The sequence below is a fragment of the Lacerta agilis genome, chromosome 11 (genome assembly GCF_009819535.1).
Source record: "Lacerta agilis isolate rLacAgi1 chromosome 11, rLacAgi1.pri, whole genome shotgun sequence".
Classification (NCBI taxonomy): Eukaryota; Metazoa; Chordata; class Lepidosauria; order Squamata; family Lacertidae; genus Lacerta; species Lacerta agilis.
In genome coordinates, this window is record NC_046322.1 from 50,911,985 (window position 1) to 51,033,880 (window position 121,896).

General features: G+C 44.2%; 1 protein-coding gene across 3 annotated transcripts; it reads left to right on the top strand.

Annotated features, from left to right (window-relative positions):
- The first annotated feature begins 12,283 nt into the window (after positions 1 to 12,283).
- On the top strand, positions 12,284 to 121,653 carry SEMA4D (semaphorin 4D). 3 transcript variants are annotated; one of them, XM_033163643.1, is made up of 17 exons: positions 12,284 to 12,660; positions 31,086 to 31,128; positions 82,040 to 82,163; positions 93,733 to 94,122; positions 96,555 to 96,700; positions 97,375 to 97,437; positions 100,013 to 100,111; positions 102,186 to 102,279; positions 103,078 to 103,191; positions 103,961 to 104,112; positions 108,747 to 108,922; positions 109,014 to 109,170; positions 110,773 to 110,995; positions 112,171 to 112,286; positions 112,519 to 112,691; positions 116,491 to 116,537; positions 119,253 to 121,653. In XM_033163643.1, exons 4-17 carry the CDS (start codon positions 94,032 to 94,034, stop codon positions 120,170 to 120,172), a joined length of 2,571 nt encoding a protein of 856 aa, XP_033019534.1. In that variant the 5' UTR covers positions 12,284 to 12,660; positions 31,086 to 31,128; positions 82,040 to 82,163; positions 93,733 to 94,031; the 3' UTR covers positions 120,173 to 121,653. The 3 variants fall into 3 exon arrangements, with proteins under 3 accessions (XP_033019534.1, XP_033019535.1, XP_033019537.1); XM_033163644.1 differs by lacking the exon at positions 12,284 to 12,660 and adding an exon at positions 12,841 to 12,856; XM_033163646.1 differs by lacking the exons at positions 12,284 to 12,660; positions 31,086 to 31,128; positions 82,040 to 82,163 and adding an exon at positions 85,806 to 85,944.
- The last annotated feature ends 243 nt before the right edge of the window (positions 121,654 to 121,896 follow it).

The window sequence follows — 121,896 nt, forward strand, 5'->3', positions numbered from 1 at the left end:
CTCCTTCAGGTGTACTGGACCAAGGCCGTTTAGGGCTTTAAAGGTTAGCACCAACACTTTGAATTGTGCTCGGAAACGTACTGGGAGCCAATGTAGGTCTTTCAGGACCGGTGTTATATGGTCTTGGTGGCTACTCCCAGTCACCAGTCTGAGAGCAGCAGTCTGGCTTAGTTGTAGTTTCCAGGTCACCTTCAAAGGTAGCCCCACGTAGAGCGCATTGCAGTAGTCCAAGCAGGAGATAACTAGACCATGTGCCACTCTAGTGAGACAGTCTGCGGGCAGGTAGGGTCTTAGTCTGTGTACCAGATGGAGCTGGTTAATAAGCACAGGTCCCAATACCAATCCTTAGGGGAAACTCCACTTTCTATACCTGTCTGTTATGAGAACCGTCCATTTATTCCTACTGTCTGCTTCCTGTTTGTTACTTAACCAATTCCTAAATCACAAGAGGACCTCGCCTCTTATTCCATGACTGCTAAGCTTAATCAGGAGAGTCTTCGTTGAGGTTTTTTGACTCACAGTCACACCAGTTACAGCTGACCATGAACAATGAATCACCTAAAGCTTTAGTTAAATAGCCTGGTGATTTAAATTATGTGAAGGTTGGAGATTTTCTTAGAAACTCTAGCGCAAGCCTTGCAACATTTTTACAGGTGAAAACAGGGGCAAACAGTGAAGCACAACAAATAAAGAAATAAACTCCTGAAGAAGCGTTCAGTGCTGTTGCCCTTTTACGGTCAGGGAATTTGGATCTGTACGGTGAGGGAATTTGGATCTTCCTGCTTGGCAGGGGGTTGGACTGGATGGCCCTTGTGGTCTCTTCCAACTCTATGATTCTATGATCTTCCTCTCCATGATTAGAAGGGTTGTGATCCGTATTTGGGCCTAGCATGTGACAACTAGTAAGCACATAGAGGAAGGTAAAGACTGCTTGTGCAACTGAACTTGTTGAGCAAGTCACATTTTTAATGGCTGACCCATAAATTCTGTATGAATTTCCAAGGCTTTTTTCTCTTCATTTCCTATGCATGACTGAAAACCACTCTGCATTTTATGCCACAATAAAATGCTCTTTTATACTTTCAAATAGCCTGTTATCAAAGGACATCCCTGATCTTTATCCTTCCAGTCTATTCTTTATGAGTCTGTGTCTCATTCTTCGGAAGACAGAGCAGAGTTCCCAGCAGAGGTGTTTGTTGAAAATGTTTATTCAAAAAAAAATATGCACCCTTCTTCAATCTACCTGGTAGCCTTTTGTTCAATTGATGCTTGAGAGGTAATCAGATCATCCACGATTGTTTGCCCTTTTGAAATAACAGAAATCCAATAGGTGCAAGTGGAGGGAACGTTAAGTCCCCCTACACAGCGGGTAATAATAATTTAAGAAACAACCAAAAAGCCTGCGAAACTCTATCCTTCGGGGAAGGATGACCTGGTTTTGCTTAGGTAAAAGGGATTCAGTTAACGGGGCAGCAAGTTACATCAGGTCTTCGCAAGCCTTTATAAACTGAGAAGGACAAAGATCATAGGCAAGTGAAATCCTGCCAGTAAAACAAAGGCAAGTTAAGAGAAAGGAACAGATGAAAAGGAAGTGTCTCGTTTCTCATTTCATTCACGGGATTATTTTGGATGATGACTTCTGCTTTTGTGGTTCAGTGGTTGGCTGGACAGATTCATTACAGGAACTCAGATTTTGCAACAGTTCAAACCCTAGTCAGCAGTGGCTGGTGCTCCATGGAACTGGGAGAGAAAGCATGGAAGTAGGGCTGCCATAAATCCAGATTTTCCTGGACATTACTGGGATTTCAAAGGCAGAAGTGACATCTGGGGGGTATTTCCAGAAGGCAGCGGGTTGTCCTGAATCCTCACGTACGGAAAATCACGTAACGGAAAATCATGGTTTGTCTAAAATAAGCTCAACAACTTTTGGGTTTTCTTCTAAAAAGCTCAACAATTTTGGTAAAGGTAAAGGTAAAGGGACCCCTTTACAGTTCGAAAACACGTCAAAGTGCAAGTAGATAAATAGGTACCACTCCAGCGGGAAGGTTTCCATGCGCTGCTCTGGTTCGCCAGAAGCGGCTCAGTCATGTTGGCCACATGAACCAGAAGCTGTACGCAGGCTCCCTCGGCCAATAAAGCGAGATGAGCGCCGCAACCCTAGAGTCGTCAACGACTGGACCTAATGGTCAGGGGGTCCCTTTACTTTTACCTTTAAGAAAACATTAAACATTAACAAAAATCTTCCCTTTATAGGATTGCCTTCAGACGGCTTGGAGGTCGGGTAACTCCATACCCTCCAACATCTCTCCAATGAAAATAGGGACAGCCTAAGGAAAAGTAGGACATTCTGAGATCAAAACAGAAACCAGGACGGCTTCTCTAAATCAGGGACGTCCCTGGAAAATAGGGACACATGGAGGGTCTGCAAGTGGTAGTACAGAAAGGAGTAGGCATATATATTGAGGCAATTGACTCTTACGTAACAACAGTGCTTAATGTTGCCATGACAGCAGCAAGATTCCTAATTAATGTTGCTCCTGCTAAATGACAGCCTCAGGATGTCTTGATCACACACATTTTAGGGGAAGCAGAAACCACAGAGGGACTGGAGGCTTTCCGTTATATTTCCCTTTTTGTACCATCTCCCATGGTGAACCTCCCATCAGTTCTGGCATTTCTTATCTTCCGCAATTGTCCTGATCTTGGGCCTCGGCCATCACAAGTGTTGGTGTCAGGCCCTCTCAAACGGCCCCCACCACAATAAAAACACAAAAATGATAAAATAAAAAATGAAACAGAGTGAGAAAAATTGAATTTTCTTTTTAGAAAATACTTCCCTGGCCTTTTTTGTGCAAATGCACTAATTACTGATGGAAAACCTCAGTTTTATGCAATGTTACAGTTGATAATAAAGCATATAACAAGAAATCTGTGTCAGTTGCATGTTCAGACCCAGAGACCTCCCCCCTAAATAAATTCACATTTGACTCAAATTTTAGTTTGGTTTTTGGCAGAATTTAGGCCACAACTTTATTGATTACAGAAAGTGAGTGGTTGCATAGGCTCTGGTTCGACTAGCTCCCTGCACCCTTGCAGGTAACGCTGGCCCAGGGCACCACCAAAGGTCAGCCAAGGATGAACACCTGGATAGGTGGAAAGCTGGGAACAGACTATGTCAGCCACCCAAATGTCCCCCTGGATTCAGGCACAGGAAAAAAACCCCTCTCAGGGGTTGACCAAACCAAGTTGAGTCCCTACCCTTCACATAGGGATGGTGAGAGCGTTCTCCCATCCCTATCACCTGAACCAGAGCCTATCCGCAACCTTACAAGTTGTGACGATTTGCTACGTGGCAGGCGAAATCCAAGTGGCAACAGCCAATCAGCCAAGTGGGGAAAATTCCTGCCATGCCCCTGTCCGAACGACAGACGACACACGGCGGCATAGCAAGGTCAAGCGCAAAAGCCCTAAAAGTAGGGAGAGATGGGCAGGTGTTCCGATGCACGCACCGAAAGAGGAAGCTCTGGGTCATGTGCATGGGTATATATAGGTCCCTTGATCCACTTGGACTGCGCCCCATTGGCCAGATTGAACCCTGCACCGAGGGACCTACCAACTGGGTGTTGTGGCTGACCAATCTTACCCACCCACAACACAGGAGATCGGTCTCCGGGTCTCACTGCAACACGTGTCCTCTTTAAGGGAGGACACGATTTAGCAACAACAGTCATAAAAAAACTCTTACCAAAACGCAACTCTTACTTACTTCAATTTGCAGCTCTAAGCTGAGAGAGCATGTCACAATCTGGTCTGATGCTCATGAAAACAAGTAGTGAAACGTTTCAACTGGCAAAAAATTAATGCGGCAGAATCTGAGGCCCACTTTGAGCTTGAGGCCCCAGGCCAAATGGCCCTTCTGCCCCGCCCCTTCTCCATCTTTGCTTTTCCAGGTTGTCCCATTCATTGCAGTGAAGGCAGCCGGTCTGCATGCTAGCACACCAATGCATGTGCAGGTGGTCTGACTGCTTCTGTTGCAGTAACTGGGGCAGCCCTCATGGTTAGGAGTGCAGCGATCTACTCATGCAAGGAGTGTGGGATGAGCTGCCCATTCGCAGGGGTGGAGGAAGGGGGGAGGGGGCGGCTCGCCCAGGGTGTCATCACTGAGGGGGGTGACATTTGGCGTGCCACCTGCCAGTGACTCCCAAGCCTACCCTGAGTTGTTGGGGGAAGGAGTGGAGCTGTGCCACCTTGCCAGTGGCCTTCCCCCTTCGTTTTGACAGCTCAGGGGAGGCTTGGGAGTTGCAGGCGGGCGGTGTGCCATTGCCCCCCACTCCTGGGCTGCTTCCGGGGGGGGGGAGAGGGAAGGGAGGAAGGCTGCTGGCAAAGCAGCGCGGTTCCCTCCCCCCCTGCCCTGGAAGCAGGGATTTCAGAAGTAAGCTACAAGCCATGATCTGCCAGGAAATGAAGCAAAATGTCCACCCCAAAACACATGCAGGTGCCAACAGTATTGAAAGTGAGAAGGTGTGTGACTGTCCCAATACCATCTGAGCACAAATGAGAGAGCCAGTGTGGTGTAGTGGTTAGGGTGTCAGACTAGAATCTGGGAGACCAGGGTTCAAATCCCCACTTGGCCATGAAGCTCGCTGGGTGAGCTTGGGCCAGTCACTGCCTCTTAGCCTAACCTACCTCACAGGTTCCTTTGGGGATTAAAGGAGCAAGGGGAGAATCATGTAGACCACCTTGAACTCCTTGAAGTCAAAGGTACTATATAAATGCAAGAAATAAACAAGTCAGAATAAATCCACAATAAAGGACATCTCGTGGGGGACCTGCATTGCTCTTCCCTTTTGCAAATACAGTCGTACCTCAGAAGTCAAACGCCTTCGACTTCTGCGGTACGACTGTAAACAGTATATGCAATCCTTCCTGCAAAAAGCTTTCTATCCTCAGTGCTGAGTCTGACTAAAGTTAACTTACGTGTTTCCTTGTGCTGCTCTATGTTTAAATTTTTTAATTCATAGCTCTCACTGTGTGAGAGTGAAATGATTTTTTGTGTGCGAGTAGGAACAGTCTTTACATTTCACTTTCATTCGGTTTTCTGTTCTTAATTTATTTTCCTTCTGATGTTGTGGAAACACAGTGTTTAATTAAAAATATATATATTGGGGGGGGGGGGTCATGCCTTGGGGCAAAGGACTCCTCTGAACGCAAAGCAGATTAGCAGATATGTTCAAACCGAACCAGAGTTGAATATTTGTTTGAGGTACTTATTCATCTCTACTTAAAAGGGTGTGCTTGGCTTATACTGTAATAGTGTTTAATTACGTCTTGTATGTTTTGGACTCAATACCACTCTGCAACTGCTCCTACTACTGTAACCTAAATTAACCAAGCTAACTTGAAGACTATGCGTCTGGATGACTCTGCAAAAAAAGAGAGCAATGAATAATTGGTCTTCAGACTGAATGGTCTGCTCTAGACTCTAGCCATGATTAATCTTCCCACAAGTTTTGTGGTTTGCAAATAAATATTTGGTAGTCAGTTCCACGTCACACATTATGAGCGATCTTGTCCCTGCTCACAGGACAGAGGCTGGCTGAATCACAGAACAGAAGGGCCAGAGAGGCATGTTTGGATTTGATGTGCAGACACCGTTTGCAGATGTTGCAACAGCAGCACACTTCACTAAGTGCAGCCCGGCATCTTATGCAAACTCTCATTCTTGCTATGAAAACACTAACAGTAATCCTTAAGACACAGGTGATGTTAATTTGTTTTTCTATCGTAGGAAGGGCTGCACCGCATGTGACCAACGAAGCTGAGCACAGGCCATCAGCTACATCTGCTAAAACGTGGGTTTGATCCCTGCCTAGGGCTGGAAAAGACAGAGGCTGTCACAAAAAATTGTAGCTGGGTTTCTACCTTCAGCTTGGCAGGCAGGTCACATGCTGTCCAGGTCTGTTTGGCATCCCCCTCTCATGCCCGATCATTTGCAGGGTTTGCAATTAGCCAGGTGCCAGGAGCATTTTGCACCCCACTGCTATATACATAGCTGTCAACCCTCCCTGCTGTTTCCCAATGCTATAATAAGGGAATTTCGCGCAAAAAAAGGAAAAGGTTGACAGCTGGCACCAGGATGGCGTTTGATGTCTCCACCATCTGGAGGTGCGTGCCTGAGGATCCTTGGATGTTGGACTCTTTTCACACACTAACACCCCATTCTGTAGAATTCTATCTGTTGTATTCTATCAGAACTAGCCAGGTGTTTAACCGAGAATCAATCACAGCAGGGCCGTCTCATCCATAGAGGCTAGTGGCGCGCTGCGCCAGGGCGCCGGGGCCCCCAGGGGCGCCCCCGCAAGCCCACCGACATACTGGCCACCCCCCTCCCCAACCCGCCCCCCTCCCCATGGGCGGGGGGTCGGCCGGGCGCTCGTGCGCCGGCAGTGCAGCCGCTGCCGCCCATGCCGGTCCCGGGCGGGCTGTGAGCCGGCTGCCCTCGTCCCGTCCCGGGAGCCCTGGAAGGGCGCGCAGAGCCCTGCGCTGCTCCAGCGCCACGCCCCTCATCCCCCGCTCGCCCACCCCCCCTCCCGAGGGGCGGCAAGCGCGGGAGGGAGGTGGCGGAGAGGCGGTACGCCGGGGGCGGCGGAGGGATCGCCGTGCCACGGCGGCCAATCTCCTTAAGACGGCCCTGAATCACAGTCAGTCCATCATTTGACAAATAAGACTTTAGAGCCATCTTGCCCCAAAATGGCAACCAGACATTCTGTTTCGGCGACTGTAACCTTGGTTTAAGTAGGGTTGCCGTATTTCAAAAAATCAAAATCCGGACACAAAAGTTGTTGAGCGGATGTAACAAGTGTTGCGGATGTAACAAGTGTTGCGGGCATTGCAAGTGTTTTAAATGGCTGATGTTTGGTTGATTGCAATCCTCTTTGAGAGGCAGTCTTGCCTGCAAAGCAGTACAGAAGTCTTTTAAATGAATGAATGCACACATAAAATAATACATCTTAGTGGTTCTTAGCAAGAAATCTACGTGGTGATGAATAGTTATGTAGCATATTGCCTTCCTTCCCCCCTCATTTAACATATTGCTTCCAAAATAATGTTGTGTAAGACTGCAATTCTAGCCCCACTTACCTGTGAGTAAGCTCTACTGAATTCCCTAGGACTTACCTACTAATAGACATGGTTAGGCTGGTGCTGCAAATAAACTTTTTACGAGAGTGACAGGATAGGTGTTATCATTCGGGATATTTGTTTTCTATTGAAGCAGTGTTTGAAACGTCTGTTGTTCTAGGAGCATTTTGCAACAGGGAGTTTTATTAGTGTGAGCAGTTTCTGAGCTCTGGGCGCAGTACTGCGCCTAAAATTTCAGATTAAAGCTGCACATTGGAAGGAAAGGACCTTTTTCTGCCTCCCCACTTCCAGCTACTCTCTGAAGACTGGAGAAGAGACCCTCTTAAGAATATTAGGGGGTGGGCAGGAGAAGGACTAGACCATGTGAAAAATGAAGATAATATTTTAGCTGCAGTTCATTCGTTTTCAGCTTTGTAATTTTTATAAAAAAGCATGCCTAGACATTCCATTGTTGTGCCCGTAACCTCAGTTTAAGGTGCCTTTTAGCTGCTAACTTTCATATCTGTGTTTATAATGCTGTTGTTGTTCAGTTGTTCAGTCGTGTCCGACTCTTCGTGACCCCACAGACCAGGGCACGCCAAGCACCCCTATCCTCCACTGCCTCCCGCAGTTTGGCCAAACTCATACCAGTCGCTTTGAGAACACTGTCCAACCATCTCATCCTCTGTCCTCCCCTTCTCCTTGTGCCCTCCATCTTTCCCAACATCAGGGTCTTTTCCAGGGAGTCTTCTCTTCTCATGAGGTGGCCAAAGTACTGGAGCCTCAACTTCAGGATCTGTCCTTCTAGTGAGCACTCAGGGTTGATTTCTTTTATTTTAATGCTGACTTAAAGTAAATTTCTGGCATTCAGGAAGAGAGCAAGAGACCAACCGGGCGAAAGACATTTATTATTGCCTCCTAGTTTGTGACCCACTTTTAAAATTCAGCTGCTTTTAATTACTATAATGCTTTTTAATCAAAAAATGGAAATGCCCACTTTTTCTTCATACATGCCAACTTCAAGCTTTACAGCCAAACTAGGCATCACTGATGCTAGAATTTTCTCATATTGTAGAGGAGGGGGGAAAAGTAGACACATATACCAGCAGTTAAGTAATCTATAATGCAAACCAAGTGGCCATTGCAGTCCTGCAAAATGAGCATGATGGCGATCGATAGCTCATCAGCAGATCAGCAAAACCATCTTTGGTCATAATTGTAGCATCTCATGCTGCTGTTTCCTACCCACGCATTGTCTGCCCGTCTGAAGAATGTAATTCAGGTTCTGTGAATAGGGCTTCCATTACAAAAACGACACAAATTGTAGTTGATTTGATCTGACGTTTCTGCAGTCTGGGGAAGGAAGAGGTGATAAACTGGTTTTCCCGTTTTTCACATGGACAAATTTACATGGATACACGCTGTGAGATTTAACTGATTGTTTTTCTCTCTTCTAATTTCTGTGCTGAACGCTCACAGGCCACTTATTTACAAGATTCTGCACAAGTGGTCCAATAGTTTAAAGAAACACCATCAATGACATACAAAATTAAGAATGCGATTAACAGCAAACCCCCACCCCCAAAAGATGAGCTTTATTTATGATAACAATCATCAGCATAGTGCAATGATTCCTGAAGATACTACCAACCCCTGTTCTTCTTTATACTAATAAATGCTCAGCTATCCTGAGCTGACACAGTCATATAATCATTCATTGACGGATAAATACATTTAGCAGCAGCAGCTGCATACAAGAGAGGCTGGCTGTATCATCGTTTAACTGTTTCCTTTCTGAAAGCTGGAAGAGAGTTAGGTGTGACAAACCGATGTATTCTTTTATTGTGCATGAGGGACTGAGGGGAAAGTGCATGCGCAGAAAGCAAGGCAGTGTGGTACAGTGGTTAGGATTGGCTGGGGAGTCTTGGGTCAAATTCCCGCTCAGTCACAAAGCTCACCTTGCCTCTGTCATTTCTTTTCAGCATATTACACCTCTCAGGGGGGTTGTGAACATAAAAGGAAGGGACAACAGTACCCAACTGAGCTCCTTGGGAGAAAGGTAAATAATAATTTATTTACTTTATTTCATAACATGTATACACTGCTTGATTATAAAAAGCAACAACCTCAAAGTGGCTTTTAGGTAAAATTCTAAGAAATTGCTTGAGAGCCGGCAAAACTACGGTGTCCAGATTTTTCTGTCTTCTGGTTTCCAACACTGTAATATGAAACTGATGCCAAGGGCAGAGACCAGTGGTATTTCAAATGGTTTCGCCCATTTCATGAGCTTTCCACACTAAAAGGTATTATTTGAATATAAGGGGATAAAGTTGCTGAACATGTTGGAACTCACCCACCAAAATTAATGGATAAACCATTTATCGACAATAAAAATGAACGTATTGCCTAGAATGTTTTTTGTTTGTTTGTTTCAAACAATTCTGGTGATTGGCAAGACAGATTGTTTCAACGTATGGCAAAATATATATTTCTAAATATATTTGGCAAGGGAAAAAACTGAGAATAAAATATAAAATATTGATAGATGCAAAAGAGAGAGGAGGTTTCTCCCTGCCGGATATGAAATTATACTATGAAGCATCTTGTCTTTGTTGGTTGAAGGAATGGATGCCATTGGAGAATTCACATATTCTAGACTTAGGAGGTCATGATAAAAATGTTGGTTGACATGTTTATCTATTGTATGAAAAGGTGAAAGTACATTAAGGATTTACAAATCATATAATTAGGGAAAAATTGTATAGAGTATGGGATAAATTCAAAAATCTGTTAGAAGTAAAAACACCACTTTGGCTGTCACCGTTGGAAGCTATAGTGGTAAAAAAAAAAAGAATATGATAGAAGGGTGGAGAACTTATAGAAATTTAAGTGAAACGAGAGGGAGGAGAGTATAAAAGAATTTAAGGAATTATCAGGAAAATTAACAACATGGATACAATATCATAATTTGAATGAAGTATTTAAGAAAGATAGGATATGAAGGTTTGGGGAACAAATATAACAACTGGAGAGAGACCTGTTGGAATGCAATGTAGAAGTGTTGTCTAAAATGTATAAGATATTACTGGAATGGGAGACAAAGAAAGAGCAAGTAAAATCCTCAACGATACATTGCGCAATAGATATTGGTCATAATATAGACATGGAAGCATGGGAATGATTGTGGAATATGGATATAAAATTTACAGCATGTTACGGTCTAAGAGAAAATGATATGAAAATGATATATTGATGGTACCTAACACCGAGTAAATTGGCAAAAATGTATAAATCCAAATCAAATCAGTGTTGGAAATGTAAAGAGAAAGAAGGTTGTTTTTATTATATGTGGTGGTCTTGTAGTATGGTTAAAGCTTACTGGGAAAAGATATATAATGAATTGAAAATTAATGGATAAATGAATATTTTGCGAAACACAAAACAACCACCACCCATGTTGTTGTTGTTCAGTCGTTCAGTCGTGTCCAACTCTTTGTGACCCACCACCCATACTTGCAATCAAATCCTACCTAGAACCAATGTGTGTGATGATACATCTTTAAATTATTTTTGCTTCATGCCTCCATCATTGTTCCTTTCATCACTATCAATTCCCCTGCACTTCATTTCCTTCAGTTTATATGAGACGTTAGACAAAAAGAGCAGTTTTATGAGACCCTTTTATGTGGGGTAAATTTGCATGGCTACTTTACTTCTGAAGCAGGAAAGGGTCACACATTAAAATGCAGACTGTCGCTCAATATATACTCACACCTCCCCTTTACGAAAAACAAGCCATCATAAAAATGATGAACTGTTTATGGAAAACTGGAGGCCTTTTTTTTACTATCTGCCACACTATTTTAGCGATATCAAATTGTGAGCAGGATTCAAGATATGAGAGGCAGAAAAAGGATGATCAGACAGGGTTTAGCAACTAGTATAAATCAGCAACTAAGGATAAGAATAAAAACATTGTGGTTGGAGGGAAGTGGGAAGTCAAAAATAAAATACCGGTAAATGTGAATGCTATATTGCTGTGGTTCACAATGGGTGGTCCAATAGCTACCATAGAAGTATCATAAATTTCAAAAGTAGGGGGGTCTTTGGCTTGGCTTTTGAAAAACAGGGGGTCTGCAGTCCTTAGCTAACTGGGAACCAACAGGTATAGTGTACGTGAAGTAAACTGGTTAAAAACCTTTCCTTTGTCAACAACAAATTGTTGCTGTTTTTTGGGTTGAATATATGCTATGTTAATTTATGGACCTAATAAGTAACTAAAGCCATTTGCACATAACAAAATATGTATTTTATTCAAATAATTGTTGAACTGAAATACAATTAATAAGTATATTAATGGTGAAATAATTACTAAGCTCAGACTTAAAATCATTTTTTATTCCTAACAAAATAATGCAAACATTGGCATTTGGTAATATCAAAAGTTCCTTTAGAAACACAGTTTACAAAGACTCATAATCCAGTTTCCAGAAACTTGCTATAACATGAAATAATAATAGCAAACCAGTGATATTTTAGGGAGCAGGTTAACAGGTGGGGCCCATGACACATCATAGGAGCCTACACAACACAAAACACAGTTGCTGTATGCAGGTTTTATTTTATTTGTTTTTTATCTTTTATTTTGGAAATGTACACCCAATTTTTCCCCCTTTAATTTTTTTTTGGGGGGGGGCCCTAAACTATAGTTTGTTTAGCTTATATGTAAATCAGACACTGGGCCCCCTGACATATAATTCTTCTTATTCAAAAAGTGAAATCCTATTCACGTGGAGGAAGCCTAAAAGGCCATTCACTGTTAAATAACTCGTTCTCTAATTGCCCAAAAATAAAACTGCCCCCCTGTGGGGCGTGTGCCCCGCGTTGGGAACCAGGGGTTTACACGCTGATGTTGCCCCGCAGCGCTGATGCAACCTGTTCCCAGAAAGCCAGTAGCACGTGGACAGAAAGTGTTTCCCAATCTCGGCTGGAGGGCTACGTGTGTTTGTGTGTTTTATGCCTCGTCGGCTCTTCTCGGACGTCCAGGTTTGCCCTCTCGCTTCCGAGAGGAGGGCGCATGTGGAGAGGTTGGGGAAGGCGCACGTGGAGAGAGGTTGGGGGGAAACGAAGCGCCTCCCTGCCGTGATCAGCAGAGCAGCAAAACGCAGGCAGCGCCGCCGTGCGCCTTTTCCTTTCTTCCTTTCCCCCGACGAGCTCCAAGCTTTTGAATCTCCCCGCCCCTCGACGCCGGCCGGGGCACCCCCAGCCCCTTCCCCTGGCTGGCTGGCTGCAGGGCAGGAGCGCGCCTCGCCGCTGCGCTGCTGCTCCTTCTCCTCCCTCCGCCGCCATACTGCGGGGCAACCCAAACTTGTTACACACTGGCACCAACTCCTCCTCCTCCTCCTCCTTTGCTGGCCGCCCCCGTTGCCATTCTCATCAGTTGCTGCTGCTAAGCGCGCAGCGAAGGGCCCGCCAACCTGTTCCTGGGGATCAATGCAACAAAATAACAGAGAGGATAAAGAAGTTGGAGAGCAACAGCAGGTAAAAGGCGCTTGCTTTTTTTTTTGCACGCTGCATGCTGCAGCGGATCGCGGGAGGCGGGGAGGGAGGAGGAGAAGAAGAAGGGGAAGGAGAAGGCGGCGTGCAGGGAGCAGCAGCCTCCGTCTTCTGCAAACCCCTTCGGATCCGCTGGAGGATCTCGGACTCGGAGGAAGAAGCGCTTCTTCTCCCTTTGCAGGTTTGCAAAGACAGGGCTTCGCCGGAGAGAGGAGGCGGCTGTTTTGCGCGGGGAGAGGGCGGCGCTGGAATGCGATTTGCGGGGCTTTGCTGGTGGGAGCGCAAGGGCGAGCTATGGACGCCGGTGGTTGCTGGAGGAAAGGCACTCTTCTCCTCTCTCTGTTTGTGTGTGTGCATGCGTGTGTTTGGGGATAGGGCGAGCGGCAAGCCCATCACCATCGTAATCGCTGCAGTCATAATTCTTCCGATCGGGAGGCGGGGTGGTGTGGTGGTGGTGGTGGTGGTGGAAAGGACCGGGGCTACCCCAAACCCTTCGTGGGGCTGGCGGGCCCCGGGAGGACTTGGAGGGGGTTGCGCGGCGTCTCCATCGACGCCGCTTGCCGCTCCGGTGGGCGCGCAGGGAGTGGTGGCCGCCTTGCCATCGCCGGCTGGGGGAGGGATACAGGGGAAAACTGGCGTGGCGACGGCTCCCCATCTCCAGACCCCCCCCCCTCTCCCGTATGCTAAGTGCTACTAAAAAATACGACCCCAAACCGTTTCGCCGTCCAAAGGTAACTTGGGTTTGGCGCGGCGAAAAAGAGACTGCAGCTTGTGTGCTTGCTCGCTTTGGACGTTTTGCATTTCAGCGTTATTTCGCTGCGTCGCTTCCACCCAGCGGCTCCCCGCTTGGGCGCTTTGCAGCCGGAGTGCATGCATGCTTGCATCCTCTGCAACCGGTGTCTGACATGTTCACCTGCCTGCGCAGACGCTCCGGTGAATCCGCCTTCGTCTCCCCCGACGCCCTTTTATTTATTTTTTATCAATGGGGGCAACGCAGCCTCTCTTTGTGTGCAGGCTTCAAGGGAAGAGGTGGGCTTGCACTATTGCCCTGTCATGATTTAGGAGGCTGTGTCTGTGTTTCTTCCGCCTGGTGGTGGTGGTGGTTGGTGAGGGCGTTTAAAAGGTCTTTTTTTCCTGCCTCCCCGGTGAGATTTTACATCAGGCTGAAGGGAAAGGGGCCTTTTGCAATAATGGAGTTTCTGTGGAAAGAAATGAAGGAAGGAGGGCGCGGGGGAGAGAAGAATTAATCTGCTAAACTTTTCCCTGGAAACGGATGCAATATCATTAGCTTTCCATTTTAATCCGGCTTGAGTGGCTGCTGTCTTGCCCCTATGATTCATGTTAATGCTTATATTTATGGGGAAATCTATTGCCGCTAGCTAAGGGAATTAAAAATAGCCGGTACTTATGGGCCCGGACTGACCCAGTGGAAAATAAACAGTGATGCTCTGGATAGTATTTAAAAAACAAAACAAGAACCCAGTGCGGTTTGACAGGTTGATAAATCTCCTCTCCTAATCTGTTGACAAGTCCTCCCTCAGAATGCTACTTCCCTGCGGCAATATGGAGTGCTGTACTGTACATCTTGTTCAATGGAATAGGGGTAGTAGTAATATCCTCCGGAAACTGGGGTGGGTTAGGGCAAGGGATCTGAGTCTGTGTGTCTTCAGGCCATGGGCAGAGTGTTTTGGAGAAGGGGGGGATGTTGAGTGGGACCGCAGAGCACCTGTTGTCTCCACGTGCCTCTCCTCAGTTGGGCTCTCTATGATTGCCAGTGTAAACATGGAAAAAGATACAGGAGCTGCTTTTTGATAAATCTGACACTGCAAAGATCTCCCCGGGGGCTATTTCTGAGCTTAAACTGTGCATGTGTATTTTCTTAGCATCAAGTCATTCAAAACTTAATTCTGTGTATACATACGTTTTCCAAAACATCATCTTTTGACCTTAATGGGTTTTAAGGCGAACCCTTTTCAGTGACGGCTGTGTTGTTGTTTTTAAGGCATGAGCTGAGATGACATCAGGTGACCTTGGGCAGTCCCTCATTCCCTCCAAACTGGTTAGAAGTGGGGTGCTTCTCTCATGCCTTTATGTTACAGTATTTGGGACTGTGGTCTGAAGATACCACGCAGCTTTCATGTGTAGCTTTCATGTTGGGGTTTTGTGCTTCACAAATGGGTGTGCCCACAGCAGAGTAATATTACACAATTTTTTTTGCCACAATAAAAGGGATGCATGATAAAAGGGTTTTAACAAGTGGTTGGCACTATTATATGCTGTTGTGCCATGGGATGGGCTCTGATGGTGAGAGAACCTTCCTGACAGCAGCTTCAGAGGACGCCCAAAATTCACTGACTCCGCAATGATACTACTGAGTGACAAGAATAACATTGGGTGGAGAGTTCCTCCTTGGAGCCCTTTTTCCTATGAACATGAGTTTTTGGGATAGTACACCTTCCCTTTTAGCCAGGTTTAGGGCTAGGAGACCTGAGCTAGGGTGTTTTGTTTGTGGGGAGATGCATGGGGCTGCGTTCTCACCATTCTTCTCCACAGCTGAGACCCATGGTGCAAACCATTCACTGGCAGACCTGGCGACACGGACCTGACTAGCTTGGTTTTTATGTGTGCAAATTTTGCAAGGTCACTGTGCATTCACATGATGTGCATGTCAGGTTCATGCATGCAAAATTATTATATTAATGGGGAAACTTGTGCACCAGAACTGTGAAATGGGCTGCAAATGCAAGAAAAAAAATGGTAGGTAGAGGAGGAACCAAAAGACTCCTTGCCTGGGCTAAACAGCCTCCACCCTTTTCAGTAAAAATCTTAAGGCTGCCTGTCTCCTACACTTCTAGAGATGTATGTACACATTATTTTCACGAAGGATTAGACTAGTTCACCCAGCACTTCAAATCCCTGCAGTCTTATCACCCAATGGTCTGTTCAGGTGGGCCTGATAGTGGACCAGTAAATATCTCTCTTGCCTATGTAATCCAATTGCAAACTACTTAAGAAATTGTAGATCACTCCATGCAATTATCCATTGCTGCTTTTCTTTCCATCCCTGTTCTTTTCTTATCACATTTTCCTCTGATTTCTATTTGGACTCATTTTGCATTTATCTTGGTTATATAAAGTTCTTCTGTGCAGTGAAGGAACAAGTCAAAACGGCACTTCTGCCGAATTTTAATGGGGTGCATTTTTTTAATTAAGAAGTCACATAGCCTTAACAGTACTAAGCTTCCTTTCTTTATCTGAAAGGCAGTGATTTTTCACATTAGAGGGCTTTATGATTCTAGGTGCCCTTATGAATGAAGAACATTTTGCAGTGGATTGAAACTGTAATTTTGCAGTCACTGTCAGTTTGGAGCTTGCTCATGTGAGAAGGGCCAGCGTGCAAGTGGTTCTGTCGTTGCAGAGCTGATTTCCTGACTGATTTGATAAGGAGGATAGTTTTCCACTACAAGGTGGGAATCCAGAAAGGCACGTGTTGTGCTGCGTTCCAAAATTGTAAGACAATGAAACATTTTTTGATTGAGAAACAAAGCTTGCCCTGGACATTGAAAGAAAGATGCTATTCTCCCTGCTATTTAGTCACAGACCCTGATAATATTCTCTGGAACACAAAAGGTATTGCAATATTGAAGCTTCTTTAACTTGTTGTCCTAGAACATTGCATTCCATTCCTTAATCAACTTTCTATGTGGTGTTTCTAGCAATGAATGTTTGACAGTAGCACTCAATAGAAAAATTACCCTCCCCCATCATGCTTCAAATAGCACCAGGCCCATAGGTAACGAAGAGAGGGTTAAAGTGAGCTGTGCGATATTCTGAACAGGAGATTAAATAAATCTCCTATTACAAATGCTCATAGATGAAGAACAAAATACCCTTCCTTTGTTTGCAGATCTATTTTCAAGATGCAGTATCTAATTCTCTCTGTGCCCTCCCTTCCCTTTGTGTATGTATGGTAGCGAACTTAATTGTTATTCAGTAGGCATCCAACAGAGTGGACGTCTTAAATCATTAGCATGAGTTTCATCAGAGCCAAATCCAGGGACTTCTGAAAGTTGGCCAACAAATCACCCACCTGTTAGATTTACCTGTTGTCTTAAGTCTGCAGCTGTGCAGCACAGTGAAGATGAAAGTTTCATGTTTTTTATAAATAGGCACCTAATGCACATGGATTGTAAGCTAGAGACTGATTGCATGGTTTGGTGATAGGATATGCTACTCATGCACAGCGGTTAGAAAACACTGGTGGCTTCGCATGAATCTCTGATTCCCGTAGGGTGGTTGTACAGAGGCTGCTTATTTTGCAATCTTCCCGATGTTGGTGCAGAAAGGTTCTGCATCAGTTGTTGTTTTTCAGAGCCCATGCTGTGTTTCTAGTTGTGTAACGCACTGTGGCGCATCCTGTGAGCCTCAGGCCTTAGGCAAGCAGGAGAGGGAAAAGTACATGTCACAATTGGAATTGCGCCGCCTTTGTGGGAAGGAAAAGCGGTTGCGATCAAGATATGGGAGCAGACTTGGAAGGTAGCATTCTGGGGACGGAACCTATTTACAATGGTACCTTAGTTCTCAAACTTAATCCGTTCCGGAAATCCATTCCAAAACCAAAGCGTTCCAAAACCAAGGTGCGCTTTCCCATAGAAAGTAATGCAGAATGGATTAATCCGTTCCAGACTTTTGAAAACAACCCCTAAAACACCAATTTAACATGAATTTTTCTAACGAGACCATTGATTCATAAAATGAAAGCAATAAACAATGTACTGCAGTCACGCAATCACGCAGTCGCAAAAACAAATGAAAAAGCCGCAAAGACGAAAAACGCAAAATAAATAGCAAAAACAGACAAACCTCCGCGTAACACTCAAAACGGAGCACATTCGGCTTCCAAAAATGTTCGCAAACTGGAACACTTCCTTGTCTGCAGTGTTTGGGTTCCAAGTTGTTTGAGTACCAAGACGTTTGAGAACCAAGGTACCACCTAGATGACTTCAAGAAGATTTAATAGATGTTCCATCCGACTGCTCTTCTATAGAAGAATGATACCCAAAGCAGCTACTTTATTAAGATGGCTACGGTTGCAGTCCTAATGCGCACTTAGGTGGGAGTCAGGCTAGTTAGAATCAGAAAGCCTTTATTTTGAGTCACATGTTTCAGATTGTACTGCATAACTGAAATCTTAAGTATGCTTATTAGGAAGGGAGCCGCACGAACCCCCAGTGGAATTTACCTCCAAGTAAATTCCAGGCTGATTTACGGTTTGGACTGACTACCGAAACAAAAGTGAAGTGCACTTGTAAGGACTGTTCTGGTGTAAATACATCTACCAGCATCGGTGTCAAATACACCCCTGCCAGCCCTGACTCAGATATATAAGCTAGGTGCCAAATGGCTCCTTTAACCAAGATAACAGTCGCCAAAACAGAATGTCTGGTTGCCAGACATTCTGTTTTGGTGCAAGACTTTTTGTGCAAGACTGCTCTAAGGTCTTATTTTTCATATGATGGTCTGACTGTGTTTGATTCTCAGTTAAACACCTGGCTAGTTCAGATGACAACCTCGAGCTAGGTTAAGGGTTTTGATAACCTTAAAGAAGAAAGGCCACTTGATTCAGGGACAGTTCCCATATATATTGGCCTATTCCTGTTTTTCTTAATGGTGACTACTCCTGCTCAGGCTGCACAGAAAAAGCATTTTGGTTCCAGAAATTCATTCCAATTGTGCAGATAAAATATAATGGATAGAGTTCTACAGGATGTGTGGTATTAAGTGTCCAGATTCAAGGATCCGCAGGCATGTACCTCCAGATCAGTGTTAGAAACAGATATGAAAGCTAGGAGCTAAATGGCACCTTAAACCGTGGTTATGGGCGCAACAACGGAATGTCTAGGCACCCTTTTTTATAACAAGAATACAAAGCTGAAAATGAATGAGCTGCAGCTAAAACATTATCTTCATTTTTCACATGGTCTAGTCCTTCTCCTGCCCATCCCTCTAATATTCTTAAGAGGGTCTCTTCTCCAGTCTTCAGAGAGTAGCTGGAAGTGGGGAGGCAGAAAAAGACCCTCTTTTCCTTCCACTCTGCAGTTTTAATCCGAAATCTTAGGCGGAGTACTGTACCCAAAGCTCAGAAACTGCTCTCGCTAATGAAATTCCCTGTCACAAAATGCACCTAGAACAGGGGTCGGCAACCTGAGGCCCTTAGGCCACAAGCGGACCGTGGGGGTCGTTTAACCGGCCCATCGACCCCTGCACACACACACATTCTGGCCCATGGTGGCGTCTTTGGGACCATGAAGCAGCCCAAGCCACAAAAACTTTGCCGACCCCTGGCCTAGAACAATGGGAGTTTCGAACACTGCTCCAGATGGTGGAGATGTCGGGTGCCATACTGGTGCCCAGGCATCTTCACTTGGTCACAAGTAGTCGAAAGCCAGGTGAAAAAATGCGCCTGGCGCCTGGCTAATTTTGAACACTGCTACTGACAGTCTTCCACAACTGCATGTTCCAGGAATTAGATAGTCCTCAACCATGATGAGATGTGAATTGCCATGAAGTGTTTGGGTAGCTGCCCTCCTTAATTCAGGGGAAAATGCTCTTTTTAGTCATACAGCTCTTAGGATCAATCTTCTTTCTATCGGAATGGCTGGCAGAGCAGAAAAACTATGAACATAGGTGATCGTTGTCAAAGTGGCTAAACCAAATGCAGTGGTACCTCGGGTTACAGACGGTTCAGGTTACAGACTCCGGCTAACCCAGAAATCGTACCTCGGGTTAAGAACTTTGCTTCAGGATGAGAACAGAAATCGTGTGGCAGTGGCCCCATTGGCTAAAGTGGTACCTCAGGTTAAGAACAGTTTCGGGTTAAGAACGGACCTCCAGAACAAATTAAGTTCTAAACCGAGGTACCATTGTACTTCTGAAATTCATAACACCTCATGTTTAGCCCAGAACCTATTCATCCTGCTTTGCATGAGAAAAGCATTTAGAGGGTGAGAAAAGAACATTTCATAACAGAAAGTAACCATTTGTGGTGATGTAAAGGGAATTGAGCGTTGGAGCTCAATAGTACAGTATCCCACATGTTTACGCAACCCTTTTACAAACCTGAATTATTTAAGCATTTGCAGCCTGATCCACAGTTATGTGACGTCTGATACACTTCGTCTGCTTTGCTCTCAACTTCATTATAGATCAGACACAGGCGTCACATACTTCTCTTGTGCTGGACCCAGCATTCAAAACTCCCATTGTTCCAGGAGCGTTTTGCGACAGGGAATTTTATTAGCGCCACCAGTGTCTGAGCTGTGGGCGCAGTATGGTGCCTAAGAGTTCAGATTATTGGGGGTGGGCGGGCTAGAGAAGCGGCACCTCTAGATGCGGACTTTTTGCGGTACATACGGACCCCTGCAACGAATTAAGTTCGTATCCGGAGGGTCCACTGTAATATTTCAGCTGCAATTCATTCATTGTCAACTTTGTATTCTTGTTATTAAAAAGGTGCGCCTAGACCAGGGGTTGGCAAACTTACTGTGCCTTGGGCCAGTGTCTCTAGCGCCAATCGTGCGGAGGGCGGGGGAGTGCGTGCCCACACACGTGAGCACACGTTATTTCCGGCGCACTTCCGGGTCGGAGGAGCACCAGAAGTAGCTTGTGCGCATGTGCACGGGCCTCCTCGATGTGTACCGGAAATAATGCTTGCACATGCGCACAAGCTGTTTCTGTTGCTCCTCCAACCCGGAAGTGGGCAGCTGCGCCGTGCCGGTAAGAGCGGGCGGCAGGGGTTGCCGCGGGCCGGATAAATGAGTCCGTATCCGGCCTGCGGGCCTTAGTTCGGAGAGGTCTGGCCTAGACATTCCTAGGTTTAAGGTGCCTTTTAGCTCCTAGTTTTCATATCTCGGTTTCTAACACTGACTCTACTATTATCACTCAGCCATTCCTACGGTGTCCTTTCCTCTAGCAGATCAAGATAACCAGGTGACAGCAAAAACTGCAAAAAAGTTTTAGCAGGGGCAATTAGAATAAGATCTGTTATTTGATTATTGACGTAAAGCTCCAGAATGTATTTCGTATAAGTTAAGTTTTTACCGGTACCTCTGTCTTCAGTGCATTGTATTTTATTTTATTGCTATGGCTAGTGGCTGATGTAAATAAATATTCTGATTCTGTAGAGACAAATAGGTGGACTGAAGTTTTGCAGGTGTTTTTTTTTTTTTAAAAACGTGCTCACAAAATCCTTTTAGAGATGTTCCTGCAACCCTAAAATAAAACTTTTTCAGCAGGGGGCCGGTCCACTGTCCCTCAGACCTTCTGAGGGGCTGGACTATTATTTATTTGGGGGGAAATGAACGAATTCCTATTCCCCACAAATAACCCAGAGATGCATTTTAAACAAAAGCACACATTCTACTCATGTAAAAACACCAGGCAGGCCCCACAAATAACCCAGAGAAGTAGTTTAAATAAAAGGACACATTCTACTCATGTAAAAACACGCTGGTTCCTGGACCATCCGAGGGCCGGATTTAGAAGGCGGTTGGGCCGGATCCGGCCCCCGGGCCTTAGTTTGCCTACCTATGATCTAGCACCACATTTTCAATGCAGGAAATGCTGGAGTATCCCAATGGATGGCTGCGGGTGGCCGTTCTTTCATACGGTGAAAATGGTGCACTCAGATTTTATACCACCCGCACCAGCCATATGGAAGTTCTTTCCATGTGGAAAGTCCCCAGTGTTTGTAGTAGCTAAAGTGCCCAAACAACTATGTGTTAAAGGCTCCTCCCGGGGCTGGGAAGATGTTAGTTTAACCTCCGGTTTGCTAGTAAAACTGAATTACTGTGTCGCAAAACGATGCATGTTTAAAAAGTGTGTCACCAACATGAAAAGTTTTGAAAGCTCTGGGTTAGGGTAATACCGACCATTTAATGTTAGTAGCCTTTATTGTTGTAATGTCTTGTCACAATTTGTTTTTTCTTGGTCTCTTTTTGCATGAAAAATCGTGCATGCATTACCACTTATTAAGCTTGCAGGTGACATGCTGGCGGTTCTAATAAATATGTGGCCCAGGAAGGCCTTTTCTGACTGCCATCTATACCAGGTATAGATGCATCTATACCAGGGATCAGCAAACTTTTTCAGCAGGGGGCCAGTCCACTGTCTCTCAGATTATATGTTTTTTTTTGGGGGGGGGGAGCAAGCAGGAACAGGTTCCCCATCCTTACTGCAAAGACACTGAAAGGGTATTTTAGTCTTAAATGCTCCTGCACTCCTTCTCGGTAGTATTCCCTGTTTGCCCTTTCAGTAGTAAACCTGAAGAAGTGTCTCCACCCCCATCGTTCAGCCCAGACACCGAGGTCCAGCGCCGAGGGCCTTCTGTCGGTTCCCTCACTGTGAGAAGTGAAGTCACAGGGAAGCAGGCAGAGGGCCTTCTCAGTGGTGGCACCCACCCTGTGGAACGCCCTCCCATCAGATGTCAAGGAAATAAATAACTATCTGACTTTTAGAAGAAATCTGAAGGCAGACCTGTTTAGAGAAGTTTTTAGTGACTGATGTTTTAATGTATTTTTAATCTTTTGTTGGAAGCCACCCAGAGTGGCTGGGGAAACCCAGTCCGTTGGGCGGGCTGTAAATTATTATTATTATTATTAATAATAATTATTTCATAGTTAAAATCTTATCGGGGCCTCAAATAGGCCAAAGTGAATAGACAGTTGTTGTAACCGGCCTTGCGGTTTGTGTTAAGGCTGAAAGGCAGGTTGTAATTTTAAATTTATAACTACAGAAACACACACACACACACACACACACACACACACACACGTCTTACAGCTACAAAGCTGATGGCCTGGATCTGATAGACTTGCATATAATGAATCATACAGATTAGAATCATGCAAATCAAGCTATAGCTTAGATAACCTATTAAAGACAAAAGAGCAGAGCTGTATTGTCTGGGTTGTTTTTTTTTTTTAGTTGGCATCTCTAAGTTCTACCTTACCTTTTTCCTGTGTGTGTGGTTTATCAAGGAAAAGATTGGTTTGCATTACACTTTCCCTCACTTTTTTTTTTTTTAAAAAAAACAAGCTTCTTTCTTAACACTTCAGTAAATAGGTGTTTTAAGCGCTCCTCTGAGCTTTTTTCTAACACTTCCTCCGCTATCAAACTTTCTACAGGAAGCGGCTGTGGGGTGGAAACAACCTTCAAAAGGCAGTGAGTTCTGCCTTCTGTTGTTTAATTGCTCTCTTTATGAGCTTCGCATCCCTCTGGCAAAGTGGCTCTGTCCACTTCCTTCGCTGGATCATGTGCAGTAGAACGCCAGTCGTTTTAATGGTTTTATTCATTTATTTACTTAAAATGTTTTTCCAGAAAACTATGAAACAAGTTACTGCAAAGTTATGAACACGTCGTTTTGCACAAAGCAATTCGGTTTTTTAATCTATTTATTATTTTTTAATACATAAGATCAAGGCCGCCCCGAGCAATCCACAAAGAAATGCAAAGTATTTTGTTTGGGACTTAGGAGCTGGTTCACAGGTGTGTATATAACCACTGTATCAAAACAAAGATAGGGTCGAAGTGGGGGTGCTCAGGCCTTCAAGACTACTTTTTGCCTCTTCTGTTGTAATTTTGCACTGAGATTTCAGCACCATTTGCTCTCTGCTGCACCATGTACCAGTAGTCTACTGTAAGTCAAGGTCATTGCAGAAGCCCGGCTTGGTGGTGAATGAGAAGACCCTGTGTAAAGAGCAGCTCTTAATCTCTCGAGCAGCCTTGCTATCCAAGACATTGCTGCCATGAGTCACGAGGCTGTTCAGACAGCACGTGGAATAAGCAGGTAGCATTGTTGCCAGGCTAGGTTGCTACGAGATGCCCATTCAGTTCCCTCCAGGTGTGCAAATGACCTCCCTTCATATTCTTACTAACATAACATGAATCCTTCTAAGTCTCTGTGATGCCGGAACCATTCTTGGCTTGCTAGAATGATAAATTACTCTTCCTACATTTGGTAACGGGACGCGGGTGGCGCTGTGGTCTAAACCACTGAGCCTAGGGCTTGCCGATCAGAAGGTCGGCGGTTCGAATCCCCGCGACGGGGTTAGCTCTCGTTGCTCAGTCCCTGCTCCTGCCCACCTAGCAGTTCGAAAGCACCTCAAAGTGCAAGTAGATAAATAGGTACCGCTCCGGCAGGAAGGTAAACGGCGTTTCCGTGCGCTGCTCTGGTTTGCCAGAAGCGGCTTAGTCATGCTGGCCACATGACCCGGAAGCTGTACGCCGGCTCCCTCGGCCAGTAAAGTGAGATGAGCGCCGCAACCCCAGAGTTGTCCACGACTGGACCTAATGGTCAGGGGTCCCTTTAACTTTTACCTTTACCTTACATTTGGTAGCACAGTCTTCAACTCTGCATTGTTGCTTCTTAATGCCGGGTGCCTGTGTTTTTTAACTGCTGTGGATTAGTAGTGGGACTAGGTTGTCAGAAACTCATCCGGAGCATTTGCCTGGCTTTTTTAATACAGTCATACCTTGGAAGTCGAACGGAATCTGTTCCGGAAGTCTGTTCGACTTCCAAAACATTCAGAAACCAAAGTGCAGCTTCTGATTGGCTGCAGGAAGCTCCTGCAGCCAATCAGAAGCTGCGGAAGCCCTGTCAGACGTTCGACTTCCAAAAATAGTTCGCAAATCGAAACAGTCACTTCCGAGTTTGCGGTGTTTGGGAGCCAAAACATTCAAGGCACGACTGTACTTTGAAGAGAAAAATATATTATGCCCTCCTGCCGCCCTGGTGGTCCTTACACCTGTCCTTTCTCACCAACTTTGGAGACTTCCTTATCCATTTTGTACCACGAATTATTGTGAGACCCCTCTTATGCATATATAAAAGTGTATAATTCTTGTGTGTGTATATCTTTAGGTCTTATTTATCAGCTAGAAACATTGCAAATAATATATGGATTTTTGTTGTTGTTGTTGTTGCAAAAGTGACTATTTAAGAATTCTGTTAGGTAACTTTAAAAGTAAATAAACAAGCCCACGGGGATTTCTGAAATAGCTAAAATTTAAATTATGTGTGCTGGATTCAAATTAACTAGGCATGCTAGAAGCCAGTGCAATGAGGGTCTCTCCCCCCCCCATTCCTCCACCTGAGTGCCTCCCACACCTCCCCCAAATCCAATCTGGTGGGTTGGTAATGTTGATGATGATAAGCCCCCCTACATCGGTTTTTTTTGGGGCGTGGGGTGGGGGTGGCATTCCATCTGACAAGCAGAAATGCTTGCTGTGATCAGGGCCATATTTAGGTTTGATGAGGCCCTAAGTTAATGAAGATAACGGGACCCTTTATATGTCCAGCTGTCCTTTGTCAACAACAAATTGTCACTGTTTTTTTGAGTTGAATATATGCTAGTATATGGTAATTTATGGACATAATAGGTATCTAAAGCCATTTGCACATGTTGCCATGCAACCGGTCCATGCAGAATGTAGGCACCCTATATATAGAAATGAGCAAACCAGTGATATTTTAGGGAACAGGCTAGCAGACTTACATCATAGGAGCCTACACAACACAAAACACTGTTGCTGTATGTAGGTTTTATTTTATTTGTTTTTTTATCTTATAATTTGGAAATGTACACCCAGTTTTTTCCCCTTTAATATTTTTTTGGGGGCCCCCAAGAGAGTGGGGCTCTAAGCTGTAGCTTGTTTAGCTTATACATAAATGTGGCACTGGCTGTGATGGAACATTCAGAAGAGTATGGTGTTGAATTGCTCCCTATCCCTACGCCATGGTGAGGGAGCCTCCAGGCCTCTGTTATTTGACCCCCAGAACTCTTCCCAGGACAGGCTTCTCAGCCTAAGTGTTCTTGCCTGGCTGGAATCTGTCCTTAGATGCCTCTCGCTTGTCTGGACAGAGGATAAAGAGAGTGCGTGCAACTGTATGTAGAAACAAGGCTACGGAGGTGAAGTTTACATGGTCTCTCTCCCTACCAGGGTGGATTTGATTTAAATCAAACTGATTTAAATCGTGATTTAGGATTTAAATCATTATTTTTTACAGAAAGACTCATTCTTGCTGGTATCATCTTAATATTTACAACCAGATGAAGGTTTCATTTTTGGAATAATAATTTTTTTCAGAGTATTTTTTTCAGTTGCATCAAAAATTACTTATTTGATTATACTGTTAGAAATACATAGACGGATAATTATGAAATTACAGTGAGGTTTCATAAGTTAACTGTTTATATTTGGACAACTTTTCCGCTGTACTTTATTGGAAGGAGAAAAACAATCATTTCCTTAATAACAATTTAAGCAATGTATTTCACTAAAACAATAACAGCATATGTATCCATGTTTGTTAACTGATGTGTAACAATAATTGATTTGTAACAATTTAAAAAAACAAACCTTCAGACTGAGTTTTAGCACACATGAAAAATCCTTATTTCCTGATGAATAGCCTCTGGACTATAATGTAACTTAAATAGAAAACTATCTTTAGAAATATGTTTCCTCCAAAAGTATTTTATTTTAAAAATCCGATTTAAATTTTAAAAATCTGATTTTTTGATTTATTTATTTTTTAAATCATTGCTTTTTATCCACCCCGGTAGAAACTAGCCTACAGAGGTGAAGTTTACCTTTGTTGCTCCGTCCACTGTCTCTCTCCCAGCCCATGTGGCCCTTGGAAGCTTGCCCAGAGAGAATGCGGCCCTCAGACTCAGAATGTGACCCCACCCTTGTACTATGCGCCTTAAGTGCTTGTGCTCTGCTGTCCTTGTTCCAATCATGGAACATGCAGTGAAATGTAACGGGGATTTCTGTGCATATATTAAATATAGGATGGGGAGAGGAAGGAAGGGATGTGTACATTTGCTTTCCTTAATGTAACTAACAGCAGTCCTCCTTGAAATTAAAATTACTCATTTTCATGTTTCCAGGAGCGAACCCACGGTATGTACATATCAAATGTCATTAATTCTGCTTAAATCTTCGTCATAGAGCTGCTGGACTTTGACCTTAATGTTCTGCTTAGCCCCCTGGCAGGCAGACAAAACAACGAAACTAAAAAGCCTTAAATCTGAGCGTTCGAAATCCTATTTCGGCGATGGGTGTAGTAGCTCCAGAGAGAGGAAAAGAGGAGTGTAAACAATTGGCTATAGCGAGGAAGAGAGAGAATCTTAAGGGCAAGCATGCCTTGGTTTTATTGCGCTTTGCTTTAATGCGCTTTGCAGATATGGCTGCCTATGAGAGCGCGGATGCAGCTGCTCAGGAGCCCGGTTATGTCAACCCTTGCCTGCAGAACCGGCAACCCCTCACCCCTTTTCGAATACCCTCCCTTGTGCAGTGTTCCCCCAACCTCCACTCCTCTCCCCTCTCCTTGGGAGTCCTCCAGGGCAGCCGCCGCCACTGCCTCTGGTTCTCTGAGCTGCCTCGCCCGCCCCAAAGAGAGGTGCCTCCCGTCTGGATAGCCCCAGAGGCACCATTTGCCTGGTCAGCTTGTAGCCAGGGCTGCTGCAAGCCTTTGGGAGGCAGAGACACAGGAGGGCATCAGGGGAGGTGGGGAAGGGAAGAGGGACAGAGGCCAGTGTTGCCCGCGGCACCCCTGACCATCATTCAAGGCACCCCAGGGTGCCGCGGCACACTGGTTGCAAACCACTGGACTACAGCATAGTTAGTGAAAACGTAACTTTCATATGCACTGGGAAGCCGACAAACTTGTGCGACTTGCTTTATTGCGATATTAGCTTTATTGCGGTGGTCTGGAACCGAACCCGCAACACCTCTGAGGTATCCTTGTATTTATGTGTTTTTTTAATTAAGAATTTATTAGTTTTTCACAACAATAACAAATAAAAATACTAAAAACAAAATACTACAACAAAACTACACTACAAAAATACAAAAAAACAAACACTTATATACCTATTCTCATCTTATTCATCACATTATTTTGGGACCTCCTCACGCCCTCTCTTCTGCGTTCATTACTAATTATCTATAGTAACTTTATAACATTTTGAATTCTTTTTTTTCAACTAATCTTAAACTTTAAACATCACAATCATCATGTATAGGTATCCTTGTATTTATGGTCCAGATTTTCCACACAGCATTTGGCCAGTCAAAAACGATTGGGTTGGTTGCTGAGGCAAATATTCTTAAAGCATGAACATTACAGGAAGAGCAAAGAAAATAATCACGCACAGGTTTGATATATCAGCTAATTACAATTAAATAAATAAATAAATTAGAAAGGTATTATTGGAATAAGACCGTGTCACTAACTTTAAATAATAACAACAACAGTAGCAACAACAATGGCACCAACAGCAATAATGGTTTGTCTTCATTCTTCTTATCCCCAAGAAACTGGGCACCATATTTATTTAACTCATTCCCATGTTACCCTCCCAACAACTCTGAGATCAATTAGGCGGAGAGGATGATTGTCCCAACATTGTCTGATCAGCTTTGTGGTTGAATGACGGCTTGAACATTTGTCTTCTTGGTGCTAGTCTTACATTCTAGGCCTGGGCCGGTTCACTCCAGCGGAGATCCCTCCGTGGGCCGGATCGTGCACGCGGTTTCCGGTGTCTGCTCAGACGCGGTTTCCGGTGCTGCGGAAGCAAGTCCCTGCGCCGGTTTAGTACAGCGTGTGGGGACTCGCCAAGCGGGCGGCTGGGTTCGGGTGCGGCTGGTGGGCCGGTTAAACGACCCCCGTGGGCCGCTTGTGGCCCATGGGCCTTAGGTTGCCGACCCCTGCCCTATATAAATGCCTGCAGTTATAGAATGTAGCCATTGAGAGAAGCTTTTCTGTACTTTTTGGGGAAGGGCCGTGGCTGGGTGGTTAGTGAGCAGAAGGCCATGTGTTCAGTCCCCAGCACCTCTGCTTAGGTCTGCATAAGACCACTGTCTACTCAATTTATTTGCAAGATGAAAGCAGACTCATTTTTATCGTACAATGGTACCTTGGTTCTCAAACGCCTTGGTTCCCAAAACACCGAAAACCCGGAATTACGTGTTGCGGTTTTCGAACGTTTTTCAGAAGCCAAACATCCGATGCGACTGTCGGCTATTGTTTCCAGGGCACCTGCACCAGTCAGAAGCCGCGCCTTGGTTTTTGAACATTTCGGAAGTCAAACGGACTTTTGGAACGGATTAAGTTTGAGAACCAAGGTACTACTGTATTTGGGGCTTTTGTTTTTTTCTATTTAATTTGCGTTTTTGTTTTTGTGACTGTGTGGAACCCAGTTCAGCTACTGATTGATTGTGTGACTGCAGAAATGGATAAAGGCCCCCCCCCCCCCAATCCTAACAATGACTATCATCAGTGCAAGTAACAAAAAAGCATTATTTTTAATCATCTACCATACTGTCTTAATTATTTTAAAGTACAGCACATTGATTATTGCTTTCATTTTATGGATCAATGGTCTTGCTAGATAGTAAAATTCACGTTAAATTGCTGTTTTACGGGTTGTTTTCAAAAGTTCTGGAACGGATTAATCCATTTTGCATTACTTTCCATGGGAAAGCATGCCTTGGTGTTTTGGAACGCTTTGGTTTTGGAATAGACTTGCGGAAAGGATTAAGTTTGAGAACCAAGGTACCACTGTACAATGACAGCCCTTTGTAGTCGGTTGTCAAATTTAGGAGAAATTGTTTCTAGTCGCTTGCACAGATTTGACCCAGTTGTATGTCTTGTCTCAAGCCCAGCCATGCCTTACTGGAAGTGTATTTTTCTCATCTTGGTTTTTGTGTTCCAGTTCTCATTTGTGGTTTTTTATGAGGTGTTTCCTTGTTCTGAACATTTTACTATTAATGGATGTTTGCCAGTGAAACAAGTGTCTGTATCATCCAGATTTTGCATTTATTTTTCCTGCTTTAACAGGATAATAGGAGGAAATGTTTAGATATGGTTTCTCATGGGACAGCTTAAGAACAATGCTGTTGTGCTGGAGGAGCAAGGCATCTCTTTCTACTCAATCCCTGTTTGAGTAGAAAAAAACCATTTTGTTATGGAAAAAATAATTTGCATGTATTTTAATAAGCAGTTCCAGAAGCAATTCCAGTCTAATACTGATAGGTGCTCTTAAGTTATTCCAAGAATTAAGTAAATTATTTTTGGCACATCAGAACAGCTTCACAAGTAATTGAACAGATATATCTGAAATCAAAATCAGCAGAGGAAGATTTTGGGAGAAATTAGACTCATCGTAGTCAGAACACTGATGCTGCTATGTAACACTGATGCTGATGTTATTATCAATTCCTGCTGGAGTTCCTGCATCATTTCTCTTTTTCTTAAAGTGCATTCAGTTTGCAGTAGTTTTCCCTAACTGGACATCAGCTCTCAAATACTGTATTAATTGAAGGGTATTAGCTGTGTAGAATATACCAGGTGCTCTAATTAACCGATTGCCCAGAAATCCAGCACTGCTCCTACTCATCTGAAATACTCAGTTTGGCATATAGTCGCTTCCGGGTCATGTGGCCAGCATGACTAAGCCACGCAGCGCACGGAAATGCCGTTTACCTTCCCGCCGGAGTGGTACCTATTTATCTAATTGCACTTTGATGTGCTTTTGAACTGCTAGATGGGCAGGAGCTGGGACCGAGCAATGGGAGCTCACCCCGTCGCGGGGATTCAAACCACCGACCTTCTGATCGGCAAGCCCTAGGCTCTGTGGTTTTACCCACAGCGCCACCCGCGTCCCTAGTTTGGCATATAGGTCACACCTATACTGGGACTTAACAATTTGAAATGCATTTTCTGTGCTGCTTTCCAAGTACTTACAAACTATTTTTCGTTCTGTATATTTATTAAATTCTGTGTGCATGTGCATTAAACATTTTCCTGAATTTTAATATTGTTTACATGTCCTCCATGGTGCAGACTATAAACACAAATCCTGCATACATGGCAATATATTCACTGGGTGGGGAGCAGAGCCGCAGTTTGTTTCCCACTCTGTAATTGAGTATGAACTTGCATATATTAGCATGGATTTCTGGCATTCCTTGATAACTAGCTTAAAATGGTGAGCAGTTTTACGAATGCCCGGTAGGTTTTTCTCTCTTTGCTTTGTTGCATTGTTGATTTCCCTTCCTGGAGGTGAATACAATGTTAAGGATTCATTTGAATTCTAGACACGGTAGTTCCATGTCATGGAGCCAGGATCCTTCCCCAAGGGAAAAGGTGAAAGTGCTTCCCATCACTCACCTCCGCTGCCAATGATTATGGACTGACATTGACTACTTCCAGTGGGAGTCCCAAGGAATCATTTTCAGCCAGAAAGAGTGTAATTGTGATACAGATCTTGGGAGGGGGGACGATGACGACGACAAGCTGACAGAATGAAGACCAATTAAACTCTTTATTCCCTTCCCTACAGGAATACAGTGAGTCCCATAATAAACCACCCTCTGAGCTTCACGGTGAGTAGTTTTATGGTTCCTTCCCTATGTAAGATGTAGCCTGCAATCTTAGGTACGCTTCTGCGCTGAGCTCAATGAGACTTACTTCCTAGTTAAAAAAAGAGAGAGCATAGGATTATGCCATTGCCCTGTGATCCTGGATACGGTCACTTGTAAGAAATGCCCCTTGAACTCCAAGAGGCCTTGCCACCAGGTAAAAATGTACTTTGGATTGGCAAGACCCAATGAGCGTACGGTTATTGTATTTACATTTAAAATTATTGATGTCTCGCCAGATCTTGCGTAATAATATGAAAAGCGGAAGCAAAGTGCTGTTGCCCTTACAGATTCACTGTGTGTCTCTCCCCCTTCCATTCCCAGTGTTGGCTTTCTTTTGTTTTAAAGAAAGTAATATTGATCTCAAATCCAGTTTAGGCTGCATGGGATTTAAAAATGCGGCCGGCTTTAGAATGCTGTCATTCTTCTCTCAAAGGACTTTCCACTTGACAGCAAATCTTTCGCCGTTGCCTAGAACCACAGAAGGCGTTTTTTTTTTTTTGGCTTCAGACTGTGTAAACAATAGTGTGAGACCCTGCAGTTTCTTACTGTACGAGAAACTGAAGGCATTGGTTATTTGTGTAATTCTGCTTGAGCAGAACGATTGCGAGAATCTGTTCCTTTTTTCTGAAGGACCGAATGAGGCTTTGGAAGCAGGCAGACATATGCAAATCAAGGATACAAGGTTCAGTGCATTCCAGCACATTTAAGAGTCTTGGTGTGACTCTCTTTGCACTCTTGAACTACAGTAAACAAACAAAAAAAATTTATTAGTTTTAACAAACTTGTAATCCCATGCACACTTACCTGGGTGCAGCCTCATTGAACACAGTGGGGCTTACTTATAAGTGAACATGCATAGGTTTTCACAGTCGGCTCAAGCATGAAAAACGTGCCTACTAAATTGATACAGCCAAAAAAACAAAAGTCTTACAAAACAGCTGGGTTTAGATGGATTGCATTTTCAATTACAGTGGTACCTCTGGTTATGAACGGGATCCGTTCTGGAGCCCCATTCGTAACCCTTGACGTGCATAACCTGAAGCACTGCGTCTGTGCATGTGCGTGACGCAATTTGGCACTTCTGTGCATGCGTGTGACGTCATTTTACGCGCATGTGCAAACCGCTGAACCCAGAAGTTATTTCTGGGTTTGGCACGTTCGTAACCCGTGTCGTACGCATTCTGAAGAATTTGTAACGAGGTACAACTGTACAAAGATTCTTCAGAACCAGGTTAAGATGTGTTTGTTACTCGGTCTGCATACATTTTTAAAAAGGTGTTTTCTTCCTAGTATTTTTATCCTTCATTCGTCAGTGATCTTATCTTCCTTTTTATTCAGTAAAGCATTCAAGAATCTGTGTCAGTGTAAACCAGTCTGTGTTAAGGAGCCACAAACAGTGACTAGAGGGAGGGTTTGAACTTAGCAGTCCTGTTACTTGCATTATGCTGGGTCCATAGATTAGCGTAGGGACACGGGTGGCGCTGTGGTCTAAACCACTGAGCCTCTTGGGTTTGCCGATCAGAAGGTTGGCGTATCGAATCCCCACGACGGGGTGATCTCCCGTTGCTCTGTCCCAGCTCCTGCCAACCTAGCAGTTTGAAAGTGCGCCAGTGCAGGTAGATAAATAGGTACCGCTGCGGCAGGAAGATAAATGGCGTTTCTGTGTGCTCTGAGAGCCAGTGTGGTGTAGTGGTTAAGAGCGGTGGACTCGTAATCTGGTGAACCGGGTTCGCTTCCCCGCTCCTTATATGCAGCTGCTAGGTGACCTTGGACTAGTCACACTTCTCTTAAGTCTCTCAGCCCCACTCACCTCTCAGAGTGTTTGTTGTGGGGGAGGAAGGGAAAGGAGAATGTTAGCCGCTTTGAGACTCCTTCGGGTAGTGATAAAGCGGGATATCAAATCCAAACTCTTCTTCTCCATCACGGTGTTCCGTTGCGCCAAAAGCGGTTTAGTCATTCTGGCCGCGTGACCCGGAAAGCTGTCTGTGGACAAACACTGGCTCCCTTGGCCTGAAAAGCAAAATGAGCACCGCAACCCCACAGTCGCCTTTGATTGGACTTACCCGTCCAGGAGTCCCTTACCTTACCATAGATAAGCCATTGCTACACTGGCAGAATGTCCGCTGAATCCTATCCCCAGAGTGGAGCGGGGAAACATCCGAGAAGAAAATACAAAACCAGAAAAACAATAGGTATGCCTCTAGCATCCCTGGAAGAACCAATACAATTCACACACAACCCACATGCAGAGGCAGGCAATGATTTGTAGCAATTGGGACATGCTCCTAGCAGCCCTACTTGCATCACAGCACATGCAACATTGGCAGAACATCTCTGCTTCAGGAGCCCCATAGATGGTCTCCAGGCATCATGGCAGGCCGGAGTGTGAATCCCCTTTCTCACGCACAACCGTTGTGTTAGGAACCCAGCACACACAACATACACTGGACACACACTCCTTTTGCAAGGGTTCAAGATCTAACCCAGGAAGGGAAAGACACTGTTTCTGAGCAGCCAAAGAGCGGACGGGACCAGGACACACAACAAGGGCAGCCGCAGATATACACACAGTAGCCTCCAGTGGCTCACTGCGCAGGGTGTAGGCTTGGCAAGCAGGACAAGATCTTGAGCCCCCTTCAGGGGCAAGGGGAGAACATGCCCCTCTCAGATGCCTGGAAAAAGATGTCTCCTCAGGGACAAAAGCAGGATGCCCCTGGAACTTGAACTCACAGTACAGGCAGCAATTGGATATGCTGTGGGGCATAGGTGCCAACTCCTGGCTGAGCATCCACAAAATTCCCCATGAAGGGGCCGGGCACCCACACATTTCAGTACCAGGGCTGAGCCTGCTGCATGGCACCCTTGGCAGCCACGGTCTCGGGGCCAGGCTGGCACTCCTGCATTTCTTTTTCACTTGGTTCCAGTCTAACACCCAGCTCTTGGTGTCAGGTGGACAGAAGCCACAGGAGGAGCCCTAGTCCAGTGGAACTCTTCCTGCTTTTTAAAAAGCAGACATTCCCTGGTTCCAGGCAGACATGCTGGAACAGCAGGGCTTTCAGGCCTGTGCTTTGCCTTCAAACATTCGAAGGAGGGGGTGGAGGGCGGGTGTTGGAGTTGAAGGCATGCTCCCACCCATCAGCATTGGGTTTAAGACAGGTGTCAGCAAACTTTTTCAGCAGGGGGCCGGTCCACTGTCCCTCAGACCTTGTGGGGGGCCAGGCTATATTTTGAAAAAAAAAAAATGAACGAATTCGTATGCCCTGCAAATAACCCAGAGATGCATTTTAAATAAAAGCACACATTCTACTCATGTAAAAACACGCTGATTCCCGGACCGTCCACGTGCCGGATTTACAAGGCGATTGGGCCGTATCCGGCCCCCGGGCCTTAGTTTGGGGACCCCTGGTTTAAGAAGAGACATGGGAGTTTTGAAAGCCTTGAGAAGGTACACCTTCAAAACCCACTCTTCTTCCTGCATTGCAGGGGGTTGGACTTGATGACCCTTGGGGGTCCCTGCCAACTCTGTGATTCTATCCTTCCAAGCATGGAGGTGTAAAGGAGAAGTAGGGAGCTGAAGGAGATGTGCAGGGGCATTTGAACATGTGCTCCCACCCCAACCATCAGTTGTGGGGCAGGAGCTCACCTTGTTGGAACATAGAAGCAACGAGCAACCTCACACACAAAACTGGGATTCCTGGAGGGCCATTTTTGTTCTGCAAGCCAGAGGTTTTCCCATCCCTGCTGTAGGACTTAAGAGCCCTTCAGCTGGCAGAACTTGAGAATAGGACTTCCCCCCAAAATGCAATGGCATAAAAATATATATATTAAAAAATCGTCAGATGATGTCTCTAATCCAAAACTGAAAAAAGATGTGAAAATCATAATGAATGAAATCTTAATCATAAATCACTTTTTCCCATGTATCAGGACATAAATGGATTGGTTTCTTTTAATAGAGAAAGGTTTATAGGAACATGTGAAAGCTTTTTAGGTTCTATCCCTGTATTAGGCAATTATTGTTATTAATGGCTGTCAATCCATCCCGTCTCGTCCCCCCGTCCCCCCAGCCTGTGTAGCAAGCTTTGAGTAGCAAGTCTTGTATGATGTGGGTCTGGGGGAAGTGTTTCCACTGGTTTATGCGGCAGCTCATGCAGAGCTTGCAGATAAATACTGAGTAACCAGTGTGAGCCTTTCTATTTTTAAGCGTGTTAATTTTAGTACACCTTAGTTTATATGTGGGTTGTTGAAATGTATCTCTAGCAGTGGGGCTAAGCCTGCGCAGCGATGAAACTACTCGCTACAGGTAGAACTGCTTATAAAAATAAAACCTCATCCTTTTGGGGATGAGGGGAATGGAGTATTCTAACGAAAACCACTTTCAGAAATATAATCCACCGTGGTGTCCTTTAAAAAAAAAAAAAAAAGCTCTGTGTGTTTAACAGCTGCGTGGCAGGCAGATCTTTATTTGGAGATGCCGTGATGAAGAAACCTTCATTAACTCTTGATCAATGGCATTTGTATGTGTGTGACTTCCCCTACTCTTGCAGATTTCCTTAGGAAGCCCTAGCAGCTCTCAACTTGATTTTAAACCAATCCAACCTGACTGTAATTCAGTTAAGACATTTGGGCTCTTCTTTGGGTATGTGACATTTGCTGTTAGTGCAAATGACAAAAAAAAGAAGAGCTGCCGCCGTTTGTGACACATGTACTCCCCAGTCCTTGTGCAGAATCTAGAGTTCACCTGTATGCCAGTTAAAAACAGGAATACTTAGCTCTTCGATGGGACTATATTTGATTAGGTCAAGGTATTCGGGCTTGTAATGTCCTTGGTTAGTTGCTCATGAGTAACCAGGCAAAACTCTGACCCTTCCTTTAGTAGTTTTATTGTGCATACTGTGTACAGTGCAGAGCTTAAAAATTCATGTCTGTACCAAACATCGGCAGAATCCAGGAATGGCCCCTTCCGGTTCTGACCCCAACAAAAAGAGTTTCGGTATACGAAAACCCCACCTTCCATCCTTTCGTTTCACCCCTCGACACCTTTGGGGCGACGGAAATTGCGTGCCTCCTCCCTCGCCCCTTGGGCTAGGGAAGTGCTGGATCTTTCCAGCATCCTCAGAGCCTCGACCCTCCACCCCCTGTGTCCCATGCCCCTCCCCACTAGAAGTCTTGCTGCTTCAGTTGCTGCCAGAGGAGGTGCTGCTGGTCAGGTGGGGCCGGGGCTCTCTGTAGCATCCCGAGAGCCCTTCCACCACCTCGCGCTGTGCCGGGGACAGTTCCCTGACAGGGCTCAACTGTGGCTCACTAATATTCGTGTGATCATTAGGCTGTAGGCAATGCAAGCCCTGTTCACTTTGCACGTGCATTGAAAGCTTGCGGGCAGGGGAGTGAGTTCTTGCCTGCTGGTCCTGGGAACCACTTGTTCAGTAGAAGGTATGAGAGGGCTCTGTGGACATACAGCTATGTGGGCAGACGTTCTTCCACATGTTTTGGAATCTGCATGCTCATCAGGCGTACTGAGAGCACACACTCCTATAATGCGTGTTCTCCTTCATGGAGAGCACGGGTTGCGGTGGGGCCAGCAATCCACCCTTCCAGCGTGGGTTAATTCAGTGGTAGTCACACTTCTGATTGGGGCATCTCTTGTTGTTGGGGAGAAATTAATGTTGCAAGTTTGATGCTTTGACAGTTAGAGGTTTTAAATCCTTGGTTCGCCCCGTATTCTTTCTCTTTGCTGTTTGCAACAGATCGCCCGCCCTCCCCTCCCTCGTTTAGGCCTCTGCTTTGACCTTGCTACGCCTGTCATGGGGTCGTCTGCCGTTTGGTGCTGGGGCCTGGTAGGAATTTTTCCAGTTGGCTGATTGGCTTGTGCCCTCTGGTTTTCGCCTACTACGTAGCAACTAGTCACAACTTGTAAGGTTGGCGGTTAGGCATTGGTTTTCGTGTTCGTTGCTGGAGGGGTTATGATTGGCTGTGTCTGCCCCTCCAATTCTGCTGCTGCTGCGTGGGAATTCCGTTAAAGGAATCCAGGGGCTCGCAATGCTTTTGTCCGTATCCCCCCAGTCGGGGCCAGGGCCACGCAAGAGCCCCTGGGAGCATTTGGGGAGAATCGTTGTGTCTGATCCCCCAGCTCCTATTCTCTCCCCAAAATGCTTTCCCTTACTGACTGTAGTCAGTTCTGTCCCCAGTGGGTCAGATAGTCTAAACCAATGCCTACGCAACCACTCACATATCTTGTATTTTAATAAAGTTGTGGCCAAAATTTATCCCAAAAACCAAACCAAAATTAATGTTTCTGGTGTGAGTTATTTTACTGGTGGGTGGTTGGGGACCTCGACACGCAATTGATTTTATGCCTTCTGCTGAAAATGTGGAAAGGTTGGGGTCCAGTGGTTGTGATCCTACAGCTGCCTCTACGTATTAACTTGTTTAATAATAATAATAATAATCATAAGGACCCCATGACGGTTAAGTCCAGTCAAAGGCGTCTATGGAGTTGCGGTGCTCATCTCGCTTTCAGGCCGATGGAGCCGGCGTTTGTCCACAAACAGCTTTCCAGGTCATGTGGCCACCGTGACTACACCGCTTTTGGTGCAACAGGACACCGTGACGGAAGCCAGAGCACATGGAAACGCCGTTTACCTCCCCGCCGCAGAGGTACCTATTTATCTACTTGCGCTGGAGTGCATTTGAACTGCTAGGTTGGCAGGAGCTGGGACAGAGCAACAGGAGTTCACTCCGCCACGGGGATTCAAATCCCGTTGAGCAACGGGAGCTCAACCAAGAGGCTCAGTGGTTTAGACCACAGCGCCACCGGGGCTACAAAAAGAATCTTGGGTGGAGGGGTAAAATAGGTAAAATAGGGCAAAATATGGAAGCAATGCATTTGTGAATTATGAACCATCTGTGCAGAAGGAGAGCAAGGTACACCTCTTAGTTCAGAATGTGTGTTTTATTTTTTGGGGGGCGTTTTGTTTTTGGCTCAGGTGCCTTGCAACAGTAGCATTACAAGGGGGATATGAGTAAGGGGGACTAACAGGAAATAAGTCATTTTCCTGTCTGCTTCTCTGTGAAAGCAAATGTCTCTGTCCTTTATTGTATTGCTTAGTCACACAATATTACCTGTCCAAAGGGATGAATTGTTTTGATTTAAGAGGCTGGTATCCTGAGGGCTGGTAATGCCTGTGGGCGTGCAGCCTACTTGGATAGCTCATAGCTTTTGTGAATAGAGAGAAGTTGATTTTCACCCCAACACCCTGCCCCCAAGTAATTTTAAATGAATCCCTATGATGAATGCCTCATGCAGCTGTTCCATCTTTCTGCCTGAAAGCCATGAGTATAGTCGAAAACTGCAGGCTTCAGCATGTGACCTAATCCTTTGGAGACGCAGAAATTTTATAATCCTTTTGAAAGTCTTTAGAATTTGAGTTATAGCATTTGTGCTAGGGTGATGATTTATAGATAGCGGAGCACCTTGTTAGGGAAAGCGAACGTAACACCTTGTTACCTGTCCCATTGCAATACTTTTTTTCTTTAACAAATGGGGTGCAAAGAAAGGATTAATCTCTTCAAGAAAATGTCGAGCATGTACATCAGGGGTCAGCAAAGTTTTTCAGCATGGGGCTGGTCCCTCAGACCTTTTGGGGGGCCGGACTATATTTTGAAAAAAGAAGGAACAAATTCCTGTGCCCTACAAATAACCCAGAGATGCATTTTAAATAAAAGGACACATTCTACTCATGTAAAAACACGCTGATTCCCGGACCGTCGGCGGGCCGGATTGAGAAGGCGGTTGGGCTGGATCCGGCCCCTGGGCCTTAGGTTGCCTATCCATGATGTACATCATTTTAGAAGAATGTTTTTAGGTTGCTACATGTGGCTTTGTAGGGAAACGAGGGTGCTGGTGGCTTCCTGGCATGTTCATCAACAGCAATGTAGACACTTCTGTGTAAAGTTCACCTGCGCAGAGAATAGCGTGGATATTTACCCCTAGTATAGAGATTAATTCCATGTTAGAAGCAAAACACAAATTCATACAATGAGTCTGCAGTAGAGTTGGAGGATGAGTTACCGGTAAGCGTCCTAGGTTCAGATCCAGCTCTGAAAGTGAGCTGTGATTTTTAATCCTCCACCTTATGCTAAAAATGGGATAAACTGCCCTTACCTGTGAGCTGGCTGAGTGAGTCATAGAGGATTCTAGTGTGAGCAAAGGCATAGCCCCTTAAGTCCCTCTGACATATTGTGAAAACAACAAAAATATACAAAAAATTTTTTTTTGGGGGGGGGGGGAATCGAACAGCAGATAAAACAAGCTATATATCCTGTAAAATTTGCATTGGCTGCCCAAAGGTTGAGGTAAATTTTAATGTAAAGATGTACTTGGGTTGATTCTGTTTTTTAATATTGGATTAGTGTATATATATATTTTCTGTGGTTGATATGACCATGATGGTAGGAACAGCAATAAACTGTGACAGTTACTAGCAGTGGTGGCCCTTAAGTATTTTTCACTTGTTGGATTTTCTAAGCGTCTTGTAAGTCAGGGAGAAAAATGTAAATTTAATTCTTCCACCCGGGGGGGGGGGGGAATAATAATATTTTCAGCAGTCTAAATGGGCCAGACAGCTTGCGCACTGGGCAATTTATTATGTAGACAGAGTAGCCATTGTTCTTCCCACGATGGCCTGTGTTGCTTCAGTCTATATCAAATAATGCTCCCAAGAAGCGTTGTGAAAGTAGTGATTCCCCTTTGAAAGAATCCCCAAACGTTGGGGGATTATCCTATCATTTGGTTTAAACAGGACCAGATGGGCTTGTAAAGCACAGCATGCCAGAGTGAGATCCAATAGTACATGCTGGCTTTGATTATGAAAATGGCTTTTAAAACGCTGCTCACATTGTCGTTTGGTCACGTTAGCTTCCATAAGTGCAAGCGATGAAACAGCTAAGATCTGGATTGCATTTTGTTTAGAAAGCCAAAACAATTTTTTTAAAAAATCAGTACTGTCTAAATTTAACACTGGCCTCCTGAGATATTTTTCAAGAACAAGGAACTCAACCCATTGGGTTTATTTGGAAGCAAAATCCCATTTGATTTTACTGGTTCTGCTTTCCAGTAACGTAGCTGTGACCCCCCCCCCCAAAAAAAACCCTCCACCATTGACTTGTAGGTAGATTCCATGCTGGGAATCAGGATGTTAAACATCGGTTTTAATAACTTGATTCTAGCAAGCATTGCGCTGAGGCCAGACATCAGGGGTTGCCTACCCTTTTGGACTAGTGGGCACATTTTGAATTTCGGTAAGAGTTCCGGAGGCACCAGTCAAAAAATGGCTGCCATGGAAGGGGCACGGAGTAACACAAAATTGCAGAGGGAACCACCCCAACAACCTTATGCTTACCATGAGAAGTCAGCTGTGTCCTGCTGGTCCTAGGTAAAAAAGGTAAAGGACCCCTGGATGGTTAAGTCCAGTCAAAGGCGACTATGGGGTTGCGGTGCTCATCTTGCTTTCAGTCCGAGGGAGCCAGCATTTGTCCACAGACAGTTTTCCGGGTCATGTGGCTAGCATGACTAAACCGCTTCTGGCGCAACGGAACACCATGACAGAAACCAGAGTGCACGGAACTGCCTTTTACCTCCCCACCACAGCGGTACCTATTTATCTAGTTGCCCAGGTATGCTTTCGAACTGCTAAGTTGCCAGAAGCTGGGACAGAGCAACAGGAGTTCACTCCGTCAAGGGGATTCAAACCACCAACCTTCTGATTGGCAAGCCCAAGAGGCTTGGTGGTTTAGACCACTGCACCACCCATGTCCCAAATAAACAAGCACACAATCACTGATAGGATAGGTCTACCCGCCATTGTGAGGCTCAAAGCAATGAAGACAATGCCTCCCCAGCTGTTGCCATTGGCTGTGGGTTTCTTGTGATGTCACAAAAGCACTTGGCAACTGAGTGGCTATGAGGGCAGGCCAAGGGGAAAGCCCTTTTCTGTTTCCAGCAGGACACACCTGGCAATGGATGTGAGATTCAGCACTGCCCAGGTTTCTTCCACTTGAAGAAGGCAAACTGGTGAATGGAAGGAGGCAATCCTCTGGCAGTGGGATGCTATGGAGCATGGGTAGGCAAACTAAGGCCTGGGGGCCGGATCCAGCCCAGTGGCATTCTAAATCCGGCCCACGGACAGTTCGGGAATCAATGTGTTTTTACATGAATAGAATGTGTGCTTTTATTTAAATGCATCTCTGGGTTATTTGTGGGGCATAGGAATTTGTTCTCCCCCCCCCAAAAAAATAGTCTGCCCCCCCCACAAGGTCTGAAGGACAGTGGACCGGCCCCCTGCTGAAAAGGTTTCCTGACCCCTGCTATGGAGCAATAATAAGGCAAGTTTGCTTACTTGAAGGCTGCTGGTATCTGTGATTGGAAACTGGCGGATGTCTAATGATGGACAGTAGTTTCTGGCACAATGGGACACTATGACGGAAGCCAGAGCACATGGAAACGCCATTTACCATCCCGCGTCAGCGGTACCTATTTATCTACTTGCACTGGCTGCTTTCGAACTGCTAGGTTGGCAGGAGCTGGGACAGAGCAACAGGAGCTCACTTTGTCATGGGGATTCGAACTGTTGACCTTCCAGTCAGCAAGCCCAAGAGGCTCAGTGGTTTAGACCATAACACCACCTGTGTCCCAAGTAAACAAGCACACAATCACTGATAGGTCCACCTGCCATTGTGAGGCTCAAAGCAATGAAGATGATGCCTCCCCAGCTGTTGCCATTGGTTGTGGGTTTATTGTGATGTCACAAAAGCACTTGGCAGCTGAGTGGATATACAGTGGTGCCCCGCTAGACGAAAATAATTCGTTCTGCGAAAATTTTCGTCTAGCGGGTTTTTCGTCTTGCGGAGCGGCAATGACAGCCGCGCTCCGCAAAACGAAAAAAAAAAAAGACGAAAATTTTTCGTCTTGCGAGGCAGCCCCATAGACTTTTTCGTCTTGCGGGGCAGCCTTCCGCTAGACGAATGCCTTCGTCTAGCGAGTTTTTCGTCTTGCGAGGCATTCGTCTAGCGGGGTACCACTGTAAAGGCAAGCCAAGGGGAAAGCCCTTTTCTATTTCCAGCAGGACACACCATGCAATGGATGTGACATTCAGCACTGCCCAGGTTTCTTCCACTTGGAGGAAGCAAACTGGTGAATAGAAGGAGGCAATCCTCTGGGAGTGGGATGCTAGGCAGTGATAATAAGGCAAGTTTTCTTGCTTGAAGGCTGCAGGTATCCGTGGTTGGAAGCTGGCGGACATCTCATGATGGACCTAACAGTAACTTCTGGCGCAACGGGACACTGTGACGGAAAACAGAGCACACGGAAATGCCATTTACCTTCCCGCTTCAGCGGTACCTATTTATCTACTTGTACTGGCGTGCTTTCGAACTGCTAGGTTGGCAGGAGCTGGGGCAGAGCAACAGGAGGTCACTACGTTGTAGGGGTTCGAATCACCGACCCAAAAGGCTCAGTGGTTTAGACCACAGCGCCACCCGTGTCCCTCCTGCTGTCCTATTGAGAAGATCACACATACACACTGACCGATGCTGTTGCTGTCTAACAACAGAAGGGAGCATTCCTCAGTACCAGGAAAGATATGCAAGGTAGCCACGCCACTCTCATGTCACTGAAATTGCTTAGAAGGTACCTGCATATTTTCATTTTTTTTTAGAGGGCTAGATATTTAAAAAAGAAATGAAGCTCAGAGTCTAGAACACCTGCCCAGGGATACCAGTGGAAGTCATCACAGGTGTTATGTACAGTATTTGGTGCCACGATCCGTCTTGCAGGTTGAGGTCACAGCTCCTTGCACTGCGTCCTGAAATCTAGCATCAGTGCAATGAATTTGTGCAGGGCACATGGATGAAAGTACTGTATGTAATGTGGTGCTGTGGGTTAAAACACAGAGTCTAGGGCTTGCTGATCAGAAGGTCGGCGGTTCCAATCCCTGCCACAGGGTGAGCTCCTGTTGCTCTGTCCCAGCTCCTGCCCACATAGCAGTTCGAAAGCACGTCAAAGTGGAAGTAGATAAATAGGTACCACTCCGGCGGGAAGGTAAATGGCGTTTCCATGCGCTGCCCTGGTTCACCAGAAGCGGCTTTGTCATGCTGGCCACATGACCCGGAAGCTGTCTGCGGACAAACGCCGGCTCCCTCGGCCTATAGAGCGAGATGAGCGCCGCAACCCCAAAGTCGGACACGACTGGACCTGATGCTCAGGCGTCCCTTTACCTTTAAGACTGGTGTGGCTCTTCTCCTGCTGACGTCTCTCTGTTTGGACTGCAAGAAGTTTTGACTGGCAGTCAAAGCTTTCCTCTTAGGCATGGGAAACTTGAGATGCTTGCATTCAGAGCAGAGTCGGGCAATCTGTGGACCAAGAGTTGCACATGGCCCTCTGCCGAATCTCATGTGTCTGGGGGAAACTGAGGAAGGGAAGTAGCTTCAAGGAGAGCCGAAACAGAAGGGATGCAGGAGGCGGAGGGGAGCTTTCTGCAAGGGCAGAAAGTGGAGGCCTTGGGCAAGAGCAGGTCAAGGAGAGGGTGGAAAAAACTTGTTTGTGATTCTGGCCCACGCTCTACCATAATGACAGGTTAACACTTGAAGTAGGTGACCTCAGAGAGAAATACAGTTGTAATACCTCTTGTTGGGGGTCTATTTTGAGGAAGCTTGCACGAGTGGTTCTTGAGGAATTCTTGGAATTAAAATATGAGAAGACTTGATGTTGGGGCAATAAATGTCGGTGTGGGGCTGCTGTTGGCTGCTTTCCATGGAAATAAAGAGGGTCTGAACAGTGTAGCTCACTTAAAAGGAAGTTTTGCATTGATGGCCCTTAAAAGCAATTTCCTTTTAAGTGCCATCAATGCAAATAGGATGGGAATGCTCTCTGAGTTAGGCCATTTATAGGGAGAAACTCTGTCATGAGTGCTGCTTTGTGGAAAGGCAGGATGTAAATTGGTGTGAAACATACAAACATTTTTCTTCCTATTGCTTGCATGCTTTTCCTGTTAGACTTTCAGCCTTCCTGTTAGAACATTGGCATTGAAAGAGAAGGAATATAGGGTGTGAGTCAAAGTGATTTGCTGCTAAAGCAAAAACGTTCAGCTATTGCTTTGCCGCTAAGAGGTTTTTATAGAGAGTAAAATAATGTCTCTTCTGCCTCCAGTTTTTTTTTTTTTTTAATTTGCAAAACAAGTACAAACTATATGCTGCAAATAGTCTCTGGCTGATTTCACACAAAGACCGTCAGGCTTCTACCAGGGAAACCTTGGCTCAGACGCAATCTGGACCTTGAAGTTCATTGAGTGGCCTTTGGAGCAGGGATGCCTCCTCTGAGTTTTCAACTCACATGAAAAGTAGTAGTATGTCTCTCTATTACTTTTACTTGTGCAGCTATAAGGGAAAACATAAAGGTAAAGGTAAAGGGACTCCTGACCATTAGGTCTAGTCACGGACGACTCTGGGGTTGCAGTGCTCATCTCGTTTTACTGGCCGAGGGAGCCGGCGTACAGCTTCCGGGTCATGTGGCCAGCATGACAAAGCCGCTTCTGGCGAAGCAGAGCAGCGCACGGAAACGCCGTTTACCTTCCCGCCAGAGCGGTACCTATTTATCTACTTGCACTTTGACGTGCTTTTGAACTGCTAGGTTGGCAGGAGCAGGGACCGAGCAACGGGAGCTCACCCTGTCGCAGGGATTCGAACCACCAACCTTCTGATCGACAAGGGAGCTAGTCGAACCAGAGCCTATGCAACCCGTCACATGCTGTAATCAATAAAGTTGTGGCCTAAATTATGCCAAAAACCAAACCAAAATTTGAGTCCTGTCTGAATTTATTTGGGGTGAGGTTAAAAGGTCTGAACATGCAAATGTTGGTTTGTGAATTTGGTGAGCAAATCTGTATGCTGGCGGGACGGGGACGGACAGAGGGAGTGTGGGAGCCAGAGGCGCTTGGTCATTTAACACCAAAACCATCCCCAAAAAGGGGGGGGGGGGAGCAAAAACCCTTGCCCAGATCCCTTCCAGTATCTGAAGGAAATGTGGATTTTTACTGGCAGAGGGAGAGGGGGTTAAACTGTACAAGAACTTGCACAAGATGGAAGACAAAGAAAGAGTGCTCTAATATTTATCTGAGGCTGACATCCCTTTTTAGCTGACATTCTGTTGTAACAGAGCCTTTATAATTTTCCAGTCAGTAATTTCTGAAGCTAGCACTTTAAAGCTTCAACTCATGCAGCTCTGACCTGCTGTTTTAATGGAGAGTGGTTTTCAACAGTTTTTAAAAATGTGTAATTTCCCTCTAGGTTGAACTTGTCTGCTTTTAATTTGCAACCTTTTAATCTAATTATCTGTCAGCCTGCTGGCATCAGCTGTCCTCTTCCCCGTACGGATTTTAAAAGGTCACGATCAGCGTTCTTAATTTCATATAGGGTGGATTTCTAAGATCCTAGTGGCATTTCTTTGTTTAGTCATATTCCCATCTACTGCTGTTGTTGAACAATAGGAATTAATACTCAGCAGTTTTGCTGCTGAAAAGCTTATATTATTCATCTTGCTTGTGAAATGATTATTCTTTATGGTAGAGCTTTGGGATTAATCTCATGTAAAGCTGGCACTCTCCATAAAACCTTAAATTAAGTTAGTAGATATAGAAATGTATTGCACTGAAGTTAAAATGTGATCCTGAAAGTCCCCTTTGTGCATTCTTAAATAACACTGATTGGCACTACAGTCCTGTGCACATTAATTGTGATTATTTCCAAGGAAAAGGGTTTAGTGCTGGAATGGGGAACAGATGGCTCTCCAGATGTTACTAGGCTCTCATCATTCCTTACCATTGGACTTTCCCTCTCAATAGCATACGGAATGCCTCAGGTTCCTCCTCCGTGGTTTAGCAGATAGGTGTGACTCTGTTTAGGATTGCACATGAGAAGCTCAGACCTGTGTAAGTGCCTGCAGATGGCTTCTCTTAAACTAGCAGGCATTTTGTGTTATCCTGTACAGTGGTACCTTGGTTCTCAAATATCTTGGTACTTAAACAACTTGGAGCCCAAACAATGCAAACCCGGAAGTGTGCTCCAGTTTGAAAACTTTTTTCAGAAGCTGAACACGCTGTGTTTTGAATCAAAATCAAAAATTCTTTCCAGTAGCACCTTAGAGACCAACTGAGTTTGTTCTTGGCATGCACACAAAAGCTCATAACCAGAGGTACCACTGTACTTTCTATGGGAAAGTGCGCCTTGGTTTTGGAACGCTTTGGTTTTGGAATGGACTTGCGGAACGGATAATAATAACAATAATGTGTTATTATTTATACCCCGCCCATCTGGCTGGGTTTCCCCAGCCACTCTGGGCGGCTTCCAACAAAAGATTAAAATACAATCTATTAAACATTAAAAAGCTTCCCTAAACAGCGCTGCTTTCAGATGTCTTCTAAACGTCTGGTAGTTGTTTTTCTCTTTGACATCTGGTGGGAGGACGTTCCACAGGTCAGGTGCCACTACTTAGAAGGCCCTCTGTCTGGTTCCCTGTAACTTGGCTTCTCACAGTGAGGGAACTGCCAGAAGGCCCTGGGCGCTGGACCTTGGTGTCCGGGCAGAATGATGGGGTGGAGACGCTCCTTCAGGTATACTGGACCGAGGCCGTTTAGGACTTTAAAGGTCAGCACCAACACTTTGAATTGTGCTCGGAAATGTACTGGGAGCCAGTGTAGGTCTTTCAAGTTTGAGAAGCGAGGTTCTACTGTATTAGTTTCTTGTTTTTCCTCCCTTGCTTGATTTTCAGGGGTTGCTAGTTCAGTGCGGGGTTTTCAGCCGTTTCCGACTGTGGATGAGATAGTGTGGCATGGCTTTGTCATTTGGGATCTACGTGCCGACTGGGCTAGAGGCTTGCCACATTCATCATTGTGCGAATTCTCACATTGCACCCCATGTGTGGTGCAGGTTGTAAATGGGGCAGAATTAAGCTACTTGTCACCACTGGTCACATCCTGTAGCGTTGAGCGTCTTGCTGTGCCCTGCGGGCCACAGGAATTGGATTTGAGTAAGCTTTCAGTTATATAACAGCTCTTGTGTTTCACGGGGTTCTCAGAGGTAGGAACTGCCTGGTTGTTTCCTGCAAAGAACGGTGAATGCTTGTATACCCATTGTTTGCAGGGAGCAAGGGGCTGGTTGGTGGCAAGTCTTGGCTTCATCGCATTTGCCACATTTACACTGTAAGATGCAACTGTTCCCAATGCCCTGTCATTCTTTTCAGTTTGGGAACACATTGCAGAAGTCAGGGGTCAGTCCATTCACACTCATATGTTGCTCCGAAGTTGAATGATATGTGTGGTTAAGGGCAAGGATGGTCTTGCTGACACTTAACTGCTGGTCTCAGCCATTAAATTCATCTTCAGAATGGAAACATCTGACCAGCCCTTTTGAAACATACTTGGCTGATATTTGTGTGATTTGATCCTTTCCACTCACTTCATGTGAGTATAAAATAAAATAAAAATCCTTCCAGTATCACCTTAGAGACCAACTAAGTTTGTTCTTGGTATGAGCTTTTGTGTGCATGCACACTTCTTCAGATACCTGCATGCACACAAAAGCTCATACCAAGAACAAACTTATTTGGTCTCTAAGGTGCTACTGGAAGGATTTTTTTATTTTATATTTTGTTTTGACTATGGCAGACCCAACACGGCTACCTACCTGTTCATGTGAGTATTGTTGGATATGCACAGTAGGATTGCACAGGAAATCTCTGAAAGTAATTACAGGGCCATACAACTTTTTTCTGTTGGCGCATGCAAAGTTTAGACAATGCTTCTTACCCTCTAAAACTGATGCCATTGTTTCATGATTCTGGAAAAAAAGAAAGAATGTCAGAGACATAATTAGCATGGCTAATCAAATAGGAAAACAATGACAGAATGAACTTAAGCTTGTCGTTTACGTCAGAAGGTGGGAAAATACCGGTTAAAGCGAGTCCTCTTTACGCCAAGAAATGTGTTTTGTGTCCCTTAATAAGTTTGAATTTGCAATAAGTTGGACTGTATATTTGAACTAGGGAGAAGAAATACTTTTTAAAAAACCCACTTTTGCATAGCTAAAACGGCCAAATGTTTAGAACCCTAATAATGCATTCTAAAGGATTTATTTATTTACAGGTATTTATACATACATAATACATATCCTGCCTCTTAGTTTCCCCCTCCCCATTTATCCAGAAAACAACCCTGTGAGATAGGTTGGGTTAAGAGACAGTGACTGGCCCAAGATTTAAACATGTGGCAATGCTTTGCTTTTGCAACGCACTGGGTTGAGTCGCAGTGCTGGCGAAATGCTGCATACCATTGTGTTGCATGTGGGGCTTTGCTTCAGTGCTTGTGTAGCGGCTTCTTCCGGCAGCCCTGGCCGAGGGGATAGTGCATATTACCTTTAAAGGCCTGCCAGATCCACAGCTTTTACGTAGCCAAGCCTACAGTGGTCTCCATTTTGGGAGAAGACTTTAGAGAATCATAGCTCTTGCAGGAAGATCTAGGACTTGCCTAGATGTCTACAGTGGATGTCTCCTGTTTGCACCATCATTGCTTAGTCATATCAGTTGACCAGCTACATTTCCCCCTCTCCCACTCTTCTAATGAAATGTTTTAGAGTTTTGTGATGGAACAATACTGTATGGTGCTGGAAGGAGGTCCCATACCACGGCATCAAGCAGAGAGTCTCCAATGAGGAAGGGCTGTCGGTCAATAGTAGAACATCTTTGCATGCAGAAGGTGTCAGGATCAATTCCTGGGCGCCTCCCTGTAGGACTTTGAGAAACCCTGCCTGAAACCCTGGAGAGCTGCTGGCAATCATTGTAGAAAATACTGAGATAGATGGACCATTGTTCTGACTTGGTATGAGGACACTTCCTGTATTCCAGGCTTCCTCAACCTCGGCCCTCCAGATGTTTTGAGACTACAATTCCCATCATCCCTGACCACTGGTCCTGCTTGCTAGGGATCATGGGAGTTGTAAGCCCAAAACATCGGGAGGGCCGAGGTTGAGGAAGCCTGCTGTATTCCTTTATTTTCTTGATGCTAATGCTTGCTCCACAAACCTTTGCAAATTACACCTCTATAGAGCGAGGGCATCTTCTAGGCAATCTGAATATAGTCAACACACACCACAACCTGAATATTGATCTCAGAAGTTGGTTGAGACAGACCAGAGCTTGTATGGCGGTTAACATCCAAGTCCGTTCGTCGTGCAGAGCACCTTGCCTCGAACTGTAGCCACACAGACCTGGCCTCATCCTGCAGCAGGTGATCTTGCTTTCTGTAGTTCAGTGGTAGAGTATGCAAGCACTCCCAGAGTCAGTTCCTGGCATCTCTGCGTAGGACCCCTGTCTGAATGCCAGAGAGCTGCTTCCAGGCATTGTAAGACAGCACAGAGCAAGATGGACCATTGGTCTGATAAGGCAGCTTCCAATTTTCCTTTTATTTTCTCCAGCCCTTGACCACATCACCTGCCTGCCTTCAAAGAACGTCACCTGCCTCATGCCCGTTTGCAACTTGGCACTAGAACTGGACTTCCAGTTGTGCATAATCTTGGAGCTTGGCCAAGGCCCGGCATGTTCTCTCTCTCACTAAAGGTTTTTGCATTATTTAGCTTGCTTCTTCCTAGCAGTCGCTTCCTTTTCTGAGACCCCGAGAGCTCTCCTGTATGCTAGTACTTGCTCGCGACACACAAACCATTGCAGGGCTCCTTTCTGTCTTGAGAAATAAATTAGTCCCGTGGAATCTTTTACACAAAACATCCCGAATATGTGCAAAGCTTGTCATTGCCACTTTGGAACATTGTGGTGCAATATTTGCAAGGTAAAATGGATTTGATTCACAGTCTAAAATTGTCGGGAAATAAGCCACCGTTTCCTTTGGATTCAGAAAGCCCTCACTTGACCCATTTTTAAAATTCTCCCCCCCTCCTTTTGCCTAACCAATCTTTAAACAGTTAAAACATTCAGATTGGAGCAGTTTACTTTAGCATAATTTTTAGTCAAATTTCCAGCCATGCAAATAGACCAAAGGATATTTTATGAAGAAGACTTGGTTTTCAGAAATGGAAATTCCTTTTTTAAAAAACAAAACAAAAAACTTATTAATATTTATAACTAATAATTAGATGCTGCAAACCTCATTTCATAAGTGAGATGGCCACAAATTCCTATGTACAGGCAAAACTATTGCTGATAAATTACAGAGTTGGGATGTTTCCTTTCCCAGTTACCATAAAAATGCCCCGTGGTGTTACATCTCATGAACAAGAAATACCTCGGCACTTTAAATCTTAAGTGGTGAACCCCAGGAGACATTTATACTCTAAAGTATCCCCTTTCACAGCGGCTTTTTGTGAATAAATTAGGTATTTCTGTGCAATTTACCTTGACAATTACTAGAACAGGCAGCTGTATTGAAAAGGAAATTCCATCCATTTCATTATAAGTTTCACAAAAGAAATGAGCTTAATTGCTCAGGTCAAATTGCTTATTCCGGATTCCTGCCCCCCCTTTCTGTCAGAGGAACATGCAAGTGTTGTCAGAGTTGCGGGGTGGGGTGGGGGTGGGGGGAGTCCTGATATATTTTGTTATGCATTAGCCTTGCCTTGTGGGAAATAATGTTGAAATGAAATGGGGGGGGGGATTCCCCTCACCTTTCTCCCCTAAGAATAGATAAATAAATTCCTCAGCTATAACCCAAAGGGTTACGACCCAGTTTCTTTAAAAGTCTATAATCTTTGCACAAATGGTGCTGGGAAATATATAATACGTTAATGCAAGCAGGTCTTCAGGCATTTTGAAAAATCATCATTTCATCTCCATTTCTTGGGAGTCAAACGTTTTGGCTCCCAAACAATCGAAAACCGGAAGTGATTGTTCCGGTTTTCGAACGTTCTTTGGAACCCGAACACCCGACGCGACTTCCATGGCTTCTGATTGGCTGTAGGAGCTTCCTGCAGCCAATAGGAAGCCACGTCTTGGTTTCTGGACGTTTTGGAAGTCGAACGGACTTGCGGAACGGATTCTGTTCAACTTCTGAGGCACTATAATAACAATAATTTGTATACCGCCTTTCTATCTTACGATACTCAAGGCGGTTTACAAGCAGAAGAAACAAAAAAATGTACCTTAACAATTTAATGCAATACAAAAATGTGATAATAAAACAAAACTTTAAAATAAGCAACCTACATCAAAAAGTAACATTCAACAATTATTAGAGTAATATAAAATAATATCAACATATAAAAGTTAAACAGAAATCCACTCAACATTTACAATAAACAATTTCTAAACTAATCAATAAAACAATGGCAAGCCACAGTACATAAAATAATACAATAAAAAATTGAGAAGCAAAGACTAGAGGGTGGGGCAAGGCAGGTGGAAGGAGGCCTTGCCTGATGGAGTCTCTCCCCTCATGCACTACTGTACATGGCTAATTTATCTAGGTGAATAACTATTTTTCAGATAAGGCCATATCCATGCAGACGTCTGCAGTGATTTAGGTGATTAGTAAACACTATTTCTGAATGAGTCACATTTTGCTATCCTGACAGCTAGTCTGAGCTAACACCTGGAGTTAGTCGGTCCACCCAGCATGCCAGTAAGAAACTATGTGCTGTTTCTGCCTGTCAAGTTTCCTGACTGAGACGATGAATCAACTGAACTGCCCCACTTTGCAAATTTAAACCGGTAAAGGGTCAAACAGGCATTGCATCAGAATGGGGTCTTCAGAATGGGAGAAAGCCCCGTTGTGCACACAGAAGACCTTGTTGAGGGCTTTTGCCAACGGGACTCGTTAGGTGAATCCCTCCCATGACTTCTGATGGCACAATCTCCCATTTTACACATCAGATTCCAGTGGTTGTGTCGCAGTAGAAACATGTATTTAAGGTGGCAGTAACGTGTCTGTTGTGGCGTGAACTCTTGTCACGTACAAGCACCTTTGTCAAATTGAAAGCCACTCCCATACTGTTGCTTGCAAGGGTTGTGCCATAATAAATGTGTTAGCCTTTAACATGCCACAGGAATCTTTGGTTGTGTTACATGACAAACCTAGACAGCATCTTAAAAAGCAGAGACATCACCTTGCCGACAAAGGTCCATATAGCTAAAGCTATGGTTTTCCCAATAGTGATGTATGGAAGTGAGAGCTGGACCATAAAGAAAGCTGATCGCCGAAGAATTGATGCTTTTGAATTATGGTGCTGGAGGAGACTCTTTAGAGTCCCATGGATTGCAAGAAGATCTAACCTATCCATTCTTAAGGAAATCAGCCCTGAGTGCGCACTGGAAGGACAGATCCTGAAGCTGAGGCTCCAATACTTTGGCCGCCTCATGAGAAGAGAAGACTCCCTGGAAAAGACCCTGATGTTGGGAAAGTTTGGGGGCTCAAGAAGAAAGGGACGGCAGAGGACGAGATGGTTGGACAGTGTTCTCAAAGCTACTAACATGAGTCTGACCAAACTGCGGGAGGCAGTGGAGGACAGGAGTGCCTGGCGTGCTCTGGTCCATGGGGTCACGAAGAGTCGGACACGACTAAATGACTAAACAACAACAACATGCTCATTCTTTTCTTATTGTACAACCATCTGAGTAGTCTAACTCTTTGGCTATATTTTTGCTTAAGAGGTGTGATAGTAGATTCAAAGAATATTTGGCTGTGCCTTGCTATCATGTTCTGTTCACTTGGAAAATAAGTGGCGTAACCCTCAAATAGTTATTTTTGATTTGGATTTCTGACGTACATAAGACCAGACAAGCATCAGTGGGTTAAACGCTCAGAATTGCAGCGTTGTACAAAGGGCATTGCTAGAACATCGTTTCCATCCTGTTTTGTGGGGAGAGGCTGTTTTTGGACATGATGAGGCTTGACTATATGCAGTGAGAAATGCCTGGAGGGGGAAAAAAATTAACGCTCTTAAGGCTGAATATGTGACGGTGCAACATTTTGAACTTTGAAGTGTTGTGTGTGACCTGTGTGATAAAACCAGGTCTGATAGACGAATAATGTTGAGACTTGCAGAAATCAGATTGCAAGCTCAAAGTGTTCGAACTTGCAGTTTTGTGGCGGCTCATCAGAGGCCAATAATTTGTATTTGATTCTGTGCCAAGCAGATTCCCCCCCCCCCTTTGGAATGAAATCCACCTCATACAGAACCACTATGAACTTCTCAGAGCTAGCATTTGGACAGGGACAAAAAGGAAATTTGTTGGTAGTTTTGAGCCTCAGGTATAATACCATAAACCAGGGTGGAGAATCTCTGGCCAATGGGCTGCCAGGCCTCCTCATTTTGCCCAAACCACGCCCCGCATACCCAATGCTTGAGACCATACAATGACGACCAGGCGATGACTGGGTCTTCACAAGCCCCTTTCAAAGTGCTGGGCGAGATAGTGCTCTGAAAGAGGTTTCTGAAGACACCTGAGGGCAAGAAAGGCCCACCCACCTGTCACATTTCTCCTGCAAGAGGTGGGGGAGCGAACATTGTTCCCCACCCACACCAGAAAGGTTTCCCACCCCTGTCCTAAACAAATAACTCTAACCACCACCAAACCTGACAGTGTAGACTTACATGTTCATTCTTGATTTTGCTCAAGTATTCTGACAAGAAGGAAAGACATGGTGTGCATCCATGTTTGGAGTAGACCCGCAGAACTAAATATCATAAATCAGTATGATGAACTGTATAAGTATGATATAGTTTACTTATTTTGTGTAGAAAAGGACATCTGCATGCCCTTCTACCACAAAGGGAAGAAGAAGAAGAGTTTGGATTTGATATCCCGCTTTATCACTACCCGAAGGAGTCTCAAAGCGGCTAACATTCTCCTTTCCCTTCCTCTCCCACAACAAACACTCTGTGAGGCGAGTGGGGCTGAGAGACTTCAAAGAAGTGTGACTAGCCCAAGGTCACCCAGCAGCTGCATGTGGAGGAGCGGAGACGCGAACCCGGTTCACCAGATTACGAGTCTACTGCTCTTAACCACTACACCACACTGGCTCTCCTGCACAGGCTGCACAGGCTGAGGGATTTGTGTGTAGGTTACATTGCCATGCCTCCCAACACTCAAGAGAGCATGTTGCCTGAAACCCTGGAGAGCTGCTGCCAGTCAGAGTAGACAATACTGAGCTAGATGGACCAATGATAATGACTTGTAAGGAAGTATTCCTAACGTAGACACAGCCAGAGGAGCCCTGTGATACACTCTGTTAATGCAATGACAACCATTTTTATATTTTGACATACAGTGGACCCTCCGTAGGCGAACTTAATTCGTCCCAGGGGTCCGTACTTACCCTGAAAAGTCTATCTGAAGGTGCCACTTCTGCGCACATGCGCGGCGCAGTAGAGTGCTTCGGCGCATGTGCGCACAGCGAAACCCGGAAGCATACACTTCATAACTCGAAATTACATTACCCAAAGGTAACATAACCCGAGGTACCACTGCACTTTATTGCAAAAAAGGAACAGACATGCCCTGGGGGTTCTTAGGAAATTACCAGGGTTTCTTCAAGCCCAGTTTCCTCTTGACATCTGGACAGAAACCGTGGCTTGGTTTCTGAAGTAGAAGCCAGCATATGGAACCAGGAAATAACACTGCCTTGTAAATAGAGATTAAACCCAATTTATGGTTTGATCATAAATGGAAATGGAAGGTTTCCGTGAATAAAAAGAAGATGCTCAGCTCTTAAAATTGTGCACCGTAGCTGTGTCTATTTTGAAGCGTTCAGTTTGAGCAAATGTATGGAGAGAAGCAAATGAGAAGCAAAGAGGCCCTGAGCTTGTATTGTACAAGGTCCTTGCCACTATTCTGTGGGAGCGATGTGCTTAGCAGGCTCCTAATTGGATCCCACTGGTGTTGCCTGTTCAGTAATCCAGATAACTGCGGCCTCGGCATTATCAATATTGACATTAGTGCCTCCGAATGTTTTTAGCTAGGAGTTCTGCAGCAGTGTAATTTGTCTGTGGCAGTATATTTTACAACCGCACTTCAACTCACCATTCCGAAGAAGAAAAATACGGCGTACATTTCTTTAATCAAAAAATTCCACTCCCTTTTCCACTTAAAAATAGTGGGGGGGGGAGTAAAATGTTGTCCCCCCATTCCAATTTTCACTTCTGTACTTCCAGGAGATTTTGAATTTACAGAAAAAAGAACTTCAGGGATCATTATAGACCCCAGATATTAACCCTTCCCTTGTATAGAAGCAATCGTATTTTGTATTGTTTATTTCCAGGTTAAGTGAGTTTAGGACAGAGGCATTTAGCATTCAAATACCTAAATAGGGCATGTTTTGCTGATGCTCCTACTCCAGTTCTATACAGTGTATAGAACTGGAATTCAAACTGCACAGCACTATAGTTCCTCCTGAATTTTGTTTGTGCTCCTTCAAATAGTGTACCACTGGGCTTCAAGTATGCTTAGGAAGAACAATGTATGCCAGCTCCCTCGGCCAGTAACGCGAGATGAGCGCCGCAACCCCAGAGTCGGACGCAACTGGTCAGGGGTCCCTTTACCTTTACCTAACCAAAGTAAGGTGTTTTTTACTGTTTAAAATGTTGACTAGTTTAAAATATGCTCTTCCATTTCAGCTGGCAGTTTGTATTGGATTAATTATTTAGTTTTTGTTGTTGTTGTTCAGTCGTTCAGTCGTGTCCGACTCTTCATGACCCCATGGACCAGAGCACGCCAGGCACGCCTATCCTTCACTGCCTCTCGCAGTTTGGCCAAACTCATGTTACTAGCTTTGAGAACACTGTCCAACCATCTCATCCTCTGTCGTCCCCTTCTCCTTGTGCCCTCCATCTTTCCCAACATCAGGGTCTTTTCTAGGGAGTCTTCTCTTCTCATGAGGTGGCCAAAGTACTGGAGCCTCAACTTCAGGATCTGCCCTTCCAGTGAGCACTCAGGGCTGATTTCTTTAAGAATGGATAGGTTTGATCTTCTTGCAGTCCATGGGACTCTCAAGAGTCTCCTCCAGCACCATAATTCAAAAGCATCAATTCTTCGGCGATCAGCCTTCTTTATGGTTCAGCTCTCACTTCCGTACATTACTACTGGGAAAACCATAGCTTTAGCTATACAGACCTTTGTCGGCAAGGTGATGTCTTTGCTTTTTAAGATGCTGTCTAGGTTTGTCATTGCTTTTCTCCCAAGAAGCAGGCGTCTTCTAATTTCGTGACTGCTGTCACCATCTGCAGTGATCATGGAACCCAAGAAAGTGAAATCTCTCACTGCCTCCATTTCTTCCCCTTCTATTTGCCAGGAGGTGATGGGACCAGTGGCCATGATCTTAGTTTTTTTGATGTTGAGCTTCAGACCATATTTTGCGCTCTCCTCTTTCACCCTCATTAAAAGGTTCTTTAATTCCTCCTCACTTTCTGCCATCAAGGTTGTACCGTCTGCATATCTGAGGTTGTTGATATTTTTTCCGGCAATCTTAATTCCGGTTTGGGATTCATCCAGCCCAGCCTTTCGCATGATGAATTCTGCATATAAGTTGAATAAGCAGGTTTTACTCTTTGAGTAAAATAATTTATATAGCGCCTTTCAAGAATAAAATTCCACCCAAGATGGTTCATGTAAAGTACGATGGAGAACACTTAAAAACACCTCAGTGAATCAATCCTATATTATTAAAATTAGCAATCCAACATCATTCCTGGGATAGCTCAGTCAGTAGAGCATAAGACTCTTAAACCCAGTGCTGTGGGTTCAAGTCCCACGCTGGGCAAAAGATTCCTGCATTGCAGGGGGTTGGACTAGATGACCCTCGTGGTCCCTTCCAACTCTACAATTCTATGATTCTATGACTCCCTTTAGGAATCAACTTGCATGCTTGCTGCTTCCCCTCAAGAAAAATAGGGAGAATTTAAGGTTTCTTTTCCGAAGCAGATTCCCCTTAACCTTTCAAGGTGTGTGTGTGTGTGTAGGGCAGGTATACTTTCTTGAAAACACTGCTTATTTTGTTCAGATAATAGAGCTGCATGAATACTTTTTTATGGTAGAGGGGGCGTCTATACAATTCTGAAAATTATATTTGGGAAAAGTATATTTGGGAAAGCAGCAACAGGAAATGTCAAAGGAAATTATTAATGTACCAAAAAAAAGATGGAATGAATTGAATTTCTGTTCTGCCTTTCTCTTATTCTAGTAATGCTTTTGTCAAGGGTGGAAAATTAATCTTCCTTGTTCATACAAAGGCTGCTTTCATTTAAATCAAGAGAAATATGAATGGCTTTTAAGGAGCAATTAACTTTCACCATCACTTAACTGTTAATTGGCTTTAATTAAACAAAATCAATATCCTTAATGTTTTGCTGCTTGCAGGAAGCAGGCTCTTCGGACAACCTGACCTTAAGAACCTCTGCCATCTTCCTCCTCCGTATTTATTTATTTATAGCTTTAGTTCATGTGTCCGGAGAAGGAAAACCGAAACCTGTCTTTGTAGTTTCTTTAGCCAAGCAATGCTATGTCCTGGCTCTTCATTCTCTCGTTTCTTTGGAAGGCTGCTGGAAAACAGGAATAGAAAGCGAGGCATGCCCAGCAGAAACATTTCACAACTTTCATTTCTGAAACTTGAAATGTGACTCTAGCTCTTATCCACAGAGAAATGAGAAAGATGCACAACTTTAGTGGGAATCCAGAGTTGTAGGCTGGTCATAGATTGACCGCCACTGTGCAAAGGGTGAGCAACTCTAGCCGAATATAGCAGAGTACCCCGTTCCATGCTTTACAAACATCTGGCTTTTCCTATGGCTATTATTTATCAATTGCCTGTGTGATTGTGTGAATGTGCTGATATTATAACGTATTTTTGACCTGCTTATGCATTTAATTATGCTGTAGGTCGCTCAGAAACCTTTGTGAAATGTGCCAAATAAATAAACCCAGAAGCTATGGGCTGTGCGCCACTCCAGTTTTGTCTTGGCTCCGTGGTGAAAACTGACCATTGCAAAGCATATTTGTGCATGTGTGTCTGCCCATACAACAGCCATAAAAAAGGTGTATTGGGAGGAAGAGAACGAGGACAGCATGCAGAGAAGAAGAGTGGCGACCGTGAATGACTTGTGGCTTAGAATACAAAACTGGAACGAGTGGAGCCCCTTTCTTCCATTGCACTGATGCACATGGGTTGTGCAGTGTGAAAGGAGATAATGCATTCTGACAGATTTATTTTTGGCTGCTTATCCCTGGATAATTTGCCAGGGAACAGCTTCTCTGTTTTCCCAATTGTTTTGAATTTCTGCTGAAAAGCCTGGGAGCTGTGTGTTGGAATGTACTGCTTGCAGTTTTGTGCATTTGCTGATTGTAAGTGCCAACAAGAGCACAGTGAATATACTTACTCCTTTTCCTTCTATTCCTAAACTTCAATTTCTTATCTGGCGGTGGAAAGGTTGGAATTATTAGGAGGAAGTGACTTGTATTGTCTTCTCTGCTTCCAAGGAAGCAGGAGTTGATGGCAAATCAGATCATCGCTTTTCAGCTGTGGGGCGGGCCTCACCGTTTGGCAGCGCTACAACCATACAAATGTATGGTAACAAATCATTCAGGAGTGGGTCCTAAAGTGCATACAAAATAATAAAAAAACAAAAAATTCCTTCCAGTAGCACCTTAGAGACCAACTAAGTTTGTTCTTGGTATGAGCTTTCGTGTGCATGCACACTTCTTCAGATCCTAAAGTGCATGTTCGAGTTAAAGATTGGATCCCAATTCTGAAAAGGTTGATGGCTACTGAGTTTATTGTTGGTGGGGAACCTTCGGCCGGTGGGGTTACTTAGACCTCCCAGACCTCCCGGTTTCGCTCTTTGCGTGGAAAAGTCCAAACCATGCCCTGTCCTTCTCAGTGTTAGAAATGCAGATATAGGTAAAGGTAAAGGGACCCCTGACCATCAGGTCCAGTCGTGTCCAACTCTGGGGTTGCGGCGCTCATCTCGCTCTATAGGCCGAGGGAGCCGGCGTTTGTCCGCAGACAGCTTCCGGGTCATGTGGCCAGCATGACAAAGCCGCTTCTGGCGAACCAGAGCAGCGCACGGAAACACCGTTTACCTTCCCGCTGGAGCGGTACCTATTTATCTACTTGCACTTTGACGTGCTTTCGAACTGCTAGGTGGGCAGGAGCTGGGACCGAACAACGGGAGCTCACCCCGTGGCAGGGATTCGAACCGCCGACCTTCTGATCAGCAAGCCCTAGGCTCTGTGGTTTAACCCACAGCGAAATACAGATATATAAGGAGCCAAATGACTCCTTAAACCAAGGTGGTAGTCACCAAAATGGAATGTCTAGTTGCCATTTTTGGGTAAGATGGTGCTAAAGTCTTATTTTTCAAATGATGGACTGACTGTGATTGATTCTCAGTTAAACATCTGGCTAGTTCAGATGACATCCTTGAGCTACAGTAGGTTAAGAACTTAGAGAACTTAAAGAAGAAAGGTCCCTTGATTCAGGGACAGTCCGAATCTATATTGGCCTATTCCTACCTCTTTTGCTTAATGGTGACTGCTCCTGCTGAGGTGACACAGAAAAAGCATTATGGTTCCAGAAATTCATTACGATTGTGCGAATAAAATATAACAGATAGAATTCTACAGGATGGTTTATTAGTGTGTGAAAACTGTCCAGATTCACTGATTCCCAGATGGTGGAGATGTCAGGTGCCATCCTGGCACCCAGGCATCCTCATTTGGTCAGAAGTGGTCAAAAGCCAGGTGCAAAATGCTCCTGGTACCTGGCTGATTTCGAACTCGGCTTCAGGTGCAAGGCAGGCAAAGCCATGATGCCAAATTCACAAGGAAGAGCAGGGGCCATTTAAATGCACAGGTGGCGCTGTGGTCTAAACCACTGAGACTTGGGCTAACCGATCAGAAGGTCGGCGGTTCGAATCCCCGCGACGGGGTGAGCTCCTGTTGCTCTGTCCCAGCTCCTGCCAACCTAGCAGTTCAAAAGCATGCCAGTGCATGTAGATAAATAGGTACTGTTATAACGGGAAGGTAAATGGCATTTCCATGTGCTCTGGTTTCCTTCACGGTGTCCCATTGCATCAGAAGTGGTTTAGTCATGCTGGCCACATGACCCGGAAAGCTGTCTGTGGACAAATGCCGGCTTCCTCAGCCTGAAGCAAGATGAGCGCTGCAACCCCATAGTCGTCTTTGACTGGACTTAACCACACAGGGGTCCTTCACCTTTACCTTTACCCTTCATCTGCTTGCTGCAGTCTGAGATGAGCTCTCCAGATAATGTTTTCACCAACACCTGCCAGCTTCTCTTAGGTCCATCATGAGACGTCTGCCAGCTTCTAATCGCAGGTACCAGCAGCCTTCAAGCAAGCAAACTTGCCTTATTGTCACTCCCTAGCATCCCACTCCCAGAGGATTGCCTTCTTCCATTCACCACTTTGTCTCCTGTCTCCTCCAAGTGGAAGAAACCTGGGCAGTGCTGAATGTCACATCCATTGCCAGGTGTGTCCCTCTGGAAACAGAAAAGGGCTTTCCCCTTGGCCTGCCTTTATATCCACACAGTTGCCAAGTGCTTTTGTGACATCACAAGAAACCCACAGCCAATGGCAACAGCTGGGGAGGCATCATCTTCATTGCTTTGCGCCTCACAGTGGCGTGTGGGCCTATCAGTGATTGTGTGCTTGTTTATTTGAGACATGGGTGGAGCTGTGGTCTAGACCACTGAGCCTCTTGGGCTTCCCAATCAGAATTTCGGAGGTTTGAATCCCCATGACGGAGTGAGCTCCCATTGCTCTGTCCCAGCTCCTGCCAACCTAGCAGTTCAAAAGCACACCAGGGCAACTAGATAAATAGGTACCACTGCAGCGGGAAGGGAAACTGTGTTTCCGTGCACTATGGTTTCTGTCCCGGTGTCCCATTGTGCCAGAAGCTACTGTTAGGTCCATCATGAGATGTCCGCCAGCTTCTAATCACAGATACCAGCAGCCTTCAAGCAAGCAAACTTGCCTTATTATCGCTCCATAGCATCCCACTGCCAGAGGATTGCCTCCTTCCATTCACCACTTTGCCTTCTTCAAGTGGAAGAAACCTGGGCAGTGCTGAATCTCACATCCATTGCCAGGTGTGTCCTGCTGGAAACAGAAAAGGGCTTTCCCCTTGGCCTGCCTTTATATCCACTCAGTTGCCAAGTGCTTTTGTGACATCACAAGAAACCCACAGCCAATGGCAACAGCTGGGGAGGCATCATCTTCATTGCTTTGAGCCTCACAATGGCGGGTGGACCTATCAGTGATTGTGTGCTTGTTTATTTGGGACATGGGTGGAGCTGTGGTCTAAACCACTGAGCCTCTTGGGCTTCCCAATCAGAAGGCCGGAGGTTCGAATCCCCATGACGGAGTGAGCTCCTGTTGCTCTGTCCCAGCTCCTGCCAACCTAGCAGTTCAAAAGCACACCAGGGCAACTAGATAAATAGGTACCACTGCGGCGGGAAGGTAAATGGCATTTCCGTGCGCTCTGGCTTCTGTCACTGTGTTCCATTGCACCAGAAGGGGTTTAGTCATGCTGGCCACATGACCCGGAAAGCTGTCTGCGGACAAACGCCAGCTCCCTTGGCCTGAAAAGCGAGATGAGCGCCACACCCCATAGTATCCTTTGACTGGACTTAATGAACCAGGTTCCTTTACCTTACTGCTGAGTGAAAACGACATTGAAGTCTGCTTCTCATACCGGTCCTGTGTGATATATTGATATATCGTCCAGGCCTAATAATCATAGTTCCCCCCATGGCCTCTCAAAACATCCCTCACCAGCCTTGAGGGATATTCACCACCAATTAGCTCCAAGCCTCCCGAAAAACCAGTTTTACCAAATTATTTCCCAGAGACCACCTAGTAAGCAAGAACGGGTCATGACCTATTTAGCACCCCTCATAATATTCCCATTGTTTTGCTATGCAGAACACTTCTCTGGAGTGGTAACCCATGTTAAATACATTCTGCGCTTTCAACATGCAGTACTGAATAGATGTTAGTTAATTAAAAAGATGTCCCTTTAAAATTTTCTTTCACAAAGCTAGGTGGGTTGTTGTGATGCAAGCTGGTCATTAAGAAGAGGGGAAAGTAGTTTATTGCTAGGCAGAAAGAGAAGAGAGGACTGCTTCTGGAAAAGCACCAGCAAAAGTTGGGGAGGAAAGCCTGAGGAGAAGATTTCTAGTCACATTTACCTCATGCACCAGAGCAAACCAGAATTCAGCCGGGATTCTCAGTTTTGATGTAATGACAAACCATAGTTAAAGCAAATATGTAAGCCAACAACCAATCACTCTTTCAAAGCGTGGTTTGTTGCAGAAAAGCAAGCCATAGTTTGAATGCCCAAGCCTGTCCTGGGTAACTAACCATGGCTTAGTGTTCGCTGCAAATGTGGCAAATTGGAATTTCTTCCAAGTAAATATGACAGGATTAAGCTTTAAGACACATATGGGGCACAGGAGATGTACATTCAGAGTTTTCTGTGTGGATTAAACTAATTAGTGATTCCATTGAGAGAGAAAGTTTGTGCATGGGAAGAACATAATTAGTCTTTTGTTCTTTGTCCTTTTCCCATTCCAAAATCCCTCCCCAAAGTTAGTTAGAGTGGCTTTTACCGTTTCCCCTTGCAGAGGTTGGTTAGTTACAGTGGGATAAACCTGTCTTTCCCCCCTTGCGGAGCTCATCAAAAAGCTTGGGGCAATTTCGACTGGGGAAAGGATTGCCAGAGTGGCACCTCCCCATTCTTCAAAGTGGCTGCCTGGGGATAATAACTAGTAAAAACAGCAACAATGCAAGCTACACGATTCCCCATGGGAGATCCTGCTCACAGAAACAGCCAGTTCAGTGGCTCACCAGTAGCTGATGTGTGGCACTCGAGTGGGGAGAGTGTATTCCCACTCTTAGCTTTCGGCATCCGTAGGTGGCCATGGATATGCAAAGCACAGCAGCCTACAACCTAGCAGTTCATGGTTGCTGAATGGATAGTTGCCCTGCTGATAACAGCAGCCTGCGCAGGGCTAAGTGTCCACTCAGCAACTGTGTGCAATAGATGGTGCTAATTGTGGCGCACCAAACTGTTTCACCTGCTGCCACTGCTTATGCTATGTCTTGTTCAGCCCTAAAATTAGTTAAGTGCCTACATTAGTGCGTAACCTTTCTGTAATAAGAATATTTATTTTAACCCCAGTCGAGAAACCCACAATTTATATGCTCCTGCAACCTGGGGGGGGGGGGGGGTTGTGGTGGGAGCAGTATAGAAAGCAATATTTTGGTGCCTGCTATTTAAAGGGTAGAATTGTACTGTGCATACGCAACGAATTCCATAAACTCTTTGACCCAGACGCCACATGAGCTACTCTTGCTGCAGGAGGCTGTGCTTAATTACAATCAATAAACTCTACGTTCGGAGAAAGGAAAATGACCTTGTGTTGGATGGCTATACCACTGACCCCATTATTACAAAATGACCCCATCACCACCCAGATATCTTTGGACGCCTAGACAGCTGGTGTCTGTCATCTTTTCTGGTGTTAGGTCTTTTAAAACTACAATTTTTAAAAAAGATAAAATGTTTTAAAGTGTTTATGTTCACTTTGATATCTATTTTGGTGTGTTCCTTTTCGAAGGCATTGAATAAATATAATCAGTGCTAATATATAATCAGTGGACTGCGGTGCACAGATTTATTCCCTTGATCTGAGAACAATGCTGGGGTGTCAGCAAAACATTGCTCCATTAATTTCAATCAACCTGGCTCAGGTCCAATTTATATTTGCAGATGGACTGCAGCAGAACCTCATGGACATCTGTTTCTGTAAAGCCGCTTTCCAGGTGGGTTATATGCTCTTTACACCTGCCAAAGCCACCATTAGTTTCAACAGTTGGATCTGCGTGTGCTGTTTGGGGAGAGGTACTTCACACACACACACACACTTTGTTGTGCAGAGCTGCTGCTTTTCAAGTGTCCACCCACATTGCTGCCTGCAAATTGGGTTACAGAGGCAGCCACAAACTGATTTAGAATTAAATGACTAAGCCTCAGACTTCTGTACAATCCTCTGGTGCAGCTGTGAGGACGGTATTGAAAGCTTTCACATCTGATTTCAATTAACTGCAGATAGCATCATGTCCCGTTCCTATAGTCAATTTTAACTGCGGTACAGTCGTACCTTGAAAGTCAAACAAAATCCGTTCTGGAAGTCCGTTCGACTTCCAAAATGTTCAGAAACCAAAGTGTGGCAATCACTTCCGGGTTTCGATGGTTCGGGAGCCAAAACGTTCGAGAACTAGGCTGTTCGACTTCCAAGATACGACTGTATATTGAAACAAGCCAGCTTCATAAACCACAGCTTGAAGTTGTTTTGTTTCATAAACCCGGGGTAGGCAGAACTTGTGAAATTCATTTGTCTTTACTAATCTGAAAAAATGCACCGACTGAAGGTGGTTGCAAAATAGTGACTTAGGGTGATAGATAAACACTTAGAATTGGGGAACAGGGTGTCTCTGAGCATATGCTCATGCTAGGAATTGGTTTTTGGCACCAGAACTGAACTCATATAGGCTTTTCACTTTGTGAATTGATTGTAGTTTGGAGGCAAATCCTCATATATAATCTGAATTTAATATGTACATAGCATGATCGTCCTCGTCCTCCTCGCTTTTTGTGTTTTGGAAATCTCATCTAATAAAGACTGGTAGCCTCGTTAGACATCTGGGGTGAATTACATCTAACCAGCTTATCTGAGCAAATGTTTCCACCAGTTCACGCAGTGGAATTCCGGCTACAAATCAATGGCATTCTCCTACAAAGATGAGCAGCTTACAGTGGTTATGATTAAACAAATTCACTCTGCTTATTCTAACTTCTGGCATCTGCCCACAAATGCAGAGAGAATTGCCAATATGTAGGCTCGTTTTCGGTTGTTTATAATTCTGGAAGTAATTTGTGTTCTGCATTTGAGTGGGCAGTGGTGAAAGAAAGCGTCTTTTTGTTTCAACTGGAAATGCAGGCTATACTTGATATGTGTAAGTATCAACCACTGAGCAATTCTTTTTGATATGCATACTAATAAAATTTCATTATAGTTTAGTATTATATTCTTAACTTCTGAAGAGTTCAGTGGCACAGGTAACCTAAAAAGTTATGGCAGCTTTTCAAAATATTAGGTGGTCCTTGCACACCAGATACCTAGGAATCTCTTAATTTTTTTAGGCTGCACTGAATATGTTGCTTCCCTGAAAATGATTGTTGCATTGTAAGCTGTTAAATATTTTATAAATAAACTTGGTTCATCATATTCTTACATTCCTGATGTGCATTAGCAGAAGAGCTTTGTTGATCATACAACCTGTTTCAAATCCATGAACAAACATCTGATTTGATAAAACACAGACATAAGATACTTTTTCAGGGATACCGCACTTGGTGATTCAAGATGCCTTTGTCTGGTTTTGCTGTTTATTCCCTGTTAAAGTATGTAATTATAATCAATTTATATGGCTCTGTTTCTGGCTCTGTGTGACAATAATTGGAAGACAATGGGGATTTTATGTTGCAGGCCCTGACCCCATGCTTCTGGAATTGATTTCAACTTCTGAATATACACAAGCGCTCACACAACCATGTCAGTTGATGCAATATTTAGGCACCAGAATGACCCTTTTCCCTCTGAATTTTAGGTACCTTTGTGCAAAGATATCAGTGTTATAAACTAGTACTAATGACTGGACAGTAGCGGCTATTTCAGGGAAAACACAGTCTGTCACTCTCTAGAACAGGCATGTCCAAAGTCCGTTTCAGGGGCCTAATCCGGCCCACCGGTTGATATAATCTGGCCCCCATGGCAGTATATGTCCTGGTGTAAAATCCTACAAAAAGCCCAACAACTTTGGGGTAAAATTGTTAAAAAAAGGCTCAACAACTCTGTCCGTCCTTCACGCATGTTCACTTCATCAAATCTGGCCCTCTTAGAAAAAAGTTTGGCCACCCCTGCTCTAGAAGTGTTGGAAACATAATACTTTGGATCAAGAAGGAAGTAGCTATTGGTAGTTACCTAGCAGAACAAATTGAAACGAAGAGGTGTGGCAGACAGACTGAATGAATCCAGAGGTTTACTAAACTTCCTAAGAATTAGGTAACGAAGATTATTTTGTACTTGCATATCTTTGGCTCTCAGTGGAAGTAAATAAAGGAGATCATCAGGCTAATATGGGTATACCATACAGTTGGATAAATTGCACATACAATGCAGCGTGCCTGCACATTATTAACTGTGCATTTAAAGTTAGGAGTTAGCAACTGGCAGCCTCTGGGTCAAATGTGGTCTTCAAAGGAGTTCTGCCAGTCCAGATGCCAAAGTTGGCTAGAGTTGGTAGTTGCGGCCTAGTTCTTTTGCCACGGCAACGAGCCCTTTACAAAAAAGAAAAGAAAAAGTGGCTGTTGAGCAAAACTAGTTTCTCATTAGGGAAAATATTAAGTGCTTGATGCAACAATCCAGTATTTCTATAATAAGTTATTAAATTCAAATGTCCGTGTTGCAAGTAAAGCGATCTCTTGCACTTTTGTTCCTATTCTTCTTCTTCTTCTTCTGCTTGGCTTTCCTTTTGACACCTCCTTTGTCATCTTTTGCTGTTATTTCACTTCTCCTTGTGTCTTACGATTCTTTCTTTTTCATTTCTCTCCTTTAAACACTTCCTGTGACTTGATGTTTTCACTTCTGATTTTTCTGTATAGGACCCCCCCCCCGTCCCGTCTGTGTTTTAAAAAAAATAAGAAAAAAATGATATTCTCGCCAATTTGGAATGGCAGTTGTTTGTTTTAATAAAGGTGCTGTGTTTTATTAATTACAGATTACCTTTGCAGTGTCCAATCTTCCCGCCTTTCTTCTCTGTCCAAACTTCCCTCTTTGTGTCTCCTCATTACTTCATTTGCCAGCAGTTGGCCTCTATTGCAAGTGCTGCACAAATAATATTTAACAAACAGTGATGTACAATGGAAATGTTTCAGGTGACTTATTTATCCACATTAAAATATCCTTTTAGTAACAATGATTTGTTGCCAATTGCAAATACAGTGTTAGTCAAAACTTGGCATTTTTGAAGTTTCTAGCTTTGTCTACTCAATGCAAGTAAACACGCCCCCCCCCAAAAAAAGATGGCTAAATTAGATCACTTTCTGGGGCATCAGATTTTTTTCCTGATGCAAATCACCCTAGTTTTCCACTGCAAAGCTTCCCACACATCCCTGATAACAATAGCAGCAGTGGTAGATGTGGGGATGGATTTATTCCTTGAGGTGAACTCCCCGCTTAGAAATGAGTCACTTCTTGTTGTGAGATGCTTTTTCCTTCTTTCCTTCTTTTTTTTTAAATGAAAATTCTCTTACTGATACAGTGGGAGTTTCTTTGCTGGCTAAGTGGCTATAATTGACTGGGTATACTTGAAGGGCTGCCGTTCAGAGCTAGAAGGTGCAGAAGATGCTATTTGGGTCTCTGGCAACAGCGGCAGATCGTATGCCTGCACTGCCCGGGGCGGACGTGTGGGGTTCGCCCCCGAGGGGCATGGGGTGCAGAGGGCACCCTCCACTTGCCACAGTTCAGGGTTAGGAGAGGGGCAAGGAAGCTGCTGCCCACTCTCTGCTGCCGGGACAGGCCTGACCCAGTAATGGAGGCGGAGCTGCTGGGCGCGAGGTGTGGCGCAGCAAAGGAGGGTGGGCGGCATCGTTGCCACCCACTTGCCTGCTCTCCTCCCCCGGATCAGGCCTGACCAGGAGGCAGAGCTGCGCCAGGCACAAGCACCGCAGCCAAGGCGCAGCTACTTCTGAGGCGGAGCCAGTTTTCGAGGAAGGAGCCAGCTACAGGGGCGCCTGTTTGTGCCACCTCTCAAAATTGCACCCGGGGCCACGGCATCCGCCACGCGGCGCCTCTGTCTGGCAACCTTGGGCAGTTCAATGGTACCTTGGTTCTCAAACGCCTTGGTACTCAAACAACTTGGAACCCAAACACTGCAAGCCCGGAAGTGAGTGAACTTTTTCCGGAAGTCGAACGTGCTCGGTTTTGAGTGCCACACTTCTGCTTTGAGTGTTACGCTTCCAGTTTGAGCGTTACATTGAGGTCTGTCTTGTTTTTGCTATTTATTGTGTGTTTTTGTTTTTGTGACTGTGGAACCCAGTTCAGCTACTGACTGACTGACTGTGTGACTGCAGTACATAGTTTATTGCTTTCATTTTATGGATCAATGGTCTCGTTAGATAGTAAAATTCATGTTAAATGGCTGTTTTAGGGGTTGTTTTAAGAAGTTTGGAATGGATTAATCCATTTTGCATTACAGTACCTTCTATGGGAAAGCGCGCCTTGGTTTTGGAACGGACTTCCGTGCTGAACTAAGCTGGATGATCTCTGCACAGGAACTTGAATGAATGGAACAAAATATCAGAGCACTGGATTGATAAACTTGCATTTAGTTTGAGCAGATAGCTTTTAAAGTGTGAGTAGCTGGATCCCCTTCGCTAAGCTTAGCTTGGCATCACCACCTTTTGCTTTTAAAAATGCGGTGTCAAGCCACATTAACAAATGGCCTCCAATCCTGTCAAGGGCATGCTTGAAATCTTGAAAATGGGGGTCACTGTAAGTGCAGCAGCCTAATGGTTAGCAGTCAGTTTGCGGTGATGCTGAGGGCAGGCTGCTAATCTTTTAAGCAATATCGGAGCTAAAAATAACTGGTTTTACTTTAATTTTTAAAAATGAGTTCAAGCTAAAAAGCTTAATAGCAGAATGCCATAAATACTTAAGGTTTCTCCCCCCTCCTTTTTTGAGCAATATATAGAACATTAGCTTAGTTCAGTCATGGAAGAAATGGTTTATTATGACAAATACCTTACACATGCTGTGAGGTGTTCAGAACAAGCAGCTCACTAAAAAGGTTCTTTTGGTTCCTACAGGAGCTACAGTAAATTTATTTCAAAATCTGCCCTCAGGGTGAACCTACCACTGATGGGTAATAAACTGTTAAAAGTTTGTGCTCTCTCTCTCTCTCTCTCTCTCTCTCTCTCTTTGTGAACAAAGCTAAAATGAAGCCTGTGTTTTAAAATGATTTAAACTTCTGCCTAATAAATGATAATCGACAAATGAGCCGGCGGATGAAAGGTTTCCTAGCAACAAGTGCTGGGAGAAATGGCAGTCTGGATTTAGCTGGTCTTTGTTTTGCTAGGCTGGGTTGGTGTCATAGCCCAGTTCATGTGGGAAGCTGGTTTGTTTAAGAGAGACACTGCTTGTTGCATGTGGTAATAAGGCATGCCAATGGTTTTGGGTTTTTTTTTATGTGACATTTCATGTGATTATTATAATTAGGCCAGCTAATTAATGTAAAAGGGAAATATAAATCTTTCTAATATGCTAAGAAGTGCTGGTGTGGTGGTTTTTTTTTATTCCAAAGGCTCCTTTGCACCCGCTTTCTGATACTAGGAAAAGTAGTGACCTGAATCTTGGGGGTGGAGAATCTTGGGGGTGGACCTGAATCTTGGGGGTGGAAGGCACAAATTTAAAAACTTCTCATAAATTTATGTGGTGGTTTGAAGCTAGTTCATTATTAATTTCACTACTTGCATTTGTGGGGGGGGGGGGAACTGTTACACCTATTCAAAAGACGAAGTGCGCAGCCTGGTTTCTCATGCAAAAAACATTATTGCGAAATTTAACCGTGGTGCAATTCAGAACACAAACCCTTCATTTCCTGACTCTTTAGATATGTCTTGACCTTGCTGTAGAAGCAGGTGTTCGCAGATAGCAGCTTCTATATGACATCATCTGGATTCATAATTCCGAGAAGAGGGATTTGAGGGGAAGTGTTAGCAAGATACGAATCAAGGAGTCTTCTATATCTCTCCTACACTACGCAAATTGGACAGGTAAAGAATGACACTGTGCACAGCATCAGCCAAGGCTGCTCTGCTCTCCACATGTCCCTGCCTCTTACTGAGATGGAGAAGGTCAAGGTAGCAGGAGCTTTTCACGGTGCAGACTCAGCAACAGAACCAGTCCTCCAATGCGCCTACACCAAGCTCCCAAAACCTTCCTTGACTTTTTGGTTAGCGGCAGTGATGTGTGGTTTTGGGAAGGCAGGAGAACAATGCAGCCCCAGCCACGTCGTCCTGCTGGCCTATTGACTGTAGAGTCATACCTTGGGTTACGGCCGCTTCAGGTTGTGCGTTTTCAGGTCGCACACCGCGCCAAACCCGGAAGTACCGGAATGGCGCTGCGGGTTGCGAACGTGCCTCCTGCACAGATCACGTTTGCAACCCGAGTGTCACTGTATATATATTTTTTATTGTTAGTCGGTACTGAAGGCCAGCCCGGACAAAAGCACATTGGTTACTTGTTTCGTTTTGAGCACAATTTGAGCACCATTGCTTACCTTTTTAAAGCCCTATGTGGCTTGGGTACCTGAAGAAACACCTGTCTCCTGAAGGAACATGTTCTCCATATCAGCCTATCCACACCTCAGATCATCGTTTCCCAACCTTGAGCCCCAGGTGTTGTTGGACTATAACTCCTATCAGCCCAAACCAGTATGGTCAGGGATGTTGGGAATTGTCCCCAGACAACACCTGGGCATCCAGGGTTGGGGAAGACTGCACTAGATCATCATCTGACGTTGTCTTCCAGGCGCCACTACCATTAAAAGTGAGGTGGGTGGCAGTGGGAGAAAGCGTTATCAATGGTGACACCCTGTTCATGAAATTATATCCCCGGGGAAGCTCACCTGGTGCCGACTTTGCTACTTTTTTTTTTTTGGCAGCTTGTGAAAACATTTCTTTTTTATCAGCTTAATTGTTACACCACGGATGATTTTATTACCACAAGGTTTTTATTCACTCTTTTATGCTTTTTGATTTTGTAACTATCTGGTGATACATATAGTGTATAAGGCACCCTGAGAATATTTACATTCAATGAGTTGTGTGTGTGTGTGTGTGTGTGTGTGTGTGTGAGAGAGAGAGAGAGAGAGAGTAATTGTTCCCTGTGGCACTGCTGTTGCTCATACCCTTTTGGTGAATCTCTTCTTAGTTGTTCCTTCTTGAATGCTGAATCCAGCCTCTCTGTTTGAAAGCTTTAATTAATAATAATGAGCAAAAGCGCAGGGAGCTCCATGAACTGCGGTTGGTACATTCTGACTCCCAGGACTGCCTCTGTCATTTGTGACGTCATAACTGTGGGGTGTTCCTTATTTGATAACCTCCTTATTTGTGGCTGCAAAACCCAGGTAATTGATAAGCACATTGCCAACTACAGGGCACTGAATGGCCATGCATAATGCAGCTGTTTTGTCTTCCATCAAAGTCCTGCTGTTTGCAAAGAAAAGCCTACAAGGTAAAGAGCCCAACTTGCACCAAGGCAAGCTCTGGTTGCATGTGTTTGATTATGGACCAGTTGGAACTCAAGTTTCTGTCATATGTACAGTGGTACCTTGGTTCTCAGACTTAATCGGTTCTGGAATTCTGTTCCAAAACCAAAGCCTCAGTCATTCTGCTGCTGAGCTGGGCTCGGCCATCACAAACCACAAGCTGCAACCAAAGGTTGTCCCTTTTTTACAGCTCATGATTTGACTGGGAGAGCTAGCCTATGGTTTGGACAGCAGCCAAAGCCAAACCATGGGTTAGGTCAGCGCAGCAGCAGAAGAGCTAAAGGAGGAGAGAAGCAGCCATGGCCTCTTTTCTGGTAGGCCACATATTTGCAGTTTACGTGTGACCTGGGCCCCTGAGTGTTTTTGCTGTGCCGTTTTCTTTCTCAATTTCTCAAGCAAAACTGGACTGTGCACCTTGAAACTTGAAGCTCTAGTAACCAGATCTGCAGGACCTTCTGAGTTTGTGTTTGCGAGTGTGAAAGAATAGACTCAGTACCTGTCCCTCCTAGCAGAACCTGGGATCAAGGCTATCAACACCCTTCTATGAAGCATCTGTGATCAGTTCTCAGTTTTCTTTTCCCCTCCCTGTTTTGCCCATATCACTTTATGCATGAAACACACATTTGTAAGCATGACTCTTAATAGTTACGGCAACAGAGTCTTGGGATATGAAAATTCCTTTTATCTACTTTTCATATGTGCCTCTTTCTGTATCACCAGCTTGTCATAGTGGCTCTTCACACTGTATTTCATTTTGATTGGGTGGGGGAAAGCTCGTATTAGGCTTGGCAGGAGTTAAAATCCATGTAACACCAATGAGGCTGTTGTGCAAGTTGAGCTTCCAGGCGTGCTCTTGCACAACTTGATATGAAATTTGAAGCGCATGTATTGAAAGATCTGCACCTGGGTTTGTGAACAGAGGGGAGAGGCAAGTTATATGGTACAAAAATGCTGTAGATTTCCGATACCCAGTTATTAGCATAAAGGTCAAAGTGACCTATACTTCATGCCAACCCAAAGCTTTGTGTGAAGGAACAAACAGTGCTGTCTAAAAAGTGTTGTGATTTTTACATTACTGCTTAATTGAACTGATGCATTTAAAACATGACCCAAAAAGTATTTATAAGACATGGCAGTACAGGTTTGTTTCACAATTTGCTCTCTGCGATTCTGTTCTGCTCTGTCCCTGCTGCTGAAAAATAATGGGGTTGAATTGCATAACGAATCCCCACAGTTTATACAGATTTCCTTTCCACTCCCTACACTCAAACACACTCAGCCAATTGCTGTTGTAAATCATTCCTTTCTTTTTACAGATCAAATTAGCCGAGTCAAATTAGCTCCAGTCCTATGCTCCTTTGGACTGTAAGCTGCTTGGAGCCAGGGAGCTTGCTCCAGTGACGCGGGGCCTAAAATTTCCCAAAACTTTATTTCCTTAGGAAAATCTTCTGCTTCTGTAAGTTCATTAGTAACGACCAATGGATGCCAATTGTAAATAAATATTAGACAAGTTTGACCGTTTCACTGTGGTTTTTAAAAAAGCTTTGTTCTCTAAACACAAATGCAGTAAACATGCTAAATTATATCACTTTTCTGATGCAGACTGAAATAAATAAATAAATGTTGTTGTTGTTGTTGTTGTTGTTGTTCAGTCGTGTCTGACTCTTCGTGACCCCATGGACCAGAGCACGCCAGGCGCACCTATCTTTCACTGCCTCCCGCAGTTTGGCCAACTGTAAATAAATGTAAATTACCCTAAATTTGCACAGCAAGGCTTTTTGGCAAATTTTGCAGTTCAAAAATTGATTTGGAGGACAGGTAAAATGCATTAAAATGGTTTGGCCACTCAGGTGAAAATGACTTGATGTGTTGTCCTTTCCCCCCATCTGGAAACAAACAAGACATAAGGTGAAGGACACAGGGCTGGACCAGGGCAGACATAACCCATTCCTGTTTCTGATCTGGGCTCTCTTTCAAAGCACAGGCTGTTAAGTAAATTCCCCAAAATCAAAAGTTTTTGCTTCTGAGCGCTGATATGTTGAGTTCAACCAATGTGGCTGAATTAATGTTTCCAGAAGGATTTGGCCTCAAGGGTACTGTTCATTCTTACTTCATTGGTAGCATTAAATTTGATGGTTATATAATGTGTATTCATTCTTTGGAGTTATTAGAAAGACAACAGGTTTGCAGCCTGTCTAGAACGTTCCCCTGTATTCTGTTTAGTAGTATTCTTTTCCCCGCTGTTGTTTGTTTTTATAATGAGAGCGAAGCCTCCTTGGGGTGCTTTTCCTTTTAGTTTTCTTCCCGTTCTTTGCTTTTGCCTTCAGAAAAATGTACAGAGCTTTTTTTGTGTGGAAGGGAGGATGAAAAACAAACAAGGAGGCAGATCTTCAAAACCACCTCTGTTTTCTTTTCGTGATTGCCACGATGCCATGCGGACTTTTTAATATAGAGAAGAATGTTCTTGCTAAGTAGTCATATTCCGTCATGGAAGATTGGCACAAGAAAAGAATGCAAAACATCCTTGTCTGTCTGTCTATTGCCTTTATGTAAGGTGCTCACATCAGGTGGGCAATCTCCCCATCTGTTGATGTTCTTGGGCCGCATACTGGTGGGTGGGACTTGTACTGATCATGGGTGAGGCCTGTCAAGGAAGGCATGTACGGAAAGAATAAGGTTCATTTAAGCACATTGATTTTTTAACGGGTCTGCCCTGTATATGACTGTCACATACCATTGAGTATGTTTTTATGGAATGTGGCGGGTGGCGGTGAAAAGAGAAGACATAGGGGGGCGAAATCCTGCCTGCCCAGAGACTGTCTGAATCTGCCCTACTTTTCTGCCAATGGGAAATACCTCCATTTGTCCCCAGACCAGGGGCGGCACGTGCCACTGTCCCATCCCCACCGAAGCCTTCCACACCTGGGTTGTATGGCAGGTTCCAGCTGTCAAGTTTGCATTTCTTAGTACAGAAAGTATTGATCTGATGTGTTGAGATCTTTCCTATTCTAATTAATTCAAGAGGGTTCAGGAAGCTTCTCTGTGTGAAAGAAGCAAGCAGAAGGTTCATGGTGTTTGGGTTATTCCTTCAGAGAAGCTGAGTACAGCTGGTTTAAACTGGCTTTGTTATCTCTTTTTCAAGGTCATACTGGCTATAATAGTAAGGCCATGGGTTTCACTATCTCTTTCTATCTCTGTTCCTTCTGGTGTTCTGTACATAGTATGCTGAGTGTTAAGGTTTAGACTTCTTATAAGTTATGGTAAGTTTAAGTTAAGTCTGCCGCATCTGGATTTCTTATGGACAGTGCCAATCCTAGATGTATTGGATTTGTGACCAATATGCTCATTTGCCTTCAGTAGCAGTAAAGCTCTGCTAGGTGAAATACAATTGCCTCTGATCTATTTTTTGGGAATCCTGCAACGTGTTTAAGTTTTTACTCTGCTAACTATATGCTGGAATCTGATCTGGGCTGTAATATCAGCGTATAAAAATTAAACAGGATTCCACTCTTAACAATTACAATAAATTATTTCTAAACTGCAATCAATACAACAGACTGCAAGCCACAGTGCATAAAATAATACGATACAAATTGAGAAGTAGGGACTGGAGGGTGGGGCAAGGCAGGTGAAAGAAGGCCTTACTTGATGGAGTCTCTCCCTTCACCCATGACAGAACAACAGTTGAGCAAGTTGCTATGAAAGCCTCTCCGGCAGGAGACTGAGAACCACTTGACGGCCATTTTAGGTACCAGGGTCCGGTGCAATAAGAAAAAGAAATAGTAGCCTTACCACACAGTATAACCCTTTGGTTATTTTCACAACAAAATAAACTAAAAAATTCTTTCCAGTAGCACCTTAGAGACCAACTAAGTTTGTTCTAAGAACAAACTTAGTTGGTCTCTAAGGTGCTACTGGAAATAATTTTTTAGTTTATTTTGTTTTGACTATGGCAGACCAACACGGCTACCCACCTGTAACTGTTATTTTCACAGTTAAACTTATTGTAAAAAATATATACAAAAAATGGGAGTGTTAAGTTAATAGGTTTAAGTGTCAAGGAGCATATGACTCACAGCAGACCGAAATGCAGGATTTGTGGTTTAGCATTTCATGCCCTGGCAGAAGTTTCTTTTCGCAGATGTTCTCACTTTACTTTCTTGGTTAAGCACAGCGTGCGCAGGACAGTTCTGTGGCTACCATTTTTAGAACGGTACTTGTAGTAGTGGCCAACACATATGTGCATATTTATAGTTAGTGAGGTTTGGGGCTGCAAGCCTTACGAGGTCATTTTAAGTGTATGCAGGTTTCACTGTTGCGTCCTCTGTGGACCTTAAAATAAGTTTGCCCCAACGAAACCCTGCCGTTTCAGACCTAGTAGACACTGCAGTGGCCTCTGTTGTAAGGACGTGGTCGCCTAACTATAACAGTTAGAGGTGTGGATTCCTGTCCAACTTACTCTGCCATTGCCCCCTTTGGGAAGTTTCTGGAACCACCCCATGGCTCATGAAGAAGAAGAAGAAGAGTTTGGATTTGATATCCCGCTTTATCACTACCCGAAGGAGTCTCAAAGCGGCTAACATTCTCCTTTCCCTTCCTCCCCCACAACAAACCCTCTGTGAGGTGAGTGGGGCTGAGAGACTTCAAAGAAGTGTGACTAGCCCAAGGTCACCCAGCAGCTGCATGTGGAGGAGCGGAGACGCGAACCCGGTTCACCAGATTATGAGTCTACTGCTCTTAACCACTACACCACACTGGCTCTCATGAGCTATGGAATCTCCGGGGCACAGCAAAATGCCTGATATTCAAAGATTTTTCCCACCTTCGACAATTAAGTGCATTGCAATCTTGCACTCGCTATCCTTCGTCAAGTTAGGAGAACTATACTGGGAATGTGAAAAAGGCGGCTATGTAACTTTTTGATCTGTCTTCACTAAAAGTGAATGAATGTGACACAGATACTGGTTCCCAAAGGAAGCCGCCACGAGATTATTTCAAAACAATAAATAAGGTTGCAATTCCCCCCCCCCAAATTTGCATATTCTAGAGTATGTACAGGTGAAACTCGGAAAATTAGAATATTATGGAAAGGTTCATTTATGTAAGCAATTGTTTTCATTAGCTACTGGAGTTTAGTATATGAGATAGACTCATGACATGCAAAGCGAGATATGTCAAGCCTTTGTTTGTTATAATTGTGACGATTATGGCGTATAGCGGATGAAAACCCCAAAGTTGAAATTGTTAATTTGGGGTTCTCATCTGCTGTACGCCATAATCATCGCAATTATAACAAATAAAAGGCTTGACATACCTCGCTTTGCATGTCATGAGTCTATCTCATATATTCGTTTCACCTTTTAAGTTGAATTACTGAAAGAAATGAACCTTTCCATGGTATTCTAATTTTTTGAGTTTCATCTGTATTCACTATTAGGTTTCTAGTGTTGGGGTGTAGAGGCTGTTCTTTCCCCAATGCCTGATTTCCCCCAGAGCTTTTATTTTGGCAGGGTTTTGAAATTAACAAGCACTTAGATTTAGTGGTTGGATATTTGCCTGTGTCTCCTAGTAAGGAGGCATAAACAGGAAGCAAAAAAGAGAGAGGTTTATAAATGCTTTAATTGCATCTTGGAGTTTCTTTTACTTTTATATATTTGGACGCTTTGAACATTGCATTGCAAAGGTGTAATAATTCCAGCTTTTATAATGAATCTCGAGCGTTGTTGTAATTCATATAACAGAGCCTCAAGAAAACTCAAGTTTCCTTTGAAGATCACTATTATGCTCTTCTATTTAAGTTGTTCCAGGCTTTCAGTCATTCATATTCAAATGGATTTCCCCCCACTCCCTGTTGGTGTGATGCAGTTGCCAAAATAATTAGCGGTTTGTTTTTCTTCAGTTTGTGATTGATCACATGACCTCAATATCCACAGCAGCCTTTGCCAATCTGGTGTCCTCCAGTTGTTTTTTTGGACTACAACTCCCATCAGCCCCTGCTGGTAGAAAGAATATCCACACAAACTGCCACCTGATTAAAATGGTGCTTACCCAGGATTTTGCTGGTATCTAAATGGCCGATTAAATTAGTTTCTGTGAGTGCTTTGACAGCTGGTTGTATGTGCTGTTATGAGTTGGTTTTATACATGAAATTTCTATAATTTTGCACACATGTGCAACTCTCATTCACAGCTGTATTTTTAAATATGCTTTACACATAAATGGACTAAGGCTGATAGGAATTGCTGTCCAAAATATCTGACGGGGCATCATGTAGGTGAAAGCTGATCTACAGTAGAGTAATGCCCATGATTAGGTGCATCTAAAAGGACAAAGAAGAACAACCCTCATGTGGTGAAAAATCTCAAAGTTTATATTTTATACTTTTTAAAGCAAATTGAATCTTTATATGTTACGAAGAGATTTAAAGTTTGGGGTAAGTGTGCATGAGAATTTCCCGTACACCTGGTTTGTGCACCTGTACAGTGGTACCTCGGGTTACAGACTCCGCTAACCTGGAAGTAGTACCTCGGGTTAAGAACTTTACCTCAGGATGAGAACAGAAAGCAGTTAGAAAGCACACCAGTGCAAGTAGATAAATAGTACCGCTGTGGCGGGAAGGTAAACGGCTTTTCTGTGCGCTCTGGCTTCCATCATGATGTTTTGTTGCGCCAGAAGTGGTTTAGTCATGTCAGCCACATGAGTCAGAAAGCTGTCTGTGGACAAACACGGGTTCCCTCGGCCTAAAAGCGAGATGAGCGCCACAACCCCATAGTCAATTTTGACTGGACGTAACCGCCCAGGGGTCCTTTACCTTTACCTACCCTTCACCTGCTTGCTGAAGTCTGAGACGAGCTCTGCAGACAATGTTTTCACTGATGCCGTTTCCCTGACAGTTGGTCCAAAGCCAACTTCATGCCTTCGCACATTTTTCGAGTGTTGCTGCTGTCAGCAGCGAGTTGAATGCCCTGACGCAGCTTTAGCCAGTAACCATTGGCGCCGGGCACCACTTCTTTAGTAGTATGGACTTTTGCGAAAAGAGCCTGTAGAGAAATGTGGAAACGAGTCATGCGGACTTCTGAACAAACATTTATGCAAATCATAAAGACCGAGTGGTTCATCCATCACTGCCTCAGAGTGGTTGACTATTCCCAAGCACACACCTCTCCCTCCAGGCGGACGTGGCTTAAAAAGGGATAAATGAAAGGTTTTATTTGGAGTTTATTTGCAACATGTCGTCCTGACGGCCCGGGATTCAGTTCCCAGTGTGCTTATATGTGTAACTGTGTCAGAGTTACTGGCACGCTGTGAATAGCAATTTATTTCTACAGTTTTGATTTCTGGGCAGGCAGGAAGCCAATGGCTGATATTAAGTGCTGGAAGGCCAACTCTGCGTGTAATAATAGAGTCTATCCTCCCTTGCACTCATTTGAACTGAGGGCAGCGTTCTCAATTCATAGGCTTGGCATTGGGGGAACGATTGCTGCCCCAGGCACATTAAAGTTAACATATAGTAATCCCACAAATGATCTTTTTAGTAACCATCTGAGATAGTCCATCCTGAAATAGCCTTGCTGGTCTTCTGTATATCAATGAAGCACTCTTCACTGGTCTAGTGCACGACTTGTTTATTGCAAGGGTACCCAGCCCTATAAAAACCACAGAATATAAAAAAATGGCATAGATATTAGTGGGTGCTGCTATTTGCCATTTATCATGTCATAAACTATTACTCTGCGTAGGTGCGTAGACTCAAATTGTCTATGCAGGTGTTTTTTTTTTAAGCTCTTGTAAAATCAGCTGCAATAAACATGCAATACTGCGTCAGGTGGGAGGATTTGAGATGAAAATACGAAGCCAATCTAGGCCTGTGGGAGTCTCTCATTTGGTTCTTCAGCAAATGTTTTTCACTTAGTTGTAGATGGCTTGAAATGGAATTTGAAGTGCATGCAGTTTTCAAGGTTGCCAAACTATTTTTTTTAAGGCATCACAGCTGCTGGTGAGGAAAAACCTTGATACAAGACTCTATATGTTGCTTTGTGGGGTTGTAGGCGAAGAGGAAGATGTGACTGAAGTTTCTTGCGGAAGTACATTTGATGTGGCTAACAGTGTTTAAACACCTGTGCCATATATATATATATAGTGTAGTTTTGTGGCAAGGGTGAAGAGTGTTTCTACAAGTACGACTGAACAGCAAATGTATTGCAAAAAGATATTGCATTTTGGTGAAACCAGTCTGAGTTCTTTGCTTGTCATACTTTATTTAAAATTGTCTTTTGAGCTGTAACTTTTCAGTAGCATTGTTGAGTCTCAGAAGCAAGAGTAATCTACAGAATGTAAACTTCCATTGTAAGTAGAGCTTTGTCTTGCAAATCAGATGTTGGAGGTACTGTATAAACTTCTGATTATATCTCAAACAGCAACAGAAGCAGGATAACATTTAACATTTTCAGATAATGCTAGCGCGCGCACACACACACACAGAGAGACAGACTTCAAATTTTGTTCATAATTTACAGTGCAATATGCATGTCTACTTGGAGTAAGTTTTATTGTGTTCACAGAAAAGTGGGTATAAGATTGCAGCCTTAGAGAGGAAGCACCTTCTCTCGGTTTCTAAATAACTGGTTGCATTTGATGGGGACCCAAAAGAGTAACCAGGGCAAAGTTTCTTAGCAAGACATTTCCCTTCTGAAAAGCTTTCCTACATTCCTTCTCCTGCTTCTTTTTTGTAGTCTTTGTTCTTTGAGTTCTCTTTAACACTACAGAGTTAAATCCTCTGGGCAACAGCTGTTTCATGCCATTTATAATCAACCCTGTCATGAATTAATGCAGCTCAGTACAACTGTTGACTATCCAGAAAGCCTTGAAATACTTAACGGTGTGATTATTTCAAAAGCTGAGATACCTGTGTAATAGCTGCAAAAGTGCTTTGATTCCACTCGCCCCCCCCTTTAAATCTGTTTAAAAGCCACCAAGGCTGGGGGGGGGGGAATGTTAAAGTGTGAATTAAGCATTTGCTTTCCCTAAAAGCAGCTTGGCAGAAAAAAGCATCCTGCACTTAATATGGCTTTTTGCTACATTAGCTCATCACAGTGGCGGCTGACGTTTCCACTTTGCTCACCCATTTCTTGGGTTGGCTGGGATTCCTCCCACTTGAAACGAACTCCTAACTGGAATTAATTTGAGTTGGTAGAGGAGTTTCTGTTGCTTTTATTGGGCGCAGGCTTTCATCATACTGCTTTCTTGCCCGCCTCTCATTTCTTGAGTACTAAACATTTGGCAGCTATATCTTGTCACGGTTGTAGACTTGTCAGATTTACGAGGCTGCTAACTTTGAATGTAAATATCAAATGGTGCGGCCTACCCCTCGGCTGTGTCTTGTTTCAGCTTTTATACCAGAAATGGTTTGTGTGTGGTACCAACGACAAATTACTGATCGGCTGCATATAAATACCGCCATTTTGGAGTGCTAAAAATTATTTCGGAAGACGTTTGAAACCTCAGAATTTGAGTATCAAAAACCCTGTTATTAAATAAGATTCTCAAGTTGCACCAGTGTGGGGCTTCAATGAGGGTTATTCACCTGTGCAGAATATTTATGATTTATTTATTAAATTTGTATATAACCCTATATCAGTAATGGGCAAACTTGGCCCTCCAGCTGTTTTGGGACTACAACTCCCATCATGCCTAGCTAACAGGACCAGTGGTCAGGGATGATGGGAATTGTAGTCCCCAAACAGCTGCAGGGCCATGTTTGGCCATCACTGCCCTATACCCATATGTCTCAGGGTGGTTCACATCCGTACACATTGTGAATTGAACCCATCGTGCCTCCTGATGATCTGCATGTAGACTGGGACTCTGGCAGAGCCAATATAGGCTGCATTTTATTTGTGTATCACTCACATTTCCAGTTTGTGCATAGCTAGGTGGGGAACCTGAGGCCCTCTGGATGTTGTCGTACTAGGCTGTCTTGCATGAATTTTCTAGATCAAATTCAATTGGTTTTTAGGTCTAGTATTGGCACAGAAACTTCTTCGGTTGCTCTATGATTACCAGATGGGCAGGGTATAAATATATTGTTGTTGTTGTTGTTGGCAGGGTATAAATATATTGTTGTTGTTGTTGTTGTTGGCAGGGTATAAATATGTTGTTGTTGTTGTTGTTGTTGTTGTTGTTGTTGTTGTTGTTACTACCTCTCTTGGGAGAGAGACTGGGGATTGTGTCCCTTTTCATAACCTACAATTTTTGTGTGTTGGTGTTTTAATCTAGTTTTTCAACAACAACAAAATAGAATGTATTTTAGGTTGTTTCTATAATGCTGGTTTTAATGTACGTACGTGTTTGTTTTAAATTTTGTAACTTGCTTTGAGTTGCTGTCGCACAAATAATTTTTGGTTTTCTTTTACAGTACTGAAGATTTCTGGGCTACCTCACTGGACCTCATTTACTATGCCATAAAGAAAACAGATACTTTAAAGAATTAATTCCTGGGAAGGAAAATAGAAAAAACACACATATCCAAATGGTGACAGGTACTGTATTATATCATCTTTTCAATTTCACTTCCATTTCCCCCCCCCCCCCCGTGTGTGTTAATACTACACACAGATCTGTCAAAGTAAGTAAATTGATGGTTAGGAGCTTTCAGTGCGGATTCTTTTTTGAACTCTTACCCTTATTCTTGATGTTTCTCCCCATTACATATAAAGCAGGGATGGAGCTGTAGACCTTTGACAGATGGGCAGGGACCCTCACCTATCAGTCACCTGGTGTCAATATGGCGCCAGGTGAAAACTTCCAAGACATTTGGTGTAACTGCCAATCAGCTGGTCAGTCCTCTTCCCAGTGCAGTTTGGATTTGTGGGAAACGCCTTCATGGGCCAAATTGGGATCTTTGCTGGGCCTAATTTGACCCTGGCATAAAGTATGTATTTTCTCAAAAGCTTTAGGTCTGATTTTAACATGGGGTAAATCCGTAGGTGGTGCTGTGGTCTAAACCATAGAGTGTAGGGCTTGCCGACCAGAAGGTCGGCGGTTCGAATCCCCGCAACGGGGTGAGCTCCCGTTGCTCGGCCCCTGCTCCTGCCAACCTAGCAGTTCGAAAGCACGTCAAAGTGCAAGTAGATAAATAGGTACCGCTCTGATGAGAAGGTAAACGGCGTTTCCGTGTGCTGCGGCTTAGTCATGCTGGCCACATGACCCGGAAGCTGTCTGCGGACAAACGTCTGCTCCCTCGGCCAGTAAAGCGAGATGAGCGCCGCAACCCCATAGTTGCCTTTGACTGGACTTAACGGTCAGGGATCCCTTTACCTTTTAAATTCCCACAAGGCTTCCCCTATGTCTGTTTCACAGATTTCATTGTTCATTTGCATGGGCCCTCACACAGTAAGGGAGATGGTACCGGTATTTATCCTGTATGGATGAACAGCAATCTTTATTCTGAGGGAACATGAGGTACCTGCTTTGCAGATGCTAAACAGGTCTGGGACTAGTTGGTGCCTAAATTCAGAGATCTCCTGGAAACCCCATATTGAGTTGTGTGATGGGGGGAGAAAGACAGGTTTTATATAGCTCATTCAAATAAACACCAGATTTCACCACATTGAAGGTGTGCATACTACAACAAAGGATACAATAAAAAAATGTATGTTAGTCCAATTCTGCATTCAATGAACTTTTCATGGCAATTGAGTTTTGAGTGTTGGCCTTCCTGGTGCAGAAATATGCTTCAAATCACACAGTGTTCCAGATATTCCAGTAGGCCTATTCTGTAGAAAGAGCGTCTGGGTCCCACGTTGACTTTGTCCCTCATGATCTCTAGTCGCTTCTCCTTTTTCATTCTTACCTTTCACCCTTCTCTGAATACAAGTCATGTACATACAAATAGAGCTCATTTTGTGTGGCTTATTCTGATTACCGGTATATCATTTTTACCCCACCCCAAATTCAGCTGCTGTGGCTCAACATCTGACAATGCTACCAATGCTATGTCTTCTAACATATGTAGTGATCTTTGCCCGGTAGAAAAAAACTTAAGATCCAGATTCTTCCAACAATTTGACCCTTAGCACAGTGAATCTTGCAGCTTAATTTGCTGTTAAGTTTACTGATTTACAGAGTGGATTCTAGCCAGCTTCTTATTCTGTTCATTCCCCCCCTGGTGGCTCTACTATTCTACATTTCCCCTTTCCCCCGTTTTTTGTTTGCATATCTTTAAAAGTGTTCATTGGCGCATGGATAGTGCTGTAAAATGTATGACTGAAAACCCCCTTTTTGTTATTTCAAGAATCATAATAGTCCTTTACTTCTCTCTTTAAAAATAAGCAAATCTTTGTGTTAGAAATGTTTTCGGTGCTGTGGTAGTGATACAATAATGAACCTCAATTGGGCTCTGTGATGTTAATTTTATGGGACAAGCACTTTATGGATTCTTCTTCTTTATATAAAGGTAAAGGTAAAGGGACCCCTGACCATCAGGTCCAGTCGTGTCCGACTCTGGGGTTGCGGCGCTCATCTCGCTCTATAGGCCAAGGGAGCTGGCGTTTGTCCGCAGACAGCTTCCGGGTCATGTGGCCAGCATGACAAAGCCGCTTCTGGTGAACCAGAGCAGCGCACGGAAACACCATTTACCTTCCCGCTGGAGCGGTCCCTATTTATCTACTTGCATTCTGACGTCCTTTCGAACTGCTAGGTGGGCAGGAGCTGGGACCAAGCAATGGGAGCTCACCCCATGGCAGGGATTCGAACCGCCGACCTTCTGATCAGCAAGCCCTAGACTCTGCGGTTTAACCCACAGCGCCACCTGGGTCCCTTCTTCTTTATATACCCCTCCCCAAATCCAAGTAGTCCATAGTGCAGAAAAGGATCCTGCCATTGACATTGTCATCTGACTTCTCTCTTCTTTCCTGAAGTTGTTTTACTTGGCTTTTACAATTTAACTACAGATAACAAATTATTTACATAGATCATAAAGGTTGCATGCATTTACATAACTAATGCATATCAGTTTACATTAAAACAAACGTGCAATAATAGAATACTGGTTAGAGAAAATGGGGTTTTTTTGTGAACCTCTTTGAGGTTTTTTTCAATAATGAAGTGGTATATAGATTTTATGAATTAAACAAATAAACAGCAGTAGACACGACCATATTCTCAAAGTAGAATGGCCTGGTTAGCTGAATTTTCTGATAAACTGGGTATCTTTCTTCACTGCGGAAAACGTCTTGTGTGCTTGTATTTTCGGTTTATTGTGGAATGGCTTTTTGTGCAGTTGGGTTGAAAAATTTGGGCATAAGACAATCCATTGCCACAGTACAAAGTCTTGATTTGGAAGGGAGGAAAATGGGGGTGGGGACCAGCAGGGGGTTGGCGACCCCTTTCTCTTTCAGAATGATTAGTAAACTAGTGTCATTGGCACTATATGGATGCTAATTTCTGACCTTTTTTCTCTAGCAATTAAAAACTTGTTTCTTTTCATGTTGAAGTCCCATATTATTTCTAATACGAATAGAATTTATATTACTTCTAATACAATTGCTTATTATAACTAATAGAACCTACCTTCCTTGATGTTTTCTATTACAACTTTTAGTTGTGGTTTTTTTTTTTAAAAAAACAAAATCCAGCACTAGAAATAAATTGTATAGGTTTGTCACTTAAGGACCCCCACTCCAAGATCAGGGCATGTTCCACTTGTGAATCCTGACCATCCAGTTGTCTGGCAAACCAAAATATTGTTCAGTTCACCTGTGTGTGTACCCAGGGCATGGCAAAAGTGGTATTTTTAAAAAACAAACACATTTTTGTGGTTTTTTTTCCTTTTAACTTTTGGGAATCAGTGTCTTAAAGTTGCAGGAAAGCGAACTAGTACATTGTGAATGTCTGGAATGGACCAGGTAAGGGAGGGGTAGGGGAACTTTCCTATGAAAATGAACAGTAATTTCATGTGACAGATGAAAAAAATACTGCTTCTCTTTCTGCCAACGGAAGCCGTTCAGCTAAACATCATGAAAACTTCTCTGTCTCTGTGTATTGAACTTTGTACTCCTCAAACAAGCTATTTGTGGCTTTGACAACCATATAATTAAACAATTATAGAGCTGGAGTTTCATTTGGTAAAATAGCCTGTATAGTCACTTGTCTGGAAAGGCTGTAGTGCTTGCACAGTAATGAATGACTTAAAGAATATTTCTCGGCAACTAATGTCTGTCAGGATGAGATGCTTAGCTTGAGACCTCTTAACCCATCTTGACAGGCATCTCCCCAAGAACTCTGAGGCCCTTGTTGCAGGACTTTCCACTCTGTAAATAGGTATGAGTGCATGTTGTTTCCTCTATTATCTAGCTTCTTCCATTGCCCTCACAGCATGTTGAACCCTGCTGCTTAAGGAATGATTGTTGAAACACTCTGTTAACTCTTAGGAAGGCTAAGGCTTTGTTTTTGTGAATGGCTGAAGGCCAGTGGTCTTGTTTAGCAAATATTGAATCCACAATGGAAGTTGTCTGCCACTGCCTCTAAATTACTACTGGCTGATTGCAACAGTTGTCCACTGCTATTTCCCTTGGGTTGATAGAAAAAGATAGTTTGGATGGTTTTGAAGTAGCATGCAGAACGACTTCCCGGCAGAAATGGTTGTAGTGGCATTTTCAGAGTCTATATCCCTGCACATCTCCTTAAAGCTAAACAATACTTTTTCATTGTTAATACACTGGGCAGCCTTCACCAGTCACTTGCCCTCCAGGCAACTCCTAACATCTCTAACCATTGACCATGCTGGCTGGGCTGATGGGAGTTGTAGTCCAAAATATTTAGAGGGTACCAGGCCAGTGAAGGCTAGCCTAGGACCACCTCCAGGTTCTTTTGGATGATAGGCACGTGACCTCCATGCATGCACATTGTTTCTCGTTGCATGTGGCTACTGCTTCACTTTTCTGCCACCTCCTCACTTGCCCACACCTTTTTGGTTACATGTTCAATCAGCCATGTCTGCATAACAATGTCTGTGTAGCAATGGAGCATCAACTAAAGAATGGATGGTGGCCCACAACTGCAAACAATATCTTCTTCTTTTTTTAAAAAGGATGTTCTTCCAGGCAGTTGACCTTTCTCAGAGATGTTGAACCAGCAGCACTTCATTGCACATTCAGTGTATCTGAAGAAGTGTGCATGCACACGAAAGCTCATACCAAGAACAAACTTAGTTGGTCTCTAAGGTGCTATTGGAAGGATTTTTTAATTTTGTTTTGACTATGGCAGACCAACACGGCTAACCTACCTGTAACAGCAGCTCTAGACATAGCCAGCTACTGGGCAGATTCTATTGAACTTCATTGATGCATGTTGTCAAGATGGTTGGCTTGGGGTGGGCAGACTGTGGAGCTTCTGCAGGTTTCAGGATTTGGAGCAGACCCTTGTCTCAACACTGTCATTTGGATTAAGGCTTTGATGTCAAGCAGCACAGGGGTGAGGAGAAGTATTTAACAGATGACGTTTAATACTTGAGTAAGCAGCTGATTGTTGGAAAAGGTTGCTGTAATCTATCTTCATTTTTGCTGAGAGAGAGAGAGAGAGAGAGAGGAATCGATCTAATTCAAGACCTGTTTCTCACTGGGATGGTAAAGCTGTATCTGGGCTATCCATTGTTTGGAGGAGCGTTCAGCAACATTTTTTAAAACACGTGCATGTTTTAATGTAGGTTGTAAACCGCCTTGAGATTCCCCCCCCCCCTTAAAAATATAGAAATGAAATGAATAATAATAATAATAAATTTGCTGCACTTGGAATGATGCTTATGTAGATAGATTTTTATATGGGGCTTGTGTCTAAACAGAAGCTTTAAATGCTGTGATGCACTCACATACAACCCTAATCTTCATTTACATTTGTTTCATACTAACCCAATTCAGCATGCTTTGTTTGCAAGCGAATGTTGCTACTTAATTGGAAACAAGCGCTGGAAATGGGATGCATATTGAGACACACCCATTTTCACAAAAGACCCTTTCAGTAAAATAATCATGCGTTTAAGGCGTGATGGAAGCATTCCAGGTTCTCTTATTATCTGTATTCGCATAACTGTAGCAGGCAAAAGACTTTTCCTTAGCAGCCAAGTGGAACTGGATGTGAAGCGCATATTCTTGGCTTTCTGCCCCAGATCGCATCAGTAGGGCTTGGTGCGCATACCTGAGAAATGGTACTTCCGCATCCCCAAGGGGCACATTAAACGAGCTCTTGGCAAAGAAATGGTTTGTCGGGTGGGTTTTATTAAGCATCAGCCAACTGTCGGATTGAATGCTTAAATCATATTGTTTACTTAGGCTGTAGATATGCAGTATTCTTTACAGGCAAAGGGTAAACCTGTTGGAATCGGGTTCTGTTCCACAAATCGTGCACGGCTATGTTTCTCGAAGCCCAGAGCACACCTGCAGGCCAAGCATAGGCCCTGCAAGGTTCTTCAGACTGGGGCCAATTGAGAATGCAGGCGGGAGGAGTGTTGTTACAGGCGCTTCAGGTTGTGTGTTTTCGGGTTGTGCACCGTGCCGAGCCCGGAAGTACTGGAACGGGTTACTTCCGGGTTTCGGCATTAGTGCATGCGCAGAAGCACTAAATTGCACTTTGCACAGAAGCGCCAAATTGCAACTCGCACATGTGCAGACGCGGCGCTGCGGGTTGCCAACGCTGCAGGTTGCGAACATGCCTCCCGCACGGATCATGTTTGCAACCCGAGCATCCACTGTATCTTCCTCTTCTTCCAGGGATTGGGTAGAATCGGCTTCCAGTGCAGAATGCTCAGGCTTGCGTGCTCTTTTGGTGGTGTCAAGATCCCAGTTGTAAGCTGTATAGCATGTGTGATAGAGTGAAGGATGAAAGGGGTTTGCAGAGCCGTCTTTCCTATTGGGCTTACTGCCGTGTTGCGCAAACGCGCTGCTCTCTCAGGCGCCCCAGCAAGTGGGGAAGCTACGCGGCTTTACCGGCCGCCTCCCCTTTCCCTGCACGCTCGCCAACTGTGCCACGCGAACTATATGGATGGCAGGCATGCATGCAGCTTCCTTCCCAAGCCTCCGCGGGAGGAGAGTGATCCCCGCAGAGGCTTGGGAAAAGGTCGACAACTGGGAAAAGGGGGGGGGCGCAAGAGGGATCTTTGCACCAGATATGCTTAAGACGGCCCTGGGGGTTTGGCATTGAGAAAGTGGGCATTTTTTTCTTGCTTTCCCATAATAGCTGAAGCAGAGTTCATCTAATGAGATTGATTGGTGATAGATTCAGAATGCACAGAACAAAACAACTACTTCCACCCAAAGCATAAATGGCTTAGGGAGTTCACCACAAACAGTGGTTAAAGCCATTGACTTAGATGGCTGTAAAGGAGGATTAGACTGGGGTCGGCAAGGTTTACCTCGCCTGGGCCGGTTCACTCCAGCGGAGATCCCTTCGGGGGCCGGATTGTGTGTGTGTGAGTGCCCGCGTTTTCTGGCGCCTGCCCATATGTGATTTCCAGCGCATGTGCAGATGCTATTTCCTGTGCCACAGAATCGAGTCCCTGTGCCACGCTGCGCCGGTTTAGCACAGCGCGCCAAGCGGGTGGCTTGGTTCAGGGACGGCTCGTGGGCTGGTTAAACGACCCCCGTGGGCCGCTTGTGGCCCATGGGCCTTAGGTTGCCTACCCCTGGGTTAGACCAACTCATGGAGGGTAGGTCTACTGAATGGCTACATGGCTATGATGGCTAAATGGAACTCTGGTTCAGAAGTTTGAAAATCCAGCTGCTGAGGAGAGCCCTACCTTGGGTTGTAGACTTTCCAAAGGCATTTTCTTGACCACTGTAGAAAACAGGAACCTTGAACAGACAGACCAAGAATGGAGGACCTTTAGCCCTCCAGATGTTGTTGAACTACAAATCCCATCATTTCCTGACCACTGGCCATGGTAGCTGGGGCTGGTGGGAGTTGGAGTGCAATAACAGGGATGCCCATCCCTGAAACAGATGGGCTCCTCTTACATTCTTTCAGTTGAGCTCTTGAGCTACTCCAGCATGAAACCAATGTAAGTTTCCCTAATGGTGGCCATTGCATATCTGCCATCCATTAGTATTTTGTTCAAGCCATAGGACGGTATTTTTAAACATAGCATTATGTCATAAATTGACTTTAGCAAGTGCCTTTGAAAATAAGAAGGCCTGGCTTGTGTGATTTCCCCCCGTCCCCGACATAGTGCTGCTGGCTGCACCAGATGTATGTTCTGGTGACACATACTAATTTCCCTCGGCACAAAGATTATTAGTGCTGCCATTGAACCAGTGTGCAAAATAAATATAAGCTTGTTTTTGAGAGAGAAATATACACAGTCCACATCCATCTGTCTGATTTCTAATTATGTGAGGCAGGTGATTATATAGTGTAACAGAATTCCTGTCATAAAATTATCCTTCTGTTGGGTGTCTTTCTAAGTGATCGTCTAAATGTCTCTGCTTGTTGCAAATAGAACTTTGAGTAACGCTTATTCTTTCTGGTTTCTTTCCTCATGTTCACTGCAAGTCTGTGTGTCCAACCTCAGACATGTAATCTTTTGTTTGATTGTGTAGTACTATCAACTTCCACCAGAATGGAGTGATTTCACAGATTAGGGCTGTAGACTAGACATCTGTCCAGATTCTCCTCTTATCTCTTATTGTTGATGGCAGCAGCCCCTCCTGTCTGCATGAAGTGCTCATTATACCCATTACAAAGATCCTCTTCATTGATGCTTATGCCACCTATAAAACCCCAACTTGAGGGTTCGAGGCCACCAGTCCTTTCCTCAAAAAGAGTTTGGGTGAGGAAAAGAAATAAGTTTATCTCCCTTGGTCTGGGGCAGAAGTGGAAACGGCATCAAGGACGATCACTTTCAGTCTACCTGTGCATGTATTTTGTCCTCCCAACACACAACATGCATCTTAACAGCAGCAGCAGCAGCAACAACAACAACAATTTTATTATTTATACCCCATCTTGACATCCCGATACCACGTCCGTGAGCATCGTGCTTCCCTTCCCTAAGCCGGGCAGAAGCTTCCTAGGCTTTGAGAAGAAGGCAGCAGCATTTAATACTTCAATACTTCAATTTACCAGGAACATTCAGGGGACTAGCCTAGTCCCCTAGTAGTTGTAGCCGTAGTAGTAGTAGTAGTAATAATAATAATAATAATAATAATTTATTTATACTCTGCCCATCTGGCTGGGTTCCCCCAACCACTCTGGGCGGCTCCCAACAGAATACTAAAAACACGATAAAACATTAAAAACTTCCCTAAACAGGGCTGCCTTCACATGTCTTCTAAAAGTCAGGTAGTTGCTTATTTCCCTGACATCTGATGGGAGGGTGTTCTACAGTGAGGGCGCCACCACCGAGAAGGCCCTCTGCCTGGTTCCCTGTAACCTCACTTGTTGCAGGGAGGGAACCGCCAGAAGACCCTCGGAGTCAGTGTCCAGGCTGAATGATGGGGGTGGAGACACTCCTTCAGGAGACACTCCTTCAGGGCCGAGGCTGTTTAGGACTTTCAAGGTCAGCACCAACACTTTGAATTGTGCTTGGAAACGTACTAAGAGCCAATGAAGGTCTTTAGTTTATCAGCACTTTTCCTTCTCATTTGGTGCAGCCATTCTTAATCTGAAACTGTTCTTAACCTGAGGTACCACTTTAGCTAATGGGGCCTCCCGCTGCTGCCGTGCAATTTCTGTTCTCATCCTGAAGCAAAGTTCTTAAGCCGAGGTACTATTTCTGGGTTAGCAGACTCTGTAACCTGAAGCGTCTGTAACCCGAGGTACCACTGTACTTGTCTTTGGCTTCAGATGACAGTAAATGGCTATTCCAATATACTATTTAAGGAACACACACACACACACACACACACACACAAGAACAATTTTCTTATTTTAGAAAATAGTGCATTGAATAACTTAATATTTGCTCAGAAACACCGAGTATAAAAGATAATGAGCAAGACCATTTACTAGAATTCCAAGTGATCAGAATTTTAAAGAAATGAGGGTTGGCAGTTACTAAGCAGAAGAATGTTCCCTAAATAATGGGAAGTACGATTGGGAATTACAGTTCTAAATATTCATAAATTGAGAACTAAGCAAACAGTGAAGCTTAAGTAGTTATCAAGTATTATTGAAATGGGTCACCCAGATGGACTCGGTAGGATTATCCTGGTGGAATATTAGATAGAGCCAGCGGTGGCTTTCAGTAGCTCTGATGACTTGTCAACCTTGATTCATAAGCTCAGAATTGCAAATACAGAGCTCAGTGCAGTCCAAAATAGGTATAGCGTCCATGCATAGAAGACTGCCACACAGGTCATGACAAAAGAAGAGAACACAGTTTTGAACAAGAGGAGAAGATTCCAACAATTGAGGATTGGCAGATTAAATTAGTAGAATATATGAATTTAGCAAAGATGACAGCAGCGATTAGAAATGTCCCAAAACAAAAAATCAAAAGCGAGTGGAAATATGTGGAGGATTACTTGATTAAAGAAGGTATAAAAACAGAACTGGTGATTTGTCTAGAATGAGACACATAAGGGAATATATAGATGGATAGTATATTATATGACAGATTGATGCATTTGCTAGATGGTGGTATTGTATAGTGAGGAAAAGGAAGAAATGTTAAAACGTAGAGGGAAACGATATACAAATGACGGGGAGTCATTGTTTTCATTTTTCATTTTTCATTTTCATTTTGTTGTTTTTTGGGGGGTTATTGGCTATCTTTTTTGTGATTGTGTTTGCATTGTATGATTCACATTTTCTTTGTTGTATGTTTGTGTGTGAATGTATTCTTTTAAAATATTTTGAAATAAAGATTATTTTTTAAAAAAAGACAAAAGAAGAGAACACAGAAGAGAAAATGGTAGGGTTTTTAAGAGAAAAAAAATCCAAAACAAACTCTGTCCCAAGTTCATCTGGTCTGGATTCACCTCCACTGAACCACAGTGGAGGGATATTCAGAGTGAAACTGTAAATCTCCTATATATATTAGGAAAGGCCCAGGAAAGGTAATGGTAAGTATCTATCTTGATGTCAGGATCCCTCGGTGCTTATTAGTTGCCATGGTTACATTCTTCCGCTGGCTCACCTTTTATTTAGACAGAAAATTAGAAATTGAATTGGAAAAGCTAGAACAAAGAAGTTACATAATTTGCCATGGCACAATAAATCTAGCCGACTCATTAAAGCTGCCATCCTATATATAGTTATGCACCTGTGCTGATTTCCTGTTGGTCTGATGCCTAGAGTTGCACTGAAAGGTACTTGGTTGAAATAATTAGAAAATAGGGACAGTTTTGCATGTATTCAAACATAAGCCTGTTCCGTACCATTTTCTGCACAGAATGGGCGTGCAAAACATTCAGCTAAATGCATATACTGCATATACTAGAGTCATATACTGAATTTGCTAATTCGGTGAAATATTGCAATTCCAACAAATTGAATTCAGTAGATTATAGCACATTTGGCAATTAATCTTCGGAGTTGCCTTTCTTTTTAGAAGAGATGGGGTTGGGGGAAGAGTATCAGGGAGCCACAGTTCAGATTCTCACTTAGCCACAAAGCTCACTTCATGACCTTCAAGATCCCCCCTTCAAGATGGTATCTGAAATTGGGAATCTAAGACTCAGAATGCTTCATAGTTTTGAAGCAAAAGCCTGGGATTCATACAACTCCTACAGAAAGCCCATGGGCTGCGCATAAATGTTTCGAGATGCCTGCAGCCAAAACCTCTGCATGGCAATATATAGTTCCATTTTAGTCTTTTGTTGAAATATTTAAAGTACACCTTGAAATTCGGAAATGCAACATCTCCCTTCCATATCCCCAAAATGCTTGTCTACAAGTATTGATATGACAGATATAAATAATGAGAGCTCATGGAAAATTATGGTTGTTAATAGCTTCCTGTGGCTATTTCTGAAAATGAGCCACTGTTTCCTTTTATAAAACCAGAGTCTTTGCTGTAGGGACGTTTCTTGACAAAGGAAAGAGTGTAGCTTGGAAATCATTAGCCACTGTGAAAACCTCTGACAACTTCCTTCCTTCTGCCTTTTATTTCTGCAGCTTCATACACCAACCCAACGGATCAGAAGCATGTGCTTAAGAAGTAGAGGTTTTGCTGAGGCTCCTTCTAGAAATCCTTTCCGTTCTCTGCTGTGGCAGATGCATGCCTGTTGGGGGAAGTGATCTGTCAGATAGCAGGCATTCGGAAGCACCCTCACGAGGAACCAACGACTCATGCGTTTAGTATGAAGATGTCCATGTCTTCACAGACCCTCTGAACTCCAAAGGCATTTCTTCTGCCAAATGAACATTTGCTGCTGTGGTTGCTCATCTGCGTTCATAGACCAAGGACACTTAACATGGCTCTTGTTCTATATGGGGCTGTGAGTTTATTTCTTGGAATGGCAACAGCATTTGGTCCAGTGCCCCGGATTACCTGGGAACACAAAGGTAAGAGCATAGCTTACGGTAAGGATGGTGATTCATAAAATCAATGAGTAGTAGTTCTGTACTTTGCTGATACAAAACCCTACACAGCAGTAGATCAAAGGCTTGTTTAACGTCGCCATACAGTATAGCCGAGGGTTTCCCAAAGTTGGGTCTCTCTGTTTTTGGAGTACAACTCCCATCATCCCTAGCTAGTAGGATCAGTGGTCAGGGATGATGCGAATTGTAGTCCAAAAAACAACTGGAGACCCACGTTTGGAAAACTCTGTCATAGCCAATGCAAAATAGTGTTGATATGTACAGAATTGGCACAGCAACTCATTGAAATAATGGGAGTGGAAGACCTACTCAGAACTTTCTAGCAAGAGTTGGAAGTCTGACATTGTATAGTAAACAACTTTTTATTTATTTATTTATTTTTGCTACCCTTGCATTTACACCTTTGGTTACTCCTTGGCATTTAATGAGGAGACCTTGAAGAACAACTACCTCATTGTTATTTACCAATCCTTGTTTCCCTATGTTTCTCTGTGCCTCACAAGGAACCATATAGGATGTTTGAGGGGTGGGGTGGGGAGGTCAAATGCTGAACTGCACAGGCCAAGCCAAATCCTGAGCTCCCACCTATGTAGTAGGGCTGCTCAATGTCAAGTTTTCATCATTGCAATGTATTGCCCGGTAACTTCGCGATCTGGCGATACCAGTATACCTGAAGGAGCATCTCCACCCCCATCGTTCATCCTGGACACTGAGGTCCAGCGCTGAGGGCCTTCTGGCAGTTCCCAACTGAGAGAAGTGAGGTTACAGGGAACCAGGCAGAGGGCCTTCTCGGTAGCGGCACCCGCCCTGTGGAACACCCTTCCATATCAAGGAAATAAACAATTATCTGACTTTTAGAAGACCTCTGAAGGCAGCCCTGTTTAGGGAAGTTTTTAATGTTTGATGTTTTATTGTGTTCTTAATATTCTGTTGGCAGCCACCCAGAAAGGCTGGGGAAACCCAGCCAGGTGGGCGGGTATAAATAAATTATTATTATTATTATTATTATTATTATTATTATTATTATTATTACTACTACTACTACTACTACTACTACTACTACATCACAGTGTTCAAAACCCTGCTTCCTACCACAGCGCTGCAAGGCATCAGGGGGAAATCGCTAAGGCAGCTTCATCTCTGTGCCAGTGAGGAAGCACCCTCCTGCTACCAGCTGAGCAGGAGAAGGAGTAGGGCTACTCAGCTGGGGCATGCGAAGCCTCCTGTCCCCCAAGTGACGGAGCTCCATGCTTCTCCGGCTTGGAAGTGAGCTGGAAAAGTATCGGGGCTCCCTCAGCTGAGGGATGGATACACTTGGAGTCCCCGCCCCGCCGCTGGCTCACACATAAGACTGCTTGGCTGAGGCACAGGCAGCCATGCGCTCCTCAGCCGAACAGATTAAAGAAGCGGAGGGAGGAACAAGCTGTATTGCCACCTTGCTGATGCAACTTGTTTTTCTCTCTGCGCTGGCATGAGGGCAGAGTGGGATGGCGGCTTCACTCAGCGATATATCGCTGGTGAAACGGCCGTTGCTTCTGAGTCCCTCTGCTACCAGCCCCTGCTGGAGGGAGTCGAGCGGCGGCGGCAGCTTCACCTGCGATATACCATTGAGTGAAGCCGCCATCGCGGTCTGCCCCTCATACTGGTCCTGAGCGACGTATCCATACATCACTCGCGGGCCTGCTTTGCACCCACACACCCCTGCCCTTGCTGTTCTCCCACCCCGGTCAGCGGCAGCAAAATTGCTGGTGGGAGAGTGGGGCCACAGCACCGCCCCATCGTGCCAATTCTTTCTGTCTACTCAACGTTACATTTTCAAAAAAATAGCTCCCCGGCATCTCACAATTCATCCTGAAATCCCTTAGGCGCCTAATATAGCTAATTAATTACGCCTTCATAGGCCCCCCTGCCTCCATCTTCAGATTGTAGAATTTGGGTGACAAATTATTCCCTCCTCTTCCCGAATTTTGATCAGCTTCCAGCCTGATGAACAGATATGGAAAGCTTACATAGATTTTGACAATTGGGTTGGTCCTAATAAAAGCCATTATCATTCTGTGGCTTCTGCATATCACTAGACTGTAGGGCCCCCTCAATTTTTTCATTGTTTCCCATTCAGGAAGAACCCCATTTCAAACATTCCACTGACTGTATAATCCTGGCCCCCAGGGCAGCGAATCTACATGAGCTCAAGCTTTTGGATTGCTTTTTCTCCCTTCAATTCCACTAATGTCCAGTCATTAGATTGTGCTACTTTAGTTAACGATCTCAAAATCAGTGATCTAGGCCAGGATTTGAAATCAAGCAACTATTCAGTCAATTGTAAATGAAGTTTTCCTTGAAATGAATGCATTTTGAATTAATGTTTGACTTGAAATTCAATTGTATTTTAACAGAAGTTCATCTAGTATATTTTCAAGAGCCCGAAACATTTAACTACTCCACTTTGTTGCTAAGTGAAGATAAGGATGTTTTGTACGTAGGAGCTAGAGAAGTGATCTTTGCGCTAAATGCATTGAACATTACTGAAAAAAAGCAAGAGGTGAGTATGCAGTTTTGTGTATTAAGTATTCATGATCTGCAGCCCGAACCCAAACATGGTGTGTTTTTATATGTGCTGGAAGGTGCTGAGAGTGGCTGGGGAAACCCAGCCAGATGGGTGGGGTATAATTAATTAACATGCATGCTCAAAGTAATATGATGTATTCCTCTGTTAACTATAGGAGTGCATCTGAATATGCATTGTTGTAGGGCTTCAAAATGCAACCCCCTTGCTACTTTCATGCTTAAAGCTAGAGAGTTACTTTTACCAGGTGAAACCTGTCAGCCATTTTCTAGCTGCATAGTCTTTAACATGCAAGGTCTTTTTATATTATTGCTTTCTTGTTGCTTATATTGTTTTCTCAAAACAAAAAATAAAATAAAAAATTCCTTCCAGTGGCACCTTAGAGACCAACTAAGTTTGTTCTTGGTATGAGCTTTCGTGTGCATGCACACTTCTTCAGATACACTGAAACAGAAGTTTAATAATTTGAAGTAATTTACTGTAATGTTATACGTGCTTAAGGTTCTCCAACTCCCAAGAGAGCAGGCTTTTAATTTTTTTAGAGGTGTATAGCTGCTTGCAGTTGCCCCAGGATGGCTTTGGATGCCGTAATATTAATTGCTCTTTGTGGGCTCTTTGATTTGTTCTTACCCTGGTTTGTTTTCCTCCAGGTGTTTTGGAAGGTCACAGAAGACAAGAAGACGAAATGTGCAGAAAAGGGCAAATCCAAACAGGTGAAAAGAGTTTGTCGCTTGTCTCTTTATCAGCTTGACTTTCAAGAAAGTTTTTTCCCCCCTCTAGTAGTATTGAAGAAGTAATTAATTTTCCATGCCCCTTTAATCAAACCTTCAGCAGAGTTCATGTGTCTCTTTTCCTGTGTTAGTTCCTGTAAGTCATGATGCTGAATGGTTGTGTATGTGTGTGATACAAACTGTAGGGCTGGTAGTTTGCTGTGTGGTAGTGCTGTTTTCTTCCCTTCTTCAAATGCAGCAGTACCAAGTATGAAAAAGAGACACCCTCTCCCATAACTGTAATGATGGGAAGCAGCAGTTCATTGATGGATTAGCTTATTTAGCTTTCCTCCTTGTTGCTATTGCTTTAGAACAGGCACGTCCAGCTCTCTCGAGACTGCAACCTACTCCCAGTAAAATAAAACTAGCAGTGATCTTCCCATTGTCATTGCCAAGAGTTGTTGAGCTTTTTTGGGGGGGAGGATTGGCAAGAGTTGATCACACAACAACCCGCAGTTATCACTCCTTCATCTACAAAGCAGCCGCATAACGGAAGGCAAGCTGGCGGCAATGGGACAGAGCTCTGGGGCCCGGGCCAGGCACGCTCAATCAGGAAAACACAGGCAATCTCTTTTTTTAAATCCCAAGATTGACCTGGAGCACCCCGGCGATCTATCTGTCAATCACGGTCCACCGGTTGAACATGTATGCTTTAGAGCAGGGGTGGCCAACTCTCAAGAAACTGCAATTTATTTTCAGAATTAAGAACTGGCAGTGATCTACCCCCGTTTTGGGGGGGTTTCAGCTCAAAGTTGTTCAGCTTTTTGCGGGGAGGAGAAAAGCTCCGTTTGGGGCAGGGCAGCTCAAAGTTGTTGAGCTTTTTTACGGAGGAGAAAAGCCCCGTTTTTTTGGGTTTGAAATAAAAGCTTGGGGGGGTTAAAGGCAAGACGTCCGCCAGCTTCTAATCACCGATACCAGCAGCCTTCAAGCAAGCAAATTTGCCTCATTATCGCTCCCTAGCATCCCACTGCCCAAGGATTGCCTCCTTCCATTCACCAGTTTGCCTCCTCCAAGTGGAAGAAACCTGGGCAGTGCTGAATGTCACATCCATTGCCAGGTGTGTCCTGCTGGAAATTATAAAAGTGCTTTCCCCTTGGCCTGCCTTTATATCCTCAGTTGCCAAGTGCTTTTGTGACATCACAAGAAACCCACAGCCAATGGCAACAGCTGGGGAGGCATCATCTTCATTGCTTTGAGCCTCACAATGGCGGGTGGACCTATCAGTGATTGTTTATTCGGAATGTGGGTTGTGCTGTTGTCTAAACCACTGAGCCTCTTGGGCTTGCCAATTGGAAGGTCGGCAGTTCGAATCCCCGCAATGGAGTGAGCTCCCGTTGCTCGGTCCCTGCTCCTGCCCACCTAGCAGTTCGAAAGCACGTCAAAGTGCAAGTAGATAAATAGGTACCGCTCCGGCGGGAAGGTAAACAGCGTTTCTGTGCGCTGCTCTGGTTTTCCAGAAGCGGCTGAGTCATGCTGGCCACATGTCCCGAAAGCTGAGCTGTCTGCGGAAAAACGCTGGCTCCCTCGGCCTATAGGGCGAGATGAGCGCCACAACTCCAGAGACGTCTGCAACTGGACCTTACAGTCAGGGGGACCTTTACCTTTAAAGGCAAGGGATGAAGGAGTAAAGTTACTCACAAAAAGATCGCTATGGATGAAAACAGCAGCACAGAGGAAGATCCACCTTCCCTTCCAGAGATTTAGCGATGCTAAGGAAAGGGAGCCAGAGATCAACCGCGATCTACCAAAACCTCCGGGGATCTACCAGTAGATTGATCTGTTTTGGACATCCCTGCTTTAGAGCATTGGTTCCCGAACTCTGCCCCACCCCCGACCACTTTACCAAGGCTGAGGGTCTTGACGGACCACTTACTTATTTTTCTGCCTGTCGTAGGAATTCTAATGTCCTGTGCTAGATACTATGTGATTTTAAATTGTATTTTTACAAACCCTCTACTAAACACCTGTATGAAGTTCATGGCCCACTGGTGGTCCGTGGACCAGTTTGGCAACCCCTGCTTTAGAGAAAAACAAACAGGGTTTTGAGTGAACTTTCGGCTATGCTCAGACCTCCATAGCCAAAATATGAACAACCTGTTGCATACAGCCCCTTCAGCAAATAAAACCAAAAGTGTTCCATTAACCATGGTTTTCTGTTTTGCCAAAGCTCTGAAACTATGGTTAACAGCTTCTGAACAAGCCAAGATGTTAAGGAAACTTGAAACCATGGTTCACTATAATGGCTTGTTCTGAAACCATTAGCCACGGTTTCCTATTCAAGACGAAACAGGAAACTGTAGTTAATGGGATATTTCCTGGGTTTGCTCACTTGTGCAAGAGAAGAGCAAAGCAGTTCTGCATGCACAGCCGTATCATTCATATCTCTTCTAATTAAACCAAGGCTTGACCTTGTTCGTGTGTATAGGTCTGAAGCCATGCAAGTCGCTAATATGGTTTCTTATTCTCATTGCACTTTCTGAAAATCTCTGTATTTTCCTCCTCCTTTTCTCTTTTACAGACAGAGTGCCTTAACTACGTCCGTGTCTTACAACAGCTGGATGATACTTCACTCTATGTATGTGGAACTAACGCGTTTCAGCCCATCTGTGATCATCTGGTAAGCGGGAAGAACACATTTTCTTTTAGGGGCAACAGCAGAAGCAGTTTTCCTGAGCTGGGTGATGAAAGGACACAGACATGTACATAGGTTTTCAAACTTTCCTGTGACTGACATCCCTTTTGTGTCTCTCCCTAAATACTCTGATTCCCTTCTCTGCCTGTCTTGTCTCTGTCAGCTCCTGGCTTTGCCATAGCCTCATAGTCCCGAATACTTCAGAATGAAGTCCTCCTTGTGTTTAAAAATCCACCTCTGTCTACCTTCCATGTCTCTTGACTCTACCATCGTTCTCCTTTCACCCGGACCTTGCTTTGTTCCCAACAACAGGATTTTTGATGTTAGACTGTGACCTTTCTTGTCTCCCTTGTCTGTAAGTCTTGTCTATCATCTTTTCCGCAACGTTGCCAGAATTTGTCCTTCCTTGGCCATGTCCTTGCCACAGCCGACTTCCTTATTTACATATTAATCACTTTCCAGTTCCATTAATGCAATTTCATCCTTTTTAAAAAGCTTATCTTCCATCAGAATAGTTCTTTACTGTTAGGGTAATTCTCATTTTCCTGGGGACATTTCTGGCACTCAAGAATTCTTCATAGGTATAGCCATCCAACTCAACCGGCCCATATTTCGGCGCAAGAGTGTTCCCCCATGTGTAGTGCTTTCACGTATCTGTTCATGATTAAACCAGGAACTTTCCCATTTATCCAAATTAGGACACTGTGGCACCACCTTCGGAACAATATTAAACTAACTTCAAACTGTGATTTAATAGATCAGAGCTGGTAACCTTATTTTCCCAATTTGTTCAAATTATGAAACCATGGTTATTTTATTTATTTTGTTTTATTTCTCCCCATCTTGTGCAAATGGACCAGGGGTGGGGGAGCATTTGACATTTAAATACAGAGTTTCAGAAAACAATTAGGCCCATTAGTGACTTCCTGGTTTCAGTGGTGCACACCTCAATGGAAGGCACAAAGGCATTTGCAGGTGAAAGGGTCATGCATAAAACTGCTTAATCAGCCAAGAGAAGATTGTCCCAAGTGCAGTCTTAATGACACAATCTACTTTATTTCTGCTGCTTGCTTGACCCCTCTGTTCTTTTCCTAGTTAGTGTCTGGCTAGCTATCTAAACTGTGTTGTCTTCCTATCTCCACGTTTCCCTTCCCTCCTGCTGGCTTCTCTGTATTAGCGCACCAGGATAACACACCAAAGTCCTCATTTGTTTCATTCCTCATTTGTCCTCATTTGTCATTCCCCACAATCCCATGGTATCCTCACATAAGTTTCAGGGGACAACTTCCATGCATATGTGCCTGTATATGCAATGGGAGAATTAACAGCACCAGAGGTGTGTGTGTGTGCGTGTGTGTGTGTGTATATATAGGCAAACACACTGTGTTACAGAGACACAAACTTTTCCTATGTCACCAAATCATAACCTTTGGCACTTTGCACTTTTATGGTTTTATTAATTCATATAGCAATACCATGCCGCTGATAAATAAATATTTAATAAATAAATATTTCGTTTAAAAATATGTGCAGTCCAGCATTAATTAAGCGCACCCTTAATTTCATCTCATTGGAACTGCCATAGACTTTAAAGACTTAAGTATCTCTCCCAGCCCCCCGCCCCCCCAGATCACAAGCATTTTATTTTGCACATTTCTTTTATAAGTGCATACTTCTTATGCGTAGCAAAGGGGCAGAGGGCTGATTCTCACAACTATTTTCAGCTTCTTTTTCATGTGTAGAAATCATTGTGTACAGAACCAGCCCCATAAATTACCTCAGCATATCTAAAGGTTGAATTTCACCCATCTGTTGCTTAAGTCATGGGCCTGAATGTAAAAAGCTGAAATCTGGGAACGTCATGTAACAATTGGCAGTTATTCCACCAGGTTCACTTTATAATGTAAAAAAAAGAGAGAGAGCTGAAAGTGGTAGCATGAGTTTGTATCTCCGATCGTACTGAAAGGGTTGGTTTGAAGCGTTCAGAGCTATATAGATGAGTTGTGGCTGTTTGCATTCCATGTGGAAAGTAAAGAAGAGGTTTTAATTTGTTTTGTAGAACCTGACATCATTTAAACTTGTGGGTAGAAACGATGATGGCAAAGGAAGGTGTCCATTTGATCCAGCACAAAGTTACACATCAGTTATGGTTGGTAAGTACAAACCTCCTGCTATTTCTGTATCTTGTTAAAGGAAGAACTGGGATACAAAGAGGACCCTATGTTTAATACTAATATCTTGAGTTCCTTTTCCTTGAGCCGCTCCTATTTACCCCAGTACAGTGGTACCTCTGGTTACGAACGGGATCCGTTCCGGAGCCCCGTTCATAACCCATGACATGTGTAACCTGAAGCGCCGCGTCTGTGCATGCGTGTGACGTCATTTGACGCGTCTACGCATGCGCGAACTGCCGAACCCGGAAGTAACGCGTTCTGTTATTTCCGGGTTTGGCGCGTTCATAACCCATGTTGTACGCATCCTGAAGCATTCGTAACAAGAAGTACGGCTATATTTTGTTAAAAGCTCTTCCTCCCATTATGACCAGACCACATAACCTTTTGGATGTCAGCCATCGTGTCTTAAACTATCAAATTTGGTTAAAAGCCGTTTGAACCAATGTCATTTGGGTCATCTCTAAATGTTATGCCTATCCAGTGGAGTAATTTTTGAATAAAATCTTAATGCTGGTACAATGGGGACCATACACAACAGTTAATGTGACTTAGCTCATTGAACGTGGAGAGGCAGGAGAGGTGTATTGGAGCCTGGCAGATGGGAATATAGCAGTATAGTGCAGGGCTTCTTCTGCAAGCAGGTGTCAGGCAGGAGGGAGAGGTTGGGAGGGGATGGAAGATGTAATAGGAGGAGCGTATGGCATCATTCCGTTCGGAAAAATACTGTCAAATACTACTACATATTTTTAATCCATGTAATCCTTTCTTGCTGCAAAGATGGGGATCTTTACTCTGGAACGTCTTACAACTTCCTGGGAAGTGAACCAATTATTTCAAGGAACTCGTTGCAAAACCCTTTACGGACAGAGTATGCAATTCCTTGGCTTAACGGTAAGATTTGGAGGGGGAAATAAACATTTGTTGGAATGTGCCTAAAATGTACTGTCTAGTAATCTCTTTACTGAAATAGTACCCCTTTTGTATGTTTCCAAAGCCAAAAATATCTCTTTTCTGCTGCCATTCCCCAATAAATACACAATTGTTTCAGTCTTCTGTCTGAGTTGGAGACGATACACATCTTGAAATAACAAAAATTGTAAACAGCTTTGGTTTAGTTCATGAAATCCATTAAAGCAGCTTGAGGAAACTGTGTTGTGGTTTGGTTTATCCTTTATTTGATTTCGGATTATCAGACGACTTTTGAGATGCTCTCAAAAGGGGATGAGGGGTGGGGGAAATGACAATGCAGTATGGACTAACAACCCCTTCAGTGCTGAATTGTAATAACTAACAGGATTCCTTCAAGGATTATTCCACAAGAGCAGTGTTGTTATTTTTGTGGCTGTATAAATACTTGCACCAGAAATTCAAGGAATTGTAGAGCAGATTTCTCAGTTTAAAAGTGTGTTTGGATCTTGATCTCACTATGTTTAACTTTGTGAAAATAGCTCTTTTCTAATACAGATTTCCTTTGAAGAGTTTGTGAAATATAGAAATTGTAATATTTGCTACAGTAAAGATCTAGGTTATCATATACTATTAGGACCAAGGAGCAGCTACCGTGTGCGTATATAAAGTGTCCACAATGAGTAATTAACAGGAAATATTGAGAGGTGGGGGAATTACCAAAATTAAGCAATTTTGTATTTCACTTCTCTAGAACCAAATTTTATTTTTGCCGATGTGATAAGAGCTGATCCAAACGGTGCCGATGAGGATGACGACAAAGTGTATTTCTTTTTCACTGAGGTTTCTGTGGAATATGAATTTCTTGGCAAGCTGATGATTCCAAGGATAGCCAGAGTTTGTAAGGTGAGAATGAGCTGAATCATTTCCCCCTTGTCTCCTTATAATTTTGGGGTGAGAGGAAACAACATTGTCACTGTTTTGTGTGCTAGCAGTTTCCCCCCCAATCACTGTAGTCCAGATGTGCAGTCTATATTTCCAGATGTCCAGGCGTACAGAGAGACCGCTTGCTGATTTGGCAGCGGAATCTTCTACCAATTAAATTCCAACTGGCCAGTCGCAGCCAACTTATGGGGCGGTACTTTTGAAGCACAGCTATCATTCAGACCTGTCTCCAGTGTATTTTAACAGACTGCTTCCAGCAGCACAATTGGCAATGGACATCCCACTCACTCACCTTACATGTTACGGACCTGCCCAAAGGTAAGCGGGCAGTGCATGGCCTTGCTGTGAAGTTACTCTGTCACTCAGGGGACGTAGGTGGCGCTGTAGCCTCTTGGGCTTGTCAATTGGAAGGTTGGCAGTTTGAATCCCCGCGATGGAGTGAACTCCTGTTGCTCTGTCTCAGCTCCTGCCGACCTAGCAGTTCTAAAGCACACCAGTGCAAGTAGATAAATAGGTACCACTGTGGCAGGAAGGTAAATGGCGTTTCCGTGTGCTCTGGTTTCTGTCATGGTGTCCCACTGTGCCAGAAGCTACTGTTAGGTCCATCCTGAGACGTCCGCCAGCTTCTAATCACTGATACCAGCAGCCTTCAAGCAAGCAAACTTGCCTTATTATCGCTCCCTAGCATTCCACTGCCCGAGAATTGCCTCCTTCCATTCACCACTTTGCCTCCTTCAAGTGGAAGAAAGCTGGGCAGTGCTGAATGTCACATCCATTGCCAGGTGTGTCCTGCTGGAAACAGAAAAGGGCTTTCCACTTGGCCTGCCTTTATATCCACTCAGTTGCCAAGTGCTTTTGTGACATCACAAGAAACCCACAGCCAATGGCAACAGCTGGGGAGGCATCATCTTCATTGCTTTGAGCCTCACAATGGCGGGTGGACCTATCAGTGATTGTTTATTCGGAACGTGGGTTGTGCTGTGGTCTAAACCACTGAGCCTCTTGGGCTTGCCAATTGGAAGGTTGGCAGTTTGAATCCCCGCGATGGAGTGAACTCCTGTTGCTCTGTCTCAGCTCCTGCCGACCTAGCAGTTCTAAAGCACACCAGTGCAAGTAGATAAATAGGTACCACTGTGGCAGGAAGGTAAATGGCGTTTCCGTGTGCTCTGGTTTCTGTCATGGTGTCCCACTGTGCCAGAAGCTACTGTTAGGTCCATCCTGAGACGTCCGCCAGCTTCTAATCACTGATACCAGCAGCCTTCAAGCAAGCAAACTTGCCTTATTATCGCTCCCTAGCATTCCACTGCCCGAGAATTGCCTCCTTCCATTCACCACTTTGCCTCCTTCAAGTGGAAGAAAGCTGGGCAGTGCTGAATGTCACATCCATTGCCAGGTGTGTCCTGCTGGAAACAGAAAAGGGCTTTCCACTTGGCCTGCCTTTATATCCACTCAGTTGCCAAGTGCTTTTGTGACATCACAAGAAACCCACAGCCAATGGCAACAGCTGGGGAGGCATCATCTTCATTGCTTTGAGCCTCACAATGGCGGGTGGACCTATCAGTGATTGTTTATTCGGAACGTGGGTTGTGCTGTGGTCTAAACCACTGAGCCTCTTGGGCTTGCCAATTGGAAGGTTGGCAGTTCGAATCCCCGCAATGGAGTGAGCTCCTGTTGCTCTGTCTCAGCTCCTGCCAACCTAGCAGTTCGAAAGCACACCTGTGCAAGTAGATAAACAGGTACTGCTACAGTGGGAAGGTAAACGGCGTTTCCGTGTGCTCTTGTTTCCGTCCTGGTGTCCCATTGTGCCAAAAGCGGTTTAGTCCTGCTGGCCACATGACCTGGAAAGCTGTCTGTGGACAAACGCCGGCTCCCTCAGCCTGAAAGCGAGATGAGTGCCGCAACCCCATAGTCGCCTTTTACTGGACAACCATCCAGGGGTCCTTTACCTTTTACCAAATGCTTCCCCCCAAAAAAAGAAATTTTAAGGGGGTACTCTCATTTTCCTACTCATTGAAATACTGCCCCTCAATGAGGCCAAACTTAGATTCACAAAATGTTTAGGAGTATGCATACGCCTGCGTCGCCCCAGAAAAAAGCACTGCTTTTACCTTTTTTCCTCTGTCGATGTATTTGGCGCCAGGAAGGAATTTGCCTTGGGACAAAGTGGGCCACATTTGAAGGTGTTGCCTACCCCACAGCAATTGTCACAGCTTGCTGGCAGATAGTCATTGGCATGGATCCTTGGTCTAAACAGAATGGGTGGCAAGGAGCCCAACTCCCTCCTTCCTTATCAAGAAGTTGAAGGGCTCCAGGGAGAAGGACTCTGTCCGAATGCCCTGACGGGGGCAAAAGAGCCATAGAACTCTTCAAATGGCATCCTGTAGAGATCACCCACATTTGATGTGTATCATGGGAGGGATCCTTATCCCAGGATCGACCCTGATGAAGTAATCAGCCAGCAATTGGGTTGGCTGATTCAGGACACATCCCCAGTGCCTGTGCCAAAGCCGTCTGACATAATGAATAAAGTTGTGGCCCTTTCGATCCCAAGATGTTGTCATGTTGTTTATATTGCCTCCCCGCCCCTTGCCCTGGTGGTCTGGGTTCACTGCTCATGTCCCTCAACTAGCAAGAACAGTGCACCCTGCATGGTTCTGTGTCTCCTTTGTGCGTCCAGAGCTTTTTCCGTGGAGGAGAGTCCTTTCCTTTCCTCAAGATTTTGTCAGTGCTCCCAATGGAGCGCCGTAGCTCCAACCCCCGACTGTTGGATGCTCCTATGTGGACATAGCTTTAGCGAGACTTAAGAAGAAGAAAAAGGATTCAAGATTGCATTCTGCATTCAAAAACTGGTTGATTCTGCGTCAGTAAGGAAAACCAAGTTGCTCGCAGTATTAAATAATGGTGGAAATTAATTTTCTTAGCTTAAAAAAAAGAGAGACTAAGAACTCTTTATACTCTCCCGCTTCACGCATCACTCATAAGCTGTCGATTGAATTCTAGCCATCGTAATTTCAAGGGAAGCCGGATGCCTGTGCTATGCCAGATGCATTTCTAAAGGGTACCAGACAAAGCCAACATTTTTCTCACACCAAGAAAATTTCTTGCTTGACTGTGATGTGACAGGTGGCTAGCTGCCATAGCCTGGAAGAAAACTATTGCAACCAGCCCTAATTCTGTCGTTCTCATGCCTTTTAAACATAATAGTAGCTGCCTGGCTTTGGGGGAAACCTCTCGATGTGAAACAAGGTTAAATTTTCAAAACGTTTGCAAAATTTCCAGAAACATTTTACTGAGCATGCTGTAAACATTTACTGAGCCATAGATAGATAGATAGATAGATAGATAGATAGATAGATAGATATCTCCAGGGGCAGTGAGGTTGCATTTTAAAACCAGATGCTTTAAAACTTATTGGATATAATCAAGCAACAGAACCTGATACACTCTGCAAGATTTATGAGACCTCAGTAGTTTGAAGCAAATCTGCTTTGGCATGGTTGCGATGGTCCTCTTGTCTGCTGACTGTCATTGCTTTTAAGAGGCAGCATTGCAGTCAAGTGACTGGATTCTCATTCTTAATGATTTGTGTGGAGCTATATATAGATTGCAGGAGGGAAATATGTGCATTTTCTGGTTACTTAGGAAAATAAATTGCCTACCGTTATTTTGAAACTGCTTCGATGAAAAATAAAATCCTTGCTAACCTCGAATGCATTTCATATTAAGACATCTGCTTTTTTTTTTGAAAAGTGCAGACATGGCAAAAGTTGGGAGAGCAGGGGTATTTTTAAAACTCCCTGCAGTAGCCTGCACAGTTGGTATTTTAATGCTTAATGTATATCTCACCCATAAGAGGCTCACACTTAAAATTCATTATTTGCTGGTTGAAGGTTACATTTTTTTAGATTGGTAAGCATGGCTCTTTCCACTGTGGTGGAAGGGAGCCCACTCATTAGCTGGTCTCCAAACTGGCCTTTGCTCTATTTTGGGGAGGGGTAATGCTGACATTGGGCAGATTTGGGCTTTCCTCCCATAATGTGGGTGGTGCTGTGGGAATTGCAAGTGTGGTCGGTGCTGCTCAACTCAGGACCTGCTTGCGGGTTCCTCAAAGGCATCTGGCTGGTCAATGCAAGAACTGGAAGCTAGACTAGATGGGCCAACACACAGAATTTAGCTATCTCTCACAGGTTATATGCGCTAATGTTGTTGTTCAGTCGTTCAGTCGTGTCCAGCTCTTCGTGACCCCATAGACCAGAGCATGCCAGGCACCCCTATCCTCCACTGCCTCCCGCAGTTTGGCCAAACTCACGCCAGTCCCTTCGAGAACACTGTCCAACCATCTCATCCTCTGTCGTCCCCTTCTCCTTGTGCCCTCCATCTTCCCCAACATCAGGGTCTTTTCCAGACCCTGGAAATATGCACTAATAGTAACCTCTTAATGCTAATCTTAATCCACCTTGTTTGGCGAATTTGTCCATACAAACTATACTTTAAATATTGGTTGCAGTTACTCAGTTTAATGTAGCAGAATTGCAGAATTCTGTACACTTCGGAAGAGGAATGTGCTTACTTTTGAATGCATTTTTCTTTTAAAGGGGGATCAAGGTGGACACAGAACTTTACAGAAAAAATGGACATCCTATCTCAAGGCCAGGTTGCTTTGCTCTGTAGCAGATAAAAATTTATTTTTCAACGTTGTCAATGATGTCTTCATCCTGAAGACTCCAAGTTCGAAGGAGCCAGTGATCTATGGGGTTTTCTCCCCACAGTTGTAAGTATCGCTTGAACATTTGGACGTATTTGTTTCTGAGGAAGTGTGAAACATGTTGCTAATTTTGGTTTCCTTGGTGTGCTTTTTTAAGGAACAACGTTGGGCTATCAGCTGTTTGTGCCTACAACATCTCTACAGTGGAGGATGTTTTTGCCAAAGGGAAGTACATGCAAATCGCGACCGTTGAGCAGTCCCACACAAAATGGTTGCGATACAACGGAGAGATTCCTAAACCCCGGCCTGGAGCAGTAAGTCTGAATAAATTGAGGGCTGGTTACGATCCTGTTCCTAATAAGCAGTGCACTCATTCAGGCCTCTGGGCCTCCCAGCTGTGCAAATTCCTTCCTAGCAGATGGAGAGGACCAGCACAGTAGGGGTGTGATGCATGCACAACCCAATGCTGGTAATGGTTTCTCCCATGACGTACTCCTCTTTTACAGTTTGCCACAGGAAGCTCCTTGCAAACACACCCATAGAGAATATGGGTTGGCTAGTTTAGTCGGTTGCTCTTAGATTTGCAGCTTCCTCTGTCCCCTAGCGACAGGTTTTGGGGCACTTGCCATTGGCCCCATTCACATGTTGCTGTGCGTTGTGGATGCTTCTGGGTCCTCAACTTGCATGGCATGAGTCCCACAAAGCTATCAGTGTAACTGGTAGCCCATATGTTTTGATCCAATCCTATTCACGCAAGGTGAATTGTTCCTTAGGGTGGGAGTCCCAGGCATGGTTAGGAGTGACCTGAACCATGTGAGGTCTTCACACTTAACAGTTGGCTGCAAGCTAGTTAGGCAATTCAGAATCCAGTAAGAAAATGTGCTGAATAGTAAAACCTGAATGCCTTGGTTCTTGAACTTAATCTGTTCCGGGAGTCTGTTCAACTCCTGAAACTGTTTGAAAACCAAGGCGCGGCTTCCGATTGGCTGCAGGAGCTTCCTGCACTCAAGCAGAAGCTGTGTCGGATGTTCGGCTTCCGAAAAAGGTTCGCAAACCAGAACACTTACTTCCGGGTTTGCGGTGTTCAGGAGCTGATTTGTTTGGGAGCCAAGCCGTTCGAGAACCAAGGTACCACTGCACACAAAACCATTGTACACAAAACAACTGCACTATGCAAGAAGACCAAAATACAGTGGTACCTTGGTTTAAGAACAGTCCGGTTTAAGAATGATTTGGTTTACAAACTCTCCAAACTGGAGATAGTGTCTTGGTTTGAGAACTTTACCTCTGTCTAAGAACAGAATCCAAACGGCGGAAGGGCACTGGCGGCGGGAAGCCTCATTAGGGAAAGCGCGCCTCGGTTTAAGAACGGTTTAGGTTTAAGAACGGATTAAGTTCGTAAACCGAGGTACCACTGTACATGTAATTTACCTATAAAAATATTTGCATTCCACCTTCAAAATATATTTCAGCCACTGAGAACAGAGGTGTTCTTCCACTTCAAGATAAAGTGAAACCTTGCGCAAAAGAGTTTAGGACAATTTTATCCACTTGTGGGAACCTCCTTGTTATGTTTTTTCCATACGTGGCTATTGCTTCATACAATCAGATAAATGTTTGAGACAAGTAACAGAGGCCTCCGTGGAAGGAGACTGCACAGATTTCGCAGACACTCTGCTTATTTCTTGATTGTCAATGGAATGAGTACACCTCTACTCAAAAGAAAGATAAGAATCTGGCTTATCCCACGGTGAAAAAAAATACTTATTTTAAAAGGTAGCAGCTGAAATGTTTTTTATTTTAAACAATACTTTAACTGTTTTAAAACTGCTTCCCTATCTTGCGTATTAGTAATCTGTTGCTCTTCCTTTTTAAAGCTCTCATTAATCATGTGACAAACATTCTTCTTGGGACAGTGTATAAACAAGGAGGCTAGAGCAGACAATATCACGACTACACTCAACTTACCCGACAAAACCCTGCAGTTTGTCAAAGACCACCCTCTGATGGATGACTCTGTGACCCCAATTGGAGAGCGGCCCCGACTGGTGAAGAGAGATGTGAAGTATACACAGATTGTGGTAGACAGAGTCCAAGCCCTGAACGGCACGTCGTATGATGTCATGTTCATCAGCACAGGTGAGTTTTCCGCACTCTTGAGAACTGGACAACATTGCACTACGATAAGGTGCCTTTTCAGCTCGTTGAGCCAGTCTTGTGAGCTACATATTGGTTGCAATTCAGAGCATCCCGGGTTCTAAGACCGGCAAAAATTGCCTGTGAGATCAGGGCTTAACTCCGGCCAACTAGTTTGCTAACACATATAGTTGCAAATCAGAGTCCTGCATTTTAAACCTTTGAGGCTCTGAAATGGCCCAGGGCTTTGATACGTTTATGACTGCCTCCTACCATACGGACCCTCCTCTACACACCCAGATCTCTGAGCTTCAGCAGCTTGGGTACAAGAGAAAAGGCCTCTTCAGTCACGGAACCATTGTTGTGAAATTCCCTCCCAACTGCTCACTTTTTATCATAATGGTAAAGATTTTGGTTATGGCTGCTTAGTATTGCTTACCATAGTTTCGTTTAATTGTGTACTAATTGTTTCTGTGATTTCCCCCCCCCCCCGACTTTTTTTTTAAAGCAGTTGTTTAATTGCCAGTTGTTAGTTAGCTTAATTTTTCTTTCTAAGGAAAGGTGGATTGTACTTTTAAAAGTAAATAAATGACTCTATCAGACCAGCATTGTAATGAAATCATTTAACATTATGTTGATTTAAGAACAAGTTGAAGAATAATTTCCTCACCCAAGTATGACATCTCTCAGGCGAGCATTTATGCATCACTCTTAGCTTGTCTACGCTTTGAGTAGCCCATAATGTTCCCAAGCCTTGGGTCCCCATATATTTATGGACCACAGCTCCTAGGTTTCCTGTTTGCCATGCTCTCTGGGGCTGAGGGAGCTTGTGCCTTAAATGTTGCTGGATTCCAAGGTTGGTCTAAAAAAGGTTGGTGCTTTACCAAAAAAAAGAAGAAGAAGTTAACAGCCAAAGTATAAGAATCCAGCTCATGTCCTGGTAGCAGACTGCTCAGAAGGGGTGAGGCGACTGCAATTTAGGAGAGGAAATGGAATGAAAGGATGAAATGAAAGTTGGATAGAGAATGAAAATGCTCAATGTTGGGTAGCTGTGTAGCGAAACACACAATGAAAGGCACGAGGGGAAGGAAGCAGGAGCCTTAGGGTGAAAACATCGGACTATAGTCTCTGTGTGTTGGTTTTTCATTTTGGTTTTTACACATACCCTTTTGTTTCAGACCGAGGAGCCCTTCACAAAGCCATTGGATACGAAAATGGAATGCATATCATTGAAGAAACGCAGCTCTTCCCGAACTTTGAGCCCATTCAGACCCTGTTACTTTCTTCGAAAAAGGTAGGACTGAGTAAGAATTTGGGCTGGGGGCGGGGAGGAGAGATACCAGAACAGCAAGAATGCCCAACCCTGCTGCCATTGGGGTGGTGGGGCTGAGGGAAAGCAGCTGTTTAATTCAGTCATTTCTGCTGGGAGCTTTATAGCCTGTCCTGGACTGTCCCAACCAAAGGCACTGTTCCTGCGAGCTGCTGAAGAAAGTTGTAACTCCCCCCCCCCCTTGTGTTTTCTGCAGGGCAGGCAATATCTCTATGCTGGGTCCAACGCTGGAGTAGTCCAATCTTCTGTTGCATTTTGTGACAAATACACCAGCTGTGTGGACTGCATCCTGGCAAGAGATCCGTACTGTGCTTGGAATCCCCGTGCCTCTCTCTGTGTCAATATCTTCAAAGAGAGGGAGACCGAAAGGTAAAATTACTGAGATGTTTGCTAATTATCACCGATGTATTGCAAAGTAGAGGAAATGCATATATTTACATGGGTCAACTAAGGAATGCAAAACTTTCTCTCTGTGTGTGTTTGTATTCTATAATTGCAAGAGCACAGTGTCAGCAGAAATTGGTAGAAAATGTCGCACCCTGAGAAGAATCCTCTGCAGCTTTTCCTTGTTCCTCTTGCAATCCTATGCATGTTTACTTGGGAATAAGATCCTTTGAACTCAGTGGAACTTGCATTGAAGTAAGCACGCATAGGATTTTCACATGTCATCTTTCTTGATCTAAACAGGTACCGCAAGACGTTTCTAGTGTGTGGGCAATCTTTGGTGAAATCTCAAAAATCTGTAGGGAGAAGTGATTTCTGAAAAAGTTCCTACTGAATCATGGAGTGCAGAATTCTTTGCCACTTAGCATAATCAATAGGGGCAGAGTAAATAATGCAAAATAGATTTGTGCAGAGTTCTGGCTTTTGGGGGCATAGGCTTTTACTGAAAAAGCAGCACAGAGAATGCACAACCCAAATTAAATGCTGCTACTTTGAATTGTCTTTCAAAATGAACATACCGTATTTTTCTTATACATGTATAAGACGCTCCCTATTTTGGGGGACTCGGATTTAAGAAAAGGGCCTTGGCACCATCCGTGTATAAGATGCCCCCTATTTTTTGACATAATTTATTAGGTAAAAAACCCTGGTGTTATACACGGAAAAGTACGGTAATAATTACTGTATACCAGCAGAATCCACACATTTTATTTACTTTACGTATGAAAAACACATGGTCCCACGAAGGGCTCCTTGCTGAAGCTAAACAGGCGTAGAATGTAAATGTAAGAAATGTAGCAGGCCTGGAAGACTGTTGGAATATAAGTGTAAGAAAACAAGTTCACAAACATAGGCTCTGAAAGAAGAAATTGCCCAAGTCAGAACACCCCTGGCTAGATGCATATGCAGCTGTTCATCTTCCAACCATGCGAACCTGCCTTACTGTTAGCAAAAAAACAACCAGAAGCTCCATAGTTACAGATATTTTGTCATTGCAGAGCATACCGGTATTGCAATAGATAACTATCTTTGTAATCATTGTTTACCGCATCTTCGTATTGCTTTTATACATTTATTTCATAGTTTTTAAGCCGTACTTGCTAAAACACTCCGGGTGGCATACATAAAAGCCAAAACAAAGATAATGACAGCTTCTCCCAGACGGGAGCGCCCATTTTGTCTGGCCCCAGAGGAAACTGCGGAAAGAGGCTGATGATGATAATGGCAGGGATGCAGACTTGTCGACCGGTCACATTGTCCACAGGGCCACCCTACTCTCTAGCCAGGCAGCTGAGTGTGGGTTTACTGGGAGCGTGGAACAGCATGGCGGCCATTTTGCTCCAGTCTGCAGCCGGGTTTTGAAAGGGACGCCCATGGCTGTTAAGAGCAATGGCTTCACTTTTTCAAAGTCTGGGGAAACGACAAAAGGTACCTGGCACCCAAAGGCACCAGGCACTAGGCACTAGGTGAGCCTCTCTGAGGAGCACAGCCCACTGCTGGAAGGCCTGTTCCTCAACACCACCGCCTATATTTTATTTGTTATTATTTTGTATTGAATTTACCGGTATATACCGCCCTGTACCCGGAGGTCTCAAGGCGGTTCACAGAACAAAAGTATCTCTGTTTGAGAAGGAACTTGGGGAAGCACCCTGTCAGGGAACTGCCCTCGGCCCCGCGAGAGGTCTCGCTGATGTACAGAGAGCCCCGACACCTCCTCAGCAGCGATACATCTCCCAGCGGGCAAAGCGGCGACTCCTCTGGTAGGGAAGGGCAGGGAACCAGCAGTCCAGAGAGGCAGCAGCTTGAGGATGTTGCTGAGAGCCCCAGTGCCTCCCGTGATATTCGTTTAGAGGGGAGCACGCCACTTCCGTCGCCCCAGTTACACAAGGGGTCAAAAGGAGACGCCTGGGGATGCCGAAATTCCTTTGTTGGGGTCACAGCCGGAAACCGGCACTCCTGGATTCTGCAAGTGACTGAGACGGTCATGTTTTCTTGTTCTCTGCACTGTAAATAGTCTGCACCAATAAACTGTTTAAAAGACAGTTGGGACTCATGCTTGGTCACTCGTGAGCAACCGCCAGCAGATCTGACAACCCCAACTGATGATCTCAGGGCCCAGTTCTGCTGTTCATAATGTTATCGAGGGCTCCCTACAAATCCCCTTGAGAGAACCTCCTTAAGCATCCTCAGGAAGCTGGGCACAAAGACCAGGCCACTACAGGAGCAGCCCACCAATAGCACCCTAGGTTGACACAGTATTTGCAAGTCAGGTCATCGCCTACTTTGCACCACTCCTTCTCTCTGGCTTACCAATTAGGTGGGACGTGTCAGTTTCCCATTACAGCAGGCAGGCAGGCTGTCAGCAGCACTACATCATCCCTTCCTACCCAGTGGTGTGCTGTCAGTGGACTGGAAGTGGCCGCCGAGACCATGTAACACTGGTCCTGAAAGACCTTCATTGGCTCCCAGTACATTTCCAAGCACAGTTCAAAGTGTTGGCACTGACCTTTAAAGCCCTAAACGGCCTCGGCCCAGTATACCTGAAGGAGTGTCTCCACCCCTATCGTTCATCCCGGACACTGAGGTCCAGCTCCGAGGGCCTTCTGGCAAAGTGAGGTTACATGGAACCAGGCAGAGGGCCTTCTCAGTGGTGGCATCCTCCCTGTAGAACACCCTCCCATCAGATGTCAGGGAAATAAGCAACTATCTGACTTTTAGAAGACATGTGAAGGCAGCCCTGTTTAGGGAAGTTTTTAATGTTTGATGTTTTATTGTGTTTTTAGTATTCTGTTGGGAGCCGCCCAGAGTGGCTGGGGAAACCCAGCCAGATGGGCAGGGTATAAATAAATTACTACTATTACTACTACTACTACTACTACTACTACTACTACTACTACTACGGGACTAGGCTGGTCCCCTGGTAAATTAGAGTATTAAAGGCTGCTGCCTCCTTCTCAAAGCCAAGAAGCTTCTGCCCGGCTTAGGGAAGGGAAGCACGATGCTCACGGACGTGATATCGGGACGTCAAGACATAACACGCATGGCGTCCCCCTGCCATTTGCCCTTGCAGACTGGCACCTCTGGCCCTAACTTTCCCCTGTGAAACATTTCACCTCACGCCAATGCTTCATACTTCATGCCAAATCCACGGAAGCTGTTAGCCTGAAAAAGTTGTGGCCTGTTCTATATCTAGATCTTTCTTTCGGCTCCATGGGCACAATTAAAACCAGGTATCCTAAGCACACACACTATATAGGAGAAAGGTGTCAGAAGATTGCAGATATTTTAAAAAGATTCCCCCCCCCCCCCCATTTAAAGGTCTGTAAAGAAAGCTACCTGGCTTGGGCACAAATTTGGAGTCAAGAGGCTCAAAATCACTGCAATGTCTGAGAAGTGTTTCTCCAAAAGGGTTCTTGAACAGCGGCTTTCCCAAACTGTGTTGCAAACACGCACAACTTTTTTTATTTAAATAAAGGGTCTGTTTGTCACTTTGTGGAATGCTGCCCTTCAGCAAAAAAGGCGATCCAACCGCTTCTGAGCTCCTTCCTCTCCCCCTCTCCTGCGTCACTTGTTTGGATGTTATCAAATCCTCCCAGTGCTGCCTTTCCAGGCATTTGGAGGGAGGCAGATAACAGATTTGCAGGTGGGAAGAGATTTGCACACAGAGGGTAGGGTGGGTAGACGATGATAAATGTATTGACTCTCTGACTGTTTACTTTTGTAGGGACTGGATTCAGAATATCAGTGGTGATGCTTCTTCTTGTACTGCCGGTAAGCTTTCCTTTCTTTCCAAAAGAGGTGGGGAAATAACAAGTATAATAAGCATTTGGGCTGAACAACTCCAACACAATTGCTTGGTGCGATACCTAGCACTTCTATTTAATGTGTAGCTTTTTGTTACAATAATAAAAAAAACCTTTTTTATTTTTGGCTTGTTTTTGCTTTCCTCCCCCCCCACCCCCAAAATAGGGCCAATTCTGCTTCTATGGCCACCTCACATGTGCTGCAACTCTTCCCTAGCTGTAACCTTTCCTCCATGCCACAATTAGGCTTCCAAAAAAGTCTTCTGTTGGCTCAAGGAGCTTCTCTCAGGAGAGGCAGGGGGCCAGAACTCAAAAGAAGGCCTCTGAGGGCACATGTTGGTTGACCCCTCTGGTAGCTGTTATTGTAATTACTTGAGGAAATTGCCTTTTAAAACACTCTTTATACCCTTGAATTGTCATGGGGTTTATAAAATCAGTACAGTGGTACCTTGGTTTTCGAACGTCTCCGTTGATGAACATTTCGGTTTTCGAACGCTGTAAACCCGGAAGTAAATGCTTCAGTTTTCGAACATGCCTCGGAAGTCGAACATGCCACGTGGCTTCCGTATTGAGTTTTCCATATTGAGGCTTCTGTATTGAGTTTTCAGTTTTCAAATGTTTCAGAACTCAATTGGTCTTCCGGAACGGATTACGTTCAAAAACTGAGGTACCACTATATTAATGTCTAATGTAATGTTTCTGACTGAAAATACTTTTGGGTGTGCCTTCCAAAAGGACAAGTTTTGCATGTCCAAAGATGATGCCTCAAACCATTGAAGGTCATCATCATCATCATCATCATCAACATATTGATATCTCACCTTTCTCCCAAGTTGGGATTCAGGGTGGCTTACATTTAAAAGCATTATAGAATAGAAACATTAATTTAAACACATCAGGGCACAATTAGAAGCAGCAGTTAAAACGGTTTGTGCTGACAGAACGCCACTGATCAATATCACTTGCTCCTTGCTTTCCAAAGACCTGTCTGAATAGGACAGAAAGAAAACTGGCAGAAAGAGCCAGTCCAACCTCTCTTGAGACACAGAAAAGGCCATCTCTTGTGTCACCACCAGGTGTGATGCTGATGGGACTGAGAGAAGGTGCTCACCCAAGGGTCTTAGCACCCAGGCAGGTTCACACAGGGAGACGCGATCTTTCAGGTGGCCTGGGCCCAAGCCACATATGGCCTTGTGGATCATAACCAGCAATTTGAATTGTGCCTGGAAATGGACCAGTATCCAGTGAAGTTGTTTTAAACGAGGGAGTAACAGTGTTCCCTGTAACCAACCTCAGTCAGCAGTTTGGCTGCAACACGCGGCCATTGCAATTAACAGCACATTTTCTGCTGTTGCTATTGCTGCCATATTAATGGGGGGGGGGGAATGGTGTGGATACATTGAATAGAGATTCTGGTCTTTTTGATTTATTTATTGGGCATTTAGTCAGTTTTTTTTAAAACGAAAGAGAAAGCTGAAAAGCAACTTAGAATACGAAAATTAAAACCAGTACTGAGTTAAACCAAATAAAAGCTAAAAGCACTGATATACATAAAAAGGCATTGACGTCTACTAAAAGAGACCACGCTATCTAAAGACCAAAAGCCTGACTGTAAAGGTTTTTTTTTTTCCTGGTGCCTAAAAGTAGCCATTGATAGTGCCAGGCATGCCACCACCAAAAAGGCCTGGTGTTGTAGAACTCCCAAGTATTTTCCTCGCAATGGGCACATGATCCAAAGCTTCATAGACTCAGAGCTTCTTATGGTCAAAGACTTTCTGGCTTTGTCCACCACGTGTGAGTTACGGAAAGCTCTGTTTGGCAATCCCTATTGCACACATGGAACCCTGCCAGACTCAGAAGATACTGTGGTCTCAGAAAGCCATAGTTTGGCTTACTGTGTTGTGCGAACCAGGCGGTTGTGTGTTCTTGCAAAACAATTTAAACGCAAAGCAGTATTTCAGATGGAAGGTAGTTGCACTTAAATATTTCTGCAGTGTTTATGACTCTTCGGATTATTCATTTTTTGAGGTTTTGCACTTTCTGGGTTGGTTTGGTTCCCCCCCCCCCACCAGGCAATTTCACGTGTGCTCATTTTATTGGGATGAGCGTATGTACGCAGTCTTTGTTCCTGAGAGAGACTCTAGTAGGTGGTGTAATTATTTTACTTCGGTTATGAATTCAGGAGAGATATTTTTGTAAATGGCACTTTTGCTGTCCTGTGGGAAAAATGCCCCATGAAGGAGCTGTTTTTGAAGGATGGTGTTGTCTAGTCCTTATCATAGTCTAAAGTCATTTCAGATGACTGAACAACATCTTTTAACACTTAAGGCTTAGAGCAGCATTCATGTGTTACTCCCATCACCCCCATACACAAAACATATGCTAATTGCACACGTTTCTTTCCCCAACTCCATCTTTGGAATACAGCAACTTAGCAAGCAGTTCCATAGATACCTAGGAATGCCACCACTTTCTCCTAGACAAATAGCTTGCCACATCCATTGTAAGTTGTACCATGTGATGCGTATATAAGTGTTGTTGTTTCAGGCTAGTGTGACACTTGTTGTGAGCTGGTAGTTTGTTTGTTTTTTCAGTATATACCTGCATGGCTGAATTGGCCAGCTCCCCACACCGAAAAGAAAACTCATTTCTGTTCTCGTTTACATTTATTTTGCTGTTCCAGATAAAGTAAGAGAGCATTCTCTGCAGCACACTTTCAAGCATGGCAGCACTGCAGAGCTAAAATGCTCTCAGAAGTCCAACCTGGCCCAGGTGGTTTGGAAATTCAAGGACGATGTGCTAAAGGTAGAAAGTCCCAAGTACCGCCTGCTGGAGAAAGCGCTGCTGATCTTCAATCTGTCCGAGGGCGACAGCGGCGTTTATCAGTGCCTGTCGGAAGAAAAAGTGAAGAACCAGAAGTTCTCGCAGGTGTTGGCTAAACATGTTTTGGAACTCAGGAAAGTCCAGCACACCACTCTGAGCCCGACCCAGCCAACCACACCGATGGAACGCAACGGGGAAGCCGCCAAAATGCCGACTGTCGCTCTCCAAGACTCAGCCGCTCACACTTCCACCACCCCGGTTGTACCAGTCACAACATCCAGGATAGTGACCAATCCCATTGTCCCCACCCTAATGAGCACTGCACCTGACGTCGAACTCTTGAACTCGCCTCCCGAGGTCTCGGCAAAGACCATGTTTCTGAAGTCCAACGATAACTCCCTCTTGATGTGCCTCTTTCTCTTCTTTTTCGTGCTCTTCCTGTGCCTGTTTGCCTACAACTGTTACAAAGGGTTTCTACCGGACCAGTGTTTGAAGTTTCGTTCTGCTATGTTGCTCGGGAAGAAGAAGCCCAAGGCCGATTTCTCTGACTGTGAGCAAAGCGTGAAGGAGACCCTGGTGGAGCCGGGCAGTCTCCTGACCCAAAGCGGGGAGCATCCAAAACCGGCGCATGACACGGGATATGAGACTGAAGCCGACTATGGAAACGGTCATGTTCAACACGACGAGGGTCATTCGCAGTCTTACAAGGAAGTCAAGGACAAACCTTTCGATGTCAAGTGCGAACTGAAATTTGCTGACTCGGATGCTGAGGGGGATTAAAGAAGAAAGACCCCACCTTCCCTAATGGAAAGTACTGTCATTCTGAATCGTTTGTTTTCGAACACAAAGCATTTTAGATGTGATAACTGGGCCAGAAAGGGCTACGTGTTCTCAGTTTTCTTTTTAAGTGACACATTGTCATTTTCACACCTGGATAGAGCAGAGAGAGATCTCGCATTTTCGGCAAACGGTTCTGTTACACACTTATTTCTTATGTGTTTCTTTTTTTTTTATTTTAAATGGCCAGTTATGGTTTCACACGGTGAGCTTCTAAGCTTCCCTCCCCAGCCAAGGATAATTTAACACTTGCACATACTGACTATTTTGATTAATCCCTCTTTTTCATAGAAGGTAAAATTAACTCTTGTTGCAGAGCCATACCAAAAAAGGATTTCAGTAGCTCCTGCCTGCACGTATTTAACTGCCATTAAAAATCTAATTTCAGTTTAATTCCAAATTGGAAATGATGTTTAGTTTATCAGATTGGTAAATAATAGCCTTTTTGTCCAGATTGGGACATTTCTTTGCATCTAGTGATTTTAATGCATTTGTCTGGTAGTTTTAGCTGGTGAAAGAAATGTTGGATCTTTCCAAAACTGTTTGTGTACCTTTTTAGAATATGATGTATTCTAGAGTTGCATAAGGTTCTCAGGGATAAGCTTCGGTTAAATGTCTCCCCCCCCCTTTTTAAAAATAGAGGCGTTGATATGGTAATCATTTTGAGAGCTTAATGTTCATTTTGGGTTGTGGGGAGTTTAGCTTTAGAAAAAAAGATTTTAAAAAGATGTAGTTGGACACTGCCACATTAACTGATTTTGTGGATTTGTTTTAAGGTTTTAAAAAGTGGATTATTGTGGACAAACAGTAGTCACTGAACCGCAGCAGTGTGAGAGGCATCTGTTTCAGAGATGCAATGCGGACCTTGGCAAACATGCGATGGACCTCTCAAAAGAGACTGTTGAGGATGTCATGCATTTTGTAACTTTTCCCCACAGTTGGGAAGCAATAGGGCTCCAGCCTCTCTCACCCCCATAATCAACTTTGCCAAATATGTTCACTGTTTCTTCACAACTTCCACCAATGTTTTCCAAAAAGGCAACTGGAGAAAAGAAACTAGAGAAGAGCAGAAAACTGCCCAAAGGGCCGACCACTTTATCTCTCCTGGGACTCAACAACGGCACTATTTGCCTGTAAAACTCCTTTGTGCTGTACAGTTTTAAAAAATCCTTGTCTCTCGCTGTCTTTGTGTCTCATGTAAATATGGTTAGAAATAGAGACGACTGAGTAGGCAACATGTCCAAAACTCCTTCCCCCACCCCACTTTGTTCCTGTTGAAATATTTCCCCAGCACACACCTTAGATGTTCTTAGTGTAAACTGTTCTAGATTTTGTATGGTTCATTTTTGCTTTTATTTTTCTATTTTTGATTCTGTATATATGAAAAAAATAAGGAAATAAATATTGAAGTTCATTGTATTTCATCCTTGTCCTTGAGCAAGAATAACTTGTCTTTAAAAAAAACAAAAACAGAAGCCTTAGCGGGTTTTCTCGCAGTAAGAGTTGAACAGGTGTGATTTCCTGCTTTATAGTCTCAAAACAGAAATACGGAACTTTTTTGATTAAATGTTCGCTGCTCATTCCCCCCCCCCCTTTGCAAATTATTTCTTTTGCATGTTCTTAGAACTTTTTTCCTTAGTGCCCTTTTCTTCTTCTTTTTCCTGTTC

Coding starts and splice junctions, on each gene's coding strand:
- SEMA4D (XM_033163643.1), top strand. CDS start 94,032: ATGGCTCTTGTTCTATATGGGGCTGTGAGTTTATTTCTTGGAATGGCA. Junction 96,701..97,374: donor TTACTGAAAAAAAGCAAGAG/GTGAGTATGCAG, acceptor GTTTTCCTCCAG/GTGTTTTGGAAGGTCACAGA. Junction 100,112..102,185: donor AGCCCATCTGTGATCATCTG/GTAAGCGGGAAG, acceptor TTTGTTTTGTAG/AACCTGACATCATTTAAACT.